This window comes from Carassius gibelio, chromosome A14 (genome assembly GCF_023724105.1).
Source record: "Carassius gibelio isolate Cgi1373 ecotype wild population from Czech Republic chromosome A14, carGib1.2-hapl.c, whole genome shotgun sequence".
Lineage (NCBI taxonomy): Eukaryota > Metazoa > Chordata > Actinopteri > Cypriniformes > Cyprinidae > Carassius > Carassius gibelio.
The window spans coordinates 8,172,152-8,316,330 of NC_068384.1; the positions used below are offsets into that span (position 1 = coordinate 8,172,152).

The 144,179-nt window shown below is 38.3% G+C and overlaps 3 protein-coding genes across 7 annotated transcripts in view; 2 read left to right on the plus strand and 1 right to left on the minus strand.

The window, feature by feature from the left end:
• Positions 1 to 21,727, plus strand: part of LOC128027412 (tripartite motif-containing protein 16-like) — a 110,837-nt gene extending 89,110 nt beyond the window's left edge. The window contains exons 2-7 of one of the 5 annotated variants that reach the window (XM_052615025.1): positions 6,145 to 6,677; positions 19,182 to 19,265; positions 19,345 to 19,578; positions 20,025 to 20,184; positions 20,325 to 20,372; positions 20,583 to 21,727. In XM_052615025.1, the coding sequence (XP_052470985.1) occupies positions 6,145 to 6,677; positions 19,182 to 19,265; positions 19,345 to 19,578; positions 20,025 to 20,184; positions 20,325 to 20,372; positions 20,583 to 21,133 (1,610 nt within the window). In that variant the 3' untranslated portion in view covers positions 21,134 to 21,727. The remainder of the gene's footprint in view (positions 1 to 6,144; positions 6,678 to 19,181; positions 19,266 to 19,344; positions 19,579 to 20,024; positions 20,185 to 20,324; positions 20,373 to 20,582) is intronic. The other 4 variants (XM_052615024.1, XM_052615023.1, XM_052615022.1 and 1 more) reach the window with 4 other exon arrangements.
• LOC128027409 (uncharacterized protein K02A2.6-like) lies at positions 11,219 to 13,890 on the minus strand. The gene is made up of 2 exons (XM_052615016.1): positions 11,923 to 13,890; positions 11,219 to 11,363 (listed from the first exon to the last, which is right to left on the minus strand). The coding sequence occupies exons 1-2, from the start codon at positions 13,888 to 13,890 to the stop codon at positions 11,355 to 11,357; spliced, it is 1,977 nt and encodes a 658-aa protein (XP_052470976.1). The 3' UTR covers positions 11,219 to 11,354.
• A 10,868-nt stretch (positions 21,728 to 32,595) lies between the features above and the next one.
• LOC128027404 (protocadherin Fat 4) lies at positions 32,596 to 106,184 on the plus strand. The gene is made up of 17 exons (XM_052615010.1): positions 32,596 to 38,131; positions 67,963 to 68,094; positions 69,565 to 69,826; positions 71,300 to 71,650; positions 73,690 to 74,612; positions 76,098 to 76,272; positions 87,543 to 87,723; positions 88,625 to 88,875; positions 88,966 to 93,321; positions 94,591 to 94,695; positions 94,959 to 95,266; positions 97,507 to 97,592; positions 98,528 to 98,707; positions 98,985 to 99,109; positions 99,765 to 99,982; positions 100,997 to 101,258; positions 102,874 to 106,184. Exons 1-17 carry the CDS (start codon positions 33,026 to 33,028, stop codon positions 104,760 to 104,762), a joined length of 14,910 nt encoding a protein of 4,969 aa, XP_052470970.1. The 5' UTR covers positions 32,596 to 33,025; the 3' UTR covers positions 104,763 to 106,184.
• The last annotated feature ends 37,995 nt before the right edge of the window (positions 106,185 to 144,179 follow it).

The following is a 144,179-nucleotide window of genomic DNA, read 5'->3' on the forward strand; positions in this document are numbered from 1 at the left end:
GCGTCGAACTTCGACACAGCATTCACCTTGCGATAATCCACACAGAACCAGACTGAGCCGTCCGTTTTCGGAACTAAAACTATCGGGCTCGCCCAGTTACTGTTGGATTCTTCTATTACCCCCATGTCAAGCATAGCGCCTAATTCAGCCTGAACTACTTTTTTCTTGTGCTCAGGTAAGCGATACGGCCGGCTGCGAACTACCATGCCCGGCTCGGTCTCAATATGGTGCTGAATTAGGTTAGTACGGCCCGGTAGGGGCGAAAAGACATCGGCAAAATCTGCCTGTAACTTCGTTAAATCAGTGAGTTGGCACGGCGAGAGGTGATCTCCACCTGGAGCAAGGGCGAGGGATTGTGGTTTGAGATTCGCCTCTGGCCCGAGATCATCCTCCCCCCCAATCACCGTTGCCAACATCACTGATTCCGCCTCATTCCATTTTTTAAGGAGATTGAGATGGTAAACCTGATGCGACCCGTTCCTATCGGACCGTATTACCTCATAATCGAGATCCCCGACTTGGCGTGCGACCTCAAACGGCCCCTGCCACTTAGCCAATAATTTAGTGCTCGACGTTGGGAGTAATACAAGTACTAGGGGCGGCAGTGGCTCAGTGGTTCATGTAGGTTGTCTACAAACCGAAAGGTTGGTGGTTCGATCCCCGGCTCCACCTGACCAAATGTCGAGGTGTCCTTGAGCAAGACACCCAACCCCAGCTGCTCCCGACGAGCTGGATGGCGCCTTGCATGGCTGACACCGCCGTCGGTGTATGAATGAGTGTGTGAATGGGTGAATGTGAGGCAACTTGTAAAGCGCTTTGGATGGCCATGTGGTCTGTTGAAAGCGCTATATAAATGCAGTCCATTTACCATTTACCATTTACTTTCTCTCCCGGTGCAAATTTGCGTAACCTAGTTCCCCTGTTATACAGCCAACTCTGGCGGTCCTGGGCTTGTAACAAATTCTCCCTTGATAGCCGCCCCAATGTGTGGAGTTTTGTTCTCAAGTCCAGTACGTATTGAATTTCGTTTTTGCCCTGAGATGGTCCCTCCTCCCAAGTTTCTCTCAGAACGTCAAGCACCCCCCGGGGCTGGCGTCCATAGAGAAGCTCGAAGGGGGAAAACCCCGTGGAGGCTTGTGGGACCTCTCGCACAGCGAATAACAAGGGCTCTAGCCACCGATCCCAATTTTTGGCGTCTTCCTGAACGAACTTACGGATCATGGATTTAAGAGTGCGATTAAATCGTTCGACCAGGCCGTCCGTTTGTGGGTGATAGACGCTCGTTCGAATCGACTTAATGCCCAACAATCCGTATAGTTCGCGTAGCGTACGTGACATAAACGCCGTGCCTTGATCAGTAAGGATTTCTTTCGGAACCCCCACCCGGGAGATAAGACGAAACAGGGCATCCGCAACACTTTTAGCGGAAATGTTGCGGAGGGGCCACTGCTTCAGGATATCGTGTTGCATAATCAACTATGACTAATGCAAAGCGATGTCCTCGTGCCGATCGCTCTAATGGCCCGATGAGGTCCATACCAATTCTTTCGAAGGGGGCCTGCATTAATGGGAGAGGGCGCAACGGCGCTTTTGGGGCGGCCGGTGGGTTCACCAACTGACATTCCGGACAAGACGCGCACCACCTGCGCACGTTGTCATGAATGCCCGGCCAGAAGAATCGGGTCATGAGGCGATTTAGTGTGGCTGCCTGTCCCAAATGGCCCGCCACAGGATTAGAATGAGCTGCATGGAAAAGCATTTCCCTGCGGCTCTTTGGAACTAACAACTGGGTTGTATTTACTTTTGTCTGAGCGTCTTGGGTGACTCGATACAACCGGTCTTTTAAAATGGCAAAATAGGGATAGGAGAGCGGAAGGGCCGGTCGGAGAGGCTGGCCATCGATGGTGCGGACCTGTTGGAACGCATGTTTTAGCGTCTCATCCTGAGACTGCTCCAGGGGAAAGTCATCGTGCTCCGAGAGAGTTAGTCTCCCGATTCCGCTCGGTTCCCCTGAAGCCGGCCCCAGCGGTCCTGGCTCAGTTTCCCCCACCTGCACCCGCGCGGTCTCCTTCCGTGCCTTATTTCCCCAAGAGGCATCCGCAAATAACGACCCCAATAAAACCGTAAACGCGGGCCAATTCGTCCCCAAAATTACTGGATACCGGAGGTGGGGACTAACCGCCACCTCCACACTATGTTTTTGTCCCCGAAATTGAATCCAAATTGGGACGACCGGATATTCCACCACATCCCCGTGTACACACCGCACCTTAACCACGCGGCTTGTATCCAACGCCCCCGGTTGAACCAGGCTTTGATGGATTGAGGTTTGGTTACATCCTGAATCCACCAAGGCCGGATATGTACCCCCCTTGATACTCACGTGTATTTAGTACTCGCCAGCCTGACCGGGGGTGGCCCGTGGGTCATCCGGGACCCGGACCATCATCTCCACCTCCATCACTGGACACCTGTCCACGAAATGCTCCGGGTCCCCGCAACGCCAACAGGCCAGCCCAGACCTACCCGCCGCCCCAATGGCAGGGAGTGGAGAGGGGAATTGGCGTGGAGAGAGCAGAGAGACGGAAGTACTGTCCCCTCCCGCAGCCCCGAGGCCCGCCCCCCTGGGCGGGGCCCTTGTATTCGCGAAGCGGCCTTGGTCCTTCCCGCTCCGCCCCCGGGGCGGGACACGAGGAGGGCCAGGTGGACGGGACCTAGGGAGAGGGACAGGGCGAGAGAGAGAAGGGGGAGAGAGAGAAGGGGAGAGAGAGTTAGTAGGTGGGGGTGTGCCGACCCCTGGGCACGCCACCATGTGGTCCTCCGCCAGGTGGATGGCCGATTCCAGCGACGCGGGGCGGTGGCACTGGACCCACTCGGCCGTCTTCTTGGGGAGCCGAGTGATGAACTGCTCCAGCACCACCAGATCGACGACACGCTCCACGTCGCTTCCCTCGGCCAGTAGCCACTTGTGGCAGGAGTCCCGGAGCTGTTGGGCCAACGCGAAGGGTCAGCCGCCCTCGCCCAAGTCCAGGGAGCGGAAGCGTTGTTGGTGTTGTTCGGCCGACCCGCTGGAGGATGGCCCTCTTCAGGTCGTCGAAGACCAGGAGGTTCGCCACTGGAAGTTGTTGTGCGGCCACCTGGGCCTCGCCGGAGAGCAGGGGAATGAGGCGCACCGACCACTGCTCACGGGGCCACCTGCAGGCCTCGCCTGCGTTCTCAAAAAGTTCCAGGAAGGCCTCCGGATCATCCTGGGCCCCCATCTTGTGCAGTGGCAGGTGCATGGCGGGCGGCCCGGCGGCCTCAGCGCGAACCTCCCGATCGAACCAGCCCCGGAACCTCTCGCGGTCCTCCTGCTGGGCCTGGACGATGGCCTGGAACCGTCGCTCCTGATCGGTCCTCAGATCCAGCAGCGCCTGGTGTTGCTCGTGGTGGAGGACCGCGAGGGAAGAGATGATGTCCGCAAGCGGCGTGGAGGACGGCTTTGCATGGCGGCGGCGTCGTTCCGTCTTCCTTCCCGGGTTTCGGCACCAGTGTTGTGAGTTCGTGTGGGTAAGGAAGAGGACAAGGGGTCGGCTGGACTGCTGACGTAAATTTATTAACAAAAATAAAACAAATGTTTTCTAACACCATATGGTGACTTCTATTTTGCTGCGTTCACTCGGTGCTTTCGCTTTCCGGCTTCCGGTTTCCGGTCTCGGCTTCCGCCAGCAGTCCCACTCTCTCTCACTTGCTTCCGTCTCTCCTGGCGTTTTATACCCTCTCCACGCCAATTACTAGAACAAGAAACAGGTGATAATAATTTCTGCCCAAACCACTCACTTACCGCTCGTCTCCTGATCCTCTCTCCCGCTGCAGACTTCGCTAAACCACGCCCCCCCTGCCACAGTGTGCCATAAACTGTAACAATATATATAATATTTAACAATATGGTCAGATTGTCTTAAAGTTGGCTGTGTTTGTACAGTTTGATACCTTACCAAACTTCCACCAAGGCAATGTACTTTAGTAAATGAATGCAAGGGTACTACAGTAAAATATATTTATTATAGTATAGGCCTATTGTTTGTTATGGTAAAAAGCTATTATGTGTACATTACATTAGATTGTTACATACCTGTTCTCATTTCTAAAGGTTTGAATTATATCCGCCACAGTAAATCTACTCAAATTAGACTCTCAGTCCAGCCTCTCTCATTGTTAAACCGTGGTTTATCACATGATCGACTACTGTAGCCCTAATCTCATTCGAGACCACTCTTCTTGTTCACGTGGGCCAGATGTGGGCCGGATCAGGGCCAACACTATATTGCTGTCTGGGAATTTTTAATTATTCATTTTGCGACATGCTTTAATGTACACACAATCTATGCCAATAAAGTACATTAAACTCAATAGAAAATCAGACTTAAAACCCACACATCATGTAACTGTGCAATAAAAAACGTATTGCATTAGTTTTTCTATTTATTTTTATAAAGAACAAATCAACCAATACAGAGTGAGTGTATAAAGTAACACGTAACAGATAGACACATGTAACTTAATCACAGTAATTTATTACAGATGTGACAAAGAGCATTACCACAGTAGTCTAAATGACCATGCATTGCAGTTGCAGTCCACTCTGGCAGAATATAATAGTAGTGTGAGGAGCAGGTCATAATTTAAGATGTTAAACGCTGAAAATACTATCCTGATCCACTCCCTCAAGGCGCGCATTTCTCATTCAAAACACGTATCACGAAACCGGCGCGAGGCAATGAGCGTTTGATATCGCTGCCGTAAAACGTGTTGTAAAACTTCTTAACGGCACATTTTTAAATAGTTACTATAGCAACAGAGGAAGGCGATACATTCGCCAATGAATGCGGTTTGAATTTGGATCTGTTCCTCGAATTATCAAATGGATACAGGATTTTAATTAAAATAAAATACTTTCATGATTCTTTTATTTAATGGTTGTGCATGACAGCACACTAATAAAAATTATGTGCACCTACTCTCTATTATAGATCAGTGTGTCCCATAGTAAACCAAATAAATATTACATGATAACGGTTAAACACTCTCTCTCTCTTTCTTTTCATGTAAGGATTCTAAGTTTATTTGTACCAAGAATACTAATATAAAATGTAATAAAATTATAATTAAGTTTAATGCACTTGACTGATTTGCTTAATTTTGAAATGATAATGTTTCATTCTGTTTTGACTTGCCATTTCAAAGACTACATTTTAACAATACTACACTTCATTAAAATGTATGTGATCATTTAACCATTGTCATGCAATATTGTATTTATCTTGTTTATCATGAGTCACATAATATGCTGCCAGATCCTTATCCTGATTTGGGCCACACTCCTCCCATCAACAATCGGCCCTCATGTTGTTTGTCAGATCCCCGTCGTGCAGTCATTGCCACACATGGCCCAGCTCTGGCTGAAAGGGTACATGCCATTGCCGACGGCCAAGTCCGTTTGCTATGTGGGTAATGTTGCTTCTTGTTCTTGTTTTATATTATATTTTCTGTGTTTACTGCCTTATTCTAATGCCACGTGTGTTGTTTTATTATGTTTTGTGCACCAAACTGTTCCCTCATTATGCACTAAAAAAATTATTTTTAAAATCATGAATTAAAGAAAGATTATTTGGATTAGAAAATGCTATTTTTCATATTTAATTTGATTTACTTGCTGCTCCTTTGTATTTTTGTCGTTGAGGAACATCTGAGTAAAAATTGTTTTAAAGTAAATCCAGTGTGTCTGAAAGGCCATCAACATATTTCTACAGTGAAATTCTGGCATCGACAGCTGATAATGTTTTTCTGCAGTAACATACTGTAAATACACAGGATTAGTTTTACAGTGCATGGTAGTAAAAGTGTGTGCACAGTATGTTTTTAACACCTGACACAAGACACAGAGATCCTGCACATCTAACAGACTGCAGGAACATGAAGGGGTTAAAATATGAGAGAATGTGCAGAAAAACACATGACTCAGACACAGAACCAGGAAGCAGGAATCACCTGATTTCAGGGAAAGAGAAACTGAAGTGTAGTTGAGCTGATGTGTGTTTGTGTCTCTGTATTCAAGCAGTAAAATGGCAGAAGCCAGATTTTCTCAGGATGAGTTTTTGTGTCCAGTGTGTCTGGATCTGCTGAAGGATCCAGTGGCTATTCCCTGTGGACACAGTTACTGTAAGATCTGTATTACAGACTGCTGGGATCAGGAGGATCAGAAGAGAGTCTACAGCTGTCCTCAGTGCAGACAGACCTTCAGTCCAAGACCTGCTTTAGCTAGAAACACCATGCTGGCTGAAGTGGTGGAGAAACTGAAGAAGACCAGACTCTCTGATGACTGTTACGCTGGAGCTGGAGATGTGCAGTGTGACGTCTGTACTGGAAGAAAATACAGAGCCGTCAAGTCCTGTCTGGTGTGTCTGAACTCTTACTGTCAGAATCACCTCGAACAACATGAGAGTTTCTTTAGAGGAAAGAGACACAATCTGACTGAAGCTACTGGACGACTGCAGGAGATGATCTGCCAGAAACATGAGAAGATCCTCGAGGTTTTCTGTCGCACTGATCAGAAATGTATATGTGTGCTGTGTACAGTTACTGAACATAAAAACCACGACATTGTATCAGCTGCAGATCAGAGGACAGAGAAACAGGTATTTAACACTAGACACTGATGAAATATTGCTGACACATAGCAGCAGAAATGAACAGTAGTTGCTAGAAAAGTTTAACTGTTTGCTGAAGATGCACCATAAACATCAACACAATCTTTCTTAAAATGAGCCTTGATTATACTATTCACCTGTTCTGTGACTAAGTATATATATCCATCTGTCAAAATGCAAGCTCTGCTACACTGTTAGACTTTTTATCGTATTTTTGCGGTAACTTACTGGCAGCACTATTGCCAGTAAGTTACTGTAAGTTCCCCTTTACAGTAGCTTACCTGTAAATGTGTTTTACGGTAAGATGCCCTTACCGCAATTTCATTTTACAGTAAGATGCCCTTACCGTGATTACATTTTGCAGTAAAATGCCCTTACCGTGATTTAATTTTACAGTATGATTCCCTTACTGCAATTTCATTTTACAGTATATTAGTCATTTTATTGTAATTTATTAAAATATTTTAATATTTATATTTTACATTAATGCTATTGAATTTAACAAATTCCCAAAAAAGTGACTTGAGTCCATGTACATCAACATATTCTTTATTGTGCTTTTTTGTCAAACAAAATATTTTATTTTAAACAAATAATCTAATTAAAACAAAACTAAGTTACAAAACAAAACAAATAAAATAAAAAAAATCACAATAAAAATACACTTCAGAAACAGTTCCAAACTTCTACTCCACCAATCACAGCAGATCACTGGTGTCAGGTGGCATCAATTCCTTTCTGCAAATGGGATGTAGAGAGAGAAACAGGGAGAAAGGGGAAAATAAATAAAGAAAGAAAACAAAACAAAACAATTACATCCTTGGAGTAACACACTCACACAGCAAGTTCTACAGATTGTAGCACCAGCACCAGATATAAGATATAACCATAGACAGTAAAAGAAATGGACACAGTGACCCCATTGGAACTCAATTGAGACAAATGAAGCCCAGTTTTAGCGTTTTTTAGCACTTCCGTTTCTGACGCGCAGACTCAAACGAAGCTTGACGATGTCAGCAACCTGTCTGACAGATGTAAATCTTCTAGTAGCTGTGCGTGCAAACTGCCATCGCTAATCTTGCAGAGACGGCGAACTTGAGCGGGGAGTTCTTTGTCATGAGTGAGCAGGAGTAAGTATTCTGATTAATTATTTTGTATAGTATTTTAAAATGTAACGCCAGTACGCCATATTAAGTTAATTGCCTGCAAGCTTCTCCTCCTGTCTGTACGGTAATGAGACAGAGAGTCATAGTGGTTATTACGCAATCATTAGCCTATTATTTACAAAAACTGTTTATACGGGGCCATAATGTAACATAAAAGGTAATGGAGCCCTTTATACATTGTCGTGTATCTTTAGAAATAAATAATGGACAAACAGAGTCTTTAAACGCCTCAGATGTAAAGTTATTCGCTGTCAAAGTGACGCCAAAATGAATGGGAGTCAATGGGAATGCTAACGCAAGTGAAGTTCTGCTAAAAGATGGCAGCCCCCACCAGACTTCAACTTCCGGTCGAGTTTCTTGCCCCTTGGATATAACTCGCATCAGTCCAAAAATACGTCATGACGAGGAAAAAAAAACATATATAAGTCGCACTGGACTATAGGTCGCATTTATTTAGAGCGCCCTCTCGCGGCTGGATACGGTAATGTTTTCTCTTGGTTCATCTCTCTCGGTTCATGTCAAATTAATTTTGATAAATAAGTCGCACCTGATTATAAGTCGCAGGACCAGCCAAACTATGAAAAAAAGTGCGACTTATAGTCCGGAAAATACTATATATATACGATCAACATTCTTCAAATTATCTTCTTTTTGTATTACACAAAAGAAAGTCATACAGGTTTGGAATGACATGGGGTGTGAATACATGATATACATTAATTTTAATTTTGGGTTAACTAATCCATAAGTAACATAAGTTTTTTTGTGGTGAATTACTCACCTCTGTACCGTCTCCAGCGTAGTAGATGCTGGCTCCTGATACTCCAGATTGAACACATAAAAGGAGCCGAAAAAGACAGCGAAAGCACTGGCAAAGTTATGAAGTTGGTTAGCTTCATAGAAGACCTTCCCCTCAATTCTGACCATCCAGTAGGTTGCAAACAGCAGACTACTCCCTAAAACAAAGGCATCTTCAGCTAAATTGTTTCTTGTAATAGAATTCTCAACAATTATTTCTCATACCTAGCATGATCACCTGTGGTGTGGTAGGCAATGTCCTGCTCAACCGACATCTTGGTTGAGGTTGGCTGAAAGAAAAAAAAAAGATTCTCAGATATTGAATGATATATAGATGGAACTTTTATTTTTCAGATAATGTTTATTGCAAATATTTTGTATTTTAATTCCTAAATATAAAACAATATACAGTCAGACGCAGTCAATAATACGAATCTAATGTTGTGATGTGAGATACCAGCGGTCATGTGACAAAAGAACGAAGGACTCAAACCCGAAGACTCGAGAGATGAACGAATCATTTCTCTTTCCGGTATTGACAGCATATCCTCTATGGGACTGAGGAAGAACGAAAGACTCAGACCTGAACCCGAGACTCGAAAAGATTAACTAATCGTTTCTGTTTCACACATGGCACAGGCCAGCAGACAGATCAGAGTCAGACACTGACGAGCAGACAACTAAACAAACTAGAACAAACGTGATAAATATGAAGTTGCAAAGGAGAGAAAACCTCGGATCAGGAGGTGAGGTGAACTAACAGAGTCAGACTGCAATAGCCTGAACTTAAGACCTAACAACTAATCATTAATAAAACATTTTGGTTTCTTATTATTTGGCTTTGGCTGCATTAACCTATAGTTTATTTTGTATTCTTTTTACTAATGTAATCAACATTTTCGTAAGTTCTAGATGTGTTGGGATATTTAACATACCATTTTATTTGTTATGCTTGGTTCTCTCTGGTAATATCTCTATTTTTATATAAATAAAGGAATCTCACAACCACATGCTACTCAGTGCTCTCACTTTACTTCACGTGCTCGCGCATCTCAATGACGTCAAAAACACAGGACTCACAGATTAACAATACATGGTCTGTCACATCTTTCTGACAATATAGAACATATTGTAACATCCTTCCTTTTTTTTTTTTTTTTTTTACTGTCACTGAGGTCACTGTATGCAATAGACTTGTGCCTAAGAACAACAATATAACAGATACTCAAAGTAACGATTAAGTGTCACAATAACAATTAACAGATTTAAACAAAATCTTTCAAGTGTGTTGGTCTCTTGACTATTCTGCCACATCTGGTTGTCACAACACTGTTGCTGTTATCCGAATGTTGTGTGCGTGTGTGTGTCTCTGGTACTGTCTGTGAATGTCCCTCATCCCGCTGGATCTTCTGATTAGACTGTTCAATCTTGTCACTCAAGTTTTGTGTTTCTGCTCTCTGTGGTCCTCCAGGCACAGGTCTGAGATGTTTCCTATTCCTCCTTACAACAGTTCCATTTTCCAGCTTGACTGTATATGATCTGTTATTGGCAATTCTTAACACTTTTGCTGGTGTCCAGTCAGATCTGTGTTTGGTGTCCAGCTGAACTCTTACGTGTTCTCCTTGCTGGAGAGGTCTAAGATCTTTTGCTCCTCTGTTGTAGTAGAATGCTTGTTTGCGTTGGTTGTCTTTTACTGCGTGTTCTGTGTTTACAACACCTGGCTGCAGGAGGCTGTCATGTGTCGGAAGTAATGTTTTAGTCCTTCTGCTCATGAGTCTTTGTGCCGGACTGGCCTGGAACCCCTGAGATGGTGTGTTCCTGTGTTCCAGAATAGCTAGATATGGATCAGTCTTGGCTCTCTTTGCTTTCTCCATCAGCTGTTTGGCCGTCTTTACCGCAGACTCCGCTTTGCCGTTGCTTTGTGGATAAGCTGGAGATGACGTTACATGTTTAAATTCCCAAGCCGTACTGAACTGCTTGAATTCTTGTGAGCTGTACTGTGGTCCGTTATCAGAGATCACAGTGTCTGGGATCCCGTGTCGTGCAAAATGGGCCTTTAACTTGTGTATTACTGTACTTGACCTGGTGTCCGTGAGACCGTCTACTTCCCAGAAGTTTGAAAAGTAATCCACTGTGATGAGATATGCTCTGTTGTTAAATGAAAACAAATCTGTTCCCACTTTTGACCATGGTCTCATAGGAATGTCATGTGGGCACAATGTCTCTTTCTGCTGCCGTGCATCCACTGCTCTGCAAACTGCACAGTTTCCTACGTATGTTCTTATGGCGGCACTCATCCCGGGCCAGTATACGCAGTCTCTGGCTCGGCGTAAGCAGCTTTCTATGCCTAAGTGCGAAGCATGAATTCTCTCCATGATTTATTTTCTTAGCTGTGCTGGTATTACAGCTCTCTCTCCTCTGAAAATCACACCATGTTGCACACTAAGCTCTTCTCTTACTGAAAAAAATGGTCTCACCTCTTCTTTCAGCTGAATCTTCTCTTCCGGCCATCCTTGGACTATCACTTGCTGTAATATCTGAGATGTCCCATCCTTAGCCGTTTCTGTCTGTATCTTCTGTAGACTTCCTTCTGATATGGGCAGGTACTGCAGCATGTTAATCGTCTCAATTTCTGTCTCTACGGATCCTTCTGTAGCACACTCCGGTAAGTACGCTCTGCTGAGAGTGTCTGCTAGGTACATTAGTCGACCTGGAACATAGACAACATTGATATCATATCGCTGAAGCCTCAAAAGCATTCTCTGCAATCTCTTAGGTGCGTCTTAAAGTGGCTTTCTTGTGATAGTTTCTAGGGGTTTGTGGTCAGAATGGACTTCTACATTCCGGCCATAGGTGTACTGGTGGAATTTCTCCATCCCAAACAGGATTGCCAGGCATTCTTTCTCTATTTGAGCATACCCCTTTTCCGTGGGTGTAAGTGCTCTGCTGCAAAAAGCAACTGGTTGTCCTGCCTGCAGAAGTGCTGCACCCAGCCCGGTCTCTGAGGAATCACATTGGAGAACTAGGTCTTCTTCTGGATTATAATATTTCAAAACTGGTGCAGAGGCGATCGTTTGTTTCAATTTATTGAACGCTTCTTCCTGTATATCAGTCCATTCCCAAACCACATCTCTGTGTGTCAGTTGTCTTAATGCATCGCAGCTATCTGACAAGTGTGCACAAAATTTGGACAGATAGTTCACCATACCAAATAATCTCTGCAGCCCCTTCACATCTGACGGCCTGGGCATCTCCATTATGGCTCTCACCTTCTCTGGATCAATCTTTAGACCCTCTGAAGTCAGTCTGTGTCCGATGTATGGCACCTCTTTCTGTTTCAGCTTGAGTTTGTTGAAATTTAGTTTGATGTTTCTGTTTCTACACCGCTCCAGTAGTTGTCTCAGTTTTTTGTTATGATCTTTCTCCGCTGCCTCATCATTATCGCCTTCCCCACAGATGAGGATGTCATCCGCTATTATCCGGATTCCTGGGAGCCCCTCCAGCGCCTGAGTCAACCTGTGCTGGAAAACTTCTGGAGCCGGGCTGATCCTCATGGGCATTCTGATCCATCTATACCTGCCAAATGGAGTAGCGAAAGTGGTAAGATAACTTGACTCTTCTGACAGCCTTACATGCCAGAATCCGTCCTTTACATCACACACTGTAAAAACTCTCGCCTTGGTCAGATCCGGGAGAACATCGTCTATGGTAGGCAGAGGAAAGTGTTGACGCTTAAGTGCTTTGTTTAGTGGTCTTGGATCTATACAGATTCTTAATTTTCCACTTGGTTTCTTCACCACCACCATGCTGCTAATCCAATCTGTGCTCTTTTCAACCTGAGCTATGATGCCTCTATGTACCAGGCTTTCTAATTCAACTTTTAGATGCTTCATTAGTGCCACCGGTACTCTGTGCTTTGGAAGCCTCACCGGTTTAACTTCAGGATCAACCTCGAGGTTATATTTCCCTTCCAGGCATCCATCTCCCTCAAATACATCAGCATACTCTCGTTGTAAGTCTTCCTTGCCCCACGTTTCGTTTTCTTTGCATCTCTCTGTGGTAACAATATCATCAATTGCCATAATGTTTTCATGCTGTATTCTTACCAGATCCATTGCTTGCACAGCCTTGTTTCCTAGCAGGGGAACTGATGAGCTTTCCTCCACTACAATGAACTCCAGACGATAAAGTTTTCTGTTTCTGGGGTTTCTTATTTTTATTCTGCACTTCCCTATGGGTTTCAAAGTGCTCTTGTTATACATGACCAGAATCTGTTCAGTCTTTTCCATTACTGTGTCTGGGTTTAACAGTTGAATGGGTATGACGTTGCAACTGGCTCCGCAGTCTAGTTGAAATTTTACTGGCCTCTCGCCTATCAGCATGGTTGCAAACAGCTGTTTTCCATGTTTGTCCTCCTTTTGTGAACTAAGGCTTAGGATTTCTTGATATGGTTCTTCTTCCTTTTCTGCCACACTGTGTATTCCTTTTCGCACGGTCTCTTTTGTTTTGCATGTGGCTGCAAAATGGTTCAGCTTTCCACATTTCCTGCACTGCTTTCCATAAGCTGGGCAACTCAGTTTTTTCCACTCATGCGGTTTTCCACAGAATTTGCACTTAGCTGGTTGTGTCTGTTTGGCACTCTGGGCCTGTCTAACTCTCTGAACTGCATGCACTTCCGTTTTCTGACCCTCAATAGTCATCACATTCTCTTTTGACAGTTCTGATGCTTTACATATCCTTACACACTTTTCAAGTGTCAGGTCCATCTCTCTTAATAGGCGTTCTCTCACTTGCGAGTTCATTATGCCGCATACTATTCGGTCTCTAATCAGAGAATCTCTCGCCGATCCAAAATTGCATGTGTCAGCCAGCACTTTCAAGTCAGTAACATATTTGTCAAACGTTTCGCCTGAGTTCTGATTTCTGGAGAAAAATTTGTATCTTTCCACAGTTTCATTCGGTGCTGGATTGCAATGATTTCTGAACGCGGTTAACAGCCATTCCAGCGTCAGCTCGCCGTCAGCCGGCAGAGCCGCGCTCAGCGTCTTACACAGTTCTCTTCCTGTTTCTCCGATTAAATATTGGAAAACTTTTACCTTCGTTTTGTTGTCCGCGTCTGTAAGCGACAAATCGATGTACAGGGAAAACTCCTCTTCCCACGCTTTCCAAGCTTTGGGTATGCACGTAGCATTCCAGTCAAAGTTTGCTGGCGGTTTCAATCCGAACGCACCCTCCATAATCGGACCTCGTCTCTCGCAGTTGCTTTCTCGATAGCAAACTTAATGTTTCACTTTTGTATCGTACTTTACCGCTGCCACCATGTTATGCTTGGTTCTCTCTGGTAATATCTCTATTTTTATATAAATAAAGGAATCTCACAACCACATGCTACTCAGTGCTCTCACTTTACTTCACGTGCTCGCGCATCTCAATGACGTCAAAAACACAGGACTCACAGATTAACAATACATGGTCTGTCACATCTTTCTGACAATATAGAACATATTGTAACATTATTTATATTATTCCGAAATGAACGAAATGACTCAAAAAAGATTGTTTAATTTAGCAGAACGAGACTCAAATATCCGAGTCAGTAAAATGATCCAAACTTCCCACTACTACACAGCGGTGTTTCGTTTATGAATGAATCTGCCTTTTCAAACAAATTTAGTGAGTCAATGACCCATTCAAAAAGTCCCTTGCTTTGTTCCTGAATAAATCTGCCATTTGAATGAACTGACTGAATGAATCATTCAGTGACAAAGACAATGACTTGGCGTCCCCTACTGGCAGTTTTAGTTTAATTTTTAAAGTATTTTTTCAGTTATTTAAACCATTTAATATTTCTATATTCAAAACCTTCCATTTAAAACATTAAACTCATAGCATATTGTTATCATAAATTTAAATGCATTCTTACCCCTTCAGAGCCTCATTAAAGTCCCAGTGAACAGAAAGTTGCAAACAACTTTTCTCCAGTGTTGTGAAGTATTTCCATGTGAAACTGAATATTAAATAGAGGGCAGGGTTTTACTTTATTTTTTATTTAATTTTTATTAAGGTTAGATAAAAAAAAAAAAAAAATAATGACCTAAGTGCTCCTAAAAGGAAATGTAAGTGTAAAGCCCTGCAAGTTATGCATTACAATATGTTAATCACGTAATGCATCTGATAGTCAAAACATATACTTACAAAGCCAAAGATCCTCAGTGCTTGTGGCTCTTAAAAGAGCCTTTGGGCTGTAGTTAGCTCCTGTTGACACAGGGAAAAGAGAAAAAGAAGAAACATTATTTTTCGTCAATGATTATTGGCTAATGACTATATGAACATGTTAAATCACAGATCTGGGATCACTTACACACTCAGATGACAATCAACACTGAAAAAAGGGAGAAGGATATCAGTTTTACCAATAATTAGCATAGAATATCTAAAATATTTTGCAATTAATATGTTTCAGTTAATCTATTGGTCTGCCTTTACATTGCTTTAAAAGCGTTACTATTTTAACATGTCATATTTCTGTCACGTGCAGAGTGAATCGCACGGTGAACCAGACAGTTTGCAGCATTCAATTGGCTGTCGGTCAAAAAAACCTCTTACATCTTGTCTAGACTTTGTTGATGAGAGGATTCGCGAGCCTGCATAATTCGGAACTGAATTAAAATGGCGTTATGAGCAGTGAGTAGATTCTGACTAACTTGAACACCTTTGATAGGTCATTGCGTTCAAGAGACCGGACAACTAACGTTAACGTTATGTCTGTGAATGGCTCACCGCAGCAAAACGCGTTGTAAGATTAATTTGCCATTCTCCAGAGAGTGAACACAAATAAGCACTAATATACACTGGAGCGTTTGCCAAATCTATTGCTCCAATACATTATTTCAGTATCAATTGAGTGTGTGCTCTTGCTTGCGGTGGACTGAGGGAGAGAGAGTGCGTTTGAGAATTCGCGCCAACGTTACTTTAAATAGCCTAACGTCACACACATTTAACGGCATTCATTTAAACGACGAGTAAAATATACCATAACTGGTCGTAAAAAAATACGGAAAACCATTGTTTGTGTAAATACTACATTGGGTCCAACTGGAAAAGGCAGTCAGTTAACTGTATGACATAATGGGATATGAAAGCGGCAGTTTTTGAGGAAAACTAAAAGTTCCTTCAGACTGTCCTGTTAATACAATGTAAAACCTGACAAGTAAACTTAACTCAAACTGTTTGAGTAAACAGATTGCCTTGATTTAAACCCTGTAAGTTTTAAAACTTTGCATTCAAATAATTAAGTAATTAACTAAGTGCTGATTGAGAATTAGTGATGAACAGCTGCTGTTAACAAACAGAATCACTGAAGAAAAGAGAAACACAAGAACTACTACAACTGACTTCAGACACAGACTTAGATGAAATCAACTGATATAAAATACATGAAATCTCTCAAGATCTGATTAAACAACCCCACAAACAGCATCAGCAGCTCCACTTATTAATAACCAGACTGACTTTATTTCTGTCAGACGTCTACAGAAGATCTTATTGAGAATGAACTAAGGTTTAGATGTTGATTTATTGTTTCATTTGAAGTAACCATGTTAGAGATCAGTGTTTGCTTTAGTTGGGCTCTTGACCCTTGATTTCTGTCTTAGTCTTTTCTCTGGCTGTTATAACCGTGTGTTTCTAAAACACATTTGTTGTAACTCAAAAGCCCAGAAGAAATGCCATCAGGTGTTCACCTGTACCTAGGTGTAGGTTGTTATACTTTATGTCAGTGATGATTATTATTCATTATTATTCACAAATATTGATCTGTACAGAGTCTAATCGCTGAGGAAACAAATGTGTACTTGGTAGAAGTGGATCTAAAACAAGTGACACTAAGAGTCTGTGATAATCAGTTAATATAAAAATGACTTCATAATGTTTATGTACACATACATTTGTCTTTTATGCCAGTAACTGGTCAAACACAGACATCAATAATCAGAATATGAACCTCAACAATGGTGACAAAAAAACATGCTGCAATGCATGCTGGGTACTATTGTAGTACAAAACTCATCCATGGCGCCCAGCATGCTCTGCAGCATTTTTATTTTATTTTTTTATGGTCACCATTGTTGAGGTTCATATTCTGATTATTGATGCCTGTGTGTGACTAACTGACACCGTAGAAGACCACACTGTTTGGAAAGTCTTTGTATTAACTGATTATTACAGAACCACTCGCTCTTAAAATCACTTTTACTATAACCAATCAAATTACACAACACTTATTTCATCAGAGATTAGACTCCTAGCAGTTCAATAATTGATGATTATCATCACCAATATAAAGTATAACAACCTACACCTAGGTACAGGTGAACACCTCATGGCATTTCTTCTGGGCTTTTGAGTTACAACAAACATGTTTTAGAAACACACGGTTATAACAGCCAGAGAAAAGACTAAGACAGAAATCAAGGGTCAAGAGCCCAACTAAAGCAAACACTGATCTCTAACATGGTTACTTCAAATGAAACAATAAATCAACATCTAAACCTTAGTTCATTCTCAATAAGATCTTCTGTAGACGTCTGACAGAAATAAAGTCAGTCTGGTTATTAATAAGTGGAGCTGCTGATGCTGTTTGTGGGGTTGTTTAATCAGATCTTGAGAGATTTCATGTATTTTATATCAGTTGATTTCATCTAAGTCTGTGTCTGAAGTCAGTTGTAGTAGTTCTTGTGTTTCTCTTTTCTTCAGTGATTCTGTTTGTTAACAGCAGCTGTTCATCACTAATTCTCAATCAGCACTTACTTAATCGCTTAATTACTTAATTGCAATATATATCTTCTTTCAGTGAACTCAACTGAATTAAGTTCAGAGTACTCGTAACTGTTAGTTTTTTCAACTTAAATGGTTTAAGGCAATCAGTTTCCTCAAACGGTTTGAGTTAACATAACTTGTCAGGTTTGAGTGAGGCTGTGTCTGAAGTCAGCTGTTGTTCCTTTCTCTCTTTTCTTCATTAATTCTGTTTGTTAACAGCAGGTGTTCATCACTAAAGCTCAATTAATCACTTAATCAGTTAATTGCAATGTATATCTTCTTTCAGTGAACTCAACTGAATTAAGTTCAGAGTACTCGTAACTGTTAGTTTTTTCAACTTAAATGGTTTAAGGCAATCGGTTTCATCAAACGGTTTGAGTTAACATAACTTAAGGATATCTGTTTACTCAAACCGTTTGAGTTAAGTTTACTTGTCGGGTATTACAGTCAAGGCAATCGGTTTACTCAAACGATTTGAGTTAAGTTAACTTGTCGGGTTTTACAGTGTAATAGCCTATTAGATTGTATTATTTACTTTCTTCATAAATTTAGCTATATTTAATTGATATTGGTAATGGTTTACGTTGTTAAAGTAACTTATAAAATAAATTTGTTAAGTAAAAGGTACTTACCTCAGAAAATCTCGCAGCTGGCGTCTAGGTAGTGATCCACTCTGAGAGACGTCAGTTTTGCTCGCACTCAACACGTCACACAAACATCAGTTTGCATTCTGCCAGGTTGTTGCGTGGGCTTTGCACGTGAGCAACAATTTAAAATTTGTGAGGTTTAAGCAAAGTTATTATAATTATTATTATTATTATTATTATTATTATTGCTATTTAAATATCACCACACATGTGCTCTTTTACCTGGCATAAAAATAAAACAAAAAATGCCTAATTTGCCTCTATGGGAACCAGTTGTCCATTACTATTATTATTAGGGCCCGAGCACCAATGGTGAGAGGACCCTATTGTTTCTGCTCTGTTTATTATTATTATTATTATTATTATTATTATTATTATTATTATTATTATTATTATTATTTTTATTATTATTGTTGTTGTTGTTTTTTATTGGAGAAAATGCTACTATTAAAATTAACATCCAGTGTGTGAAATGAGAATGATTTTATGATTTTCATCTGCAGAACAAGACAGAAAAAACTATAAAACATTATCATATGACATTTTAATAGGCCTAAAATACAAGTTGTGGACACAATGACAAAGGCAGTGATTACAATTTAATTGTATATATAGAAATCTGTCTTGTTCATTTACAGTAGCACTACTGCTTTTGCGTAAACATTAAAGTACTGTAAATTACCATATACAGTAAGTTACTGTAAAATTCATACAAAATACCCACAATGCAGTGCATATTACAGAAGTTTACCGTAAATAATATAAATGGTATTTTACTGGGCTTTTTTGCGTTAAGTTACTGAAAAATTGCGGCAAAGTCTAACAGTGTACACAGCAGAAACACTGTCAGTGTGAAGCTCTACGTCTGTGTCAGTTTAACTTTTATAATACTTACACTTAGAGTAATTCATGCTGATATGATGATTGTAACTCATCATCACTTCTGGAGATTGAACCTACAGCTGTTAGTTATCAGCTCCTCTTTTACCGGATTGATCTGTTCTCATGATGATTTAGTGTCAGTAGTTTTCTGTGAGATTGACGATCATCTGTTTGTCCTGCAGAAGCAGCTGAAGGAGACTCAGAAGACGCTCCAGCAGAGAGAGAAAGATCTCCAGCAGCTGAGAGAGACTGTGGAGTCTCATAAGGTGAGTCTGGAGAAGAAGAGAAGTTTGTCTCCGTCTCAGTTCAGACTCACTGAAGCTGAATCACTGTGTGTCCTAACAGCGCTCTGCACAGACAGCAGTGGAGGACAGTGAGAGGATCTTTACTGAGCTCATCCGCTCCATTGAGAGAAGCCGCTCTGAGCTGATACGACTGATCAGAGATCAGGAAAAGACTGCAGTGAGTCGAGCTGAAGAACGACTGGAGCGACTGGAGCAGGAGATCAATGATCTGAGGAGGAGAGACGCTGAGCTGGAGCAGCTTTCACACACACAGGATCACATCCAGTTCCTGCAGGTAACACACATCTAGAAGAACAGGATCATAGTGGACTTGAGCAGATCCTGCTGTGACAGAGACTCACAGAGAAACAGTTCATGAGTGTCTTATTATATAATCATCAGTCAGACTCTCATCTGATCATCTTCTTCTGAAAGAGACGCCGCTTACAAATGGCTTTCAAGTCCGGGTCTCTAACCACTCTTAAGTGGTCAATCTGATCAAAACCTTTGAGCTGCTTTTCCTGAGCAAATCTACTCAACTCTACAATGAGACTCCATTGATGTGCTTGAGCTGTTAGAAATGAATCTGTAGCTCTAATGTGATTTAATGAATATGAGAAGAATGGAGCTGATGTTGTGAAAGTGCTGGATTGAGGAGAGTTACTAAAGATCAAATCTGATGTTCCTGAAGGTTATTGAGTGAAGTGTGGAGCTGATGAGTTTGATTTCTGTTTTCTGTAGAGTTTCCAGTCTCTCTCAGCACCTCCTGAATCTACAGATGTAAATGATGATCTCTTCAGTTCTCTCTTCTTTTCTGATGATCTGAGAGAATCTGTCCATCAGCTGAGAGACAAACTGGAGGATTTCTGTAAAGAGCAGCTGAAGAAGATCTCAGACAGAGGTAAAGTCCTGGAGAATCATCTGCTCTCAGAAACCAGTCCATCATCATCTCATATCATGGAGAACATCATATTAGAAATGTGTTAGGAATAGATACTGGATCATGAGAATCACACTGTTCATGTCTGTTGATTTCCACAGTCCCATTCACCAACATTGATCTCTGGACCAGGAACGACTTCCTACAATGTAAGTCAGTAAGAAAACCAGCAGAAAAACTCTCTGAGAGTCTTCATGTTCTTCCTGTAGAAGGAGAAAGAAGAGTTTTATAACTGATGATGTAAATGATGATGTGCACAGATATCTGTTCATCTGTACTGAGACACTGATGATACACTGAACATGAAAAGATCAAACAGATTCATAATTCCTGATTCTGATGTGTTTTATCTCCATCAGATTCCCATCAGTTCACTCCGGATCTGAACACAGTGAATAAACGCCTCCATCTGTCTGAGAACAAGAGAGTGATTACTGTCACTAAAACAGTCCAGTCGTATCCTGATCATCCAGACAGATTTGATGCGTGGCAGCAGGTGTTGTGTAGAGAGAGTGTGTGTGGACGCTGTTACTGGGAGATTGAGTGGAGTGGAGATGTGTGTATATCAGTGTCATATAAGAGCATCAGCAGGAAGGGACGGGGTAAAGAGTGTGTGTTTGGATCTAATGATCAGTCCTGGAGTTTGTGCTGCTCTCCTGACAGATACTCATTCAAACACAATAACATAGAGACTGATCTCACTGTGAAGCACATCAGCAGCAGAATAGGAGTGTTTGTGGATCACGGAGCAGGAACTCTGTCCTTCTACAGCGTCTCTGACACAATGAGACTCATCCACACAGTCCACACCACATTCACTCAGACGCTCTATCCTGGATTTTGGATTAATCCTGGGTTTATTGTTGAATCTGTGTTTGGGTTTGGTTCTGGATCAGTGAAACTGTGTTGATGAATCAGAGTTGACTGACGAGAGATTCTACCCATAATGCTTTGAGCTCCATGATGAATCAGTAACAGTGAGATGTTCTAGAGTCTCTTCTTCTTTTCTCTTCATGACATTAATACTTCTGTCAGTGAAATAACAGTCAGAATAAATGTGTAATAATTCCTCATATAGACAGTAAGATCAGTGTGTGTGAGTTGTCACAATCATCACCACCGCTGTTTAAATGCCGAGTGTGTCTCTCCTCGGGAGACCGGTCTCTTCCTCGTGAATGATCGCTGGGGTCCTCGTGGCTCCAGGAAGGGTGTGTAGAGGGATTCCTGCGCACCAGTGTCATGAGGACGAGAACCGCCCCTGTTATACGGCTGATGGACCAGAATGCTGGGTGTTTATTTCCGGGAAGTGCTGTGGGCCACGGAGGACCAAGATGGGACCCTTCCTTCCTGAACACTACCTGTCCTTCACAAACCTCACAGCATGAAGAAGACACCAGATCCCCTGTTTATATTGAACACCCTTTCCCTGTGGACACTCTTATTCCCTGTTTTGGTTATTTTGGTTATTTTCTGTTAATAAAAGCCTCTCTAAAGCCTGACTCCACACGCACTGTGTCTGTCATTTGTTCCTGCTGAGTGACCATGTGTTTCTCTGCTTTTATTTGTGTTGAATGAAATAAATCATTTAGTTTTACTTTAGTGTCACAATTTGTATTTTTCCTATCAAAATGAATTTTCATGTTCATAAGTTTCAGAGAATGTTATTTTTCCTGAAAGCGCTGTGCTGACTTCTGGACTGTGATGTGGCATAAATTCACTGTATATGAGCACATTTCAGGTGTTTACTTTTGTCGCACAATAGAAGAATAGCATAAATATATTTGAGTGACTTTGAATTCATATTTGTGTATTTATCTTGCGGGAGTTTAGTCATTACTTTCCCCTCGTGCACTTCAATATCATATAGAAGCCCATTTTCAACAATGAATACAAAACTAAAACAAGGTAATTGCAACTTTTTATCTCAAAATTCTATGTTTTGTCCGAACATTTATATAACTTTTAAGAAACATTAGTAAAATTTGTAAGTTTGCTGTTAGCTGGAAAGTATAACAAATGTATTAAAATACTTTAGAATAAGGTGGATATGCAGATATGAACTGTGATAACATAATTTATGATTTACTGTGTATCAGAGAGCAAATGTCCCAAAGCTTACGCTACATTATGAACCTTTTTCTTCATAAAAACAGTGCATTCTTTTAGGTCGTATAAACCGGTTTATTCAAGTGTGCTATTAGTATACTTCTTTTAAACTAAAAATGGGAAAGTATGCTTAGTTTTCTAGAGTTATACTTAAAAGTATACTTAAAAGTATACTTTTATACACTAGAAAGTGGGCCAATTTAGTCCCAAGGAGAATTGAAACTGTACATTTACAAGTATACTACTAGAACACTGATATTTGTATACTTGCTACATAAAGTATACTTAATATACTTGAACTTTACTTAAGTATACTTCATAAAATAAACTTGAAGTATACTACTTTTTGGTAAGGGATGTTAACCAGGTAACTGCTAACTAGTGAACCTCTCCATTAACATGACGAGCTGCAGCTCAGAACACATGTTGGATGGAAACATTGTGCTTTAGGATCGAGTTTGTAGCTGAACTGACTATATTTGAAATAGTTTGACTCTACAATTCAGTTGAAAATCATCTGAAAGCTTTCAGTCTCTCGTACCATTGAAGTGAATGTTAAATTTACCAGTAGGCTAAATATTTTAGAAATGATTGTCGTATCTGATTGTTTTAGTCTATATAGAGTGATAGTCAAATGGACCCCAAACAGCTGAAATGTGAAGGAAGAGAATATAAGTGAGTGATCTGTGACTGTGGCTTTGTCACTCCTGTATCAAGTGAGATCATCTGTTTCTGTCCCGTCCCCTGTGTTTACCATACTACCAGCACTTGAACACGAAACACTCACCGAGCACTTGTACATATAAAGAAAGAAACACTGCTCTGAATTCACCTACTTCACCCCCAACATCATGCACTGAATTAGAGAAGCAGCAGAGGACACCACTGACTAACACATGAACATCATCTCTTATTCTGTCTCTTATGAGATGATCAGACTGACGTTAAACATGCTGAAGGTGTATTTCTACTGGAGAAGCTCGTCTCTACACAAGTGTGTGTATCTGCTCCAGCTAATCTGAGATGAGACTGAATATGATCTCACACATGATCTGAGAGGAATGTGCTGTCGAGGAGAGAGAACCATAGAGAGACATAAACACAGAGGGGTTTTCTGAGATTTATATCCCTAAATGCTGCTAACTGTCATGAATACTGTGTGTGAGAGAGAATGTGTTCATGAACGAGTCCCAGGCGCTTCATTTACTCTCTTTGACTGATTTTTAACATCGCTGTAGTATCAGATCCACCAATGAAATCTCAGCCAGGTTTCCTCAGATTCTGACACAAACTCCTAAAAGATCCTTTCAGCAGTTAAAGATGATATTGAACAACTCTGTACAAATTTACACGGATCACGTCTCAGACAGTAAATGATCTACTTTCTTTAACTTTTTATAAATAAAAAAACATGTAATTCATAACCTCTAGGAATATAAGCACACCGTAAAAAAATTTTTTTACGAAGGTGTAATACATTTTGGACAAAAACAGGCTTATCCATGTACACACAAAAAAAAAAAAAATTATTAGTAAATACTCAGAAATTGTTAGTAATTTTCACAATCAATAACAAAGAAATAGCAAGTAGATTCAAGATTTTTGTTTTCGTCACATACAGGATTATATAGAGCATATATAACCAGCAGTGAAATGAGAGTCAATTCAGCGACAGCAGAGTTTGGATAAACACTTTTATCCAAATGAGAAAGATAGAAGTAATCTGACCAACAAGAGAACAACAACAGCATACAAGTGTCATGACAAGTCTCAGTTAGTCTAGCACAGAACATGTAGCCAGGTTATTGTTTTTTCAAGAATATAATAGACAAGAAATGAAATGGAAAGAAAAAGGCAGTGCTAGTATTAGGTGGTTAAGTGCTGGAGAAAAAGATGAGTCTTTAGATGTTTTTTGAAAATGAGTAAAGACTGTACGAATTGAGATTGGGAGGTCATCCACCAGCTGAGCGCAGTCCAGGAAAAGGTCCGTGAGAGTGATTTTGAACTTCTTTGGCACATGAGACTGAACTAGTGAGTTTAGGTATGTTGGTGCCGTGCCAGTGGTCGTCTTGTAGGCTAGCATCAGTACCTTGAATGTGATGTGAGTGGCTACTTGTAGCCAGTGTAACCTAATGAGGAGAGGAGTAACATGAGCTTTTTTTGGCTCACTGCTGCATTCTGGACCAGTTGTACAGGATTGATCATGGAGAGCATTACAATAGTCCAGTCTGGAGAGAACAAGAGCTTGGACAAGAAGTTGGGTTGCTTGCTCTGACAGGAAGGGTCTAATCTTCCTAATGTTGTATAAGGCAAACCTGCAGGACCGGGTCGTTGTAGAAATGTGGTTTGTGAAGCTTAACTGATGATCCATCACAACTCCTAGGTTTCTGGCTGTCCTCGAAGGAGTTATGTTTGGCGAACCCAGCTGTATAGAGAAGTTGTGAAGAAACGATGGGTTAGCTGGAATCACCAGCAGTTCTGTCTTAGTAAGGATAAGCTGAAAGTGATGGTCATTCTTCCAGCTAGAAATGTCACTCAGACAGGCTCAAATGCGAGCAGCTACCGTCGATTCATCTGTTTGGAAAGAGAAGTAGAGTTGGGTGTCCTGGACCGACAACACCGCAGCACTGGCCAAGAAATCACAGCAGTGTCTCTATTTCCTCTGCAAACTGAGAAGAGCCAGAGACCTGGCCCCCATCATGTGCACCTTCTACAGAGACACCATCGAGAGCATCCTGACGAGCGATGTGTCCTGCCAGAAGAATCTTCGCTATGGTATTGTATGCCCTTAGTCCAGTTCAGTCCTTCTTATGAACCCTGGAATACACTTCCATCACTTAAGCACTTCTTGCGAAGTTGAGTTTTGCTTAGAAACTCCTCAGAACAACACGATTGAGAAAATGCCACGCTGGCCAATTTATACCCGGGCATGGCCAGCTATGCAGATTTTGCTCGCCAATTGTCAACTGTCCTTTTCTCAATGATGTCAGAGGTGTCTGGGCTCCCAAGTGCGACCCCTAGTGTTGTTCTTGCCACAACATTCCATCAGAGAATGTTTTTACTGTTAATTCATATAATACATATAAAATACATATTTTACCATTTACTATTTTTAAGTACATGTATTTTCTTATTAACATAATATACATTTTAACATTAAATGGTAATTCATACTTTTTACATACAAATATTTGCACAGTATTTTTCAGTTAATGTACACTGCACAAAATATTTTTTCAAAGATTATCATTTTACAAGGTAATGCTGTTTCAGTTATTCCTCCTCAATTTTTTATGTTTAAAATGTACTATGTACTTTAGACCCTCTTGAGTTTGCCTATCGCCTCAACAGATCCACTGAAGATGCCATCTCTCACATGCTGCACTCTCCTCTCACACACATTGATGGCAACAACGGGAACTATGTAAGGCTGCTATTTATTGAATATAGCTCTGCTTTCAGTACTATAGTCCCCATCAAATTGCTTCTAAACTCATAGACCTCAGTCTAAACTCTTCACTCTGCGACTGGATTCAAGACTTCCTCACCTGCAGACCTCAAGTGGTGAAAGTAGGCCAGTTCATTTCCAACAATAATGAGACCGCATACCTGGATGAGGTAGAGAACCTTACTTTAAGGTGCCAGGACAATGATCAGCGGGACACCTGTGGAGAGGGTGAGCAGCTTCAAGTACCTTGGTGTAAACATCTCAGAGGACCAGACTTGGACTACTCACATTCAAACACAGGTCAATAAAGCCAGGCAAAGACTGTACCATCTGCGACAACTGAGGAAATTCAGCATCTCACCAGCAATCCTGAAAACTTTCTATTCAGGGGCCATAGAAAGTGTACTGACTCAGTGTATCTCAGTGTGGTATGGGAACAGCTCCAGTCAAGACTGCAAAGCCCTGCAGAGAGTTGTGCGTTTAGCTGAGCGTATCTCAGGGTCTGCTGTCCCCTCTCTGCAGGACATCTACCTCAAACGCTGCAGAAGCAGAGATGTTAAAATCATCAAGGACTCCATCCACCCCAGTAACCATCTTTTCACTTTGCTGCCATCTGGTAAGCGCTTCTGTAGCCTGATGGCAAAAACATGGAGTTTCTTCCCCCAGGCCATCAGACTCTTAAACTCAAAACCAGCCTCTTAACATCTCCATGTCTCCACTTAATAATCACTTAATGAGAAAGATGTTCATTATTCACTTCGTCATATTGACAGTGTCACAACCTGTTTGAACATTCGGCTCTTGTACATTCCTGTGTATCTTAATATTTAAGACTACAGTATACTTTCATGCCAATTTTATTTTATTTTCTCTATTTAATTCTAGTTTACTTTTTTTTCTTCAAATATTTTTATTGTTTACTTTTATTTCATTTTTCATACCTATATTTATGTATATTTTCCTCTGTTTTGTATTCTTTAATAATCACACTGTCCATGGAGCGGACCTGACTCTCACTTCACTGCTGGTTATATATACTCTATTTAATCGTGTATGTGACAAATAAAAAATCTTGAATCTTGAATCTACTTGCTGTTTCTTTGAAATTGATTGTGAAAATGACTAACAATTTCTGAGTGTTTACTAATAATTTCTATTTTTTTAAGTGCACTTGGATAAGCCTGTTTTTGTCCAAAATGTATTACACCTTTGAAAAATGTTTTTTTTACGGTGTGCTTATATTCCTAAAGGTTATAAATTACGTTTTCTTTTGAAAAGGTTAAAGAAAGTAGATCATTAACTGTCTGAGACGTGATCCGTGTGAATTTGTACAGAGTAGTTCAATATCATCTTTAACTGCTGAAAGGATCTTGGAGGAGTTTGTGTCAGAATCTGAGGAAACCTGGCTGAGATTTCATTGGTGGATCTGATACTACAGCGATGTTAAAAATCAGTCAAAGAGAGTAAATGAAGCGCCTGGGACTCGTTCATGAACACATTCACTCTCTCTCACACACTGCATTCATGACAGTTAGCAGCATTTAGGGATATAAATCTCAGAAAACCCCTCTGTGTTTATGTCTGTCTATGGTTCTCTCTCCTCGACAGCACATTCCTCTCAGATCATGTGTGAGATCATATTCAGTCTCATCTCAGATTAGCTGGAGCAGATACACACACTTGTGTAGAGACGAGCTTCTCCTGTAGAAATACACCTTCAGTATGTATAACGTCAGTCTGATCATCTCATAAGAGACAGAATAAGAGATGATGTTCATGTGTTAGTCAGTGGTGTCCTCTGTTGCTTCTCTAATTCAGTGCATGATGTTGGGAAAATGAGAAAAAGAAAAAAATTATAATAAAACAATAAAATCAGCAAACTATGCAATTCTGAGTTTATATCTCACAGTTTTGACTGTGTTTCTGTCCATTCTGAATTAAATTTTTACTCTTTTGTAATTCTGAATTCTGACTTCTTTTGACACATTGTGACTTTTTCATATTTCTGAGTTTATATTTCACAATTTTTTTTTTTATTCTCATCTTTTTTCTCTCACATTTTTTTCAATTCTATGTTGCACAACTTTGACTGTTTTTATATATTTTATATAAATGTGAGATATAAACTCACAAGTGCAAGACAAACTTGAAATTGTGAGAGTAAGTCAGAACTGTGACATAAAAAAAAATGCATTTACATTTTTTATATATATATATAAAAAACTGGCTTACTTAGTAAACTTTTTAGAGATATATATATCTTAGTTCACAATTAAAAATAAACTGCAACAATAACATCCACAAAATGTTTAAAGTATTGTAGTTAAGTTACTTGTAACAATGATTTTAAAGATACTCAATGTTACAGAGGTAACTTCTCTAGTCACCCGAGCCATTAAAAATAAATAATTATTAAATACAATAACAAAGACAGTGACAGCGTCTTACAGAGCTGTGTTACTTTAGTATTCTACATAAACTATTATAGTCTATAGTTAAAATTTTAAATTACTGGTTATTTTTATATTTTATTTTGATTTCAGAATTATTTTTTTCTCAGTAGACAACGGTCAAACTGTTTCACACTGAAAATATTTATTTAGTGTCAGCAGGCGGCGCTGTTCTGTGAGACACACCGGGCTCTTGGACAGAAATCATGCAAGAAATCACCTTTACCAAAAAAATGATCCAGAAAACATCAGACACTAGAGTTCAGCTTTCTGCAGGAAAACCGACAATTACATCTCATGTGTTGAACAGCCAACAGTTAAAAAAAAGTTTAGAGTAATCATATACTTTCAGTTGTGGAGGAGAAATGCAACAAATTTAACATTCACTTCAATGGTACGAGAGACTGAAAGCTTTCAGATGATTTTCAACTGAATAGAGTCAAACTATTTTAAATATAGTCAGTTCAGCTACGAACTCGATCCTAAAGCACAATGTTTCCATCCAACATGTGTTCTGAGCTGCAGCTCGTCATGTTAATGGAGGCGGTTCACTAGTTAGCGGTTAAATCACCGGGATATTTACTATTATATTTATTTATTTTATTTTATTTTATTTTTTATTATTTTAGTTAATGTCATAAAACTACCGAGTTAATCCTGTAATAGTGTAGACAGTGTCGTGTAAACATGACTAAAGAAGAAAAAGAAGGAACATACGAACCGATTCAATTGAGTGAGTCACTTACGCTGGACCCGCTCCGATTGATTCAAACTTGTGATTTCCGATTATTCAGTTCAAGCGATAGCCTAAACCAGTTAAAATGAAACATTTATTTTCGTATTACTACATTGCTTAAAAAGCTTGAAGTGATGGGTGATACAGAGCTTTCCGAAACTCCGAATCAGATTAAAAAAAAATGTCGCAAAATGATTCACTGTTTCGAAGCGCTCTAATCGGATCGCGAATCGCGAGTCATTTGATTCAGATCGGGACTTCGGAGCGGGTTCGACAATCCTCTATTATAATCTTCTATTATTAAACAGTACAAAACATCAAACAAACAAGACAGTACAACTATAAAAACAAAACACAGAAGGAAAAAGAAAGAAATAAAGTATACACAGATACATTCCCCTGAAGAGGACACATAGCATGAATACAGAGACAGAGTTTTCACGGATTTAGGATTAACTTTGGACAGTTTCCATATATGCTTGTCTAGAAAAGAGATGTTTAGAGATAATAAATAAAAGAAAAATGAATCTTATGTTATCTAGGTCTTGCTTATTTGTTTGACCCCACTGACAGAAGCAGCACAATGCCACAGGTTTTGACGTATGTTCATCTCAAGTGTTTTAGGTTGATCTGTCTTGTGTTGGTTCACACACACATGATCTGGACGTGTGCCTTCACTCACATGTAGAAGACACTGGAGACTCAGATGGAGCTGATAGTGAGAGACTGAACAATCCTGTCTCTGTGAACACAGTCTCTCTGTGGTCGAGTACAGTAAGTGTTTTATTCAGCGTCATGTCAGTATATCAGCAGCCCAGACTCTCACACACGTACTGATCAAACTGTGCTTCCTGAGGAACACAGAGGAACATTCAGAGAGAACGACGGAGGGAAAATCCAGGGGAAATTAAAAGGACGATTTAAAGTCTGAGTGCATGTTAAGCAAACACAGTCGCTCATATAACACTCCTCACACACACACACACACACACACACACACTCTCACACACACACACACACACACACACACTCTCACACACACACACACACACACACACACACAGCACTGGGCTTGTGTTTCACAGACTGAGGACTGATGTGTTGTGAACTAAACATTTAAGAGCGGGGCATGTCGTCACACTTCACACACTTCATACAGAGAAAATATTTCAGGATGGGGTTAGTCACTTTCTTCTGAGAAGATAAGTTTGAGTTTTATAAATAATAACAATAATCTAACAATAATATCATATTATTATAATATCATGTTTCAGAATAAAGAGTAAATAAAATCAATAAATTAAAATCCAAACAAACTATTTGTCTAATAAATACAGTTTTCATAATAAATAAATTAGTAAGTTAATATAATAGTTTTCATAAATATTAATAATCATCATTATATTCTAATAATATCATATTTGTATAATCATAATATTTCTGAATAAATAAATAAGTAAATAAAATACCAATAAAATAAATAAATAAATATCGTTTTCTGAATAAATAAATTAATGAATAAGTAAATTTAAAAATAAGCAAATAAAATAGTTTTCATTAATAATAAATTAATCAGTTTGATTAGATCCTGTGATTAAAAATCCTATATATATAGGAGATATATATATTAGCAAAATCAGTATATTTATGCAACACAAATAATAATGATAATAATAACAATATTATCATTTGATTAAAGCAAGAATTCTTGCTGTTATAGCATAAATACTGATATAATATATCTTACATCTCTCCACACTCTCGTGCCTAATTTCTCTATAGCACATCTGTATATTAAATAATTCAATACTGTTTAATGTCTATTTTTACACATTTTTATTTTGTTGTCCGTGCTCTAGAAGCTTCTGTCACGAGACAAAAGCACACTTGGCAATAAAGCTCTTTCTGATTCTGATTCTGAATACATTAAACATGATATTTGTGCATAACTTTACAATTATTAACCTGAAAACACAGTTCAACCAATTCATTATTCTGTTCCCTTATGACACTATATGAATGTTTTATGTTGGACGACAGACAAAAATGAATTTTGAACTAGATGTCTGAAACCAACATAGAAAACACTGCTGGAAAACTAAATGATGTGACAACTAGCCCCGGAAAGAAAGACAGGAGGATATTTCTTTCAGCATGTTTGCACGAGTGGTTAGTTCTTCCCAAAGCGGCCTAATTTCTTATTTTAAATCAATTAAAAGTTGTTCTTCAGATCAGTGCAGTGTCGATGTGTGCTCGTCTGTTCCTGAAGTGGGTCACTGGAGCATCAATGCTGCATTAATGCGCTCAAATTAGCCTCATCAGACCCAGCAGAAGTATTTAATTAAAGAGGAAACAAACATCAAGGCATCGGGCCCAATTAAAAGATCAGCACAAACAGAATAACGACACGGGATTGAAGACAGAGATTAGTGAAGGAGGCCGAGAGACTGCAGATAATCAGCTTCACCGAGGTCTGTCTGACCAACAGATCCAAACCAGATCCTCCTCCTGACAAGAAATGGGTCATGCGAAACTGAAGGCTTATTTAACCAATAAAGGAAATTAAGCTGTTTTGACCGCTTGGTTTCGTCAGAGGTACTTTATATGACCGCTAGGTGGCGCTATGGACATGTGTATATATGCATATAAGCGTTCAGTGATAAACTGTTGCATCTGAAATTGTTAATAAACTGATAAACTCAAGACATTGCCCTACAGAGCACGAGAAACTTCAGACACACTGCTGTTAAAATGAATATATAAATAATATTTTCTTTCTCTTATAAAAACATATCCTTCTCAGTATTTTGTCTGGTTTCTCAGTAAAATATTTAAACATTCCTAAATCAAGATTTACTTAACAAATGTTACAGGATGAGGTATAAAGTCTTGTTTTCTGTAAAACGTATTAAAATTTAAAAATGACAAATATCTGCCAGTAGGCTTGGGGAAATAATTTACCTCATTGAAAAAAAAATCTTACTTTATTTTATTTTATTAAATAAATAAATAGATAAATCTTAATATGCTAAATAATTGGTTCTCAGGCAAATGTAAAAAAAACGGTATTTGGACTGTAAAACAAGTAAAAAAGATACTTTTTATACGTATTATTTTATATTATTTTAAAATATTTTTTACAATTGCGTGATTTGACAAAAACAAAAACATAAAGACCATTTAAAATCTGCGACAGAACAGAAATCTTTGTATTTCAACAAAATGGGCACACAAAAACGTTGTTATTTATATAAACATATAATTATTGTGATACATTTCACGCAACATTCACAAATATGCTGAAAAAATACACAAATGTATTCAAACACTTATGAGGAGTGGAAAAAGCAGGCAGGAATGTAAATGAGCGGCTGGTGTTATTGTGGGCACATAACGGTACACTCAATACCTGGAGCGCAGCTCTGTTATAATATTCAGTCCACGCGATGATTGACATCCGCCTCATCCAATCAGCAGCCGAGTCGATGACTTTACAATAGAACTGTGTGCCAGAGAGGGGCGGGGCAATGCAAGGACAGCCAATGACAGGCCAGCAGGGCGGGAGTTTTCTCAACTCGGGCTTTTGTTCTCTGTCAGGGCAGTAAAGTGAAGTTTGGTCACCGTTATTCCGTGGGACATCCCGTATCAGAATCACAGGGAGAACATTAGAGCTGCTTTATTTCCTGGAGGAAAAACTCTCATCGGAGGATTAAATCGTAGCGAACTTTTCTTTTCCGCACAATGGAAACTCCATCATCATCATCATCATCATCATGAGAAGAACGCGAAGTTTTGCTGGATGCTTTCTGACAGGATCTTACAGCGAGTGAACTCTTTCTCCTCCCTAAAACGGATTTTTAAGGATATCCCCGTGGATCTACAGCTCTCTATGAACTCTTTAGAGGAACTTCACCTCAAGTTTCTTTGAAGCGGCAAGCGCGCTTTGGATACATTTCGATTGATCGCCTTTTTTTTCTCTTTTTTTTTTTTTTTTTGGATACAATGTTGCAAATCTGAGGTGAATGTATCAGGCTCGGAGAAACCCTGACTGGATCAGCGATCATGGCGCTTTTAGGTAGACCTTTGGACACTTTGCATCTTATTTTATTCGTTTTATGGACTTTATCGCGCTACTCTTTATCCAGTCAAGTTCGGCAGGAGTTTGAGGTTCTGGAGGAGCAGCCGCTGGGCACATATGTGGGCACCATCGACACCAAACCCTCTTTCACTTACAGATTCAGCGAACACCACAAACTTTTTTCCATCAACGCCACGACGGGCGTCATCTACACATCCTCCGTGATCGACAGAGAAGTTCTGCCTAGTAACATCATCAATGTGGTGGTTCTGTCCAGTCAGCCCACTTACCCCACAGAGGTGCGCATCGTGGTTTTGGATATTAACGACAACGCGCCGGTGTTTCCTGACGCGTCGATCGTCGTGTCGTTCAAAGAAGACGCGAGCAGCGGGCGTCAGGTGATTCTGGACACCGCGACAGACGCGGACATCGGGAGTAACGGAGTGGATCACACCACCTACCGAATCGTCAGCGGGAACGAGCAGCGGAAGTTTCGCTTGGATATCACCGTCAATCCGAGCGGAGAGGGCGCTTTTCTGCACTTGGTCTCCACAGGAGGGCTGGACAGAGAATTAACCCCCTTCTATCAACTCCTCATCCAAGTGGAAGACAAAGGAGAGCCTAAAAAATTCGGGTATCTGCAGGTAAACGTCACCATTCAGGATATAAATGACAACCCTCCTGCTTTTGACCAGGATCATTACCAGACCAGTGTGTTTGAGGACGCTGCCACTGGCTCCAGTGTTCTCCAAATAACAGCCACAGATCTGGACGAGGGTGCAAATGCTGAAATAACATATTTTTTAGATGAAGGAACTCCTTTTCAGATTGATCCTAAGGCTGGGACTGTGATTATAAAGGAGGGGTTGGATTATGAGACCAGGAAAGAGTATTCTCTCACTATCCATGCAGTAGACAACGGCGTCCCCTCTCTCTCAGGCAGGTCAGAAGCAACTATAAAACTGCTTGATGTGAATGACAATGACCCTGTAGTTAAATTTCGATACTTCCCTACCACGTCCAAATTCGCTTCAGTAGATGAGAATGCACAGGTGGGCACCGTAGTGGCATTATTAACAGTTTCTGATTCAGATTCGTCCACAGCTAATGGTAATATTTCCGTTTCTATACTTGGCGGAAACGAACAGAGACATTTTGAAGTCCACAGTTCGCCCGTCCCCAATCTGAGCTTAATCAAAGTAGCCAGTGTGCTCGACCGAGAGCGAATCTCCTCCTACAACCTCACCGTTTCAGTGTCAGATAACGGCAGGCCTGTCGCTCGCTCCTCTTTTGCAAGTCTGGTTATATTTGTGAATGATATTAATGACCATCCGCCCATATTTCAGGAAGCTGTGTATAGAGTAGACATCAGCGAGGACATTCCTAAAGGCAGCTACATTAAAGGGGTCTCAGCCACAGATGGAGACTCCGGGCAGAACGCCAATCTCCGCTACTCACTGGTGTCTGGAAACAGTTTGGGCTGGTTTGCCATCAGTGAGAACAGCGGTTTGGTTACCAGCGCAGCGGAGCTCGATAGGGAACTAGCTTCTCAAATAGTGCTGAATATCAGTGCTAAAGACCAAGGCCTGCAGCCGAAAATCTCCTACACCAAATTAATAGTGAATATCACAGACATTAACGACCAGGTCCCCACTTTCACTCAAAGCACATATCACATTTCCTTAATCGAGCATTCGCCTGCTGGCTCTGAGCTTTTGGTGCTATCTGCCACAGATTTAGATCTCGGCGCAAATGGCACGGTCCGATTCTCATTTGACTCAGAAAACCCTGTGAGCAGCCAGAATAAGTTCAGGTTAGATGCAATATCAGGCCGGTTGAGTACAGCCACAGAGTTAGACAGAGAAGAAGAGGGCTCCTATCTGCTGCACATTAAAGCCACAGATGCAGGCATGCCCCCCCTTTACTCCATCTGCAAAGTCAATATCACACTGATGGATGTTAATGATAATAGCCCAGTGTTTTACCCCATGCAGTATTTTGCCAATATCAAAGAAAACGAGCCTTCGGGCTCATTTGTGACTACTGTAACAGCTTCCGACCCTGACCTTGGCCGCAATGGCACTGTAAAATATGCCATCACTGCTGGTGACTCTTACAAGTTTCACATCAATAGCAACTCTGGTAAAATCACGACTCTAGTGCCACTCGACAGAGAGGAGAAAACCTCTTATCAGCTGCAGGTCACTGCGACGGACGGAGGCGGATTGCGCTCGAACACGCAAGCTATAGTCACAGTCACTGTTGTAGACACACAAGATAACCCGCCCGTGTTCAGTCAGAAAGAATACAGCTTTGTTATGTTTGAGAACGTGGCTGTTGACACCATTATTGGCACCGTGTCTGCCACCACAGTAGATCTGAACACAAATATCACTTATTTGATCGCATCAGGAGACCAGCGCGGTCTGTTTGCTATCAAAGGCAGCACAGGGCAGATCACAGCTTCGGGTCTGATAGACAGAGAAGAGCAGGCGTTTTACCAGCTCAGGGTGATTGCAAGGGGTGGGGAGGTTACAGGGGAAGCATTAGTTAATATCACAGTGAAGGATTTGAACGATAATGCACCTCATTTCATTCACAATGTTGAGCATGTCAGTGCTGTGGAGAATTGGGTCACCGGTCACCAAATATTCCAGGCTAAAGCTTCGGATCCTGATGAGGGGACCAATGGTATGGTAGTGTACAGCCTCAAACAGAACCCCAAAGGTTTGTTTCACATTCACGAAAGACATGGGTTGATCACCCTCACTGGCCCCTTAGAGGTCACCACCAGCTCCTACCAAGTGGAGGTCATGGCCTCTGACCTCGGTGTCCCTCAGCGCACCTCCATCCTCATTCTCACCATCAGCGTGTACGACGTCAACGACAACGCGCCAGTTTTTGACCAGCTCTCCTATGAAGTCACCATTCTGGAATCCGAGCCAGTAAATAGTCGTTTTTTTATGGTGGAGGCCAGCGATAAAGACTCAGGACTCAATGGGGAAATTGTGTATGACATCATTAGTGGTAACACAAATGACGTTTTTGGGATTTTCCCTGATGGGCAGTTATATATTAAGGCAGATTTGGACAGAGAAGTACAGGAACGGTACAGTTTATTAGTGGTGGCCAAAGACAGAGCTGTCGAGCCGTTGAGCGCCAGCGTTAATGTGACGATTCTTCTCGACGATGTCAATGACAACCGTCCGCTTTTCAACAGCACTAATTATGTGTTCCACTTCGAGGAAGAGCAGGAGCGAGGCTCTTTTGTCGGACTGGTTTTCGCTAAGGATAAAGACTTTGGGCCGAACAGTGAGGTACGTTACTCCTTTGAAACACCGCAGCCAAATTTTGAGTTGAACGCCATCTCAGGTGTGTTGACCAGCACGCTACAACTCGACCGCGAATCTCTAATGAGACAGAGAGGTGCAGCGGTGTTCAGTTTCACAGTCATATCCTCTGATCAGGGCCTTCCCAAGCCTCTCAAAGACCAGGCCAAAGTTCAAGTGTACATACAGGACATCAACGACAACCCGCCGAAATTCACCAAAGACATTTACCAGGCCTCTATCTCAGAATCCGCCCAGAACATGACGCAGCTGCTCCGAGTCTCTGCCTCAGACGTAGACGAAAATAAAAATGGCCTTGTTCGCTACGACATCGTGGAGGGAAATGAGGAGAAACAGTTTAGCATTGACAGCACTTCTGGTCAAGTTACTCTAGTGGGAAAACTAGACTATGAGACAACACCCTTTTACTCCCTCAAAATTATAACAGAAGATTCTGGGATTGTGCCTCTGTCATCCACATGTGTGTTGAGCATAAGTGTCCTAGATGATAATGATAACTCTCCGTCATTTCCCAAATCAACTCTCACAGTGGATGTGCTGGAGAACATGCGGATTGGAGAGCTGGTCGCTTCTGTAACCGCCACAGATGCTGACTCTGGATCCAATGCTGACATCACATACAGCATCTCCGCCACAAACAACCATGGCACTTTTAGCATCAGTCCCAACACTGGCAGCATCTTCCTGGTCAAAAAACTGGATTACGAAACGCAGTCCCTATACAAACTCAACATCACAGCCAAAGACAGCGGGAGGCCGCCCAGATCTTCCACCATTCCGGTCATCATTCATGTGAGAGATTTTAATGACAACCCTCCTGTTTTTACACCAGGTGACATTTTTAAGTCCATCCCTGAAAACCTCCCGCTCTCCACCTCCGTCATGACTATAACAGCTCACGACACGGATGCTGATATTAACGGCCAGCTGGAGTACTCCATCGTCATGCAGACTCCTAGAGGAGGTCATTTCCGCATTGACCCCGCGTCTGGAGTTATCTACACGAACAAGGAGATTGACAGAGAGTTTTCCAACCTTTTTGAACTGACCATCAAAGCAACAGACCAGGCCGTGCCGGTCGAGTTCCGACGTTTTGCTCTGAAAAATGTTACCATATGGGTGACGGACCAAAATGACAACGTGCCATTATTTATCTCCCAGAACGCCCTAGTGGCTGAATCTAACATAGTGATCGGTTCCATTCTGACAACAGTAGTGGCTTTTGACCCCGATGAGGGTGCCAACGGGGAGGTGGAGTATGAACTCGTAAGAGGAGATTCAGACACATTTATCATGGACCGCTACAGTGGAGATATCAGACTAGCCTCTCAGCTCCTTCCCTCAAAACTCATCTACAGTCTGACCGTGTCTGCTACAGATCACGGCACGGACCGCAAGACCTCACGGACGGAGCTGACCATTATCCTCCAGGGTTCGGAAGGCCCGGTCTTCTCCCAACCCAAATACATCACTATTCTAAAGGAGGGCCAACCACCTGGAACCAATGTCATCTCTTTGGATGCCTCCAGTCCACGTGGCACCGGCACAAAGGTGGAGTTTTTTATTGTTTCAGTCCGGAGCGGAGGGAAGGCCGCAGGCCGGCTTTTCACCATCGGCCGCCACTCTGGGATGATCCAAACAGCTGCAGAACTGGACAGGGAGCAAGGCTCGGACCTCTACTTGATAGACGTGTACGCCATCGAAGCCGACGCCAGCCAGCCCAGAACGCAACATGCTGAGGTGAGTAATCACGTTTCTTTTTTTGGGGGGGAGGTGTCAGTGATTTTGATGGCTCTTGCATATTGTATGAAAGGAAATCTAAGGGAACATATTCTGAAACATGTGCTGAAGTCATTTGTGTGAATGTGGTGGAAAAACCTAAGCGAGAATATCCAAACTAAAGAGTGTTGGATAACCGTACGTGCATTACTAAAGTTCCTACTTGTTCCCCAAACCCCCCCACCCCGCGATCTTTTTTAGACGATCTGGGTTGTATTAAGTATAAATTGCTTTGCACTTGAGAATGTGGGCTTTGTTTTTTGGCAGGCTAGCTGTATTGTTTCAGCTCAGAGAGAGCATACGTCTTAATCTCAGAGTGGAGCGCTCGCTGTGCTCTGAGTTGCTGAGGCAGAGAGAGGGGAACCCTGGGTAAAATGTGCTGCTTTGTATTCCTGCTGCGAGCGAACTAATCTCTCTTATCAGCAGCGACAAATTCAACAAATCAGACGCCCAGACAGCATGATTGCAGATATTAATAACACGAAACCACAGGATGGAATTGTTTGTTTCTTTATTATTGTAATAGTTTTCTGGCCAAGGAGATGCGGGGTAAAAGGGAAATGAGTGGGGGAGATCCGTGTGTGGGTCTCAGATACCTGTCCCCCGCCGAGTAAGCAGAGGAATTAGCCGGGGTTTGAATGCCTCGGGCGATGTCGGAGCAGGGTGGTCCGTGAAACCCTGCTTTGTGCCACCAGCATTGCCTGAACAGGCAATAAGTGACCATTAAAATCAGCTGACCCTCTAAGTCTCAGTGAATAGAAATTTCCTTTCAGAGGTGGTTGAGCCGAGTAAGAAGAGGAATCTCTAAAACTGAAACTTAATCCGCACGTTCAGTTGGTACACTGCGACGCATCTGCATTGCTCCCGCTAAACTCTCCCTCGAGGGATAGAGTTAAACTCTCGGCTGCAGGAACCAGATGAAATTCTACACTGGGCTTGTGGGTTTGTGTGCGCAGGCCTCTGCTCAAATGAAAAACAAATGTGATTCTATATATGTGTGTGTGTTTTGGAAATTTAAACTGGAACCGAAAATGTTATATTATTACAGGCTTGATGATTCGCGTTTATAAAGTGGATTTTTTTCCCCTCGTTCTTTGGTGCTGTGATGAAATGTGCTTTGCGTTAGAGTTTTGAAAATAGCTTTCTGAGAGGCGTTGCTCTCCATGCCGAGAGACAGAGAGTGAGCGTAATTAAAGCCAAAACTGTTTGCTTTGCTTTGTGAGGGGGTGTCATCGCTTGTGTCAGACAACGGTGAGCTGAAGTTACTCATCCGAGGTTGTAGGAAAGCGTCCATGTGATGTGAAGATCATACCACATCAGTGACAATGGAAGCAGATGTGTGTGACATTTGACCTGCTCAAACTCTGTGTGTGTGTGTGTGTGTGTGTGTGTGTGTGAATACATACTTAGCCTTATTTTGAGTTTTCTGTTTTCTGTTCAGTTTTTTTAGGAGTGTGTGTGTGTGTTTAACAATAGAAGAATAGTTTGAATAGTCACATATATGTGTGTGTTGGAGTGAATATTGGGCTTCACAGTTCCAACGCAAAATGTTTTAACTTGTTTTCTTAACATTCTTGTTTGCCATTAAAACATCTTCAAGTTGAGAAATCTTACAAACTTAACATAACAAAACACAGGTTGATGCTTAAAAGAAGAAAAAAATCTATTAAACGATAGGATAAATGATATTTAATAAAATTGTTGCTTCTGATATTGTTCCATTTTCTAAAAGGTTTTATGTATGTTTTTATGTATATTTAATATATATGGATATATTTCATTTGCCTATGAGATAAAATTGGTAAAATCATGTCTCTCCTCAGCTCAACTCTTCTTTACATTATTATTATTATTATTATTATATGCTAATCATTCAGTATAATTGGATATAATAGCATTGCTGTTGTTCTATAGTAACGCCACAGGACGTTTCGGATGTTGTCTCTCTCTCTGTGACGTCTTCCTCTTATTTCTGTCTGTCTGCTGCTGTGTTGCGTGTGGTTTCTCTCACATGACTGATTTAAGGCTGATTAGCCGTCTCTCTCTTCTTCATCTTTACTCCTTTCTCTATTTTCTGGTTTAATGGTGGGAGGACGAGGGTTTGGACAGATAGACACGTCCACACTCCTCTCTGAACCGTCTCTCTCTGGGCTCAGTATCTGTGTGTAGGCCTCTACCTGAGCATCACACCTGTGACTGTATGTGTTTGGGCAGGATTTGGAGACCAGGCGTGTGGTTAAAGTTAAACTGGCATCACTTACAGCAGGCTTCTAAAGTGGACATTAGTGAAGTTGTAACACTGTAAAAAATTACTGTGATTCTAACTGTAAAAAAAACTGTAAGTTCCTGTAAAATTTACAGGGAAAAAATGTAATATGACGTTCCCAGAATTCTCTGCGTTGCATTTTAAATGTTGTTTCAATTTGATGTTTTTTTCTTTGAAATAGCTATGTTTTTTCTGAGTTTTTTCTTATTTGTTGTTTATTAGGGTTGTATGTTACATATAATGTTGTTAAATGAATGTTTATTGCATATTTCAGTTGAATGTGTCCCACTATGATATTGTTTAGTGCTTGTGTGAATGACTCTGTGGTTATCAGTGTGTTACAAAGGTACAAAACAGATTTCAGCACTTCAATAGGTTGATATATTAACATGATATCAGTTAATGAAATTACGGTATTTAACTGTAAATTTAAGTTAAAACGGTAGAACCTAAAATGTTGTTACCATATTTTTCATGGTAGAATTCTGGCAACCGCAGCTGTCGTTTTTTTACAGTAATTTAGTTTTACAGTTTATGCTATGTAGAACACCATTTAAGTCTTGCCATTTCTTTGTAATTATTTGTGAAATCCACTAGCAATATGTGAGTGAAAATCGTTTCTACACCAGAGTTTGCGTGTAACAGCGACGTGGTAAAGAGCTGCCCTGTGTTCCTGTGAGTGACTGAAGGAACTCTGTGAGGCACTCATGGGTTAAGTGTAATGGTGTGCTATTGTTTCTCGCGGTGAGGTTTGTTTACTCCGAACTGCAGCTGAAAGTGATTTGAAATCAGGCATGGATTGTGCTGCGCTGAAGGTGTGGAGAAAGTTTAATCGGACACAGATGATATTCTCCCGTTCACCTGCACACTATTCTTCTCAGTATTATGTTAGAGTTAGGACAAAACACAAAACTGTGGTGGAACTCCTAACATGTCAGGCAGATATTTAACAAACAAAGTGAACGGACAACTAGAGTATTTTCTAACACACACAGGGTTACCATTTTTTTTTTGTCTTTCTTTTTTCTTTTTCTTTTTATTTCTTTTTTATTTCTTTTTTTTAACTATAATAACCCTTGCATCAAGCAGCAGAGATATTTATTGCATTAATTGCATAAGACAATATGACCGTTTAAAAATTATGTAAATTATGTGTATTTTCTTGGACCTCAATTACAAATTGTTTTAACTATAAATCTTAACAAAGTGTTGATAGATTGATAAAATAAAACAATTGCCACTGAGGTAACAAAAAGAAATATAATTTAAGGTTTATGTTCTGACAACAAGTATTCAACTTGTAAACATTTTACTGAAAAACAAGACAAAATACTGATTAAGTGTTTGGATAAAAGCAAAGTGAGTTTGCCACATCTTTATGGATTTATCTGTCATTTTCTTTTCCATTGAAACAATCTTTTATTCTAAAAGTGTCTTTGGTCTATTTATGTGGTGGTTTATTGTAAAGATAAAACTTACTGAAATATAATAGCCAACAATTAATGCACAAAGTATGAGGAGCATAAATGCTTCTAGTTAGAGTTTAGAGCTATAAAGTGAGTGTGGAGTTCATACTGAGACTTGAGCATCTTGAGTAAATCTGAGCACAGGATGCTCTTTCTTTCAGTTCATCAGAAATTTGGATTTGAATTGATTAGGCCAGAATCCACAGGAAGTTGAGATGGATAGACAGGAAGACTTGCACAGCTGATGCATTCTGGGAAATGTAGTGTTTTTCCAGTGTTCCAAAAATCTGAAAGTATCTGAAGTCTTCAGTATTTCTGTCCTGTTTTCCAGTAAAACATCTAAACATTATTAAATCAAGATACATTTACAGATGATACTAAGTGTTGTTTTCTGAAAACTGTATTAAAGTCAACTGGAAAATGCATCTAAATGAAGTGAGTTCATGCTTTAAACAGGAACAAATATCTCTCAGTGGAGTCAGAAGAAATAAACTTGATCCAAAGTAAAAACCTGATTATTTCCCTGACCTCACTGGCAGATATTTGATCTGGTTTTAAGCAAAAACTCACTTTATTTTGATCAAATTCTCAGAAAACGAGACTTAATAATCTTAAGTCATTTTGCATCTTTAGTAAATGTAGCCTGATTTAAGGATATTTAGAGATTTATTCTGAAAACGAGACCAAGCGCAGTGATGGTTGACTTCACTAACGGCAGTAAATCTGATATTGTCTGGATCTTTCTTTCATGTGAGATGAGAAATGAATGCTTTTGTTTGTGCTCATTAGGGCTGGGCGGGATATTGAATTTGTATGATATGTATAATTTTTCTTTATAAGTGATTCGATATGAGGCAATAACGTTTATATCAATATACAGTAGTCTGATACGAGCGCATCTGAGAATATAGACGAGGACACAGACAGAGCTGCTGTGGAGAAAGTGCATCATCCAGTCCATCTAAACATGTGACAAGCTTTTTTAATATTGATTTTTTTTAATCCAAATACAAGAACTAACATATCGAGATATATGCTGTATATCACAAATCTGCCAAAAATACAGAGATCTGAATTTTTGCCCATATCGCCCAGCCCTAGCACTCATAGAAAGGTGTTTGCTGTAATAGTCTGACCTTAAATAGACAGTGAATGGTGTTTGTACACACACACACACACACACACACACACACACTGCAGCAGCTTGTGCGTGTGTGTTTGGCTGCTTAATTGAAAACAGCTGTGTGTGTTTCTGAGCTGTACTTTTACAAACTTTTACACACACCCTGTGCAGGAGCAGTTAATGAAGACACCATCATACGTCTCATTTTACTACTGTTTATAGCACTATTATGGAATGTTTTTATATTTTGAATTAGCTTTTATTTTAATATATTTTTTTAATATTTTGTGACATGCTTTGTGTTGTCATTTTATTAGTTTTTTTTAGATACATTTTTTTTTCAGTTTTAGTCTTAGTACATGCTGTTTTATTATTATTATTATGATTATTATTAATATTATTTTAAATAGTCAGCAATGCAACATTTCTAATTATTAACAATTTCTAATTATTTTTAAGCTTAACTTTTGCGTCTGATATTTATATTTTATTATATGTTTTAGTCAACAATAACAACACTATTTCATAATCATTATTCCATTTAAAAAAAATAATCAAATGACAGTTTTTCTGATAAATTTTGCAATTGTCATTTAAAACTAAATTAAAAAAAGGGTTGTGGGGCTCCAGAGTTAACTCGCCCAACCCCCCCCCCAAAAATCATATTGCATGTTTAATATATAATTGCATGCAAATATTGAAAAAAATGTTATAAGAAACATTATTATTATTATTGCAATAATACTTTTGTACTGCATAATTAAAAAATTATATTTAATAATAAAAAAAATAATTTATGTATATTTTATTTAAGATTTATTTCAAATAACAAAATTATTTTTAAATTATAATTTTATTATGTATCATTATGCATATTTGTATAATTACAAATATTACATTAAATAAGAAATACTGCTTTTGCAATATGTGTAATGCATTTGTATTATACTATTAACAATTAAGCAGGGAGCTTCATAAAGCTTCTCTTTTGTTGGCGACAGGTTTCTAAACGCTCGTGTAAATGAACACAGTGCTGCGGTCTGCTCTGAAACACAGTGGGCATGTGTTTATCTCACAAAATCATATCGCAATCTCAGTTTTATTATGATGAATCGCTCTGCCCTAATATCAATGTGTGTTTGGGCAGTCCTTCGAGATTATGAATTATTAATTCACAGGCGTGTGTGTGTCTGTGTGTGTGTGTGTCATCTCTGTGTGTCGCCTTTGTGTGTGTGGGACAACTGACAGCCATGTGACTCAAATCATGGTGTGCTCATTATTTCCCATCATGCCTCTCTGCAGGCACACACACACACACACACGTCTGCTCCTGTGGTCAGAAGATTATTTTTATGTCACTCTCATGTTTTCATTCACAGACGTATGAAGTGTGGCCATCACGTTTAATCATAATCCTTCAGGTCTGTTTAGACAAGAACAGATTTATAATAAATGTGAAACTCTGCACATGCTTTAAGACCATCAAAATACACATCTTTTTCCTTTTCAGATTTTTTAACACTAGATATAACACTCATTTTGACCTGGGTATGTATGGAGCCCATTACATGTCAAAAATACTTTTTTGAAAATTATCTATGAAGTTAAATTAGTGTCAAAAACATTTTTTAAAATATATTTATTTTCCTCATTCCTCTCACACTTTTGGGACTGGTTTTGTTGATGAACATGAATATGCACGTTTATCGACAAACAATTGCTGCACAAAAAATTCTTTTTTCAGTCATATTTATGTCGTTTTGATAGAACTGAATTATTAATTAGATTCTGTTCATTCCAGTGGGTTTCATATTAGTAATTCTCAAATTAGACATTCATAGAAATAAAAAAAAGATATAATCAAATAAAATTTCTCACTAATGTAAAAAAAATATATATATATTTTGCATCATAGTTTTTTTTTTGTATAATTGTATAATTTGAAATTAAGATTTTAATAAAACTAAAAAACGAATAAAAAATAAGTGCAGTAATAATATGGTAAAATTAATTCTTTAAATCTTTTCACATTTAGGCTGCTCATTAATGAGAAGTTACTGATCAGGTACAAAATGATGTGCATAAACAATAGAGAATTGCAGAAATCTGATGTTTTATTGGTATGCGACAGCTTTAAATTAGAGTTTGGGTGAGTTTATATGCGAGTTTTATGTTGTACACTGACATGTCCAAGATGAATTTCCCTCAAATCTATATTCATTCCTTCAGAATGGTTTTAGTTGACCAATATGAAGTCGTGAATGTTTTCTAAAAGAACGGTTCTCAGGTTCCTAACATGCATTATCAGGTTTAAATGAATCTGATTTGTGAGCGTAACCTGAGATGCGTGGTCTCAGCTGGTTTATCATCCTCACGTCTGGATCTGTTTTCACGAGCTGTGCTTCTGAACGCTTGGTTTAATGCGTGTGGACCTGATCTCAGACCTGCTTCAGGTGTTTGGGCTGTTATTGCTCATCTGGAGCTGATCTGTCGTCTGACCCCTGCATTACGTGTGTGTGTGACTGTATGAGGACGAATGTTATTTCAGCCTTTACACAGTCGCCAGGATTGTGAGGCTCCAAATCCTTCAAACAGCCTCGAAAAGTGAAAGAAAGCTGCTTACAGATGCTAATGTCTTCCATGTGGCTCTTGGATGGTGAATATGAATTCTCAGGCGGCTCGTTCAGATAACTCAATATCACAGCTCTGTTTGGAGGCTTACTTCAGCCCGAAATGGAGATTCAGTCATTATTTTCTCACCCTTCCAAACACGTATGAGTTTCTTTCTTGAGTCAATAGAAGGAGAAGACGTTTAGCCGAATCTCTGAGGCGCTTTCCTCAGTGTGGTGAAAGATTCACTACCAAAGATTCAACAGTAGTTCATATGACTCTGCACTAAATCTTTATGGTGTTATTCACTTAAAATCTTTCCTTCTGTTCATAAAATAATCAGAAAAGGCTTGTGGAGACACAGCACGCCGCTTTAGATGTACCTCAGCCTTCAGGACCTGTGTGTGTTTAAGAGCTCCTCAAAAATAGCTTAATGAATTTCTTGATAATGTTTTTGAAGTTGTAAATAAAACAAAGATTAATGGAGTACATTTATAAAAAAGCACTTCAGAATTTGAGGTTCAATTCAGTGCATCACTTTGTGAAATTTGTTAGCAACTTCTTATTTTTCTTATTTTTTACGCTCAGTTGTTTTCAGTGTCGTTATGCAATAAAGTATTATTTTTGACTCGCCGCAGACTAAGTAAAAAATAGCTTAATTTTCTTCATATCATTTTTTATGTATTTTTTATGTGATTTTGTGTGTGTGTGTGTGTGTGTGAGTGTGTGTGTGTGAAAATCTTATGGCCTTTTTCTGTTCTTTTTATTCTGCTAAACATTTAACATGTATGTTATTACAGTTAACTAAAATTAAAACCAAACGAATTTGTTACTTGAAATAAAATGAATAAATATTTAACTAAATAAATATTTTTTATTAATTCATTTTATTTTAATTCATTTAATTTTTTTTCTAAATGTACATATATATGTCATACAATTTACAAAAACACAACATTTACTAAAACTGTACAATTTAAATATAAATAGAAAATTCAAAAATGTTCAAATCTTTTCAAATTTTACATGTGTATTTTAGCAGTAAAAAAAAAAAAAATATATATATATATATATATATATATATATATATATATATATATATATATATATATATATATATAGTAAATTCTGATTAAGGTTGATTGAAGTGTTTGTTCTCAGGAAACATTAGTGTTGGACGTTATCCCCGAGCTCTGTGTGGATCTCATCTATTCTAAAGGGGATTTCTGAGTGAGGTTTAGATGTTGCATTGCTAGCGTGTTTATTTGTGTGGTGTGTGCTGTTGAAGCAGAACGACTCAAACAGAATTAGTTTTGTGTTTAGAAGCAGCTGCCAGATCTGTTGTTTTCTGCAGCGTTTGCTGGTTTTAGTCAAATCATCCTTCTGTCTTTGGGTTTATCCAGCATTCACTTTTAATCACGTCTCATCATAAACAACAATATAAAGTAAAAGACTGATTGCATCTTTCATATTTCATCATTCCAGAGAAGTTGACGCTTTTCATCTGTTTTTCCGGCTCGTTACGATTCTCATTTGGGTAATTATGAGGAGCTTCATTAGAGATGCTTTTTATTTGTGATGTTGTTTGTTGTTAGTTATGTGCATTAATTTAGAAACTCATTAATTACACAAAGCTGACGGAGAGCGGAGAAACCCCAGGGCGTCCCGAAAAGAGTTTGATCTCCGTCCTCACAAGATATTCTCAATCACTTTTCTCGCTCTTTCTCTTTGCGTGAAGGATGTGGTTATTGTGTGAGTTTGATCCCGTTTTACAGCTCCTCAGATGTCCATTAATTCTGTCCAGGGCGTGTTCACGTACAACATTTAGAAGAGAAGACAATGAGTTTTTTGGTGACAGTGGGTCTTCTTTAAATACTAATGTTGATCTCCAAATATTCTTGATTTTATTTGATATTTAGGACAACTTATTGTATATTATAACCATATAGCTCCATATAGTTACTATAAAATTGGTTAATGCATTAATTACATGATGGTTTGTGCAAAGAAAAGACAATATTTTCAAAGCCGATGCATTTAAGAACCAATGAAGTTTCAGCTTAATACAAGAGCAAATATCTGCCAGTGTAGTCCGAAAAAGTTAATTCAAAGGGAAACAAGATTTTTTTTTTTTTTATTGCACTGCCAGATATTTTTTCTTGTATTAAGCATGAAGTCAATAAATTTAGATATTTTTTAATCAAATTAAGTGAGTTTGTAATTGAAACAAGATAAAAATATCTGCCATTAGAGTCAAAAAAATCTACTTAATTAAAAGAGCAAGCGAGTTATGTGTAGAATATATATACAGTTTACAAAGTTATTGTAAAAAAATTAATCAAAAAGCAAATAATATTCTAAAATCTATCAATTGTATACGGTGTAATTTTAGTATCATTGATATACAATTCAAGTATAGAAGTCAGAATTTATTTTCATATTTTCTACTTAGATTTTTTGTTGTATGTTTTTTATGATTTTATTTAGATTTAGATTTTTAGCTGTTATTATTCTAGTACATCAAGTTAAACTAAGCAAATCTTTTTTAATTAAAGTAGCTAAAATAGAAAAAAGTCACAAAAGGTTTCTTATATTTTGTTTTGTTGCAGATAACATTTGTTTTATTTTAAGTAAATAAAATATGTTTTTAGTTTTAGTTAGCTAAAATTCTGTAAGCCGAGCGGTGTTTAATTGGAACAAATCCAATTAATTGAACGAATTGAACGAGGTGTGTAGCATCTAAAACTTCCCATGGCTCTTCCAGCACAAAAGCTTTTGTGTTTCTGTCAAATTCCTGCAATTTTCAGCAAATTAATCTTTTTTTTTCTTAGGCGTGAGCATCGAGTCTCCGTCAACAAGTCTTTAGAGGGTAATGCTCTTAGCAGGTCATTAAGCTCTTTGAGCGTGTAACGGCGGTTCGAATCGAACACTGAGCGTTTCTGTGTCTGCTCTCTGATCACTGACACTTTAATAAAGTCGTTTTAAGTTCAGCCGACTGAATTTTGCACCTTTTCTGCCGTCTCCATGGCTCCGGGGAAGCAAGGAGCATTCAGTGCCGACCGCAAGCTTTTACATGCAAATGCAGATAGAAATGTGTGCAGAGAAAGAGCTTTCAGTCGCTCAGCTTTTCTCTCAATCGTCTCCGTCTGACAGCAGCGAACTAAAGGAGCTCTTAAAGCGTGAAAAAGCCTTACATCTCCTGTCCATCTCTGGCTCTCTCTCTCCGCTGGGTCAGAAAGTTGCTCTTGATGTCTGCTCTTTAACTTTCCTCACATTCCCGCCATATTCACTTCCTCTTCTGGGCAGCAAGATAAAGAGGGGATGCGAGAGGAGGACTATGTCGAATCGACCACAATCACATCATTTATAAGTGAACTCATTCTGAAGGAAGGCGTTTCGTTAGAAAGAGAGAGGTGAGGAGAGGCCCCCGGTGTCAGGACGGTCAGGATGGGTCAGAGAGCAGTGCATGATGGGAAAAGGACGGACGATTGGGAACCAAACGGGAAATGAATGAGGGACAAAATATTTGCTTTAATCTACGATAAGCCCTAGCACAGTGAGGCTATGAAATTCCATAAATTATTTAATGAATAAACATAAACATTTTAATGAAATATTAATGGAAATGTATTTGATGTCAGAGCAGACCATTTAAAAAAAATCAGGATACGTCAAAATATTATTAAAAATCTTTGTAAAAAAATCTACCTACTTCAAATGTAATCAAATTAGCTGTTCAAGACATTTCCATTTAAATTAAATTAAACTGACGTAAAAAGATTAGTTGAATCTCGTATAACTTTTTTATAAAAGTTGAAATTGGTTTGAATATTTATTTAATAAAGTCAGGGTTATTATAGTTAACTACAACTAAAAGTATAAATACATTTGTTTACAGAAAAAAAAATGTATATATATATATTTTAGTTTGTTTTACTCTCCAACACAGCATTTCTCATTCTCATTTAGTCTATGGGCATTTTAAAACAACAAAAATTATTTTTATTATTTTTTTTTTTATTTTTTTTTTACTGTAATTAACATGAAAGCAAAACCAAAGAAGAATTCTCATTCAAAATATTAACAAAAATATAGCATCTCAATGATACTAAAAATACACTGGTTAAAATAATAGAGAAACATTTTTTACCCTGATTTATTGATCACATCATGTTTTTACAGTGCATTTTACCATATTTACTTTAAAAAAAAAAATTTTTAAATTAAATATATTTTTCTGACCCCACTGACAGATTTTTTTTTTTTTAATGTTTTAAACTCACTTAATTTTTATAAATTGTTCAGTAAACACGACTTAATATCTTATGTGATTTTGCTTCTTCAGTAAATTTATCTTTATTTAAGAATGTTGAAATATTTTTAAATGGACAACAAACAAAAATAATATTTACAGGTTTAAATGGCACTATTTCCCAGATTCAGACTTTTGGACCTGCTGTATACAGCCTATAGTGTGTGTGTGTGTGTGTGTGTGTGTGTGTGTGTGTGTGTGTGCGCACGAGAGAGGCATGTATGGAGGGGTGTTGTGTGATTGTTTGAATGGAGGGGGACACGAGAGGGTTCAGACAAAGACTTTGAGCTGAACACAGGCCCCAGTGTGCTGCTGCATGTGTGTGTGTGTTTCTCTTGTAAAGTTTAAGTGCCACTTCCCCCCCGGTCAGTGCTGAGAGTGTGTGAGTGTGTTTCTGTGTTTGCTCTCTGAGGGTCGACACACTGATGCTTCAACACTTTATCTACTCGCATCTGTAGATTTAAATTTTAATACATATCTTTAAAGGTTTTTTTTTTTTTTTCAACTTTAGCAGCACTCAGCACTTCAGCAGTTCAATTCCTCTCTATACTCTGAAGGCTTTTACTGAGGGGTTTGTTCATATATCATTCAGATTGATTTTTACAACACCTTATTCCTAAAAACATGGTAAAAATGCATATTTTCAAAGGCTGATAATTTGTTTCTCCACTTTAGCAACACGTACAAACACCAAAACTTAGAGTTTAATTCCTCTCTATACTCTGAAGGATTTTACTGAGGGGTTTGTTTATATATCATTCAGATTGATTTTTACAACACCTTATTCCTAAAAACATAGTAAAAATGCGTATTTTTAAAGGCTGAGAGTTTGTTTCTCCACTTCAGCAGTACTTACAAACACCAAAACTTAGAGTTTTATTCCTGTCTATATTCTGAAAGCTTTTACTGAAGGGTTTGTTCATATATCATTCACCTGTATTAATATTTACACTTTATCTATTTGCGTCTATAGATTTCAGGCTTTTTCATCAAAATGAGTTTGTTTCTTCACTTCAGCAGCACATACATACACCAAAACTTTTTAGAGTTTTATTCCTTTCTATATTCTCAAGGTTTTTACTGAATGGTTTGTTCTTGTTTAGTTCACACTGATTTATACAACATTTAATTTCCTAAAACACATGGTGAAAATGTGTTTGTTTTGTGTCTGTTGACAGTATATTCTGATTTATGGAGTGATAAAGAGAGAAATCCAAAATCCCTCTCTGAAAAAATCCTTTAACTCTTATATGCCAACAAAATCAAGAAAGGATTTTGAACCTTAATTTATCCACTGTTGTGTTCAAATTCAAAAAATGCATTCAAAATAGCATACTTGAATATGCATATTTAAACATAACATTTAATAAAACTTGTAATACAAAACAATTATCTGTATGTACTATGATAAATCAACTTAGGGACATATATATAAATGTATGTGTGTGTGTGTGTGTGTGTGTGTGTGTGTCCTGTTCACCTCTGGTGTCTTCTCTTAAGCCATTAAAAGTAAAGCAATGATTATTTTGTAATAATATTTACTACACTTCTTTTTAAGCTACTACTTTAGCTGGAAACTAGCACAACTTTGTGAAGGTGAAATTGTTCAGAAATTCAATTTGGAAAGTTGGAACAACATTTGGACAAGTTTTGAACAAAATCTTGTGTATCTTAGTAAAGTCAACAAATCAACTTTTGCTATAAATGTTTAGAGTTTTAAAGTTCAGTTCTAACAAAATAATTAATTGACTCCTCTCACTATTTAAAAAAAATCCTATGGTTTGGAGAACTTTTTGCAAGTTGCTGCTCTCCACATTGATTTATAGCTCTAGACTCCTACTGTAACTGCTGACTCATTTGTGTGTTTTAATTTCTCCAAGGGAGTTTTAGGAGAAACATCTGGATTTGTATTTATAATTTTGACACTCTGCCGTCGTAACCCCACTAGACCTCACGGGACACTTCTTGACCTCTAAACTCCCAGGGGTCAGAGCAGGAAGCCACCTTGACCTTTGACCTCTGAGTGAGAGCAGGCCGTGTCATGACAGTGAATAAGTTACAGCTCTCAGTAGAGCAGCTTTAACTCCAGCAGTGTGTGTGTGGACGCATGTGACTGTAAATCGCTGCGAGGGCGTTTGATCTCCGCCGGGGCACCAGGGAACCTCGTATCAGGGACAGACCCGTGCTGGAATGTGCTGATCCGACCCAGAATCAATCACATTAACAAGAGCCGAAATGGGTCAGATGTCCTGAGAGAGCCTGACCATTCCCAAGACAGAAGATTTGTTTCATTTGAACACATTTTTTTCATTTGTTCAGAGATATATAAGTGTATGGCTAAAAAATATATATCAATATTTATGTATTTATTTATATATATATATATATATATATATATATATATATATATAACTTTTCATTATTTGAAATAAAATAAAGTGAAATGAAATCTAATATAAAAACCTCAGTCAGTTGCAGGAATTTTACTAATAACAAAGCTAAAATAAGATAAAATAAGTATATTATGATGTGTATGATTTTCTAGGTCTGACTCGATAACAATTATTTTTTGTCCGATATATTGCCCCATAAAAAAAATTTGATAATTGATTTCCAATCGATTCAATATTATCAACTTTTTAGAGGCATTTTTTTTAACTAACACCTCATGACTACATCATGTAATGTACGAGAAGACACAGGTGCAAGTGAAATCCTTTGTGTGTGTGTGTGTGTTTTTATAGTGTTTTTTTTTTAGGTAAATACAATGGCCGATTATATTGCGTCACCAAATTGATTATTGCGACATCCCTACTCTTATCATGAAATAAGATTTTGATCATACCACGCGCTCCTATGAAACTGAATCAGACTCAACAACTGCTTGTGAAGTGTAAATCAAGGCTGTTTTACCTTCATATACTCGTGAGTCGCAAAACAAAGAAGTATCACAAAATTAGTCAACTAATTACACGCAATCAGTGCAAAATTGTAGGCCAGATAAAAAGTGCATGTTCTCAGTATTGTTTAACTGATTATGCAGTAAAAATCCTTGCAGTTATAAAGATCACAGACGGTTGAACAAAACACCTGCAAGTGCCATAAATTCATCCAGTGATGGAATGAATTATGTTTTAAGATTTGCTGTAGATTGTTTCGTGTTGCACAAGCACTAAAAGTAAAAATCTCTAACTCAACCTGATTCAAAGCAGTGGCACAGCCGCTGTCACATCATCAGACTCTGTGTGTGTGTGTGTGTGCGCGTGTGCGTGCGTGTGTGTGTGTTTCTCTTGAAGAATAGGGAACTGGAAACAATGTGAAAAGATTCCTCTTGGGTTGACGAGTCTTTCACAGCGTTTGGCTCTCTGAGCACGAGTCTGATCCAGATGTGAACTTGCCAGTGCTCCCAAATAAGACCAAACGAGACACAAATATGACGGTGCTGTAATTTAAGGAAGTGTTTCTATTAACGATTATCAGGCCTTTCATTCAGAATTAGTCTCGAAGCAGCAACTGCATGTATTTTATATTTTATTCATGAATGTGGCAGAATTATGAGATATTTTGAATGCAGTGCAAACAATGAAGCTCTACATCTTATTTTTTTTTGTATTGTTTTCCAGTGTAAATATCTAAACATTCTTAAATCAAGATATATTTATTTGCGATGCATATGATATTAAGTTTTACTTTCTGAGAAATGTAACAAAAATAAACAAGTTTGTGCTTGTACTGTACTGTAAAATAAGTCAAAAATAAAAGCATAAGAACATTTTTACTGTGTAGAGAAGTAAAAAAAAATACATGCATGCACTGCAAAAACAATATTTTAGTCTTGTTTTCCAGTAAAAATATATAAAAATTATTTCCTAAATCAAGCTACATTTACTGGAGATGCAAAATGACTTAAAATGAGAAATGCATTTAAAAGAAACAAGTTTTTGATTGAAACAAGAAAAAATATTTGCCAGTGAGGTCAGAATAATAAACTTAATTCATACATTTGTAGTGCGTTCTGTCACTCAGCCTAAGTCACATGACATTTACATCGACTGTATTACATCATTCTGAAAGGATTCGTTTTCTCTGGGAAACGTCAAGAAGAGGGCAGCAGAAGAAAGACAGATTTGGGGCCTTTCAGCATGCATTAATGTTCGATTTGCACAGAAACTACGAGCGCTGGTTGTGTGTCTGGAGTTTCCGCCAGTGTTTGGACTCACGTAAACACACAATGCATTTGAGAAGATCTCGTTCCTGCCAGATCTTAAACTGATGGAAACCACACGCAGACTAATGCAGCTGAAATGACGTCAGGATTTATACGACTGTTTCTCTGATGAAGCACAAACACGCACTTTTAGCTCACGCTGTTGCTCTTTTATCAGATCTGATCCTGGTCCATTATAAACAGATAAGCGTTTTACTGTGTATTACAGATGTGAAAGTGGACCCCAAAAATATCTGGACAAGCCAAGCACAAGTGACCTTTTCAAGCTAAACGTTTGACAAAAAGTGGATCGTTTTGGTTTGAAATAAACTGAATTCAAAAGAAAACTTGAAAAAAAGTCAGATCCCACTGGTTTGTTTTATTGTTTTAAGCATAAACTCTCTTCATTTTGATCACAATTTGAGAAAACTAGACTTAATATCTTAAATCATTTTCCTTCTCCAGCACATGTGTCTTGATTTAAGGATGTTTAGATGGTTAGTTAGAAACAAGACAGAAATAGTAAAAGAGAATATCATGTAGTTTGGCTTGACAATGTAAAAAAATAAAATAAATGGAAGTTAAAATTATTAAGCCAAAAATTAATAAAATTACCTGTTACAATAAATTATTATTTCAGTGTTTCCTCTTTAAAATGTAAAGTTTAATTCAAAGTGTCACTTGACATTTTTATATATTTTTACAATGAACATCTAGTGTTGAAAATGAAGAGGAATTAAGTATTTTTGTGGTTGTAAAATGTTGGAACAGTAAAATAATTGAATCAGAACTTTTTAATCAGTTCAATGAAACAGAGTTTGAAGTGATTCATAGAAATGAATCAACTTCTAAAAATGTAAGACTGTATTTCTAAGTCTTCCATAATTAATCTTAGTATTTAAACAGCAAATAACACACACACACACACACACACACACACACACACAAAGACAAGAACTTGCATTGAGTATTGAAATGATTTAAATGCATGTATTTGTCCTAAAGTGCGCGTCATTAGCTGAGTAATTCTGCAATCCTTCTGTGTTTAATGATTTATGAGTTTAGCAGAATGGCTGAATTCAGTCATAAATCCATCCAGCGGTGGAATGAAGTCAGTGTTGAGGTACGCTGTGAATTATTTCATTAAGAGGAAAGCGTGTTTCATGGACACTGATATTTGAGAGGAAGAGTATCAGTCAATAATGACTGAAGAAGGGTAGTGCAGCGTGCTTCTTAAAGGCACAGGTCACCCAAAAATACACTGAATGATGTTGTTCCAAACCTCCATGACTTTGTCTTCTGTGAAGATATTTTGAAGAACGCTGAGGTCTACACAACAATGGACTTTAATTATACAGTATGTTTTATATATAGATTTAAGAAAGTCATGCAGTCTTGAAAAAGCATGATGGAGACTATTTCTATTATTTTTGTCGGACTGTCCCTTTAAGTAGCACACTGCGATTGCATTACAGTGCAAAACACTTCTGATGAATGTCTTAACTGGAATTAAATGCTTTTCATTATCTGTTATGAGTTAACATTGTCATATCATATGAGATGTGCTTTTAACTGCAGTGTGATGTTTTCATCTAAACTGCACATTTCCATCCATAATCATGTCTTAATCATTGATCTTTTCAAAATGCTTGACTTTCTTATTGTAAATAATCACTAAGCAATTTGCAAATAATGATTTTTATTGAAGGAAAAAAAGCACGAAATCCCAATCTGATATAACACAATCCTAATGTGGCGAAAGCGGCTCTACAAACGTCATCATTAGACTTGATTGAAGCTGATCTGAAACAATGTTTTTGTAGAAAGTGCTATAGAAATAAATGTGACTAGTTTTATTTGAAAACTGCTTAATTTGACACACAACAGAAGTGGAGTAGTTTGCGGTTTGCATGTTTGCAAATCTGTAATCATCATCACAAAACTAAAGAGTCTAGAACTAATATTAGTAAGTGACATTAGTAAAAGTGTGAAGTGCTCTGAGATCAGACAGACGTCCCCGGTGGTCTCCGAGAGCTCATTATACCAGCCGTTAATAGAGACAGCAGTAATTACAGCTCACTGTCCTGAGAGAGCGCGCGGGGTTAATAACACACACACACACACACTCACACACACCGTCTCTCTCTGTGTCAGGATTTGCTGTGGATGAATCAAACATAAACACAGTGAATAATGTCACGTATGTCACCAGACGCGAAAACCTTAAAGGGACAGTACATCCAGCTGTTTTCTGTGTGAATCTCTTCAAAAGAACAGCATTTATTTGAAACAGAAATATTTTATAACATTGGAAATGTCTTTACTGTCTTTGCTTTTGAACAGTTTAACTCGTCCTTGATTAATAAAAGTATTTTTTTAATCCAAACTTTAGTTTATGATCATTTCTGTCTGCGTTTGCTCCTGAAGAATGATTGAATCAGTCTCTTTGTGAAAGTGACTTCAGGATGAAAGTGTGTTTCTCTCTTTCAGTCTCTGAATGATACGGATGAGCACATCTCTCTCTCTCTCTGTGTGTGTGTGTGTGTGTGAATGGAGGTCTGACGGATGCAAACACACACACACACACACACACACACACACACACAAAGCTGTTAAATAGTGTGCATTAATGAAGTCTCCTCTCTGAGAATGTCCCATCATTCCTCCCCTGTCCAGCAGCAAATGAACAGAATTAAAGTGGAGAAAAGAAGGCCACTTCTTTGCATTTCTATAGGCCTTCCTCGCTTTCATCGGCCATCTCTCTCTCTCTCTCTCTCTCTCTCTCACTCTCTCTCTCTCTCGCTTTAATCTGGAAGATTTATGTGTGAAGTAAAGACTGATAACGTGTGTGTGTGTGTGTGTGTGTGTGTGTGCGTGTTTCCCCGTCACTGAACCCAGACTCTGTTTTAAAGTTCAGACTCAGTTTCTGTTCCAGATAAGACTGAACTCATATAAGTTTTCTGCCCAGACTGTGATGATTTGACCAGACCTGCTGAACACCTCAGACTGACTGGTTTATATTATACAGATATATATATATATATATATGTGTGTGTGTGTGTGTGTGTGTGTCTGCATCTACAGAGGAAACAGCATTCATATATTTATATTATTAAAAAAATGTGTAAAAAAATATTTTTAAAACATCAAAAAATATTATATATATAATTATTTAATTATTTAATTTACATTTATATATATTTATTTACATTTATTTATTTGTTCATATAATATTATATTTAAGATGAAATATCAGTGTAAAATTGATCTTATCAAATCTGTCATTTTGATATTATTAAATTTAAATTACATTTATGCATTTAGCAGATGCTTTTATCCGAAGGGACTTACATTGCATTCAGTCTAACAATTTTCCTAACGTTAATAATATTATATATAATTTAATTATTTAAATATTTATATTATTATTCATATGATTATATTAAATAGTATATAAATATATCAGTGTATATTTAATAAATATATCAAATATAAAAACGAATTTTAACAGATTTATCAGAGTGCTGATTTCATTCATTCATTTTTTTTTTTTTTTTACGATACATTTTTGCTTGTAAAATTACTGATAGATTGTGATTTATGCATGAAAACATTCATAAGTAAATTAAGTCAGGAGTGATGTGCATTAAAAGTGTTTTTTTATATATATTTTTTTTTTTATTAGCAAGCTAAATCAGCTGCTTACGTTCATAGTCTTTAATGGGAGTGAAATGATTTTTAATTTCTGCTGAGAGCAACTGTGTAATGCAAATGATTATATAATGTTAACCTGATAACTGTCACTCACGTTTTTGAAGATAGACTTGAATGTGCATGATACAAACATAAATTTTTATAATTCATGACTGAAAACATTTTGTAACATGATTTTGATGTGCCATTTACATGGTAATGCAATGTCTGATTTTAAAATGGGTTTTAAAGGATGAATTTTGAGATTTTATGTTTTCAAGTGATATATAACTTCTGATGATTTCTAAAATGTGATAGAGAAAAAGGCAACGAGGAAGTCTTTTTTTTAAACAAAGGTTAAAGCTCCTTTTGTAATGTAGATTTCTGAGGGTGCACTCATGTCATAAATTCACATTCCTACATAATTTTTAACAAAAAATATTGGTATAATATATATTTGGGAGTCTTACACCTTTCCAACGATATATAGTTTGTCAAGATTAGATTAGATTTGATTGTAATATAGTATAGTCAACGTAGGCGTCCCGGGGTGACATTTAACAGGTTAACTAATCATCATACAAATGTAGGTTTTTTAACCTACTAAACATTCAGTTCTGACTTGAGTCTGGTCTTTAATGCTCACTTTTCACCATTTATGTTTGTGCATTTTGCAGACACTTTTAGCAATTTTCTTTGCGTTCAATGCTTGCTTTTCATCAGCTCATGCATTCTCTCAGCACGGACCGATCTACTGTTTGCATTTTCCTGTTTTGAGTCTACAGATGTTAGAAGTTTCTTCAGATGTGTGGATGGTAAAGAGCTGTGAGCTCTCTCTGGGTTTGCTCCAGACTGTAATGTGTTCTGTAATGTTCTCTGAGTTTCGTGCCACTGACCAGACTGATTCAAAACATGAATAATCAGGGCACAGATGATCGACGCCCGGCTGGAAGCGACCGTAACAAAGTGGAGCTTTATCAGTCAGACTGATGACGAGGTGTGATACTGACAGAGCCGTCTCTGGAAACACAGCCATTTAGAAAGTGTTTTCCTCATGCGTTATTAGCCCAACACACGGATCACATGATGGTATTTGTGTTCGGCATTTCAGAAATTTCCATCCCAAACTATTTTCCTCTTTTCTCCTCCATTGCTCTCCCATAGGAAGAAAAATCAGAGAAGTAGTTGCTTTAACATCTCAGATGTTTGTTCTAGACAGAGTTTTAGAAGAGATCTCAAACATGTCTCAAACTGTGCTCCGGTTTACCAAAGACAAAACACATTAGAGATAAACCATTAATCAGAATAAAAACACAATCGTGATATGGTTTAGTGTGATTACCAAGTTAGCAAAGACTGCTGCTTATTAACCAGAAAAAATAAACACACACACACACATTTAAGGTTTGATGGTTTAACTTCTGTAAGATCAATATTAATGTTATACTTTTACAATTGTAATTCAAAAATACAAATATTTAAAAAACTATTTAAATTACTAATAATTTTAAAGTAGTACTTTTAAATAAAATTTTGTATTCATAATATTTTTGCAATAACTTTTTTGTATTTAGTAATTTGTTTATATTTTTATTTGGTCATATCATTATTATTGTTATTTTAAATTATTTAATTTTTTTAAATAGCGTCTCGTTTTGTTTTTATTTAGTCATTTTTATACTTTTATTTAGTAATAATAATAATAATTATTATTTTTATTATTATTACTTTTGATAATCACAAATATTTGGCCAAATTATCCATCAAACCTGAATTTGTTTTCTTTGTTTTTTACCTATACTCTCTGCACTGGATGCTAACTAGGGACTCATTTTTGTCCATGCTATTTTAAAGAGAAACTTCTGAGACGAAGTTGATACTTCAGATTAAACTCAACAGAGAATTATGGCGATCTGAAGTTCCTGAGCTTTGAGCGTTTCTCATCTCTCTGAGATATAACCAGCTCGTGGAAGTTTCTGGGCCGCTTGATTCTGATGACGAGGACAGACCTTCATTCCTCTGAGTCTCTGTCGTCTCCTGAGGGAGCATCCTAAACCTGTCTGGATCACACTCCACTCATCTGCATCAGGATGGTGGAAATACAGGCATTTCGAGCGTAATGCTGTCTAGGTTTGGAAGCAGTGATTGTTCTGAGGAGTCTGTCGTTGGAGCAGAAAGAGAACAGAGAGCGAGGGTAAAATCATGCGTTTGAGACGGGAGTTCAGCCGCCGATGCCAAACACAACAGCAGAGGAAGGTTCAGCGTAAACAAACCTTCCCTTTTTCCCTCGGACGCTCTTTTCTTTCTTTTTCTGCTTCATTCTTCATTTTTTTCATGCTCTGTTGAACCCAACAACAAAAGCACACACACACACACAACACTGCAATGAGTTTTACTGCCATATTGTGTGTTAAATGTCCTCGGTCTTGCAGTTAAAGACTACTATTGCAATCATGCATGAACACAACATGCCCAGAGTTGTACTTGTAGCACGATATGCATGTAAATTAATATGGTGCACTGTAAAAAAAAATCCCATTCTCGTTTCCCAGTACAAATACCTAAGCGTCCTTAAATCAACATACGTTTACTGGAGAAGCACAATGATAATGTGAACATACAGAGATTGAATTAGAGTTACTCAAACTCGAGCATGTTTGAGCTGTAGGTTTAGTCAAAGCTGCAGTTAGCTGTGATTATGACCTGTTTGTGTGTAAGTGTTGGTTATTTGGGTTAATTTTCTCGTTATCATGGCTACAGGTAATTGAGAAACCCTCAAGCACTCACACACACACACACACACACACATAAACGGCTTCTTTGTTGGGGAACACAGAGTAATGTCACAGAAAGCGTGAGTTTAAAGTCTCTTTTCCACGCCAGACGTCTGGAACAATGCACAGATTTATATTAATAGAGAATCAGAACATATGCTTGTTTTAACAGTCGTTGTGTTCATAACACACTGCTCGTGTCTAATTCAGAAAACAATATTTTATTCAATTATAGTCCAATAATTTATAGAGTTGTGCATTTCAATCAATACATCAGCAATAATAATAATTATTATAATTAAAAAATGCTTGTGTTTAAATGGGAGTTCAAATTAAAAATATTTTGCTGTCCCATTGTACAGGTACTGTGTGTATACAATTGTGCATTTCTTAGAAATATATATATATATATATATATATATATATATATATATATATATATATATATATATATATATATATATAATTACAAAAATGCATGTCTAATTCAGAATTCAGGTTTAAAATGTGATGAAACGATGGGTTTGCTGGAATCACCAGCAGTTCTGTCTTGGTAAGGCTGAGTTGAAGGTGATGGTCCATCATCCAGGAAGAAATGTCTGTTAGACAAGCTGAGATGCGAATAGCTACCGTCGGATCATCAGGATGGAATGAGAGGTAGAGTTGAGTGTCATCAGCATAGCAGTGGTATGAAAAGCCATGTTTCTGAATGACAGAACCTAATGATGCCATGTAGACAGAGAAGAGAAGTGGTCCAAGAACCGAGCCCTGAGGCATCCCAGTAGTTAGATGTTGAGACTTGGACACCTCACCTCTCCAAGATACTTTAAGGGACCTATCTGATAGGTAAGACTCAAACCATTGAAGTGTGGTTCCTGAGATGCCTTTCGCCAGTAGGGTTGATCACAAATGACAAATGGGATTTCATTGGAATCATGCCCATGTTTAATTATTTTTTTTTTCAATCTAAACTCTGAGGAACTGAAAGAAAGATGTCAAAGTCACATTACAGGTCAAATAACGGATGACAGCACTGCACTGAGGTCAGGTCACGACCTCAGGGTCACAAGCGCTTCCAGACCGTCACCTCTGACACGACAAATCACCGGCTTCTGACCTCCTGACCGACCCCACATCCAGAGAGAGAGAGACAGAGAGAGAGAGAGAGAGACAGAGAGAGAGAGGCGGGTTTCTATGGCTGACTCTATGAAAGAGATTCTCACTGATTGTTCTTCCTCTTTGACTTTCACTGAAGCAAACGTGAGAAAGACGGGAAGAGGCTCACATCTATGGCTTACTAATGATCTTCTGAAGAGTTCAGATGATGAGGACACAATGAGAACTAAACGTCTCGCTCTGAGCTCACTTTAGTTTGGGCTGCATTAGATCTGAGATCATTCTGTGTTTGGATCATTTGATGAGAAATGTTTGAGATTAGTGTCATTAATCTGTCGTCTGTATTTGGCTAAATATCGAGTCATTAATGGAGATGGTTTGTGTGTTGTTTTGTACACTGATGTTTTTGGTGATTCTGACCAAGACACATTTATTTATTTACATTTCAGACCCAGTGGTTATTGAAAGTACTTGACATAATCATTTCAAAGTATTTATAAGCAGTGTTATTGTAGGAGTTACAGTTTTTGTTAAAAGTTGATATAATAATGTGAATTAGATTTTTTTGTTTTGTTTTAATTTCAAATTTAGTTTAAGTAACTATAGTAATTCAGCTGTGTTTTGTCATTTTTTATTATTTTCTTTTTTTTTAACTAAATAAAAATGAGAAATATTGACTTTGCAATACTAACTGTTTATTTTATTGCATGGTTTTAATTATAATGAAAGAAAATAACACATAAAAAGATACATAGTCCCGCCCTATATTTTTTTTCATTGACAATCCATTACATTTATACGACACAATACAGAAGAAAAGATCTGAGGCTACTTCTGTTACATCACGACTTTAACTTTACGTGATTTATCATCGTTTTATGAAGAACAATGAGGCATCATTATGCATGACATGAAACCTATTTTACTTCAACAATGTGATGGATTTCTGAATGCAGCACAATGTTTAATGAGACAAAAGAAAGGGCTGGACTGGACTTTATCCATGAGGAATCAATTAGACGTGCGTTTGCTAAAACAGTGACTGAACAGCTATTAGACCATGAATTACAGTGAGTTCTGACCCCGCTGACGTCAGTGCTGGAGCACGCTGATCATCGCTTTATTACATCTGCATATTATTTAGCTTGAAATACTGATGAATCGTTCACATTCAACAGTGTGTCATTGAGGTGTGTGTGTGTGTGTGTTTGTGTGTCTGTGTGCGTGTACGTGTGTGTGTGTGTGTGTGTGTGTGTGTGAGTGTGTGTACGTGTGAGAGTTTTCACAGAAGCAGGTGAGTGTTTCCTGTTGACCAGCAGCTGAAGGTGAGAGGCAGTGAGTGTGTGGAGGTAATCAGATGAGGTAGGAATATAGTTATTAAATTATCAAGTGTTTTCTTTGCTAAACTGAAGGCCATGAAACATTCGTCTTAATGAAGATTAACGACTCCATTCAGATGAAAAACAGACGAGCCTCATTGTCTAAAGTTACTGAAAGAAGCTTCACTCTCTTTCGCTGCTCTCCGTCTCACTCGTCCCTCCTCTCTCTCTCTCTCTCCCTCTCTCTCTCTCTCTCTCTCTCTCTCTCTGTCTCTCTCTCTCCCTCTCTCTCTGTTTTCCGTGAATAGTCTCAGCGAGGGGGAAACTGTCTGTTTGGCAGAGCTTCGTTGAGAGTCGCTCATGTTAAACACATCAACATTTCTCTCTGTTCATTTTCCACATCTGAGACTGAACCCAGATCAGCTTCAGCACTGCTCATTGACACAGAACCAGAGACAGGGTGGAATTTCATGATTTGAGTCGAGTGTTAACCCCTCGAGTGCCTCAGATGCTCTTGAGAGCTGGTTTTACTGCTGTCATGTGACGTCTGACTGAGTGCAGTGCAGGATGGGAGTTGATGTTCTCCATCAGGGATTGATTGGATCTGCAGAAGTGTGTTTGTTGTATCGTGTGTCTCTGAGACGGTTCATCATTGAGAGTGGTCGACCGATATATTGCCCTGGCCGATATATCGGCCGATATTTGTCATTTTCCTAATATCGGCATCGCCAATAAGTTTTCCTGCTTGGACGATGTGTTCATGGCAGGACTTCTATTTTGACTTTTAGCACACAGTGCTCACACTCTCTCTCTTATTCGTCGTCCTCATTAACGGTTCTGTCTAATACGGATAGAAGTCTGTCTAATAATCAGATAGAACGGTTAAACAGGAATTAATGTATACAGAAAGTATTATAATGATTGCTTTTATATTAGGCCTATTAGTAATAGAAAGGTAAACATTATAATACTTTCTCGTTTGACGTCAGCATTAAGCAAATACACATTTATATAATTTAAACAAATCTTTGAATGACTGATGAACATTTAATTTCACAAACCTTGCAAACTTAGTCGAATCCAGCTGTGAGATCTTGTAAAGTGTGTATCCAGCATGATCACGTGTTCTCAGTGTGATGGTCAGCTTTACTGGATTCTCCATCAATCATGTTTTAGAGTCTCAAATCTGATCCTCAGGATCTTTTGAGGAGCGTTTGTTTCCAGAAGCTTTACTTTCACTGTTCCTCAGCGGAGGAATGATCTTCACAAGCCTCCAGAACATCTCACATCTTCTGAGGAGCCTTGATTTCTTCAGCTCTCGATCTCTGTGTTATATGTGCGGATCATTTACATCTCATCTCACGGAGACACATTACTGGAGATATAGAGCACAGACTCATATTTACATCAGTATCTACTCTAGTGTTAGAAAGATCTCACTGATTTACATCACAAGCATTTTTTAGAGTCATACTCTGACTCTATCAGACTATATGAGCCATAAAAGCCTGATGGAGTAAATATTATACAAAACATGCAAACTTTTATTTGACTGATATCAGACAAAATCACACACAAATGAAAACACACAAGTGTCGGTCTGTGAAACATAAGAACAAGCACAGGTTTTTTAAGGAGTAATGACCCTTTTAGATTCTCCGTTCTGAATTTGTGCTCGCGTCTGCCAAAGTCTGTCTTGTATTTTCGCTCTCGTTCCAGAGGCTTTGGTTTTCTCACGTGGTGAACGTGTTCTGCGACGCGTCCAACAGTGAAGTCATTTAATTTAGACGCAGCACCTCGCGTATGATGAGGTGTGAGATGCTGTGCATTTTATCACTGATTGGTGTTCCTCACATCAAACGTGTGACCCCTGACCTCACGCTGTGACATCATCAACAGTGACATCATCTCAGTGACCCCTGAACTGCTCTGCTTCACTCATTAACACAGCGAACGAACTCATGCTTGTGCAAATGAAAACATTTATTCATGAGTGGATGCTAAATCATTCACACTGCAGCTGATTGTGGTCCAAATCTGATTTATTTCACATGTGACACGTTTGTTTCATGGATGGCAGCAAAATCAAACTGAATATGATATGTTCAATTCTTACATGGACCATTTTCATGTGTAAACAAATATTGCTATATCTCAATATGAATTGGTTCTCAAATATTTTTTTACTCTTTATAGAAGAGAGCGTTTTAAATAATTCCTTACATTTATATAGTGCTTTTCTGGACACTCATAGTGCTTAAACAGCTATGGTGAAAATTAAAAAGAAAAATACTTCCAGAAAATAACCTAATGCAATGCAAAATATATCATAATAAATTCTTCTATAAAATCTGATATAGTCATTTATAAAACAAATAATTTATAAATAATAAGTATTATTAGAAACATAAAAAAAAAAAAAACCTGATGAAAAACTAATAATTATGAATACACATATTCACGCAATTTTTGCATGTATTTTTATAATATATAATTGCATAATTTATAAAGGTGTAATATTCATAAATAGTTTAAACAAGTTGATGAAAAGCTGATAATTATGAATTATGTAAATAATTAATAACAATTATGATTATTAATATTATTAATTAAAATATATGTAATGATTGCTATGATGAGCATGTGTTTTTTATTTCTTTTTAAGGATAAATTATTTTGTTTGCACTGTGAACATCGCCGGAAAGAATAATTACTGTCCAACTGAAGGATCGATGAAACTTCACAAACTTCACTCGTTTGCTGAAGTGAGGTGAACTTAGACTCACCTCTCTATCTGTAACTTCAGCCAAATACTACACACACACGTGAGACGCAGTGTTTAATAATAGAGTTAAACCCCTGAAACTCAATCTATGTGTGTGTGTGTTTCACCTGTGTGTATTCTCATTACACACACATGCTTTTCCCTCTCTTTGCTATTTTTGCGCGGCCTGTGCTTTGATTCGATTCTCTCAGGGGATTGTGGGAGTAATTATTCCCCGTCCCTCCTGATGATGCGCCGGGGTTATTTACACTTCAGAGCGAGCAAGCGTAAATATTCATGTGTGTTGACTTTAGCGCGAGCAGGATGCTGCGCGGACACATATTTCTTCTGCTGTTGCGTTATTCTTGGCGGCCGGACGGCGCGGATCACACTGGTGTGAAAACAATCAGCTTTTGACCTCTGAACGGAGGTCAGAGTCTCTGCGGCCAACGAGACGCTTTCTGTTACGTTCTGAAAATTTTATTTCTAAATGTACAGCATTTTAACGTTTACAAAAACTTCTTTATTGGTTATGTGAGCGTTAGAGGCCACATTAAGGGGAATGTTACATTTTGTTATTTTGCAAACATTATGGGAATGTTACTTTCAAAAGAGAAACTGAGAACATTGTTAAAGATCAGATCACGTTGAACAAATGTTCTATTAACGTAACTGGAAACACATTTGTTCTGAACGTCCTGGGCACATTCCCTGTTAGCTGGGTTAAAGAGCTGCAGATGATCTCACTAGAGTCACGGGAGCACACTAATGAGGAACACGCTGACTAATGAGGGCACTCAGTCTCGCAGTGGTTTGTCTGCAGGTCGGACGCTTCCTGACTTTAGCGCTGTGTTTGTTATATGATGTTTTTCAGCATCCACTAATCACGTCCAGTTGATTCATGCAGCGTTTCCATCTTCTGTTCTTAAAACAAAAGACTAGCGGGAACCCAGAGACTCCAGAACAATGATTCACGCTCCTGTGTGTGTGTGTGTGTGTGTGTGTGTCCTCATATTTCTCTTATTCTGCTCACAGCTCAGCTTGTTTGGTTTATAAAGCTCTAGAGCTCAGTTGAAACTCTAGATATGAGTCTAGATATGGGGAAATTTGATTATGAGTTGCATCACAGTTTGCATACTATCTATACTTGGGGGGGGGGGGGGGGTCCCAAAGGTTTGTAGATTGATGAAAAGCTAATAGTTAATTAATTCTGAATCATGCAAATGTAATATTTTGCAATGCAAATATGAATTTATGCATGCATTTTTTTATAATAATTATTATTAATAGTATTACTAGTAGTAGTGATTTATTGCACTTAAAGAATATTGCTGTAGTATTTACTTACTCAGAAACTGAACAAACGATAGCAAATAAAAGCACAAGTAGCATGTTGAATTAAGGATGTCATTTGAAGTAGAAAGACTGAAATAGCATTTTCTTGTATTATCTACTTATTGAACTTTTTTTTACAGTGTGCATATTGAAGTGCAAAAAAATTACAACTAACAAATAGAGTGCACGGCTACAAAAACATATCAACATTTATGCATTTGACAGACACTTTTATCCAAAGTGAACTGCATTGCATTGAACTGTTTATCAGGTCATGCATTTACTGGGAATTGAACCCATGACCTTGACTACTTAACTGTAAACTGAACTCTTAAATGTTAACTGAAGAATTTTTATTTATTTATTTTATTTTAGCTAGCTGAAGTACTAAAATAACAAAACAAAAAAAAACATAAATAAAACTAAATTAAAAAAATATATATTTAAAAAAATAAATGAAAAACATTTTACAAGTTGTAACTGTCAGTTTTGCACTTTTACTTTATTAAATAGATTTAATAAATTATGTATTAATTTATTTAAATATGAGCTGAAAAATGACATTCATGCATAAATTAATATACATATAAGAAATATATTAGAAATATAAGAAAAAAAATTATAAAAAAACAACAACGTTGGTGTCTTTTATCATGCTATTGGGAATTGCATTAACTTGTAATTCACAGGCTGTTTTATATTATCACTGGGTCTCTGTGTGTGTTAATCTCTCTCTCTCTCTCTCTCTCTCTCTCTCTCTCTCTCTCTCTCTCTCTCTCTCTCTCTCTGTCTCTCTCTCGGTCTCAGGTTGAAATCACTCTTCAGGACGTGAATGATAACCCACCGGTCTTTCCCACCGACGCACTGGACATCACCGTCCAGGAGAACATCAGCGACGGCTTCAGGATCCTGCAGCTCACGGCCACAGACGCAGACGAGGTACAGACCACAGCTGTCACTCATGATGATGACCACTCATGTGTGGGCGGAGTCTGTGTGGCCCCGCCCCCCAAACACTCCCCCATCACAGACGATGCACAATGTTTGAGGCGTTTCTGCAGTGCTAGACTGATTTTAATCATCAGGTAAGAGGAGGACAGATGTTCTGTGACAGCATTCAGACTCTAGAGCTCCTTTCCAGTGATTCTCGTCTGGCAAACATACAGATTCATCTCCAGATGAGGCGTGTTTTCCCTGAGAGAGTGAGCACTCGAGTTCAGCTCCCGTCGCTGCATTTCGTGAGCTATGATTGGCTACTGGTGTCAGGTGACATGGGGGGGGGGGCTCCACATCAACAGAGAGCAGATAATTAGCAGGATTCTTCTAGCTAAAACTATAACTATAACTAATTTCTGCTAGTTGCTTATCTAAAATGTAAGATATAAGAAAAACAATGAATTAAAAAAATGTGGACTGAAATAATTTTATAATAATTTTTGTAATAATTCTAAAAAGTATATTTAATCTAACTACCAATGCAAGACCTCTCATTTTTATTTAAGATGTAACTTGATCTACTAAAACTATAACAAATATGTAAATGTAAATAAAAATGTATATAGTATATTAAGTATACAGACATTATGATTTAGGTAACAACTGAAAAAAATACAACAGAATAACTGAAATACCAAAATATAAAATAAAAATAGATAATAATAGTATGAAATAACACTGTTAATTCGATTAATTATGCACATCATTGCAAATAATTGCTTTAAAATAAATGTTTTGCACTACAAACCATTGTGTTTATGTAAATTAAAATATGACAAATTTGTTTTTACAAATAATGTGGATCAGATAATAAACAAAGAGCCTGAATACAAAAGATAAATTATTTTAAAAATTAATTGTTATTCATCCAATTATGAATTCGTCAGTTAACAATTCACATTAATTATTAAATGTGAATAAACACATTATAAAGCAGTCCAGGAGAAGCAGCTGTGATCTGTGGTCTTTCTCTCCTGTTCTTCATGTCCAGTGTTTTCTAAATGAAAAGCTCAAACTGAATCTCATGTTGGCACGATGGGCAGGAATTATGGGATGTTTGGGCTCCACTAACAGCATGTGTGAGGGTTATTCCTGTCCTGGTCTCTGCCCACATCCAGCGCTCAAACTCAGACTGTCCTGTTCTGTCGTAGGCGTTATTCACTGCTCGTCAGGATCAGATCACTCTCTCTGTTCAGAGCAGCAGCGTTGTGCGTCCTCAGATCTGACTTCAGGAAACTCAACACCAGTCTGGAAATGAAATCCCTTCACTCTCGCTAATTGGTCCTGCTGCGATCTGTAGTTCACGTTTGTTCCAGTATGTCTGTCAGTTGTGAAGCTGCCTGATCAGGTGATCACATGGATCAGTGATGTCAGACGAGGACAGGTGATCACGTGCTGCTGGTTTGTGTGCAGGGGGCGAACGCTCTGGTGACGTACTCCATCATCAGCGGCGCAGACGACTGCTTCCGCATCGACCCGGAGTCCGGCGAGCTGACCAACACTCGGCGTCTGGACCGCGAGCGCAGATCTGAGTACTCACTGCTGGTGCGAGCAGACGACGGCCAGCAATCCTCCGACGTCCGGCTCAACATCACCGTCAGCGACGTCAACGATCACACGCCACACTTCTCACGCAGCGTCTACTCCTTCGACATCCCCGAGGACACCAGCGCAGGTACCACACCATCAGCATCAGCATCAGCATCGGTCAGATCTACTGGACCCGCTCTTATTAAACACTCAATCTGCTGCAGACTCACTTCAGAATAACACACCAGCATACGACTAGAAAGTTATCGCTCAAGGAATTAAAAACATTTTCTGACTTGATGTCTCATTTATAGCATTTTGAATTAGTTTTAATTTGTATATTTTCAGCTATAATTATGAATTATAATTTTATAGTTTTAAATAATTTTAATTTAAAATAATTTAATTTTTTAAAATTTTTAATTTTTTAATAATGTTTATTTTAAATCATTTTAATTGTTTAATAATTTTTATTTTTTTTATAATATTTATTTGTTTATAATTTTTATTTTAATAAATTTAATTGTTTAATAAAAATTTTTTATATAATTTTTATTTTTAAATAACTAATTTTAAATAATTTTAACTGTTTAATAATCTACATGTATTAATAATTTTTATTTTGAATCATAGTAATTTTTACATATTTTTTACAAAATTTTGTTGTGGTTCTGACATTATTATTTGTATTTTCTATATTAATTACTATTACATTTTACTATTATTTATTTCTAGTTAGTAACTTGAATGATTCAAATGTATTTTAGTAAGTTGCCAAGACAAATTTGTAATTTCTCAAATTATAATATTTTATTTCAGTTTTTTTTTTAATGAAATGTATCAACGTGATGTTATACACAACCACATATATTTTGCACATCACTTATTTTAGTATTATTTATTTACTATTATAGTTTTAGTGATGTGCTTTTATTACTTTAAATTAAATATTACTATTTAGTAATAATCATTTATTTTAATTCAGTTTTAGTTCATTAAATATTATTATTTGTATATTAAATATTCATTAGAATTTTTTTTTTTCAGTTTAGTTTTAGTAAAAGAAAGACCTGCTGTGATCATTCATAGATTTGTTGAAGCCATCAGTCATTTTTAAAGAATATTTTTTAACATTAGAATTAATGATGAAAAACTACATTACCCATGATTCAGCAGAGAACTCAAATTGCGCCAAAACTCCCACAAAGCACTGCGAACGATGCTTTCGAAATATTTAAATATTTGTACACATCCATAGTTTACAATAAAATCTGTCATATAATCAACATTTTTAAATCAACAGTTTTATATTTAGCCATTGGTTTTAATTCTATTCTGTCATTTGCAGTGCTTCATGGGATTGTAGTTCTTTCCCCGAATGAAAGCCATTACCTAAAGTGTCTTTTTGTCCAAATTCTCCTTGAAGCTGGTTGCTTTTTAAAAACCCTGCTTCTGGAAACAATTCCAGACAATGGCATTCTGGGAAATGAAGTGTATTTACCTGGTCCTATAATTAATTAATTTTATGAATAAATAGTAATTCTGTGTCATGTCAGGTTAATGTATGTGGAATGCTTGACTGTGATTGGTCAGTGAATATTGTTGGTTTTCCATCGAGGTTCGATCGTGGCGGCGATTCTGGCCAGTGACTCTGACTCGGGATCAAACGGAGAGATCACGTACTCTATAGAGGAGGATGATGAGGACGCCACCTTCCTCCTGAACCCCGTCACCGGTGTCTTCAACGTCAGCCGAGCGCTGGACTACGAGTCTCAGCAGTACTTCATCCTGACGGTCCAGGCCCGGGACGGAGGCGGTCTGTCCAGCTCTGTAAGGGTCTACTTCAATCTTCTGGACGTCAATGATAACCCTCCGCGCTTCAGCAGCTCTGTCTACAGCAGCTCGGTCCTGGAGAGCGTGAGTCCTGGAGCGAGCGTCCTGAGCCTGAGCGCCGCTGACGCCGACGACGGTGAGACGACCAGATCCCAGTCATTATCACTGTGTGAATGAAGAGATCCACCACAGCTGGACACATTTCACTGCATCAGACACATATGACACTACACGTGTGTTTATGGTCCTAAAAACACAATACAAGACTTAAATTGTCATTTAAAACCGCCGTGAGATTCTGAGTTACTTTTCCAGTCATTAAACACATTCGTTGCTACAAGTATTTTATTATTATTTTTTATTTTTTATATTATTATACATTCATGGTTACAAGTTTTGCATTTTGTATACTTTTATATTTTGATTTTAAATTAATTCATTTATATTTTACTTTTTTATTATTTTATTATTTGTTTATCTTCAACTTTCAAACCTCAGTTTCATTCACTGTTATAAGTGTTATTATTCTGTTATTATATTTTATTATGTATATATTTGGTTGTATTTTATATTTTTATTTTAAAACATATTTATTTTAATTTAACTTTTTATTATTTATTTTTTCAACTTTTTTTTTTCAACAATCAGTTACAAGTTTTATTATTTTATTATGTAAATATTTTTTACATAAACCCTGCTCTAAGGCATATAAAAATACATAAATTATTATAAAAAAAAATATTAGGTCATTAGGTCATTAGTTTAATTATCCAATTATCAATATATATATATAATTTTTAAATGTATTTTTATCTGTTCTGAATGAAATGCATACAAATAATTAACATTTTTCTCTATATTTTGAATTTCACATTTTGTCACTTTTTGAATGATATGAATGACTTTTTGAATTTAACTATTTATGCTGTTTTCTACAACAGTAAATTACATTTATTTAATAACATATTCTAATGTAATAACGTTGACCAATGCTAATATTGATGCCTTAGTTTTTAAAAACATCACCTTTGAAAAAAGGATTTAAATTTTCATTTAATATCAGCATATTTCAAACGTATTTTACACTCCTAGTCTGGTCTAGTAGAGACTGTGGTTAGTTTAGTACAGCCAGTGTTTGGGTGACTCTGACTAAATCATGTCTGGTTCATATCAAAATGAATAAAAGCAAAGAAGAGCAGATATTTTGCACAAAGAAGCTGAAGGCTGGAGTATGAGCCGCACATGTTTCTGTGAGATTTAGACTCTGATGTGGTTATTCTGACCTTTAGTTGTGCCTGTGGCTCTTCTGCAAGTGTGTCCATGCACACACACACCGTCTTCGATGTCTTTATGACCATATGAGACAACATTGTTAGGGCTTCGTGACCTCTAATATAATAATAACCGACTAAAAACACAATGCTCAGAGTTTCCCAAACTTTTTTGTCAACCGAAATTATTTACATGAATATTTTATATTTGTATTTATATTTAATATTTAGTTGAAAGTAATATTTTAATATACACTGAACAAAATTATAAATGCAACACTTTTGTTTTTGCCCCCATTTTTCATGAGCTAAACTCAAAGATCTAAGACTTTTTCTTTGTACACAAAAGTCTTATTTCTCTTAAATATTGTTCACAAAACTGTCTAAATCTATGTTAGTGAGCACTTCTTCTTTGTCGAGATAATCAATCCACCTCACAGGTGTGGCATATTTTTGGAGGCAAATATAAAACTAAATATAAAATGAACAATAACTATATAGAAAAAACAAAAACTACGAAAAGGACAAAAACAAATCTTATAAAAAATATTAATAAAAATTATAATGGTATTTTACAAATACAAAAATAGTTAAAAGTTTTTTATCTAATATATATATATATATATTTTTTTTTTTTCAGTTTATGTCTGTTAGTTTTAGTTTATAACTACCTTGACTGTCACATGTTAAATACTTTTTTTAAGCGTTTTTTTTTTTTTTTTGTTAGATCATGATTTAATCATAACCCATATTCACACAAAAATGGTCGTTTTTAATATATTCAGTTATGTGCAATAGTCATCTTCTGTATTTTGCCCCTTTTCAACATTTTGAACAGTGTTAGTTTTGTACCACAGCAGAGGTGTGACCCCTGATTAAATCTAATAATGTGTGTTGGTTTCAGGGCCGAATGCGGAGCTGCATTACACCATCGCTTCAGGAGACCCTCAGTCACAGTTCACCGTCACAAACACCGGCGTCTTACAAACCAGGAAAGCTCTGGACCGAGAGACGCAGTCGTTTTATAACCTCGTCATCACCGTGAACGACCTGGCTCCGTCTCCCATGAGCCGCTTCACCAGCACCGCACAGGTGTCCATCATCCTCCTGGACGTCAACGACTGCCCCCCCACATTCACATCGCAAACGACGGCGTATATTCAAGAGAACACGCCGGTGGATACGCTGGTGTTCAAAGCGCTAGCGAGCGACGCTGACAGCGGTCCCAACAGTTACGTGGAGTATTCCCTCAAAGGGCCGTTTGGGAATAAATTCAGCATCGGGAACATCGACGGCGGCGTGACTCTGGTGGGCGAACTGGACCGCGAGGAGATGGCCAATTACTCGCTGACCATCGTGGCCACAGATAAAGGCGAGCCGCCACTTTCCTCCAGCATGGAGGTCACGATGATCGTGCTGGACGTGAACGACAACACGCCTAGCTTCTCGCAGAACATCTACGACATCGAGATCGAGGAGAACACGCTCAGTGGCACCGACGTCCTGCAGGTGTTCGCCAGCGACGCCGATGAGGGAACCAACGGCCAGGTGCGCTTCTCCATTGCCGGAGGGAACCTGAACTCAGACTTCCGGATCGACTCGGTGACGGGAGTGATTTCTGTGGCGAGGCTGCTGGATCGTGAGACGCGCTCTGCGTATTCTCTGCTGGTGCAGGCGGCGGATCGCGGCAGCAGTCCTCGAGTGGATCGCGCCACCGTTAACATCGTGCTTTTGGATGTAAATGACTGCACACCTGTGTTCGAGCTCTCGCCGTACAGCGTCAGCGTACAAGAGAACTTAGGAAACCTGCCCAAGAACATCCTACAGGCAAGTGCTCCGCATTTACACCATCAAAGCGATCAGAAATACACCCACAGTCATGCATTCAGATTATGGGTTTTTCCAAAGTGGTTTATGAAAGAGAAACCAGTTTTTTTAAATTGGCATAAAAAGGCCCTGAAGTCATAAATTTGGGACATTTTCAGACATCAAAACATTTTTTGCCTGAACATAAAGAAATACAAGACTAAATTTCCAGCACAAATGCACAATCTTGATTGGAAATGTAACTGGAAAGGCTCGCGGCTGGAATGATAAATGCTGGGCGTGAATTGGGCTCTGGCTTCCAGCGAAGGGGGACAGAGTGTAAGTGCAGAAAGTAATACGCCATGGCTAAATGACATAATGAGGGTGGTCTCCAATGTCTGAGTCAAAACAAACCTCACCTGAGCGGGAAATGAGCTGGAGTCACGGCTCCATCAGGTGCGCCAGCGCGCAAGTCTCACGCAAACCAACACTGAACCCAGCCGAAGCACTTCACAGACCTAAAATACAGAACGAGAGCCAGCCAGTCCACATCAAATCAGAATTGTTAACTACCAGGCAACATTTTAGGTTATAAAACTGTGGTGGTGAGAATATTGTTTTGGCAAGTTTCTTACAACAATCTACTTACTTTATTTTCACCCCAAGTATAATATTACCCTAAGAACATTAAAATGGCCAGTTACTTGCTAATCATGCTAGCAACATTCATTCAACATTCAACAATTCCTAGAGTTTCCTCTGTGTCTCTCCACATCAGTCAAACTACCTATGCTTCAGCTGGAAGTAGCAAAGCAAAGGCATTTCAAAATAAGAGTTCTGCTGTATTTCAGACTAATTAAACGTGATTATTTTAAAATAATTATATTGTTTATAAATAATTCAACGTTAAATGTCAGAATTAGGCATAACATTTTTTTTCTGGATACTATTGGTATTTTGGATTGGCATTTAATTTAGTGTAAACTCTTTTGGTTTTGAATATTTTATTAGTTTTTTTAGTAGGTATTAATGGAGAGTGCCTAAAACCCCCTTAGCTGTTATAAATTCACTGTAAACCACGGCTTAACGGGGCTTATTGCTTTTATAAAACGGTTATTGCAGATACGTAGTAAATAACACAGAATAAAACAGAGCAAATAAAGCTTAATTGTATTAATATAAACATTATTCTTAAAGGCATCTGCCTTGAAACACAAAGCATTATTGTGTGTGGTGACGTAATTTCAGCTGAAACAGGAAAAGAGGGCGTGACATATCTAGCAGCCCCGCCCCTTTTTAAAAATAGCCAATATCGTTTGTTTATATCTTGATTTCATGGGGACTTTAAGCCAAACAAGCAACAGACAAATGTAAACAAAGGTGTATGTTCGTAGAGTTATTTACAACAGCTTCGAACGCAGCTCAGCCAATCAGAATCAAGGACCAGAACTATGTGTTTTCTAATGTGGTATTGACTTTATTTGTGCGGTTTGTGTTGTGTGGCAGGTGCTGGCCCGTGATGATGATCTGGGCTCTAACGGTCAGATCAGTTATTCCCTGAGCAGCGGGAACGAGGCGGGAGCGTTCAGCCTCACATCTAGCGGTCAGCTGAACCTGATCCGAACGCTGGACCGGGAAACTCAGGACAAATACACGCTCGTCATCACGGCACACGACGCAGGTAAGAAACTTCACTTCTGTTAATCCAGCACTACAGGCTTTCTAAGATCGTGCACAGTCAAAACACCTTAAACATCACTGTTACACCCAATGATCTCAGCTTCCTGAACTATTTCAAAAAGTGCTGTTTTGGCTCTGTTCTTCCTCAGGGTTTCTGTCTCGTTTTCCTGCATAAATATCTAAACATAATTAATTAATATTTTACAAATTAATATAACAAATTAATATTTGTTATACATTCTCATATATACAATGTTGAAAAAAAAATCTTAGAATAACATTCTCAAAACATGCTTATGATGTTATTTGTACTTAAACGTTTTTGTAACGTTTAAATAACATTATAATCATATCCAGAAACCTGTCGATTTTAACGTTCGCAGAATATGTAAAATAAAGTTTGAAATAACATTATTTCGGGTGAAAGTAAAGTTAGTCAAATGTTGCAAGACACATTTTTGTAGCATTTTAACGACAAGAAAACAGCAAAACAATGTTCCCACAACGTTTTTATAATTTATAACTAATCTTACCTGTTTCACACATTCTCCTTTTCAAGTACATGTTTTGATTTAAGAATAGATATTCACAGTAGATATTTGTACTAGAAAATATTTAGTTTTGCAGTGTTGTTGTCAGAATTCCAGTGCGGTTAATGTGTGAGAAAACATGCCTGGCTTTAATTTCACTCTTTATTTTGGGATGAATTTTCATTTTTATAAGAGTTAAAACATATTTGTAAGCATAGTTTGTGTGTTGCATGTGGTGTGCATGCTCTGTGGTTTGTGTGTAGAGTTTAGAGAAATGGAGCCATGGTTAAAAAAAAAAAAATGTGTGAGAAAACATGGCTTGGTTTTAATTCGGTCTTGATTTTAGGATGAAATATGACTCAGGTTTCACCCATATATTGTAAAGTAACTTTGTAGTAAATATGTCTGCAGTTAACCTTCAGTTGCTCTGGAGCTGATGTTAATCTGTGTGTTGTTTAGAAAGCCAAGTGTGTGTGTGTGTGTGTGTGCGTGTGCGTGTGTGTGCGTGTGTGTGTGTGTGTGTGTTCTGGTTAACTCCAGTTCTCTGGTTAACCCGTCTCGGCCGTCTGGTGCCTGTCGTCCATTCCTCTGAGGTCACGTGACCTGCTGTAATGACAGGGATTTGCTCTGGACATCGGAGAGAACTTTCGACAATAAATACTGTCCCATATCTGCCAAGAGCAGGAAACGGCTCTGGAGCGCCGAGAGCCAGTCAAACCATGACTGATGTTTTGGCCCGGACACAATCTGCAGACGTTTTTCACATTTTCTACCCCGGTTTTACTAGTAAATCTGCTGCAGTCGGCTTTAAACGCGATCAGATGTGTTCACTGTGACTCACAGTTGTGCTCTATTACACAATCAGGTACGAAAACTAACTCACTGCTGAAAAAAATGGTCTGAAATGTCCTCAAAACTCCCAGTTTTCTTCTCTAAAACCAGCCTGAGTAGATCAATGAACCAGTTTAGGGCAGTTCAGGATGGCTGGTTTGCAACGATTGCTGGAATCTGCAGCAGCATATACGTTTATCACAAATAAAGCGTGATTAATGCTGCAAATGTTTACTTGTGTTTGTCTGCTCTCTGCCAAAAAGCTCCAAAGTCTCCTCCAACACTCGCGAAGCAGAAACAAACTCCCTAAACGCCGCAGAAAGAGCTCATTGTGCGCTGATAGTGAAATATGGAGCCGGAGCCGTCTGAAACGCTTTCCTGGAGCAGCCCAATGATTTTCCCATTCCTGAGTTTCCAGCAGATTTGTGATTCAGATCAGAGGCGTTTCATTGACACGTTCAGCAGACGGCGCGGAGGAAGCCATTATTCCTCAGACGACTTTGTTCACTGTGTCAACTTTAATAATCAGCTTTAGTTCTGGTTATTAAAGCTCATCCTATGGAAGCTTGTTTCTGCCACAGGATAAAAAATCTACAGTAAAAAACCCAATTGCATGTTTTTATCTCACAATTCTGACTGTTTCTCAGAAGTGTGAGAAATACAGCCAGAACTGTAAAAAGAAAATGTCAGAATTGTAAGATAAGAAGATGCACTTAACCTTGTTTATTTAATTGTTTTATTATTATGTGACAGAAACAAAAGAAAAAGTCACAATTTCGGATTTCTCACAATTGCAAGTTTATATCTCATAAATCTGACTTTTTCCACAGGACCACGAAAAAACAAAACAAAACAAAAGAGATAAAGATTTTTATTTTTTAATTTAAATTGTATTTTTTTATTTTGAATCCTACAGTACACTTAATCATTTACATTTTTCCTGACGCGTTTTTTTTTTTCACGTACAGTATCACGAACAGTTTCATGTACAGTATCACGTACAATATCACGTACAGTATCACGAACAGTTTCACGTACAGTATCACTTACAGTATCACGTACAATATCACGTACAGTATCACGAACAGTTTCACGTACAGTATCACTTACAGTATAACGTACAGTATCACGTACAATATCACGTACAGTTTCACATACAGTATCACGTAGTTTCACGTACAATATCACGAACAGTTTCACGTACAATATCACATTCAGTATCACGTACGGTATCATGTACAGTATCACGTAGTTTCACATGCAATATCACATACAGTATCACGTACAGTATCACAAACAGTTTCACGTACAGTATCACGTATAGTATCACGTACAATATCAAATTCAGTATCACGTACAGTTTCACGTACAATATCACAAACAGTTTCACATACAATATCACATTCAGTATCACGTACAGTATCACATACAGTTTCACGTACAGTATCACGAACAGTTTCACATACAGTATCACGTAGTTTCACATACAATATCACATACAGTATCACATACAGTATCACGTACAGTATCGTGTACAGTATCACGTACAGTATCGTGTACAGTATCACGTACAGTATCAGGTACAGTATCACGTAAAGTTTCACATACAGTATCACATACAGATCTTTATCACGTACAGTTTCACGTACAGTTTCACGTACAGTATGATGTGAAAGCTACTGTCTCCAGCTTTACTTGTTCATGTCAGGAACTGAAGTATTAGACGTAATAAGTGATGTGCTCAGGCCTCATGTTAAAGTCTGGCAGCAGGATTTCTGTCAGTTTTAGGATGTCTCTGTATATTTGTTACTGTCACACTTTACCGAGCTCTTCTGAAATGAACGCCGCTCTCTACTTCCTAATTTTCCACTCCTATAGTCTCAACCCTTAACTTCTCGCTTTTCTTTTGTCCCTAGAAATCTCCACAATATCTTTCCATATGATCTGTGTCTCTGAAGGAAAGCTGGCAGCGCTGGGAGAGATCTTGGCAGGCCGGAGTCATTATTTGGAAATGTGTGTTTTTCTGTGGAGTGTGGCGGAGAGGCCAGCAGTAAAAAGGTGCTTTACGAGAGAAAGAGAGAGAGAGAGAGAGAGAGAATCGAGGGCTTATTCTGCGCGCTGAGGAAAGATGTTGGCAGAGTTTCTGAGGAAAACATGCACTGCTTGGCAAATAACTAAGAGAGAGAGAGAGAGAGAGAGAGACAGAGAGAGAGAGAGAGAGAGAGAGAGAGAGTGAGAGAGAGAGAGAGAGAGAGAGATCTTTAATATCTCAGTTATTTCTCCTCAGCAGCAGAGAAATGTAATCCAGTAATCTCACACGAGTCTCATCTAGAGTTTTACTGTAGATTTATAGACAGCTGCGACTAATCGATTAGTTATCATCGTTAATTATAACTATAAAAAACATTTTATTTCAGCTAGTTGCCAATGCATCATTTGATCATTAAATGTATTAAATTTAAAATGAATACAGGCTAAACTCTCACTCACACTAGGGCTGTCAATCGATCATGATTGTCACGAGTTAACTCACGATTAATCGCAATTTAATCTCACATTACTGTACTTAATTCAACGTTACTGTACTTTTCAAGTTTTTAATACTCTGATTAACATACGCATTGACAAATATGGATGCTTTATGCAGATGTATGTTTATTGTTAATTTGAAACCATACTCAACATAGAGCAGGTAGTCTAGACATGTTTTAAAGGTCATAGATATTTGTCGAAGAACTTTTTCATGAAAACATGAAAACAGATCATAGATCCAGGTTCCCTTTACTTCTCTTTATTTTCAGACAACAGAAGGATTATGAAATAGTGACTGAAACGTGACTTCATTAAGACTTCATAACCAGCTCTCCCTTCCAAGAAGTTAATATGCACAAAACTGATAATCGCGCGTCGTCTGATGAAATCAAATACACATACGATAAAGACAATATCTCTGCTGTGATTTCAGATAAACTTGCATGTAAAAGCACCATAATATGTGTTTTTATCTTGTTGCTCGTTTCATCCATTCGCTGAACAATGCAGATGCACAGAGTGAGAAAGCATGCAAGACCTCGGTCAAACACAAAATGTGCGTCGCGTTAAACGCACGTAAAATAAAATGAGTGCCGTTAAAATGAATTTGATGTTTTAAAAGCGTGATATCAACTTGTTGATTTTGAGAGCCCTGAAACATAACCAAGACATCGGCTAAAGACGAAACGACAAATAAACTCATTAGACAATAAATTAAATTAAGTTAAATTTAGACGGTTTGACGGACAGATGGACGGTTTGGGTCTGAGTTCTAGAAGTGTTTAAAGCCGGATTCAGTTCCAGGAGGAGACCGAAAAGCTTTAAACGAACCTCCAGTCATTAACATTCTTTATCTGCTGAACGCTGAGAAGTTACAGGGCAAACAGAGCAGCTATAGGCCCCTGAGAGTGTGTGTGTGTGTGTGTGTGTGTGTGTGTGTGTGTGTGTGTGATCCTTCTATAGGCTCATTCTAAGGGATTTGTGGCTCTTTAATAAATGTGACCAAACAGTGTGTGTGTGTGAATGTTGAACACTCTTTTATACGCGAGTGTTTCCCAAAGCTTCTCTTCCTCCTGCTCTCGTTCTCACGTTTCGTCTCTCGCAGCACATTAAAGCGCTCCAGATCTTTCATTTAAACGTGAAGAGCCACGAATGTGTCAGATTCGCTCGCCTTATAAAAGCTCTTTCACTTCAGCCTTTCTTTATCGTTCCAGCACATGAAGTACGGCAGCCTTGAGACGTTTTCTGACACTTTTAAAACAAGCACAATGTTGCAGAAATAATGTCATCTTTTACGGTATTTTACAGTGTTTGTAGCGTTTACATACTTCAGTTGTCTTGCTGTCTTCTTGTTTTAAATTTGGGGTAGACGTGTTCCTGAGCGTTTTCACTCTCTAAACCAGATGTCAGCACAGTTTTCAGTGCGTTTATTATTAATCTGATGTGAATGTACACGTGTGGAAGCACACCTCGTCTGATCAAGTGGAAACCGCTCAAATCTAACTGGGTCCATTTTTCATTCGGGACTCTTCGTTTGGAAAGATGCAGATGTTTATTAATTAAGTGTTGAGATTAACTGATTTAATGCAGTTTACAGATGTCTGAAAGCAGCTAGTCAGGGAATTATTATAATCAATTATAGAGAATTATTCTGGTAAACAAGCAAGTATTTAATATTTACATATTTTCATCTAACGTAGATATAAATATGTAGAAAGAATTAAATTTTCTAGATTTTTTTATAGATTTGATTTTATTATATGTACATAATTTAATCAAATGTTTTTATTAGTTTTATTGAATTGTATTTATATTTGACATTTTATGTGTATATAATTTGTATAATATAGTATTACACAAACACACACACACAATGTATTTATAATTGTTTAAAAAGATTCTTGGTATGATCAGCTTGAACTGTATGGTGAAGTGCTACAGAAATAAATGTGATTGGTTGATTGATTGATTGATTGATTGATTGACTGATAATAAACTCTGTGATCGTTTGAGTCATCTGTTGGGCGAGAGAAGGAAGTGTTTGTCAGCTTCGAGTCTTTGTCGTTCCCGAGTCTCTCCAAACACACAGTTAATAAAGCAGTAACAGGGCAACAGATCCGCTCTCGCTCAAACATCTCTTTCCCAGAGTGCACTGCAGCTTTATTGACTCTGGCTCTCGTTCTGTCCGTCTCAGAGTTTAGTTTGGAGTAAATGAACTGCTCTGTAAATTCACCCTGCATTCATCCTCACACATTCTACTAGATACGTGAAAGTCTAGTTTAAGTTTTAAAACGTTTTCTCGTAGCGTTTTATTTATCTGAAGTCTATGCTGTGTCATCATCACAGTCGTAGTAACATTTTTTTATATTAAATAAAATAAAAATAAAATAAAATTGTACTAAAATATAACATAACTTAAACTTATTTATTTCAACCAGTTTACAAAGCAACATTTCTTATTTTCATAATTAAAATCTAATGTGCTATTATATGTATATTAAACCTTAAAATTATATATATATATATTTTTTTTTAAATATACATTTACATCAAGGTTACTATAGTTCAGTAAAACAAAACAAAAATTCAATTAAATAAAATTTTAATTGTTACATTTTTTTATAGTCTATACCCCCCCCCCAAAAAAAAGACAAAACACACAGCAAAATTACTAAAATTTTAACTGAAATGAAATTTTATTTAAATTTCATATATTGAAAATTGAAAACTAATTCAAAATATTTATATTAGTGTGTTAGAATATCCCTATATGCGCACACACACACACACACACACACACACGCAGCAGGTCAGTAGTAATGTGTCTAATAAGCAGCTTATGCAGCTCCATATGTTTGTGAGAGACAGAGTGTGTGAGCTTACAGCCGTATTAAGATGCAGCACACATCTGAATGTTTTGAATGTCGAGAAGCAGGACAGATGGAGCAGGTTTACTGTGGTCAGACGCTCGTGTCCAGATCAAGCTCTGAAGAGAGACTCCTGATCTCTGAGAGTCAGTCAGTGCATGATCAGAGCCGCATCAACACTGTGAGAGACTCACTGACAACTCAAGTTCAACTCATTCAGCCAAATCAAACCATTCATGTTCAGTTCAAGTTATGATTTAGTTTTAGTGAACAATACTAACCCTGGCTTGAGTGTGTTCTTAAAGAGAAACGTTGTGTGTTTGTTTTTGGATTATGGGAGGAAACGAACCTTCGTGAAGAACACGTGGAGAGATTCTGCGTCCAATGAGGAGTTTACATCATTGATAGCTTCATGAATACTGCTTTGTGTTTCTCTCACGCACACACACGCACACACACAGACACACACACACTGTCCTTCAGTTCATACTCTAATCTGAAGTCAGACGAGGACAGTGTTGAGGTGAAACTGACCTGATACGTGTGTGTGTGTGTGTGTGTGAGTGTGTGTGTGTGAGAGAGAGAGAGAGTCTAATTTGAGTGTCATTTTTTCACCTCAAAATTGAAAGAAAAATAACTATTGTGCATACAGAAAATGAATCCAGTTTTTATACTAAAACTTTTAGATTGCAGAATTTCTCATTGCTAATTCAAGAAAAACTAAGAATTTGAGAGTAATTGTGAGAAATTGTCATAAGAATAATGTCAGTTTTTAAAAAATCACATTCTACATTTTACAAAAGTAATTTGTTTTTAAGTTTTACAAGAAAAATATGTTTTTCAGCTTCACAATTTCTCCTTTAATTCAGTGTTATGTGCCATTTCTTTGTAACTGTTTTTTTAAACTGTTTACTAGCAAATTCTGTGCATTTCTAACTTTTTTTCAGTTTATAAATATCCTTCAGTTTTTCTGAAATCCAGAATATGTCATGATCTGTTCTGATGTTGTCATGAACCCTGAGCTGCACACGTTCTGCTCAAGAGATTCGCTCGTTTCAGTCTCTTTCGTGTGTTTGATTGGATTCATCAGTGTTCCTGTAACTGCAGTAAATATGATACAAACACATCTGCTGATGACTCACATCTGAGCTGAGGTTGTGAGGGATCATGGGAGCTTTTCGGTGAAAACACAAACACACACACACACACACACACACACACACACTCTTCAGTCTAACATGCAGAGGTTTCTGAGGTGAACTGAAGTCGTGTTAGCTGTAGTTCAGTTACAAGGTCCTGCTCGTAAACAGGTAATGATGTCACTTCCTGTAGTCAGAGAGGAAGTGCCTCGATCTGGTCCAGCAGGATCCTGGAGAACAGGAACAATGCATCTCTGATTTCACACACAAACACTCAGAAACACACGTTCATTTAATGTAGTTTAAACGTTACACAGATCACACATTTAGGTTCTAAAAACATTGTGGGAACATGTCAAAACATTCAATATTAATATTCAAATAATGATCGCAAAACAATCAAATGACACAGTAAAAAATGTTTAGAACTTTCTGAGCACATTCAGAAGTAACATTTTCATAACTTAATGAAAACATTATAGATTGTGTTTTTGTGCGCGAGTTTTGATCAAATTAAATCTGTTTATGTCCGGAGAGAGTTTTTGTCTTAAACAGTTTGAAAACTCGTTTTGTTTTCATAAAGTGATGCATTTCTTAGTAAAACATGATTTTTCAATGAACTTGCTGTAAGAAAAGGATTAGCCAGTACATTTTCCGTTCATTTTTACAGATGAGTCTAGTCAATGCATAATTCAAAAGACAGGTAAAAACTTGTGTATAACCAATATGGAAAATTAAATTCCTTCATAATAACAGGGTAGATTGTGCCTGGATTTCAGAAAGACTTTCCTAAGAGTGTCGTCGATGTTGACAATGTGTGGTTTTGCAGTATTTATGTGTGACAGAAGAGTAAATGGTTTGAAATAGTTTGTCATGCAGCTGGACGTAATAAATCTGAGACAGACAGATGAAGAGAGATTTAGTTGTGCAGGAACACAGATCTGAACTGATCACATTAACCGGATCAGACGTCTGATTAGTGTTGAGTTATAGAGTCCTGTCACGTTCACACACACCTGCGTCTTAGTGTGTGTGTGTGTGTGTGTGTGTGAGTCAGCGGCTGCGTCACTCTGCTGATTCTTAAACACATATATGAGTAATCAATCCAGTTTGGCTGCTGCTGTTTTTCCATCGTCTTGCGCATCGACTGTGTGTCAAGTTGAAAACTTAAGTTATTAAAATGTAAATGTAACTAATTTTGTAATGTTTGTAAAGGTTTCTTGCACCCAAAATAGCTGTAATTGAGTAGCACATCATCATACATTAAAGCAGCTCAAGTTTGAATGAATGCTGAATAGGCTTTTATATGCAAATGAGGACAATTATGTTAATGAGCTCATGGTTATTAATTTTTGGTTTACATTTTACAATAACATTCTATTTTTTAAAAACTAGTTAACTTTAAGTATTATTAAATAGCATTATGAAATGTCAACATTTACTAATGCATTTTTAAAACTAAAAGTTATATCCGTTAAAACTGATTAATGGACCTGTATTACATTAACTAACAATAAAAACAAATCTAAAATACTTCTTAAGACAATGTTAATTTTATCATTTAGTAATATTAATGCTTTTTTCTAATGCATTGAATAATACATTTATTCAGAATTGTCTACTTTTTATTAGGATTTGGTTACAGTACTTATAACAGTACTTAAAATATACACAATATAACATTAGAAATCTGTGCAATGTCTCCATTTAGATAAAGTGTGTGCATAACAGTAAACAGAATAGTTTAGGTCTTAAACTGTGTATCAGACACAGGTCACAGTGTTTAGCTCTGAATGAGACACGTTTCCTTGTGCTCATCAGATAAATGCTAATCTGACACCATGCTAATCTCTTTTTCTTTGCAGTGAGGATGAGGCGATTAAAGCGTGTGCTAGCATCTTATTAGCATGTGTTATTAGTTACACTAATCTGCTGGAGGCCTGCAGGAACAACACGCTCTGAAAAACGCCTCGGATCGCTTGCAGGCGAGGGGGAAATCTGCAGCCATTTTTCTTCTCTCTGCCTTTTGTTTTTACGAGCAGGATTTTCTGCTGCGGTGTAGAAGCGTACGATGTTATCAGAGGCTGAATTTATGCACGGAGAAAATTCATTTGAATCACATTCATTCGCTGCGAGAGGGGGCAGATGTTTGAATCACTTTAGCTCTCTGTGTTTCTTGTCATCTGCTATTGATTTAGCACGCTCCCCTCAGACCCATCAGGCCGCTTCTCATCACTGCGGCTTGATTTTCGCTGAAAATAGCATTCTTTCTGCCGTGTGCCTCACTGTTTTAAACAGCAGGATTACATCTGTAAACCGTGCTGCCCCCTGCAACGATCCCGATATATATTTAAACATTCCTGAGTGTTAGAGGCACGCGGTGAGTCAGAGATTAGCGCTGGACAGGAGCGCAGACAGATGGCACCGACTCCAGCTCAGGATTTCAGCAGAGATACTTTGGATTGAGAAGTTAATCTGTGCTGCTAGAATATCAAACCATCTGTGTTTAATGAGTTAAGAGCGTCCGAACTCAACTTGTCACACCTGCCAAAGGCCAGAGATTCTTATCAGTCAACAAACTGTGTTTTAATTCATATATTTAGATCTTTTCTAAAGACTTATTTTTAGGTTAGCCTTTATTTTCATTCATGCACGTTCCTCTGTTATTTTTACTATTAAGTTGAATTAATATTTTGAATTTGTTTTTATTTTGATACATTCAGTTTCAAATTTTATGGTTTACATTTCAGTCTATATTTTGGTTAAAGTTTTTTTCTGGTTATTTTTATATATATATTTTTTTTTTTTTTTTTGAGTATCTTAGTCACTTTTTAGAATGAGAAATGTTATCATGGCAACTAGCTGTAATAAAGTTATTTTGTTATTTTAAAGTAACAAAATAGTTTTTAATCATTTAAATTTTAGTTAATTAACCCATAATCAGCACAGGTCATCTTGTTACTTTCATATTTAAGACGACTAAATAAAGCTGCATCTAAAGCAAAAAATCAATAATGAATTTGTTCCTAAAAAATATTATTATTATTATTTTATTTGTATTTTTTTGTGGCTTAATATGAGGTATATTCCTTATGAATGGGTGTAAATGAGGTAAATTAGGTTTTTTCTTTTTGGGGAGATGTTTGTGTGTCATTGATTTAAATCTCTCATTTGTTTACATCAGTGAGTATCATTCTTACTCCATATATGTTAGCTACCAGCCAACTGGTGCATAATGTTTTATTATTTACTTTCCAAAGCCAATTTTTCACTGTCGGCACTTAGCGATTGTTAATTCTGGACCCTGGAATTAAATCATGTACTGCTTCACACTCATATATAGATGAACTTATTTTTCTCCTGTGTTGGTAGGAACGCCATCTTTGAGCAGTTCTGGTACTGTGATGGTGCTGGTTGGTGATGAGAATGATAATATCCCATCATTCAGCTCAATGTCTTTCCACACAACCATTCCTGAAGATGCATCCACTGGAACGGATGTCCTATTGCTCAACAGCTCCGATTCAGACGTGGGACTCAATGGAGTGATCAGGTACAACACAAAAACTATAATCTATGTTTTTTAATGTGTTTTGCAATTTTGTCTTCAAACGATCAGTGACACACGCACACACACAAACACATAGCACTACCTGTTCATCATGTTTCTCGAAAGTGCCCCTGCATGAGCTCTATGGGGGCAACATGCTCCACTTTCTCAAAAACATGCTAATGAGGATGATAATGAAGTATGACAGACAGATCAGAGCCCTGTGGGGGGCAGCGGGAAAGTGAAGGGCTTCAGTTCTTAATTCACAGAACCAGCTTCATGCATCAATACGACATCATAGTTCTCACCGATCACGAACTGGCGTGAGGTGGATGATGCGTGACTGTGGATGTTGGTGATGTTGTCATCTCGCAAGGGTTTGTTTTTCACACTTTGTTCTGTAATTTGTGGAATTCCCGTCTCACCGACACATGCACACAGTGAAGTTGTCATGTGTTCATGTTACTGTCAGAACGAGTTTGTGTCACAGGCCCTGAAAGTGAACCTTGTTGAAATTCAAAGCAGCATGGGAACGGCTCGAATGGGGTGTTTTTGATCAGGACTGGTTCATGATGCACAGCTGAGAAAACATGCTGCGGGAAATCTGAAAGTAAAGATGAATACAGAATTAATATTACTGCTGCCCATTTGATAAGATATTGGGCGAACAAAGTTCTGAATTCTTGCTTATGAGGAATTTGTGTTGGGGCAGGTGCTGACACTTTACCGCACCAAAACATACAGCTTTCCTGTAGCTCAAATGGTTGAACCTGAAGCAGTAGCAATGCTAAGGTCATAGGTTTGATTCCCAGGGACAGTGAGCACTGATGTGTGTGGGTGGTTGACAAATAGCATTGTTTGGTCTCCATGCATGAATTGAATCTGTTGTGTTTGTGGTTTACAGTTACAGTCTCAGTGGTGGGGATGGTCAGTTCTCCATCAACCCATCCACAGGCCTGATCATCACCAGCTCCTTGCTGGATCGAGAGGCAAGGGCAAGTTATGAGCTGCTGGTGGTGGCCATGGACGGTGGACAGCCCACTCCACTCTCCAGCTCTGCCACAGTGTCTGTGGTTGTGGCCGACGTCAACGATAACCCTCCAAGGTTTCACCATCATCCATATGTTACGCACATACCTGCTTCTACTTCCACAGGTGCGTCTTCTGTGGCAGGGGTTAATGGTTTCATTGGGTTGTTGTCTGTCTGATCAACATCTAATCAATTCTGTTCTGTTTTTTTTTAAGGCTCACTGGTCTTTGCCGTCACAGTAACAGATGAAGATTCTGGCTCAAATGCCCAACTTCACTATTCGCTCACTGGACGTAATTCAGAAAAGTTCAAGATAGACCCAATCAGAGGCGCCATCACTGCTAATGAAAAACTCACTGGGAGTTCAGAGCTCACCTTCACGGTCCACGTAAAAGATGGAGGCACCAACCCCAAAACAGACAGCACAACTGTTACAGTTCGCTTTGTTACTGGAGGAGACTTTCCCCATATTAGAATCAAGGAGAAAGCCTTCACCTTCCCAGAGAACCAACCCACAAACACTGTTGTGACTAAGGTGACTGGATCTTCACCCAGGGCAGGTTCTTTGTCGTACTACATTGCAAGTGGAAACCTGGATAATGCATTCCACATAGATCAACTTTCAGGAGAGCTGTCTATCAAAAAGTCTCTGGACTATGAGAATATTGAGAAGTATGTCTTGTGGATAGAAGCCAGAGACCAAGGCTTTCCTCCTTATTCAGCCTATGAGAAAGTAGAGATTGCAGTTCTGGATGTTAATGACAACCATCCTACTTTTGAGCAAGATCCATTCCGCGCTGAGATTTTAGAAAACCTCCCACCTCAACGTGTGCTGATAGTATCTGCATTCGACCAGGACAGTGGACCAAATGGGCAACTGGAATATGCCATCATTGAAGGCAACAAAGAAAACAGCTTCAGCATCAACCGAGCAACTGGTGAAATCCGCACAACACGACCACTGGATCGAGAGAAGTTCGCTCAGTATTCTTTGAGAGTGAAGGCAACGGATAAAGGCAGTGCTCCTAAAAGCACGGCAGTCAAAGTCTTGATCAGTGTGCTGGATGTTAATGATAATGCTCCCAGATTCTCCAAAATCTTCAGTGCCACTGTACCTGAAAATGCACCAGTGGGCTTCACTGTTACCCGAGTAACCACCACCGATGAAGATGCAGGAGCTAACGCTATAAGCCGATACTCCATCAGCGATGCAAGTCTTCCCTTCATTATCCACCCCAGCACAGGAGACATCACCATCAGTAGACCTCTAAACAGAGAGGACACAAACCACTACATTGCCAAAGTCTCAGCACACGATTCAGGATGGACTGTTAGCACAGATGTCACAATTTTTGTTACAGATGTGAATGATAATGCTCCAAAATTTAGCAAGCCGTCATATTATCTAGACTATCCTGAGCTGACAGAGGTCGGATCCATTGTGACTCAAGTCTCTGCCACAGATCCTGACGAGGGTTTCAATGGAAAAATATTTTACTTTATCAGATCTCAAACAGAGTACTTCCGAATCAACTCCAGTTCTGGTGAGATTTTCATTAAACAGCAGCTCAGGTATCAAAACTCCAGTGGCCACAGTAACATCAATGTAAACCGTCATAGTTTCATCGTCACCGCTTCAGACCGAGGCATCAAGCCACTCATGAGCGAAACCACAGTTATCATAAATGTAGTTGACAGCAATGATAACCCACCCAAATTTGAATCTTCCTTTTACTTTACCCCTGTCACTAAAAGTGTAAAAGTTGGCACCAAACTCCTCAAAGTCACAGCCCATGATCACATGGACTTTGGCCTGAACTCTGAAATAGAGTATGCGGTATCTGGAGGCAACAGTTCCAGCAAGTTCCGCTTGGATAAAGAAACTGGATTGGTCACAGTAGCATCCTCGCTTACCACAGACTCAGATAAAGTTTACCTGCTTGAAATAACAGCAAGTGACAAAGGGAACCCTCCTCTGTCCGCTAAGACAAAAGTCAAAGTAGCTGTTACAGAAGAGAACCATCATACTCCAGAGTTTTCACAGAACCAAGTAACAGTCACTGTGTCTGAAGGTCTGACTGTCGGCACAGCCATCCGCACACTTTCAGCACGAGATAAGGACAAGGACAAACAAATGAATGGGCTTGTTACGTATAAAATCTCCTCAGGTAATGACGATGACTTGTTTTCAATTCACAGTCAAACAGGCGTTTTATCCCTGGCAAAGCCACTGGATTACGAAACAAAACAGAAGCATGAACTCAGAGTTTCTGCAACAGATGGTGGGTGGATTGCCAAAACAAGCTATGTAACAGTTAATGTCCTAGTTACTGATATAAATGATAACCCTCCTGTGTTCGACCCCGTGGAGTACTTTCCAGTCGTGCAGGAAAATGTCCCCAGTGGCACCACTGTGGTAAAAATGAATGCAACTGATAAAGACTCTGGGCCAAATGCTCTAATGGCATATGTCATTCAGTCATCAGACAGTGACTTGTTCATAATTGATCCCAACACAGGAATCATCACCACGCAAGGATTTCTAGACTATGAAGCTAAACAGGTGTATCACCTTACCATCAAAGCCTTCAATGTTCCAGATGAAGAACGATGCAGCTTTGCATATGTTAACATTCAGCTGAAAGGTGCTAATGAATACGTCCCTCGTTTTGTGTCAAAGCAGTACTACTTTGAGATCTCAGAGGCAGCAGCTAAAGGCACAGTCATTGGAGAGGTGTTTGCGAGCGACAGAGACTTGGGAGAAGATGGCATAGTGTATTACTTGATTTTTGGCAGAAGCAGAAAAAGGGGTTTTAGCATTAATAAAAAGACAGGCCAGATCTATGTCTCAGGACCACTTGATCGTGAAAAAGAAGAAAAGATTTCTCTCAAAGTCTTAGCTAAGAATGAGGGAAGCATAAGAGGGGCAGATATTGATGAGGTGCTTGTAAACATCACAATTCTGGATGCCAACGATCCCCCTGTATTCACCCAGGAACTCTATGATGTTCAGGTGAATGAAGGACTATCCCCTGGAGGCCTGGTTACATTCGTCAGTGCTGAGGATTCTGATTCTGTCCCTAGCTGGAGCAGATTCACCTATGCCATCGCTGCCAACTATGAAAAAAGTACCTTCACCATCAACCCTCAGACAGGACAGGTGTCTGTGGCTTCAGAACTGGACCGGGAAACTATCCCTGTGTACAACCTCACCATCCTGGCAGTAGACTCGGGTTCTCCAGCTGCCACCGGCAGTGCCATTTTAATTGTGACCCTTGAGGATATTAACGATAATGGACCAACTTTGGAGACTACAAGTGGGGAAGTGATGGAAAATCAGAGGGCAGGAACACCCGTGATCACACTCAGCTCAAGTGATCCAGATCTTGCACCAAATCAAGGACCATTCTCCTATAGCCTCGTTAGCACTGGAGCAGCATCCAGTTACTTCACTCTCAGTCCAACTGGAGAGCTGACCACCAGCCGGGAGATAGACCGAGAGCAGACAAGTGATTTCTACCTCTCTGTCATAATCAAAGACTCTGGTATTCCTCAGATGTCCTCAACAGGAACTGTCCACATCAAAGTCAATGATCAGAATGATAATCCCTCAGAGTCTCGCTCCGTAGAGATCTACGTGCATTATTTTGGAAATATGTTCCCTGGAGGATCACTGGGGATGGTAAAGCCACAGGATCCAGATACACAAGACACATTCCACTGTTCTCTGACTCCATCAGCAGCTGTCCTCTTTAGCATTCCCACAGGAACCTGTGACCTCCGCTCAAACAGTCGCTCCACAGATGGCACCTTTGATTTATCAGTGCGTAGCAACGATGGTGTCCATGATGCTGTCAACAGCCATGTCCGTGTTTTCTTTATTGGATTCAGTAATGCCACAGTAGACAACAGCATCCTTATACGTGTTATCTCCCAAAGTGCCAGTGACTTCCTTACTAATTACTACCTCAGTTTCCTGCGCATCGCCAATTCACAGCTAGCTGGTTTGGGCACTGGAGTCCAAATCTATGGGGTGTTTGACCTAAACAACAGCACTTTCCTAATGGCAGCTGTTAAGCGTGGTCATGGCCAGTACGTCAATCCAAGTGGAGTCGCCACTTTCTTCCAGAGCATAAAGGAGATTCTTCACAGACAAAGTGGAGTTAAGATTGACTCTGTGGACTATGATCCCTGCTCCCACAATCCATGTCAAAATGGGGGGAGCTGCAAGAGGCGGCTGGGTGTTGGCCAAGACATGAAGATGGAGGAGAGTGTCCCGGTCATCCTTGTGTCAAATCGCCCCCTACAGCCATACGCTTGTAACTGCAGGCCAGGTTATGCCGGTGCCCTCTGCGAGACTGACATCGATGAGTGCCAGCCAACACCTTGCCACAATGGAGGAACTTGTCAAAACCTGGTCGGTGGATTCTCTTGCTCCTGTCCAGAAGGTTTCACTGGGATGGCTTGTGAAAGGGACATCAACGAGTGCCTTTCAAACCCCTGCCAAAATGGGGCACTATGCCAGAATTACCCCGGGGGCTTTAACTGCATGTGCAAATCTGGATTTGCAGGTACAGTCTGTCATCTATTTTATTTTACCAGTAACACAACCACAGATGTTTAGCAAGGCACATACACGCAGCTTGCACACAAGTTTGTTATCCTTTTAGGCCAAGAAAAATATTTGCTTCTAAGTAATTGGAGGGGTGTTGTAACCCAAGCATACAGTGGCCATTGCCAAAAGCAGTTTGCTGTTAGGGTCACAGACTGGGAGGTATCAGCTGTGATGCAGATCAAATTGTCATGTTTACTGTAATGAAAGTAGATGATGAGATTTTCAACCTAATAAGGACACGGCCATAAACCACCTTCAGATTTCACCTGTGCTGTGCAGTTAAACTGCTTATACTTTGTTTGTACAAAGCGGTCTCTGAGTTTAAGGACCATGTGGCTTTTTTTGAGTCCATTTTAAGACAGGTTAAGTCATAGATTTTTTTTAATATATATACATTTTTGAATGCAGAGATCATTTGTAAAGCTAGCTAGCTCAAGCCATTTCAGAGTTTTTAAATCTGTAAAGATGACATAGTTAAAGGGACTTTAAAACCAGTTGGTGTATTTAAGTATGAATCTGTCTGTGATGTTTGCCTTTGAATAAGCATGTGTGACAGCCTTAGCTTGAATCTGCTCTGTTTGGGCAGGTGTTGGCTGTAGCTTTTGGACAATGTTTTCAAAATGGAGCTGTAACAGACGTTTTGTTTCAGGCTCTGAGTCATTACAATTCGTTTTTTATTCTGATCATAACAAATGACTGCAGTGTGTTCACATCGGAGGCCCCAGATAAATGGGGCTGCTAGAGAATTACACCTATTGACTTACAGTAGTGTGCATGCACTCCAGCTTGAACCCCACACTACCTGTTTTGCTAGCGGTGATTGGGTTTTCGTTCTTCATGCCATTTGTCTTAGAGCGTTACATACAGGGAGCAGAAAAGGAAAGAACTCAACTTAAGTTTATGCTTGATCATTTGTATGTACAGCCATTCTGTTTTTGTCAGTCTTCAGCGTATTTATGTGTTTTATATCAGCGCCTCTTTTATGGGTCTCCCAGAACCAGTGCAGCTGATGCACCTTCATGACAGACTTTCACCCTTTCTTTCTTCGAAACTTGGGTCCATTTACAAGGTGTAAGTCTTCGAGCTGTTTGTATTAGAAAGATAAAGTGTACCAGAGATATGAGAAAGAAAACAAATGGGATTCTGGGAGCCCCATATGAGAACGGTCTTCTTCGTCTGTCGTGCTCACCTCATTGTTTTCATTGGTGTTGTTTCATGAATTCAGGGAAAGCCTGTGAGTCCATCATCAATTACTGTGAGTGTAACCCCTGTTTTAATGGGGGTTCCTGCCAGAACCGGGTGGAAGGCTATTACTGTCACTGTCCTTTTGGTAAGTCATCCTTTCAGCCCCACGACCAGTTCAAGGTCCTTCAACTGCTGCTATTAATTCTGGACTGTGTGTGAGACTGCAATGCAGAAACAAATGTGTTATAGATTACAAAGAATGAATTGCAGTGTGAATTTGTCAGTTGACACATACTGTGGTAAATGTTCAACCATATTTTCTGTGTGTTGTTCTCTGAATGTCATGAGTTTTTCACTGCCTGAAATTATTACACCGCAGACTGAAAGTAAATCACTCTCGCTCTGCAGGTGTGTTTGGAAAGCACTGTGAACTGAACAGCTACGGATTTGAGGAGCTGTCTTTCATGGAGTTCCCCAGCCTTGACCCCAACAACAACTACATCTACATCAAGTTTGCCACGTTGAAGGAAAACGCCCTGCTCTTGTACAATCATGACAACCAGACCGGCGACAAGGCGGAGTTCCTGGCCCTCGAGATCTTAGAGGGCAGAATGAGGTTCTCGTTTAACTTGGGGAGCGGCACATACAAGCTCATGACCACCATCAGGATCTCAGATGGACAGTTCCACACGGTCATCGCCAGGAGGGCAGGAATGGTGAGTACTTTTGATCTGTCTATTAATCAGTCTGAGAGGAACCTTCAGATTGGTAATGAAGATGCTTTACTCTGATCTCGCAGGATTGAAGTTAAAGTGTTTTTGTTCACATGGGTACTCTAGTAGTTTATTTCTGCATCCTTTTCCAAGATATCAGTCTAAACTCTTAACTCTCCTGGACTTGTAGCATTAAATCTCTCTGTAAATGGCTTGTAAAAACACTTCAGCACGGCATTACTGCAACACCTTAGCGTTGTGTGATCCGACTAATGTTCCCTGAAAAATGGTCTGAAAGTCTGTTGAAGGCCTGAGAGTAGAGCCGTGTGTCATGAGAACCCAGCCCCTGCGGTGCAATAAAGAGAACCCGATCTGTGTGTTTGGAGAAGCGGATGTGGGTCACTTCGGTGGTTCTGTGCGACCATTTTCTTTTTTCTTCCTTTTTTTTCTAGACGTGAGCTTGAGCAGATGTTAAAGTCATACATGGCCCCTTGTTTTCCCCCATGGAGAAAGCCGAACTCTGACAGTCAAGGGTACTTTTGTTTAGTTTAGATGTCCAAGTTTACCCCACAGCCAGATGCGTTGGATTTTGGCACGCTGTCTCGAGCTCATGTTTTTGTGTGTGTGTGTGTGTGTGTGTACTAGAGAGTCGGAGTTTATCGAGAGCTGGGCTTCGTCCATGTTTTTGCTCTTCACTTGTTTCTGCGTTGTGTGTTGCAACCTAGATGGTTGATGGATTATAAATAGAAAATTAGAAATCAGCTCGCACACCCACATGCAGCATGTGTTTCCAAACACCGTCCAAAAAAGCTGCTCAAAGCCAAATCTATTTAGTACAGACTCTGAGAATGCTCTTTGACCTCGACCGGGTCCAGTTTCAGATTTTCAGACCAATGCAGTCTAGTCGTGCACTGGATGCACACTAAACCACTCGTGCAACAGTTTGCATCAATCTTCTTGAGTTATGACAACATGGTTGAGGAACTTAATTTGTAGCATTAACCATTTGTTGACTACTAAGTTTTTTCAACTAATTTCAATCCAATTGCATGGTTTTCCCAGCAATTTGGAACAATCTCACAAATTTCTCTGTATTTTTTTTTTTTTTTTACTTTTTAAAGGGCCAAAACTTTTTTTAAAGTAATATTTATGAAATGTTCCTATAACTTTATTAGTATTTGAGATACGTTCGCATAATGTTGAGAAAATGTTCTGAGATCAACATTCTTGGAAAGTCCTTATGATGTTATTTTGTACTTGAACGTTCAAAGAAACTATTTGTAACCTTTAAACAAAAAACAAATCTGCTCACAACAGGAAAACTAGACATCATAACATTCTTAGAATATTGAAAATACACAATGATACATTTCGGGTGAAAATAAAGTTGGTAGAATGTTAAAGGAAACATTTTTGTAATTTTTAAAAAAACGTTCTTATCACAATCAAGAAAGAAAAATCAACTGGATATTTCAGCGTTTTAGAAACATTTCAAAACAATGTTCCCACATTATTGTTTATATACCTGAATGTTACCTGTGTAGAAATCAACTGCCCAGTTTTCAAAGTTAACAAGACAATTTAGTTAAGTTCTGCTGCATGAAATTGGTTTTAGACTCATTTCTGAAAGCAACCCTTTCCTCGGCTGGAAATTCTTTGCAGCGGTGTGCGACTCCTGGAAAAAGGAGCACGCCGTGGTCTGGTTTAGTCTTTTTGAAGTGCATTAATGCGATGGCCAGACGCTCGAGCCACGCAGGAAGTCTTCTGTATCAGCACTTAGCACAGAAGACAAACACGTCTTGTTTCCATTGTTAGTGTAGGATTTTCCTTTTATAAGCTGAAATTCCTCTTTTACGGAAGTGAAGTGTCTGTGTTATTTGTACGTTGAGGTCGTGCTGTTGTCTGATGTCAGTCCTGCTTCCCAGTGCCTCTGTACTCTTTGTACCTCCTCCTCTGAGATGTTTTTCTCCCAAATGTCTGCACGGGACTCATAAAGCACTGTGAGGACAGCACAGATCACTGTAGAATGTCTTGCGGTAATTTATACACCAGCATCTGGGTGTCGTTTTTTTCCGTGTAGTATTTTGTAGGCTCAACAAAATACTCAAACTTGACAAATACGTACAGGTCACTTTATTCATGTCATTTAATATCCGGATACATTCCAATATGTTTTTACTTTGATTTAAAAATGCATATGGATTTCTGAGATGCTGAAGTAGAGTGCTTTGACTTTGTTAAAGGCTGCGTCTCTCACTGTGGACCTGTGTGGAGAGGAACAGGAACCGGGATACTGTGCCGTCAGCAATGTGGCTGTTCATACTGACTGGTGAGAAACACTCATTATACAGTTCCTTTTATACTGTGTGTCCCACTATAGAGCGCAACAGTGACCACATGCCAAGAGGCCTGGGTTTTGAGGCCATTTTCACTGTTCATTTTCACCACAGAGTCTGACATGAATCACAATATTGCATTTTTTTAAACTAAATAAATAGATATGATTATGTGTGTGTGAGAGAGAGAGAGAAAATAATTTTAATTATTAATAATTTTGTTAATTTAAATATATTATTGGTAGATCTCACTTCAGAAATGTGAGTGTATAAATATTTATAAATAATTAAAAATTATAAATATTTATAAACATTATAAATAAATAAGAATTAAAAGTTTTAAATATTGTAAAAGAAAACAAATATTATACATAAAATATTACACAATATATGTTGTGTATATATTTCTTCGTTGATATATATTAACATGTTGTTTTATTAAAATGTTACAATTATTGGTAGATGGTTGGCTTCAAAATTTGAAACATTTCAAAATTATGAGAAGTTCTTTAATTATGAAATTAGAGCATTTAAATAAAATGTTTGGACTGCTATGTCAGCAAAAAGAAAAAATATTTTCTTAGTATTTTTGTCTTATTTTCTAGTATAAATAACTAAACACTCTTAAATCAAGATACATTTACTTGAGAAGCAAAATTACTTAAGGTATTAAGTTTTCTGAAAAATAATAAAAAAATTTGTTCGTTTTTGCTTCAAACAAAAACAAATATTTGCCAATGGAGTCAAAAAAAATAATCCTTATTCAAAGGGAAGACAAAATGATTTTTCTGACCCGACTGACATATGTTAGCTCTTGTAAATATCACTTAAGCTAACGGTCAGTCGTCTTGAAAGATTTATTGTTGCCAGTGAAAGTCACTTGCTCTTCTGACAGCTGAGTGTCGGTCTGCTGTGTCTGGTCTCTCAGGATTCTGGATGTCCAGCCGAACCGTCTGTCTGTTGGGGGCGTTCGCTCGATTGAAGCCCTCCTGCATCGTCGAGGTCAGGTGGCCACGCATGACTTTGTGGGGTGCATCATGGAGTTTGCTGTCAATGGACGTCCGCTGGAACCGTCTCAAGCTCTGGCTTCACACGGCATCCTGGACAGGTCTGTCACCAAACACACACACACAAACACTAAACACGAGCCGTGTCACTGAACGACGGCTCATTCGGCTCTCTGGACGTCTGTGAATGCAAAATGAAAGCTGGCTCCAGCTGCTGTGAATTTTCTGGAGCAGCTTGAATAGTGTTGGTTTTATTTCAGGTGACTGATGCTTTGAAATGAGTGCAGCTCTTTTGCATCTATGCTAATGTTGGAGTCATGGACTCTTGTGTTGCTGTGATGTTCCCCGCTGAAGGTTTGGTGTGTCTTTCGTCCACAGATGTCCCAGGTTAGAGGGTGTGTGTGTCGCCGAGCCCTGCAGACACGGTGGGACGTGTCTGGACATGTGGTCATCGCAGCAGTGCCAGTGTATGGAGGGTTTCACTGGACACACCTGTGAGAAATGTGAGTTTTTGCGATCTGGAATGATTACATCTAATTTTTTCTTAACATATAATTCACATGTATTTGTATAACATTTTATTATCTTTGTTTTTCTGGCTGTTGACAGTTTTCAGATTGATGTGTTGAAGAGAGTTATTCACAATCCCCTCCGGAAAAACCTCTAACTCTTATATTGCAACAGCATCAAACTAATTTTGAACCTGGCTTTATCCACATTTCTGTTCTGGAAATGTATGCAAATGAGCATGTATGCATATTTGCATATATATGCATATTCAATTTGGACAGTGCCCCCATTTTCATATTTAAATGTGACCTTTCAGAAAACATGAAATACATTTTTGGGGATGTAAACAGTTTGACTTTATTCACCTGTAGCGTCAGTAATACTTTGAAAAGCATGACTCCACCACAATATACAGTAAATACTAACTATGTGTGTTTTCCATTGGCCAGAGCAACAAATGACAAAATAACATCAGAACCAGTCGAAAGCATGTTGTTTGGTTTCTATATATGCTGCTGAAATCTTCATAACAGTGTATTAAACACCAAATATTTTATGTGAGAGTTAAGAATTGTCCTTTTTCTCTTTATCGCGTGACATGCACAGATCCATGAAGTCTAAACCAGAGTCTTTGTGTTGTTCTCTCAGACATCACTGCAGATACAGCTCTGTCTCTGGACGGTTCGGGTCGTTTGGACTACGGTTTGAGTCAGAGCCGCAGGAGAGATGTGTTGTTGGCACGAGCGCTGCAGGACCCCGGCCGACCCGTCCCGGAATACAGCAGCCTGGAGCTGAAGTTCCGCACTCGCAGCGGCTCGGGAACGCTGCTGCATGCACAGGAGAGCTCCAACTACACCACCGTCAGGGTAAGTGTGCTCTGGGATCACGGCCAACCGGCTGAACTCGCTTCCCCTCGCCTCTGCATCCACAGCAGCTGCTGACAGGACGTCCCCATAACTAGTGAGGCCGCAGAGAGCTACTACTCAAAAACACACAAACACATTCACAGTATCTCAGTCTCGCACATTTCAGATTTGTTCTTTGTTCAAGATGGATTCTCCAATTCCAGATTTATAGGTCTGTAAATAATTTTTCTTCTCCACTGCAGTTCTTTTCTGTTGCCCAAACAAAATTGTTTTTCCATTTCAGTAATGAAACAGTCAGATTAGCACATGCATTACACTCTGCATTTAACGTGACGTTCTACTCGGAGATGCTCAAATCCTCAGACTCGGAAGTATATGCATTTCAATGGAAAACTGCCAACTCCTAAACATAGAGCTTAAGTGAATCTGCTGCAGTCAAGTGGTGCAAGTCGTAGCTCTCAGAAAACTGTAATTACGAGGTCTACGAGAAATCTTGTAATCGCAGTAATTCCGACATATGCCGTTTAACGCAACATTACAGTTATTACGAATATCATTTAGGTGTTCATTTTCAAAAAACAACATTTTTAACATGTAATAGCATATTTTTGTGTATTGCTTTGGTACCGAAATTGGTACCGAGAACCGTGGATTTTCACTGGTATCGGTACCGAATACTGAAATTTTGGTACCGTGATAACACTAGTTGTAGTTTTCAGTTACAATACTGTTTCTTTTTTTCAAACTAGTTATCATTGCATGTTTGTTTTACTAAGAAGGCAATACCCGGATGCATGCATTGGGGGGGGGGGGGAGTGTAAACACACCTGCAGACAAATCAAAATATTTAAAGATAAAATAAAAATATATAGTTTGGAACAGAGCTGATATGAGTGTCTTAACATTGTCAAAATGCATCAAGATGCATCGTGTCATACTACAGGTGAAATCCTGCATTATTCTTGAAATGCTTACACACATCACATTAATTGGTCTTCTTTCTCTGTGTCTCAGCTGAAGAACGGTCTGCTGCAGTACGTGTCTGACGCTGGTGTCGCCGGTAAGGTGGAGAGGATTGTGGGAGACGTTGTTTTGTCTGACGGTCAGTGGCACACACTCCTGCTTCAGAGAAACGGATCATCCACCGTTCTGCGGATCGACGAGTCAAGATCGAAAGTCATTCTGCACAATACGCAAGACTTCGGAGGGATTGACGTACACACACTGTCTCTCGGGGGCGTCCCGACCCGATCAGCACAACAAAAAACCAGCCCAGGTCAGTTCCTTCAGTCCACGTTCTATAAAACCTCTTATAAGGATGGCTTTAAGTTTCATTGTGGAGAATTTTGCACTGCAAGCTGCTTCCAATAATTTATGTAAATATTTTAATCAACAGAAATGACTCTGACAAAATTGCATGCTATGAACTAAACAATTTTACAATTGAGTAACATCTGACTCGCAGGCAAAGGATGTGTCATAGTTGGCACGCTCATTCAGATTTTATTCCCGAATCCAATCTTGAGAGTGTTTTTCCTCCACGAGTGAAAGTGACAGGAGAAAGTTCAGAGAAAGTGTGCGTGTTTGTGTGTTAACTAGGTTAAACAGCAGACTGCCAACAGAAAAAATGTCTGAACTTTTCTCTGCAGGACCTGCAAAGTGCAGCAATCCACAGACACTTGTAGACACTTCAGACTAGAGCTCTCACAAAGAGAAAAGACAACCGTTTAGCCTGCGATAAGACTGGAATCTTTATTAGAGCTCCAGACAGACTGAGCAAGATGTGTTCGGTGAAGTCTCATAGGATAGGGAAAGAATCTTTTAAAATATTTTGGGTTTTCTTTAGTGTCCCTCGCTCATGTCTGTAGTTTCAGAAGAGATCTCAATGTTTCAAACTTTGCTCTGATTCACCAAGACTCAAACGGCATTTATATGAACATGATCTGAGCTGCTATCCACATTACTTTTGTCAACTATTGACTAACTTTTGTCCATCTCAGACGTTTCTCCTGATATTTCTTAGGTGAAATAAAACAAAGTTGAAATCTAAATGAAACCTTACTGAGGAAACTCAGAGCAAAAATACCACAAGCAGATGTTCATATATGGTCAAATTGAGCTGTTGGGTTGTAACCCACTCTTTACTGGCAATCTAAATAATAAAATGAAATTATTCGAACTATTTTAATGTAAACATGTTTTGTGCACGTCAGGTCATGCCATTTCTAGATTCCAGGTCTGGAAGTGGGAGAACGTGAAATAGAATTGGGCCAATCTGCTTTTTCATTCTATTAAACAGAACCAAATGTTCTGTGTTTGAATGGGAGATAAATTCAATAAACATTGATTTTCATTGTTGATGGTTAATCGTTAGGCAACATGATAGTGCAGGTCTGAATCAGAAACATTAAGATTTTCCCAGATGGTGTAGTCTTAAAAGATTGCATTTTTGGCTTGCAGGATACTTGTGCTGAAGAGAAGTCTGTTTCTTTTCCTCCTGATGTAAAAGCGATGATTTGTTGATATGTTTCCCAGGGGTGTATTTTGTTAAATGTTGGCTGATACTACAGCAATCACAATGCCAAAACGAAATGTCTTCCTGTGTAGCGTTAAACTAAGCAATGTCCATTTCTTCCAGTCAGTCTCATTTCTTTGTCATGTTGGGGAAGCTCTAGTCTCTCATTTAGCCAAACGATTGACTTGCGTTGTACATTTTATTGCAGTTTGTAGCTTTTGACCAAAAATCCACCCATTTAGGACTATTTAATTGACATAAAAACAAACTGTGACCTTTTATCCACCTTTTAGGAGCGGGTACATCTTAAAATAGTACTCAACTGTTTCTGAGTTGATTTGAGTGCTAGTTAATATTCCTCTCTCTGTGTTTCTAGGTTTTGATGGGTGTTACGCCTATGTGAAATATAATGGAGAGATGCTCCCCTTCAGTGGTGAACACAGGACTGTCTCCATCTCCAAGACTGATCCCTCTGTGAAGATCGGCTGTCGTGGCCCAAATCTTTGTGAGAGCAGCCCTTGCTGGGATGGGCTGATGTGTGTGAACCAGTGGTACACCTACCAGTGTGTCCCACCAGGTGACTGTGGCTCGAACCCCTGCCAGCACGGCGGCAGCTGCATGCCCAACGCTCGTGGAGGCTTCACCTGTGCGTGTGAGGAGTCCTACACGGGCAGAGTCTGCGAGAGCCTGGTGGCCTGTTTGGGAGTCCGGTGTCCACAGGGTAACGAGTGTAAGCTAGGAGCCAATGGAGGGTTCACCTGTAGTCCAAGCCCCACCACCGAGGAGATGGTTCTGCCCATCTGGGCCGTTCCTGCAATTGTGGGCAGCAGCGCGACTGTCTTGGCATTGGTGGTTTTGAGTCTCATCCTGTGCAACCACTGCAAGGGCCGCAAGAAAACCAAAGTGCCAAAGGATGAGAAGAAAACAAAGGAGAAGAAGAAAAAGAAAAAGAAAGGCAGCGAGAATGTGGCATTCGATGATCCAGACAATATTCCGCCTTACGGAGATGACATGACAGTCCGGAAACAGCCAGAGGGAAACCCCAAACCTGATATTATAGAGCGGGAGAATCCTTACCTGATCTATGACGAAACTGACATTGCACACAACAATGAAACCATTCCCAGCGCTCCCTGTGCTCCATGTGCAGGACCAGAAGCAGACATGGAACACTACGACATTGACAACGCCAGCAGCATTGCTCCATCAGATGCAGACATCATCCAGCACTACAAACACTTCCGTAGCCATACTCCCAAGTTTTCCATTCAGCGCCACAGTCCACTGGGATTTGCTCGTCAGTCCCCTCTTCCTCTAGGTGCCACAAGCTACACTTATCAGCCGACCTACACCCAGGGGCTCCGCTCCACCCCTCTCAGCCATTCAGCTTGCCCCACGCCCAATCCCCTGTCCCGTCACAGCCCAGCACCCTTCAACAAGCCACCCTCCTTCTACCGCAACACTCCCACCCGTGAACTCAACTTGGCACGCCGTGAGGGAAGCCCTCTAGATTTCCACGGCGATGTGTGCCAGCCTGGTATGTTCAACTATGCCACCCGATTGGGAAGGCGCAGCAAGAGCCCTCAGACCATGGCGGGCCATGGCTCTCGGCCTGGGAGTCGTCTCAAACAGCCAATCGAGCAGATTCCCCTGGAGAGTGGCCCTCCTGTGGGGTTGTCCATAGAGGAGGTGGAACGCCTCAACACACCTCGACCCAGGAATCCCAGCATCTGCAGCGCCGATCACGGGCGCTCTTCATCTGAGGAAGACTGCCGTCGACCGCTCTCACGTGTCAGGAACCCTGCAGATGGCATCCCTGCTCCGGAATCCTCCTCCGAGAGCGACTCCCATGACTCCTTCACCTGCTCGGAGATGGAGTACGATCGCGAGAAACCAGTTTCTTATAGTTCTCGCATGCCCAAGCTCTCGCAGGTCAACGAATCGGACGCCGATGATGAGGATCATGGAGGGAGGATGCGACAGAGGCGATACTCCAGTCGACGTGCCGAGGGTGGGCCTGCCAGTGGCCACAACACACTATCGGAGTATCAGCACCACACTTTACCCCACAAACTGGGCCAAGGGTCCAACAACTTCAACTGGGACAACCTACTGAACTGGGGTCCGGGGTTCACCCACTACGTGGATGTTTTTAAAGACTTAGCACTGCTACCAGAGAACTCTGCTGCTAAAGACATCGAAATGAAGAGTGGCGATGGCTCCATCACGATTCTGAATGAGGGCGAAACCGAGCAGTATGTATGAGAAGCACTGAGTCCTCATCTCTTCGCCCTCTAAGACTGTATTCAGGAGCCATTGCGAAACACACAAAATTAATTTCTGAAATTTTATTAAGACGAACTTAAATGCAGCAAGGCAGAGAACTGATTCAAAAGACGAGCACCAAATACCCTTCACAGAGTGCAATAAAGAAACACACTAGGGGTTGCACAGACTAGTCATTTCATTTGCCATTAGTTGATGTGTTAGGTTGACTAATCGTGGATTATGCAATGGTTCATCCCAGTATATTTGCATGCCATTTTTTTTTTTTTGTACAGTATTGGCCAATTTTATTTGTAATTTAGTGAACCTAGAGCACTTTGTGCTCACAAAGCACATTGTAAGTGAACCCCACTGGTGCTATGTAATGACTAAGGTCTTCCGAGTGTTGCATTTACCAGCAGCAACAGACCGCTGATGCTGGATACCATGTTATGAGTCATTTATGTTAAGATAAACAGAAATCCACATGTAAACGAATAGTTGTGCAACCTCTTCTTACAAACACACCAACAACACAAAGTCTGGAAGAGGAACTGTGAGAGGTGAGGCACTACCACAAACACACATATGAAGTGAATCAGTTCTAGTCCATCAGTCTGTTCTGTCCTGTGAGTTCAGAGTGCTAAAATAAAGTTGGCCACAATCAAAGGTCGTTGTGACCCTCCGGCGCTGCGGCCCTGGAGTTTGGGCTCCATCCGTTGGACTGATTTTCCTTTGTGTTAGTGCCTCGACCTCTAGGAATCACATCCACGAGCTCAGTGTGAAAAGCAAGGCCATATTTGGCTCCGGTTCTGCACACTTCAGCCAAAATAGAAAGAAAAGCTCTGGAACCATCCGCCAAGAATGGGTGTTTCTCATCCTGAATAACTGGCTGCCGTCTAAAACAACAAAACCTCCAGATATGAGGTTAATCAGGCCTCTGCCTTCTGGATATTTGAGGATTTACATGTGGGAGCACGGACACTATGACTTTGAACAGTTGTTTGTATTGGTGTGTTGCAGGTTTCGTACAAACACGCTTGACCTGTTTAACGCAACGCCCACCTGCTACGAGACTATGAACTTGTGTACATTTTGTATTAATGTGGAAGCTCTTGGAAGTCAATGTTCTCTGTGGTTTTGTGTTTTTTGTTGTTGTTTTATTTTGTTCAGTGTTTTTAAAATGTACTTTTTTTACTGTTTATTAACTTAAAGGTTCGTTTTTATGGATATTTTTCATATGCTGGAAATGAGGTTCTTACTTTCAGCGGAAGTAAAATTGAACTTCTTTTTTTGTTTTTGTTTTTACATTTGTTACTTATGTAACATCAGTATTTTCCACGATTTTGATAAAACTATAACACAATGTCTGATTTATACGTGTAAAAGCCAATAACAGAATAAAAAAATATTTATTTAAAAAAACTCAATTTTGGTTTGATGTGATGAGACTAGACTGAATGAAAGCAAGGAAATAAAAAAAAAAAAAGCTTTAATGCATTTCACTATGAAAAGCTGCTTTTGTAGACAGAAAGAAATTGATATGAAGAGAATAAAATATTTAAAAGCTGAGTTTGGATGAAAATGAGTCCTGATCCACGACCAAAAAAAACTGAAACAATTACTGTAGTAATAGTAGTATTTAATTAAAGGTGACACATAACAGTCTGAGCAGCACATTTCACTGTAAATTAAGTAAAGTTCTATTGAATCTGTCAGTGTAGCTTTAAGAAGAGGCTGTTCAAAAACAACAGACACTTTAAATTATAGAAGGGAGGTTCAAATGTCTGAGTGACAATTTCTCCCAAAAATCTGGCAAATATAGCTTTAACACTCTTAAAAGTCAGGATATGTCAAATCAAAAGAGACACATTTAAAGCTAATTCTAATAATTTAAAACTGTAAATGAAGAATCAGCCAGAATGAGCAAAAGACGAGCGACGGAGCTGTTGTTTGCTAAAGCAACACAGCTGATTTTGCACAAACTTACAGGAAGCGACTGTGAATAAACAATCACACGTTCTATAAACCAGCGTGTCACTGATGCTGCCGAGACGCCAACGCTGCGGTTTTGGGCTACTTTAAAACTGTTGCTGTGACTGGATTTTTTTCCTGTGGTTTGAAGTTTTAACAATCACACATATTTTATCAAACTTACAGTATATAACCTACACAAGCATGGCTTTCATGAGAATGATCATTTAAATCAATTTCCCAATAGGTGGTCACATTGATTTTGAACTTTTTGAACAATTCAGGTTTTTATTTTTGATGAAGTTAATCTCTTTCAGGATGGTTTCAGAAAGTTACTGAGACTGTACACACCCTTAATTCCCTCTGAACGTCTGATTCCCACAATCTGCCTGACAATCCTGTTCCAAACACGTCCCGTCCATCTCCTGTCCATTAGTGTGAAGAGGACGTCTTTGCATTGAACTCAGTGTAGACTGCTTTGTATAAAAGCATCTGCTGCATAAATATAAAGATTTGTCTGCTGATTATTCTCACTCAAACAGGCCTAAGCTTTAAGAGGGAAACCAAAAAGTTGAAACTAACTCAAAAATCTGTTTGGTGGAATCAAATCAGGCTCAAACCATATAAACAAACGTGGTGAACATATCAAAGCAGCAGGAAGGAAAAGACAGAAAATAAAAGCTGATTTATGCTCGAGAATCAGTGTCTTCATCAACACTCTTCACAGAACACTGATCTTTATACTCAACAACAGCTGCTCCCCGTCAGCTGATTGGAGCACAGGGAGAGAGGGGCGGGGCTAATGCTGATTGCCTTTCCTTCTACACCAATCAGGTGATCTAGAAATTATTCAAATTTTATTGGGTTCCACACACACACACACAAACAACTGCATTGTCATACATACTGACCAAAATATATTGATTAACATAATAACACATGGCCAGTAATAAATAGTTTTGGCTGCCATATATTTACATATATATATATATTCACTCATGTAGATGTCACACACAACCTTAGCTACAGAAGTAACTTTCACAATAAGTGTGTTTTGAAGATGTTCTGCCTCATCTTAGAACATCAGAGTTATTAGGTAAAAAACAGTTACAAAAAGGGTTTCAGTATTAATTTTCTATTTTTACCCAAATGTGGTGGTGTGAGCATTATGGAGCATTAAACACTCTCGTGTAATGTCTGTTTCAGAAGCGAGACTCATAGAAGTATTAAACTTACGATGTTCCAGGAAATCCATTATACAGACACAAGTCTTCTTGTGCTTGAATGATTTTGTCATCTTAAAGAGATACTCCATTTTTCATTAACCATGTCGTTCCAAACCCATAAAAGCTCCGCTCATCTTCGGAACACAATTTAAGAGATTTTGGATGAAAACCTGGAGGTTACTTGGCAGTCTATGGGACAGTCTCAAGCCTCCCGGTCTTCATCCAAAATATCTTAAATTGTGTCCCAAAGATGAGCGGAGCTTTTATGGGTTTGGAACGACATTAGGGTAAGTGATTAATGACAACATTTTCATTTTGTGATGGAGTATCTCTTTAAAATGTGCACAAAGGAATCGATACGAACAATCAAAAATAATTTTATAAAAAGTATCTGATTCCAGTGAGGATGTAGAATTTAACAGAGAAACTCGAGACAAGTCCCTACCAATATCCAGTGACTACTAAATTCCCAGTCTCTTAAAAATGGTCCGTTGAGTTCCTGTTGTAGGCTTTAAAAAAGCTAATTCTGTCAAATATAATATTTATCTTTACACTGAACTTTGAGCGTTGATGTTGTTTAAGCTCAAACAGCAACATTACATGCTCACTAAAGTTAAAAAGGTCAAATCATAATCAAGGACCCTTTTAAAACCATTGCATCACAAAATTATTCACATTTCGATGCGCTCCAATCGGATCGTGGGTTAAAGTTTGAAATATTGCATTGCATTTTCTATTTTAATATTTATTTAAGTGTAATGTATTTCTGTGATGCTCCGCTGTATTTTCAGCATCATTCCTCCAGTCTTCAGTGTCACATGATCTTCAGAAATCAGAATAATCTGATGATTTATTATTAGAAATATCAACTGCTTCATATTTTCAGGATTTTGATTTTCTAACAATATACAGTACCATTCAAAAGTTTGGTGTCAGTACATTTTTATTCTTTCTTTATTTAAATTTGGCCACACTTTATACTGGAGTAATGATGATGGAAATTCCACATTGCATCACAGAAATAAATTATATTTTAAATGATATTAAAATAGAAACCATTATTTTATATTGCAATAACAATGTTTTTTTCTGTATTTTCTATTAAATAAATACAGCCTGGTGAGCTGTATATACTATGATAGAGCTGTTTTGTGTGCAGGCTCTGAGAACAGTCTCTCAAACAGTCAATACTGTCCTTCATGAGCTCATGGTGCTAAAACAAGCAGAACAATCCCTGAGCTCCGTCCATCTCGCTCTCTGCAGTCTTTGACACATTTCGTGCATATTTAAGCAAAGACAAAAAATCCTGCACGGTCCACATTCCAGCCTGAGAAACGGGAGAATGCAGAGAATACTGGGCTCTTGGCAGCGTCTTTAGACGACATTAATTTCCACAATAACATTCATTGGCTAATTGTGCGTCTGTGCCGGTGAGCGGCGTGTTTAGCCGCAGGCTTTTTCCCATGCTCTCGTCTCTTTTCTCCTCCTCTCGTGCATTCATCTGTCAGGTCTCAAAGCTTTGCTCTTCATGCTAATTGTCTCTCAATAGGAGCGTCTCCTCCCACTGCTATAAAGCAGCTCACACACACACACACACACCGAGTCGAGCTCGGAGTCGGTTCTGGAGTCAATCTGAAGCAGACACAAAGCAAGGCTTTGAGAAATATGAGAATGGCATTAAAAAATGTTTGCACACAAAAATCCCACACCTATTAGACATTAAGTTACTTTCTGACAACTAATAACACATGCAGTTAATATTAAAGCATTTAATCAAATAAATTGGGAGCTACTCGCCTATGCTTGGATGCAAAAACAAAAGTAATAAAAAAAATTCACAAAATTTTGTGCTTTTTTGTTATCGCTCAATGAAGGTCGTTAAGAAGTAAAACACTTGTTCGGAAACCTTTTTTCGCACAATTTCTTATGTGTGAGAAAAAAAGAGAATTAAAATGTAAACTTAGAAAAACATATAGAATTCCATGTCAAAAAATATAGAATTGAGATACAATCTTGGGGGGAAAAGAGAGAGAGAATTGTGATGTATACCCAGAATCAAGACATAATTTCAAGAAAAACTTTTTTTTTTATCTCATGTTAGAAAAAAATCCATACATTACTGAAAATAATGTAAATAAAGGAAATTGCACACTTTTTAAAATTATCGGTCTGTCAGTGTTTGTTAAGTATCTCGTGGTTGCTTGGATGCAAAAAAAAGTAATTAAATTTTTTCACAAAATGTTGTGTTTTTTTTGTTATTGCTCAATGAAGGTCATTAAGAAGTAAAACACTTGTTCAGAAAGCTTTTATCTCATAATTTCTCATGTGTGAAAAAAAAGCAAGACAAAAATTGAGAATTAAGATGTAAACTTTAAGATGTGAAATTTAGAATTGAGATACAATCTTGGGGGAAAAAAAGAGAGAAAGAATTGTGATGTAAACCCAGAATCAAAACATAATTTCAAGAAAAAAAAGTTTTTTATCTCATGTTGAAATAATGTACTAAAAATAATGTAAATAAAGGAAATTGCACCCTTTTTTTTAATAATTGATGTGTCAGTGTTTGTAAAGTATCTCGTGGTTATGACAGAATATAAGTCATGTATGCAGTAAGTTAAACACATCTTCTTCCAGGGAGTGTGACAGCTGTGTATCTGTGTATGACGGTGTAAAACACGACTCAATCAGTCTCTCTGTGAAGTTAACAGCGTCTCTAACAAACCGTGGCAGTCTGGGTAATAAAAGCCCTTCAGAAGCGAGAGATCTTGACTTTAATGGGTTAAAGGGGTGAAGAAGACTCGTTGTGTTCGTACAGACCTCCGCAGCCTCGAGAGACACACAGAGAGCGTTTGATCACAGACTGCAGCAGAACAAACACCTCCACGTCTCAATTATTGAGTTATAAATAAAGCTTCATTAGCATCAATTGCTTCCACATTGTTGCTATTTCTGTGTCATTTTCGGTTTTAGAAACACCGGCGTTCAAGGATCAGAACATCAGCTTCGTGTTTGTTTAAATTATGATTGAAATGCTTCATTTTATAGTGAAATTGCTGTTTAATTAAAATGGGGGATAAATATTGACTTTCTTGTTTCCACGTCTGGAGGAAGTGTTATTCTGGATTATTTGAGTTAAAATCATCTTAATGCTGGATGTGTTTCAGGTTTTGTCTTCTCCAGATGTTCACTGATGGACTGGAGTGCTGTGGATTATTGGGATGTTTTTATCAGACTCTCATTCTGACGGCACCCATTCACTGCAGAGCATCCATTGATGAAATGCTACATTTCTACAGAAACAAACTCATCCTGATCTCGAAAGACTTGAGAGTGAGCATCCATCCATCATTTAAGATCAACTCTTCTTGGTTTGGACTGTGGTCAGATGTTGCTCAAACCGTCCCAGAATTCCACACTCCTCCAGACGTCTCACCCTCCTCGTCACCTTTAACCCCGTCCCTCAGAGATCTCTTCTCCCACACGCTTCAAAAACAAACCTCAGATTTCAGCCGCGTGTTAAAAGGCGAAGGAAAGCAGTTCTGCTTCGCTCGTCCTGTGAGTTCAGCTCTGTTGTCATTTCATGCCTTAATTCATCTAAGTCCAATTTATAACCAGCAGATCCAGAAAGGAAGGTTATAATAATACGCTGTAATTCTTTTCTCAACTCCGAGTGTTTTCTTTGGTCACTGTTGATGTCACACAGCCATTCAGATGCCAAATATGACTAAACAGTCATTTCCATCTAAAGCGGAGCAGAAACACTCGGCTGGCAGCGTCTGACACGCTTTCTTCACAGAAACACTCGCAGAACGACTACATTTACTTTCAGCGACACACAAACCACTGTTTCATCAGCAAACAATGTTTTTCTTGCAGTATGTGTGTGTCAAATCTGCAGAAGTTTGGTCTTGTTTTCCAGTACAGATATCTACTGATTTACTGGAGATGTATAAAACTTTATAGCTGAAACAAGATATCTAGCAAGAAATAGCTAATAGACTTTTTGTTTATCTGTGAGGAATTGATTTGATGCATCACTATGACAGACAGATCAAAATGCTACTGTCCTGCTTGATGCAATAGAAATGGAATAAAATAAATATAAAATATTTTTTTTTTTTATTCCATAAAAAAATTAATATATTAAGTCATTTTTCATGTCCAGTAAATGTATCTTGATTTAAGAATGTTTAGATAGAAATATTTTATATCCATTTTAATTGTATTTTTTTTTTTTTTTTTTGCATTTGAATTTGAGTTCCTGGTGTTATTATTATTATTATTAAATTCTTATTATTGTTTGATTACTTGGATCTTTGTTGGTTGGAATCCATATTAATATGATGTGTGTGAGTGTATATATGCTAAATAAATTAAATGTAAACTTATTAAATGTATTTAATATATATATATATATATATATATATATATATATATATATATATATATATATATAAAATTAACAAGGGAGAAAATGCATCAAAATTAATGCATAAAACAAGACAAAATATTTTTCAAAAGGTTCAGAAAATAATCTTGTTTTTCCTAAGAATATTTTTTTTTTTTAGTTAATTTTTCTTTTTTTTTTTTTTTTTTTACCACTGGCAGATATTTGTTCTTGTTTTAAGCATAAACTCACTTTCCCTTAAAAAGAAAAAAAAATGTTTTTTTAATATATTAAGTCATTTTTCATATCCAGTAAATGTATCTTGAATGTTTAGATAGAAAATGTCCAAAAAAAGTATTTAATTATATTTTTTATGTTTTTGTGGTTTTTTTTTTTTTTTTTTTTTGCATTTGCATTTTGCAGTGCTAGCTGAAGCATCAACATCACACCTGAACTCTGCTGACGTTAAATCACGTTCCTGGTGTTAAATAATGCACAATAATATCATTCTATTCTAGAATAATATCACTGGAAGTGTTCGGTCACATGATGGAAGTAAATGTGCTGGTGTCTGTTGACTTTCAGCTGTTTTTGTTCGGTGTGACTGACCGATGGATGAACTGCGCGTTCTTCTTACTCTGTTCTCATTCTTCAGGAGATTTCCTGTGTTTTCAGGAGGTCAGCAGATGAAGACAGACACTGTGCGGTTGATACTGTGGTATCTGAGCGGTCCAAAGCCTTCCTCACAGTTCTGGAGCGGAGCTGAGAGACACTCAGTGAACCCACAGATCCACATCACAGGATCCTCTCTCTCTCCTGCTCTGTCTGCATCTCTCTCGCTCACACTTCTCGTTTATGAGAGAAACTGGATCTCAGTCTCTGTGTCAGGAGCCAGTCGAGAGCCAACAGCATTCAGATTAACATTATTATTCAACGAGGATGCATGAGACTTTTGTGTCTGAGGAATAAACTGGATGTGCATCTAAATGGATGAATAGAAATGCATGAAAAATCAGAGGTCAGCATTTAACAATAATCAATGTGCGACTATTCCCATTTGAGATGCATTTTTAACCTTTAAAAGCATTAAAACCTTTTGCATTTATATATTTTATAATTATACTCCTATACTCTTTATATAAACTGTTTTTGTGATTCTTTGGGTGTGTTTGCTAATGCATAGTTTGGTTAGATATTATATATTCTCTTTTATTTTTATTTTCATTTTATGTTTATTTTCTATTTCTATTTGAATGTTATTTGTCTATTATATATTTCTTAATGTACTTTTGCATTTTTTTGTTTTATTTTATTGAATATTGTATATGTTTGTGTGTGTGTGTGTGTATTTTTTCTTTATTCTATTGTATATTTGTATTATTTATTTCTATTATATTTTATTAATTATTTTGTTATTTATTGTGATTTTCATTGTATTTTTCATTTATTTTCAGCATATATTTTCTATATATCTACCTATCTTTAAAGGAACTAAAACTGTTATTTCTGAATGTTCTTGGATTTTTAAATAAACGTTAATGTGAACGTTGAAGACAATATTTAAAACGTTCCTTTTTATTATTTTGCAAACATTATGGAATGTCACTTTTGAATGTTCTCTAAACCATCTCAGAAGTATTTCCCGCTAAAATGTATCAGACATAAATAATGTTTTGAGAATGATATTAATTAAGCGTTCTGTCAACATTACTGGAATGTCTGTTCATAACTTCTTTTTTTTTTTATTGCAAATCAAATTTCCATCCATTTGGATTCCACAGTTTCACCATAAACTAGTAAAGTTAATGTGATGCATATTTGCCATTCATACATCAATGAAAGATGATGGGCCTCATTAATGAATACTTTGTAAACGTGTTGTGATCAGACATCAGAGTGTGTGTGCGTGCGTGTGTGTGTGTGTGTGTGTGTGTGTGTGTGTGTGTGTGTGCGTGCGTGCGTGTGTGTGTGTGTGTGTGTGCTGTCAGAGTGAATCATGTCAGCAGGGAAGCAGAAAGACTAAACTGAGGTCAGTCATTTTCTGGAGGAAAAATAAACCCGTTCAAAGGGTCTTTAAGAATATGAAATCTGAACACTGTCATTTTGCTTGAATTGGCCAGAATTCAGTCAGCAGTGAAACATTGAACTGTTTGTGAATTCAGCGTCACTTTTGAGCACCGTGTCATGTCCAGCGTGAGTTTACTGCTCCTCTGTCTATCAGACGATTCACTGCAGAGCATTCACTGATGAGACTCTGATACAATGATACATCTCTCAAAACCTGATGAAGAAACAAACTCATCCTGATCTCTGATTCTCAACACATTGATGTTTTTGGCTGAACTATTGTTTAAATCTGTGGAGGTTTGGATCAGCTGGTTCAGTGTGTTCGGTGGCAGCGTCTGTGCCAGATGTCATGGAAAGCAGGAAGTTTGGGAGCAGCTCTCGTATCCTGTTCCACAATAGCTGGAAGCGTGTGTGTGTGTGTTAAATGGGAGAGCAGGAATGAAACACCCTCAGAGCAGCCGAGCAGAACGAGAAGACGATAAATGAGCTTCTCTCAGTGTGAAGCGGCCGATACAGGAAACAAAAGAAAGAGACACAACACAGCAGTATGAACATTAACAGAATAGAATAGACACACACACATACACACACACACACACACAGAGACACACACAAACACACAATCTCACACAAATACACACATACAAACTCACACACACACACACACTTTCCCTCAAACATTCACACAAACACGCACACACGCACACACACAATCACACAGAAATACACACACACACACACACAAACTCTCTCAAACACTCACACACACACACACACATACACAGACAGTAACACACTCAGACCCTTACACAAACATCTAAAAAAATAATAAAAATTATATATTTATACAGTATATTTTATTATACAGGTGCTGGTCATATAATTAGAATATAATCAAAAAGTAGATTTATTTCACTAATTCCATTCAAAAAGTGAAACTTGTATATTATATTCCTTCATTACACACAGACTGATATATTTCAGATGTTTATTTCTTTTAATTTTGATGATTATAACTGACAACGAAGGAAAATCCCAAATTCAGTATCTCAGAAAATTAGAATATAACTTAAGACCAATGCAAAGAAAGGATTTTTAGAAATCTTGGCCAACTGAAAGTATAAAACTGAAAAGTATGATTATGTACAGCACTCAATACTTCAATGTCTCTTGTGTCTGAATTACAGCACCATGCGGCGTGGCGTGGAGTGGATCAGTCTGTGGCACTGCTCAGGTGTTATGAGAGCTCTGATAGAGGCCTTCAGCTCTTCTGTATTCTTGGGTCTGACATATCACATCTTCCTCTTCACAGTACTCCATAGATTTTCTATGGGGTTAAGGTCAGGTGAGTTTGCTGGCCAATTAAGAACAGGGATACCATGGTCCTTAAACCAGGTACTGGTAGCTTTGGCTCTGTGTGCAGGTGCAGAGTCCTGTTGGAGAATTAAATCTGCATCTCCATAAAGTTGCTCAGCAGCAGGAAGCATGAAGTGCTCTAAAACTTCCTGGTATACGGCCGTGTTGACCTTTGACCCCAGAAAACACAGTGGACTGACACCAGCAGATGACATGGCCCCACAAACCATCACTGACTGTGGAAACTTTACACTGGACTCAAGCAACGTGGATTGTGTGCCTCTCCTCTCTTCCTCCAGACTCTGGGACCCTGATTTCCAAATGAAATGCTAAATTTACTTTCATCAGTAGGGTTAGATATAGTTTGAATTTTATTGATTCCGATTCCGATTGTGCTTATCAGGGTTAGATTCCGATTCTTATCCAAACGTCTGTGTGTAGTGGTTCTTGAAGCACTGGCTCCAGTCCACTCTTTGGGAATCTCCCCCACATTTCTGAATGGGTTTTGTTTCACAGTCCTCTCCAGGGTGTGGTTATCTCTATTGCTTATACACCTTTTTCTACCCCATCTTCTCCTTCCCTTCACCTCTCTATTAATGTGCTTGGACACAGAGCTCTGTGAACAGCCAGCCTCTTTTGCAATGACCTTTTGTGTCTTGCCCTCCTTGTGCAAGGTGTCAGTGGTCGTCTTTTGGACAACTGTCAGGTCAGCAGTCTTCCCCATGATTGTGTATCCTACAGAACTAGACTGAGAGAACGTTTAAAGGCTTTGCAGGTGTTTTGAGTTAATTAGCTGATTAGAGTGTGGCACCAGGTGTCTTCAACATTGAACCTTTTCACAATATTCTAATTTTCTGAGATACTGAATTTGGGATTTTCCTTCGTTGTCAGTTATAATCATCAAAACTGAAAGAAATAAACATTTGAAATATATCAGTCTCTGTGTAATGAATGAATATAACATGCAAGTTTAACTTTTTTAATTGTATTAGTGAAATAAATGAACTTTTGGATGATATTCTAATTATATGACCAGCACCTGTATATTACATATCATTTTATTGTATTTTTAAAACTTATCTAAAACACTGTTTTAATTGGTCATGTATTATTATGTTTTTATTCATTTTTGTTTATTTCATTAATCTGTATTTTTTTATGTCAAATAGAAAAAAATATGTAAAGCACTTTGAGAAGCTGCTTTTAAAAGGGGTTTAAATAATGTTTATTATTTATATTGGTGTATTAATTTCTTTGTATTATTGTTTTAAGTATGCTACTGTGTGTGTGTGTGTGTGTGCGCGCGTGCGTGTGTGTGTGTGTGTGTGTGTGTTTGTTAGTGGATAATCATTTCAGTTTTTCACTGCATCACACCTTCTCTTCTCCTCCCGTCCATCTCTTTCTGTGTGGCTTGTGTCTCTGGGTTTGCAGTTCATCCTCAGTCTTGAACTCAGAGCCGAGCGATGGATGTTGAAATTCCTCCCGTCATGAGTTTCAGCAGCTCTGAACTCGTTCATGAGGAGTGTCTGTGGATGTGCAGCAGTTCAGGAAGTTCATTTCAAACACACCTGTGCAGTGCATGTTAATGCATTATGAATATTTACTTCTGCACTGCCATCATTATAAATTATAAACACAAAAATGAAGGAAGTTTGAAGGAAGGTTTGAAACTGCGGTAGACTTCGAGGTGTCCTGAGGAAAACAGCTGGTAAATCATTTTAGGAGTAGTGTGTTTAGATGTTTGCTGTCTTAAACAGGCGTTATATCCTCAAGTCTGTCGAAGTGGATCTGGGATTTGGACAGATTCTGAACGCTGGAGTTCGGACGTGTTTCTGACAGGAGTGTAAATCCTGACCGCTCCAGCAAGATAAATTACTCATATTTTCAGCATCCTGTCCTGAATGTATTCTCATGTGTGTGAGATGTTGTTGAGTGAGTGATAGGTCAATCTAGAAGGGCTTATAATTGTTCAGATGGTAAAAGCACTTGACTGATAAGATTCAAACTAGAGGTTGCCCGATATTATCTGCTGGTTGATTTCAGTACTAATACTGTCTCTATAGACCAATGGTGCCAGTAATACACAGCAATAAACATTGTGTAGTGTGTAGTTTTAGTGTGCAGTGTGTATTGTGAAGTTTTTAATGTGTAGTGTGCAGTGTCTAGTCTACCAAAGTGTAGTGTGTGCAGTGTGTGGTGTGTACCCAGCCACCTAGTTCACTGTGCCCCCTCACCTCTGTTAAGCACACTAACCTGCCCCCTCAGAAACCAATTTTTATGAAGGCCCCCTCTAGAAATGAGACCCCCCCCTCCCAGTCTGTATGGGCTGGCACTCACTCTAGTGTATAGTATGTACTATGCAGTGCACAGTGTCTAGTATGCATTAGTGTTCAGTATGCAGTGTACAGTGTGTATTGCATAATGTGTAGTATGCAGTGTACAGTGTGCATTGTCTAGTGTGTAGTATGCAGTGTACAGTGTGTATTGTCTAGTGTGTAGTATGCAGTGTACAGTGTGTTATTGTCTAGTGTGTAGTATGCAGTGTACAGTGTGTATTGCATAATGTGTAGTATGCAGTGTACAGTGTGCATTGTCTAGTGTGTAGTATGCAGTGTACATTGTGTATTGCATAGTGTGTAGTATGCAGTGTACAGTGTCTAGTATGTAGTGTCTAGTGTGTAATGCGCAATGTCTAGTATGTAATGTTTAGTGTGTAGTATGCAGTGTCTAGTGTGCATTGTCTAATGTAGTATCTAGTGTGTAGTGTACAGAGTTCAGTGTCTAGTGTGTAGTGTACAGTGTGTATTGTGCAGTGTGTGTAGTTGAGTGTGGGTGTATGACAGGACTCCAGCAGGAACTGTGTGTGTGTGTGTGTGTGTGTGTGTGTGTGTGTGTGTGTGTGTGTGTGTGTGTGTGTGTGTGTGTGTGTGTGTGTGTGTTTAGTGATAACAGCAGCTAGAGGAGTGACTGTGGTTCAGACTGGATAACTGGAGGTTAAGCAGATGATAAACTCCAGCGGGACGTGTCACATTCCCCCCGGACGCTCTGTGGGCCGTTTTTCCATCTGCAGTGAAAACAGAGAGCATGAAATCTTCAAATCCCCCAAACGAGTGCAGATAGTAAGCTGTGGGCGTCTCCGGAGAGAAGAAAAACGGCTGGCTCCACAGTGAATCATCTGCCAGAATCACTGCACATGTCATGTTTTACAGCCCAAATATGATTTTTCTGCAGCCGTGGGGATTAGACGCGCCTCTCTAACTCTAGTTATATGAGTCTCTCCTGCCGGCAGGAAATCATGAGGCATTAAGCAGAAAACTACTTCCTGTGTCACGCTCAGGGAGGACAGGAGAGCTTGATCTGATCATAAAGATCCAGACGTGATGCGTGTTCAGCTCCTGTGCGTTTGAGTTTGTCTGATAAACTCCAGGAAAACACAGTGGCTCTCACACAAAACACAGAAACATTTCCGTCATTTGTCCAAAGTTTCAGAACATTCGGAGAACACTCACGAAAAGTAACGTTCGCAAAATGACAAAATGAAATGTTCTCTTAACATTCATATAACCAAGAAAAAAAATATATATATATATAAAAAAACCTACATAAAGAGAATATACAGCAATCAAATTTTGTTAGGGAATGCTGGTATGAAAATATTTTTTAAGCATTCAGTTTTTTTTCTGAAACATGATGATGATCAGCAAAATTATAAAATGTTCCTTTAATGTTTGCATAAAAATATATTTAAAAAAAAAAGGTTTTAAAACATAACAAAAAAATCAGAAATAACATTTTCATCACTTAGAACATATTTTTGTTAGTTGAATAATAAAAGGTATGCAAATCTGAACAATAAAAACCTGTTCTAGGTTGAATTATCACTCAGCACACTTATATTCAGGTGAATTTTATGGTGAATATATGAATAATTTGTGATGCAGATTGCAGAAATATATTGTAGGCTATATGCTGTATAAAGTGAAAGTGACGCTCTGCACACAGTGAGTCTGAGCTTATGAAGACATCCCTGTAATATCTCCATCATCACACACCTGTTCACATGACTGCTGCTGTTCACAGAGAGAGACTCGTGCTTCAGTAAGCTGATGGAGATCTCACGCCTTTCCAAAGCACCGTGTCTTTTTACGCTGCACATTTATGAGCTCCAGATGAGCGCGGCGCTGCTAATCTGAAGAATGATTTTACAGACAAACCCAGCAGCTCTTATGAGCTCCGGTAATGAAGTAAACGTGCCCTTAAACTCAGAGGAAATTGTGCAGCTCCTTTACTGAGCTGCTCACGTTACACACAGCAGACGCACAGAACATCACACACTGATCCTCTCTCACACTCTCTGCACAGATCCACAGTCCTGAAGTTCTTAAGTTATTCAAATGTTGTAAGAACTGTGTTTTGAAAAGTTGTTGAAATGTTCTTTTTTGAACATTTCTTTATTTACATTTACATAGAAATCTTCTATTTCCACCCAAAATACAATGTCAGCTGAACGTTTGGTTAAGAACATTTTTAAGATGTTCTCGAAATGTTAGCAAAAAAAAAAAAAAAAAAAACATTATTCATGGAACCTTTAAAAAAAAAAAAAGTTTTAAATGTAACAACTTGTTTCAGAACATTCCAAAGTAACGTCCCCACAATGTTTTTGAAGTGATAAATGTAATGTTTTCTTAACATTAACATATAAATAACAAAAAAAGTTAAGAAAACAAAATTTTAGGCCCAACTGTCACTTTTAATATATATATATATATATATATTGATGTGTGGTTTGTTCGGAGGACAATATTTGTCTGAGATACAACTATATGTAAATCTGGAATCTGAGGGAGCAAGAAAATCTAAATATTGAGAAAATCTTCTTTAAATTTGTTCAAATTAAGTTCTTATCAATGCATATTACTAATCAAAAATTAAGTTTTTATATATTTACGGTAGGAAATTTAGTAAGAATCTTCCTGGAACATGATCTTTACTTAATATCCTGATGATTTTATGCAGTTTGACCCATACGATGTATTGTTGTCTATTGCTACAAATATTCCCCAGAGACTGGTTTGTGCTCCAGGGACAGATGATAGATGGATGTGAAGTAAGTTATGGTTTTGTATTTGTGAGTCTGATTAAAGATTTCTTTAAAGATAACTTTTGTTGTATTCCTGATGAACTCTCCGTCCATCCGAGCGTCTGCGGTGTGTGAGTGTGTGTTCATTAGTGATATCCCGCTCGTCTCCTCGGTCTCACACATGACCGCTCTCGTTGTGTCGAAGCTGTTAATTCCTCTCAGCTGTAGATGAGCGTCCGAAAGCAGGAACAATGTCTAATCTCTGCTCCGAGGCTTTGAACTCTCTCACAAACAAGCTGAAGCGGCCGATTCTCACACTGGAGCGAGACGAGAGAACGCAGAGACAAAGACGTCCAGCCGAGAGCTCGTCAGCCGAGGGACCAGGATTAATTAGCTCAGGTTGTTCAGAGACGGACACAGAAGCCCATCAGGACATTACTATTCCACACACACACACATCCTACTGTTTACTTTCACAGCTAGTCATTAAAACCTCTTTTTCACTTCTCTTTTTTAGATTTCAACCATTGAATAGTTTTAATCTTTGAATTTCATGATTTCTAAGGCCTCCTAATGATCAAAACTCTGCTGTTTCTCTCTCGATCTCCTCGTGTCCTCTGTCTCCGAGTGTTTTATCGACTCAAAGCTCTTCTAGTGTAACTGACTCAGATCTTGTCTGATTGTGATCAAGTAAAGGTCAGAATAAGGTCAGTAATATCTCCAGATGAACTCTTCCTGGACTGAAGCAGCTCAGCTTTACTGGATTCTCCATCAATCATGTTTCAGAGTCTCAAATCTGATCCTCAGGATCTTTTGAGGAGCGTTTGTTTCCAGAAGCTTTACTTTCACTGTTCCTCAGCGGAGGAATGATCTTCACAAGCCTCCAGAACATCTCACATCTTCTGAGGAGAGTTTATTTCTTCAGCTCTCGATCTCTGTGTTATATGTGTGGATCATTTACATCTCATCTCACGGAGACACATTACTGGAGATATAGAGCACAGACTCATATTTACATCAGTTTACATCAGTATCAGACGTCTTATCTCATGCCACTTCACTTCTGCAGTAAATGTGTCTTGATTTAAGGATGTTCTGATATTACTGGGAAGGTAAGAGCATCAGTACCCGGTGATCCTGAAGACTGTAATGCGTCTGTGTTCAGGAATGATAAGCTCTAGATCAGCGCTGATGCTCTTGAATGTATTTTTACAGTGAATGAAATCGATCTCTACACAGTTATGGCTCTTGGCAGCTGCTCACCTTCTCATTTGTCCCGGTTCACTGCGCTGCTTCGTCTTTGTTTCGTTTAATTGTCATTCCAGAGAACATTCCCCACTAACCCGGATTGATTGACGATGGTGGACCTGAGAGAGAGAGAGAGAAAGAGACAGCGACAGAGAGAAAGACTATTATTAGCTCAGCTCAGCACAAATACCAGGATGTGAGTGATCTGGTTTGGTTTGGTTTGGTTTAAGGACTGGATTTGGTCTTCAGAGCTGTTCCTGAAGATGGAGAAATGATTCATTGATTGTTTGCCATCGCTGTATTCCTGAGCGCTGAACTCATCCTGAGAGAGATTCATTACAAACCCACAGAAGACTTCACATTCACATCTTTAAACTGCTAGAGTCAATACTTCAATAGATATTTAACTTGTAATAGTAATTGTTCTTTAAAGTCTATATGTATATTTATTAGTATATACAGTATATATATAAATATATATATATATATATATATATATATATATATATATATATATATATATATATATATATATATATATATAAATGTGTGTGTGTGTGTGTGTGTGTGTGTGTGAGAGAGAGTCTTAAATATAATTTAAGTTTTAGTAATTTTGTTCAGTGATTTTTGAGTTGTTGTTTTTTGCAAAATACTAGGTATACATAGTGTGTATTCATTTATATTTCAGTTTTAGTACAAGTTATTTTTAGTAAATCAAGTTAAAGTATATTAAGATATGTTGAATTAGAACCAGAATAAATAAAGTTTTTAATATTTTTTCAGTTGATATTTTTATTTTGGTTGATTTCCACTCAATATACAATAAAGCACTATATAACTGCATCATTCATTATCATTTTATATATATACCTGAACTGAACAGGAACATTTGGTGTGAAGGTTTTCTGAAACAGCAAGTAGCACAATGAATTAGAGAGAAAAACTGAAATTTGATTTTCTTGTAACACATACTCCAACAATCTTTGTTATTTTTTTACGACTTTGAGAAATGATTTCTTACACTGAAACAGACTCAGTAAATCAGACTGATCTCATGTAGTGTTTAAGATTTAGAAAACACGTGAAAGTGTGATGCTGAGATGTTTAATACCGCAGCAGATCAAACCAACCTCGATCGGGACTTCGGATCGCGAATCACTTGATTAGATCGGGACTTCGGATCGCGATTCACTTGATTTAGATCGGGACTTCGGATCGCGATTCACTTGATTTAGATCGGGACTTCGGATCGCGATTCACTAGATCGGGAAACTTTCCTGAAACGACTGGAGGAAAGTGAAACGGTTCGGGATGTTTCTGATGTTCTGAAATGAGAAACAGAGAGATAGATTGTTTAGAGACGGTTTAACTGTGTGAACAAGCCTACAAAACCACATTCAACTCCGTCTGAAACATCACCATCACAATCTGAGAGAGAATAAACCAAGATCAAAAATAGAAAAAACATATTTGTTTCTCTCGATTATTAATCATGGCCTCAAACACTCATCATCATATTCTCTCATGTTTTGTGGAATAATAAAGAGGTTAGACTCACACAGAGGCTTTGAAGATCATTTCATCCTCATGAACATGAATATGCAGCCGAACAAGACATTGTCATTACAGTAACTAAAACTGAAATTAAAATTAAAACCATATTTTTTTAACTTTAAATAATCAAAATTACTTTATTTTCTCATCATAATTTAACCTGATTTACTAAAACTAAAAAAAATCTAATAAATAAAAAAAACATTATAAAAACATACAATAAAATTAATAAAACTTCAGAACGAAAAAAAAAACGGATTCAAAATATAAATAAAAACTATAATAGTATCTCGGTCAGTATTTAATAAATGTATAAATAAAGTATTTATCAATCCAGAATGTGTTTACTGAGATAAACAGCTCAAGAACGCTGGATAGAAAACATCAAAAGTGTGCATTATTATTAATTGAAGTGTTAATCAGCTCTGAGAAGGAGATCATAAATCCCAGCAGATCAAATTTACAGACTGCAGCGTTCTCCAGAAGGAGCACATTAAGCCTGTTTTCATCTGCTTTAAACATTTAGAGTCGCTCTCAACCTAATCACTGACACAACTAACCAGTTCAGCTGAAGCTCGTTAAAACCAGGAACTAATTAATCTGAACAGCTGAGGCTGGGCTGAGCTGTGTGTGTGTGCGTGTTTGCGTGTGTGTGTGTGTGTGCGTGCGTGCGTGTGCGTGTGTGTGTGTGTATGTGTCATTCTAAAAAGCTGATTTGCTGCTCAAGAAACATTTCTGATATTTTTGTGGAAACTGTGATGCATCTTATTTTTCAGAATTCACAGATGAACAGAAAGTCCAAAAGAACAGAATTTATTTGAAATAGAAATCTTGTTAAATTTTGAAATGTCTTTACTGTCACTTCTGATCAATTTGTTTTCTTCAAAAACTGAGTTGCAGTGTGTTTCTTGCCCAGTAAATCATCATATTATTCATATTTCTGAAGATCATGTGACACTGAAGACTGGAGGAATGATGCTGAAATAAATTACACTTTAACACAGATTCACACAGAAAACAGCTGTTTTACATTAGAATATTTCACTATTTTTACTGTATTTTTTATCAAATATATGCAGCCTTGGTGAGCAGAAGAGACTTCTTTCAAGAACATAATTTATTCCAAATGTTTGACCAGTAGCATATATATATATCTGCTCTCTTGTTTCTGTTAATGTGACACCATCAAAAAAAGCAGTGGCATCTCAAAATACGGGCCGTCCCGCTTCACAGCCTTCAACCGATCACCAAACACCTTCTATTTAAAATCTTCATGCTGAAAAGCATCTTGCAGCTTCATTCAGAGCGAGTCTGGTTTCACACAACTGTTGAATTGTCTTTTTTAACAGGTGTAAAGCTCACAGCCGTCCCAGTAAATATAGAGGCTGCTCTGTGCTGAAGCAACTGAGCTCCAGAAATAATGTTTAACCATCACGACGGCCATGAAGATCAGAACCAGACAGACACACGCTGCATCAGTGCTGAGGGAAATATAACACTGACTGCAAGAACAGCAAATACAACACGCTTAAAAAAGACAAACTACAAGATCCAAATGAAAACCTTCATGTCTCTGTGGGTTATCTGATCATGAGCTGCTCTAATACGACCTTCACAATCATGCACTGGAGTTAAATGGCCCTCAAGGCTAAAAAAACAAAACATGGTTATCACACTTTTAGTAACCACGGTTAATTATCTTAGGGATTTCTATTTGTGTATCCTTTCTTATTTTTTTACTTTTCCTTTGTTTTTCATAACTGCATGGTCTTAATAGTTTGATGTTATGTAGCCTACTGTTTAAAAAAAATGAAAAAACAAATCAGATTTTTTTTTTTTTTTTTTTTTTTGTGATATACACTCCGAAGTCCTGATCTGAATCAAATGATTCGTGATCCGAAGTCCCGAACTAGTGAATCGCGATCCGAAGTCCCGAACTAGTGAATCGCGATCCGAAGTCCCGAACTAGTGAATCGCGATCCGAAGTCCCGATCTAAATAAAGTGATTCGCGATCCGAAGTCCCGAACTAGTGAATCGCGATCCGAAGTCCCGATCTAAATAAAGTGATTCGCGATCCGAAGTCCCGAACTAGTGAATCGCGATCCGAAGTCCCGAACTAGTGAATCGCGATCCGAAGTCCCGATCTAAATAAAGTGATTCGCGATCCGAAGTCCCGAACTAGTGAATCGCGATCCAAAGTCCCGATCTAAATTAAGTGAATCGCGATCCGAAGTCCTGGTCTGAATAATCATTCGTTTTCAGGTAATTTCACTGTAATGATTTATTTCGAATAAGGCTGAATTACAACAGCAGTGGTTTCATACACATACTTAATTGCATTAAAGATAATATAAGTATGGCTGATATTGTTAGGATAATGTCATAGCATCTCTACTAAACATGCATCAGATTATTTGTAAATAAAGATGATCGGAGTATGTTTTACAAAAACAAAACACTATCTCAGTTTTTCTACTTCAAAATCTCATGTGTGTTTCTTGCCATTTCTTTGTAATTATTTGTGAAAAGTATTTAAAAAAATTTGGAGTGAAAATGGTTTCAAAGTAAAACAACAATTCTACAACAACTTTTTGTGTAGTCACACACACACACACACACACACACAAAGACACACACACACAATGTGATTCTGAACATAATCATAGTTCCTTTCTTTTCACAAAAAAACGTGTGTGTGTGTGTGTGTGCGTTTGTGTGTATTTGTGTGTGTGTGAGAGTCTGTGTGTGTGTACTTGTGTGTGTCAGTGGTGTGTGTGTGTGTGTCTGGCCAGGGCAGTGGAAAGACACAGCAGAGATGTGACACGTGTGAAATTAGCTTGCCTGAATCTCTTCTGCCAGAGAGAGAGAGAGAGAGAGAGAGAGAGAGAGAGAGTGACTACTACCATATGCAGTGGCTTTAGTCCAGTGGTGTGTGTGTGTGTGTGTGTGTGTGTGTGTGCGTGTGTGTGTGTGTGTGTGTTCTCTTCAGGATTTATTTATTCTGCTCTGAACTCTGACAGCACGGCATTGTGGGTCTCTGGGCCTCCATATACACTCCTGATTATTCGAGCCGGTTTACAAGACGCAGAGCAGGAGGAGCGACGCGAGAGCCGAGAGACAGAAGAAGGACACGGCTGCAGGATTGCTCTCAGAGAGCGAGGAGCTGCTTCCCATAGTTTGGCTTCGATCCACAAACCACATGAAACTGAGACTCTCAGCTCCACACCAGAGACGCACACGTGAAGAACATGGCCACGCTCCGGCAGCAGCAGATCACACTGAGACTAAGAGTTTTTATCACAGAGACTCACAGAGCTGAAGTCAGAAAAGCCCTCAGATCGCATTCAAATACACCAATGGAAAAAACACATCAAATGTTTGGTTTTTAGTTGAAAATTGAGTCATGTAAACATCCCCTGAGACGCATTGTGGAAAAGAATAATAATAAACAAATCAAAATACATTTTTCTTTTGCACTCAGATGTTGCAAGTCGATTTTAGACATGGAATTAAGTAATACTTCACTAAGTTAAACTAACAAAGTGAATAAGTACAAAGTAATTATTGATATTTTTAAGCACGCAGTGACATGATACTTCTGTAGCATCTTTGGTTTGTCACTGCTCTGATGTTTGCACATCATGTTCTTCCAGTGAAGACACATACAGCAGAGTCATCAAACAAGCATCTGACCACAAGCTCAGAGTGACCACAACAACACAGACTCCGTCAGACGTCTGGACATCACACACACACACTCAGGGCTTTCTCTCTTTCTTCAAGTCTAGGTGTGGCACTAAGAAGAAGAAAAGGAACAAGCACGGATGAAATGTGCACAATAAAATCAATAGCATGCAAAAATATATCTTATAGCACAAGGTCTGAACGCTTTTATCAAGTGTCTTTAACACTTTGAAGACTGCTAAATAATAATAATTACAACAACAAATAAAATGTGTATTTAAAAATATGAAGAAGAGTGAGAGTATGCATATGTTTTTTATGTCTGTGTTTCCTATTAATATTAATAATTGAATTAATCAGTTAATAACAATATAGATTTGTTTCCTGATGCTCTGCTGGTGGATCGAGCTCATGGGATTGGATTGGATTGAAGGTCACTTTGGGTAGAAGTTTTGGATAAAAGCATGAATGCTAATGCAGTTTAAAGACTGACAACACAAACATACTTCACAAGCAGATGCAGAAACCAAGAGATGAACTAAAACTCCCAAACGGCCGCTCATTCAAACGCACTGAGCACAGAAAGTGTCCAGGTTATTTGTGGGCCATCGTAGATCCACATATCTGTCAAAACCAGACACAGAGAGCCTTCAGGAAACCTACGAAGACAGAAGAGCTGCAGAGGAGTTTCAGCAGCAGAAATAGTTCGGGAGAAACCACCAAATCCATCAGTGCTGGACGAGCTGGTCACTTACGGGAATACTGTGGAGAAGTCTGAATGAGACGACATACGGACAAACATCACTGTCATAACCAAACGACTCCAGATTCAGAAATACATGGAGCATAATCAAAGAATGTCTCTAAACGCCAAAGGTCATGGGTTCGGTTCCCAGAGAATGCATGGACTGATCAAATGTGTTGAGTGTGAAGTCACTGCTGAATGCACGAATGTAATGAAACCGTCCTGAACTCAACAGACACTGATTCATCTCTGATTCAGCTCCTGAGCACAGACAGAGCTCAGAGTCGAACCCAAACATCAGCCGTGGTTCCTGTCCAACACAGATGGACTGACAGATGCTGTGAAGAAGCCTGAGGCCGGCCGTCACACACCGCTGGAGAACGAAACTACACCATCTTAGAGAAACACAACTGCAGATGACCTGAACCTGACAGAAGCAGCACACACTGCAGTAGATTACTGTAAACTGTGCATGTCTAGTTTCCATGCGTCTGGTTTAACACTAATAAACTCATGTTTTAATGCACAATAACCAGGTCTGTATATTAATCATCAGTAAATCCAATTAGTTTTTATCCGAATATTTAACTTAAGCTAAACTAAAAGAAAATGAGACACTTTTTAGTGGATATGAAATTTGTTTAATATTTTATTTATTTATTTATTTATTTATATATATATATATATATATATATATATATATATATATATATATATATATATATATATATTATTTTATTTTAATTCATTTTAATTAATTTTAATTCATTTTAATGTTTTAGTTTTTAGTTAATACATTTTATGTTTTGCTTAACCATAATAACCCTGGCCTAAAATGAACAAGTTAAACTAATTGAAAAACCACTTCTCTTTGGAAGGTTTTTATTTTTATTTTATTTTATTTTATTTTATTTTTATTCTTTTTATCCTTTTAGTTTTGGTTAACTATAATAACCCTGGCCTAAAATGAAAAAGTTAAACTAAATGAAAATGTCACTTCTCTTTGGAAGGTTTTTATTTTATTTTATTTTATTTTATTTTATTTTATTTTATTTTATTTTATTTTATTTTATTCTGCTGATGCTGATGTTTTTAGTTACCTTTAATAACCCTGTCCTCAAATGAACTTTGTCTAAACCTGTTTGGCCTCTACACATGTTTATATTTCACATTAACATCATTACTCAAATATATCCCTTTAATATTTACCTGAATATTTAGCTAAAACATGTGGATGAACATCTGGACGGAGAGGACAAATATAATGAGTGTAATTTCCCAGAATGAGTTATGATGATGATCTGCACTCATATTTGTATCTGATCCAACAATAGCAAGGAGTTTGTCTCTCACATCGCTCACATCGGTCATGAAACAACCTTTGGATGAGCAACAGTGTAAAATATTCATGACAAACAGAATCAGAAATATCCAAGACTATTGCACTATAGATTATTTTTGTCTTCACTGGCAGGAATGTATGTATTCTTATTCTGAATGAAATTAGTTTACAGTCTGAGAAGTGATTTTATTACTCAGTATTCTTGTTTTTTATATCCATACAGGTATTGAGTGTTGATTTTTTTTCCCAGTGCACCTCGAAATATTTATTAAAATCAAAGAAAGCTTATCGTTAAAACAAATAAATAATATGCTTAAATCTATAAGGAAAAAAATAATGCAAATAATTATTTATATTCTTACACAATTGCAGACTTATTTTAGTATCAGTGAGATAATATTATACTTTTTTACTGACATTTAAAATTTGTATAGTTTTTAGTATTTATTTTTAAATTTTCTATTTTGATTTTTGTCTTAGTTAAATCTTTAATAATTTTGTGTTTTGTCTTTTTTTATATAAAATTATAAGATAATTGTTTTATTTTATATTATATTATATTTTGTCATTACAATAATAATCAAATATTTTTAATTTAATTTAACCATTAACACATGTTATCGTATTTGTTTTAATGCACTTATAAAAATTAATAAACAAAATAAGTATTTTAGCTGATTCCAAACATACTATATATACTTGAGCTGTTATATTATCCTTTTGGTCAGACTTTTGCATCTAGATGTAATTTGGATAAACGTTACTGATATAGTGTTTTCTTTGTGTGAATATAAAGTGAAAATAAGAGGATGTATTTTCAGCAGACATGAGTTTAAGCTTTACACGATCAGGATGAAGTCTTTACGCAGGTCATGCATGAGTTCATTCATTAGACATGGACTGTTTCGGCCGTTTTGATTGGCCACGGCCGTCCATCAATCACTGACAAACACAATAAGAGGAAAGGAAAGAAAGGAAGAACTGAGTGATTTTCATCATGTTTGCTTCCCTAAACGCTTCTCGAATGTCTGTATTCTGGAGCGACGCCGGGTCAGCGGTGTGTGTGTGTGTGTGTGTGTGTGTGTGTGGTTACGTCACGGCTCAAGCATCGCAGTGATGCATGGCTCAGATCTTTCTGGTGATGTCAGCCTCTCTCTTGTTCTTTGCTGTGGTTTCTGCAAACGCAGTGAAATCGTTAGCTTCACTTTTATAAAGTTAAACTTGATCCTGCGTCTCAGGATCCAGAGGAGCGTTTGTGTTCGGTGTGTTTCTGAACAGATGAAGTGTGTGTGAGTTCAGCAGGTTTGAGAACATTAGAGCGCTTTATTAACAACGCTGGGACTGCTAGAAAGCCTCAAATATGATCTTCCACACAAGAGAACTTATTCATCCTCCGTGAGCTTTTCTGCTCGTCGTGAGCTTTCAGATGAAGAGGTTTTTTCTTATTTTCTTAAATGTTTTATTTAGATTGGACTGGATACAAGACACATTTACTTGAGATGTGCATAGACTGTGATATTAAATGAATTTCTGCTTAAAACAAGAACAAACATCTGTCAGTGTGGCACGCTTATAATCATTAACTAAAACTAAAATCCAAACTTAAGCATTTACTGCAATAAAAAGAATTGTATTCAAGCTAGCTGACATTTAGATTTCTTCACTCTTGAGACATATATGAATATATTTCCTTGAATTTAAATATTTAAAGCAAAATATATTTTTAAATTCTAAAAAAACGTATTTAAATATTTATTATAACATGATTTAATAATTATGTTGATTTATCAGCACACAATAATATAATATAATATAATATAATAATTATATTAATGATTGTATTCTGAATGATTTATCAGTGCACAATAATATAATATAATATAATATAATATAATATAATATAATATAATATCAGCTAGTATCCAGCAGGTTTGAGGTTTTTAGTCGATCTAGTGAATGTTTCTGGCGTCTTTCGCTGTGAAACGACTCTGGCTTCAGTCTGAAGGTATTCAGGTATTCAGATATAACAGATGAGCTGTTAAAGCTGTTTTATGAATAAAACACATGCACGAAAAGCCTAATGTAGTTTCCCATAGTCTGTTCAGACGGCCGTATAAACGTCTGATTGATTTGCTGAATGTCCAGTGAACGCCAACGTCTCAGTTTAGAAGAATAAATACAGTCAGATCCTCTGCTTTCTCAAACGCAACGCTCGCTGTCGTTCCTGTGTGGGAATGAGGTTGACCTTTGACCTCTGATGGACACATCATGTATCTGTCAGTCACAGAGAAACTCTTCCGATCTTCAGACGAACACGGTCATCACACAAACACTTCCAGTAATGAGTTTAATGCTGGTTTAGTTGGACTCGGATGAATGAGACGGCATTAGTCTCAGCTGTGAGATCATGAAGAACGAATCGAGACACACTCACAGATGTGTCACTCTGTACAAACAAGCTGAAACTTTACTTTTTAATCTTCTATGAACATTCTGAAACAATTATATACATCAAAACAAAGGTTTGCTGAGCATCCAACTAAAACGTTTCAGGAAAAACATTCCATGTGTGAATGATGCTTTAATTATTAAAGAGCAGACTAGTAAAGATTGTAGTTCAGTTGTTTTGTTCCTGAATGAATCAGTGTTTGAAAGAATCGACTGAATAAATGATTCAGTACTCACTTTAATGCAGTCGCTTGTCACCATCTACTGGTGTAAGACACAATAAAACCCCACTGCTACAGCACACACACACACACACACACACACACACACAGGAAGGTGAGTGCTGTCAGCAGCGAGAGCAGACACACCCTACAGGAATCCAAACATCATGGCATATTGTTTCTGAGTCCAGTCTAGAGTTTACCTTCTTAATTCAAGCTCCTAACGTTATTGAAGAGAAAAAAACATGTTTGTCTTCAGGATCTTACGTCAGAGAGAGTAATACCTCCAGCACCTCCAGTCACTGCTATTCATCAACTCCCCCAAATGACTAAAAATATTTCTATATATTTTTAAATATATTTAAAAAATGGGACAAAATATATACTTGCTAAAATATATATCTACATATATTTACATAAATATATTTTCTACCAATATATTTATATATTATTTACAATATATATATGTCACTGTCTTCTGTGAGTGTTGTGTTTGTTTGGTGCCTTGTTCTCTCTCCTTTCTTTTCCTGACCCCGCCCACCTTCTCACCTCATTACTGTTTAGTTGCTCCACCTGTGTTTCTGTGTAAATTACTCAGAAGGTAATGAGGGAACTGGAGACAGGTGGGGAATAATCAGTAAACCCAAACAAGGAGGAAGGTGACCAAATAAGGGAACAGACAGTTCATAAGGTGACAGACACCGTGGGAAAGGAGGACACCTAGTGGAAACCCAGGGAACACAACCCAGACACTGTGACAGTGTCACCTTTAAAGAAAGTTCTTAAAAAAAGTAATTAAAAAGTTACTTTTAACAGTAATGCATATTTCTTAGTAACTAACACAACACATGTGTTGTCATAACATTCACCTTGGTGATTAAAAATGTATCTTTTTTGAGACCCCAGGAGCCCAAATTCAGACCCAGAACAATAAAACCCATAGAAGAGGTGGAAGTTCAAAGGAGGATTCAGTTCTGGATTTCGGAACGGGTTCGCGAATCATTTGAGTCAGTTTGGGAGTTCAAAGCGGGTTCGCGAATCATTTGAGTCGTTTGGGGATCGCGAATCATTTGAATCAGTTTGGGAGTTCAAAGCGGGTTCGCGAATCATTTGAGTCGTTTGGGGATCGCGAATCATTTGAATCAGTTTGGGAGTTCAAAGCGGGTTCGCGAATCATTTGAGTCGGAGCATGAATCATTTGAGTCAGTTCGGGAGTTCGTAGCAGGTTCGCGAAACATTTGAGTCAGTTTGGAAGTTTGGAGAGGGTTCGCGAATCATTTGAGTCAGTTTGGGAGTTCGTAGCGTTTTCGCGGATCATTTGAATCAGTCCGGGAGTTCAAAGCGGGTTCGCGAACCCTGTGTTTCTATTTAGAACCCCAATTAACCCTTTTTTCTAAGAGTGTTGTCCAGTGTTGGGCAGTAACACGTTATTAGTAATTTAAATTAAATTACTAATTTAAAATTAAATATTTAAAATTAAAATTAAAAATAAGCTTTTAATCGAGCTTAACACTTACATATAATTACCATATATTCAAAATATACTTTGGCAAGAACAAAAAATATTTTTATGATACTTTAACTATCCATTAATCGTTATTTTTGTCTCTTAAATTTAATTCATTTTATAATGCTGTTTCATTAAAGTAATGATGTCTTTCTTTTTTCTTGCTTTCTTCTGTTTGCTTCAGGTTTGGTCTTTGATTTTCTGTTTGAATGTCTCCTATTTCTTGTAAAATTACCTTGAAATTTTGAAACTTGCCAAATAAAAAAATATATTTTTACTGTTATTATTATTGCTATTATTATTGCTATTGTTATTATTATTATCATTACAGCTTTTATTATATTTTTACTCTTATTATTGTTATTATATAACATTATTGCTATCATTATTATTTTTACTATTATTATTGTTATTATTATCCTTATTATTATTACTACTACTATTAGTATTAGTATTATTATTGCTATAATTATTATTACTAATATTATTATTATAATTTCTCCTATTATTATTTTTTTTTACTGTTATTATATTATATTATTGCTATTATTTTATTTTTACTATTATAATCATTATTGCTATTATAATCATTATTGCTATTATTATTATTATTATTATTACTATTTTTATTATTGCAATTATTATTGCAATTATTATTATTATTACTATTAGTAATAGTAGTAGTAGTATTAAATATTCAGTTTTCCTCAGAAATAATATGCAGTTAAGAGTAAAATAACTTGAGGTATTTTAGATGGACGTCACAGTCCAAAACAAAGCTAGAATCACGCTTCCATTTGGAAACAATCCTGTATCAGTGTGTGAGTGATTGGCTTCGATAGCATCGTACATTCTTCAGACTAATGGCTTTCAAACCCACTGTATCCCTCGACCGATCCTATCTCTCTCTCTCTCTCTCTCTCTCTCTCTCTCTCTCTCTCTCCCTCTCTCTGCAGGAATGCTTGATTACACAGTAATTAGTATCAGAAGTGAAAGCTGAACACTGCCACTCTTTCCCAGGAGTTTTCTGGATTCACTCAAACTCAGCTTTCCGTTGTGAGGTGCTTTTGTCTTCAGCATTATTCCTGAGGTTTTTCTCATACATGCAACAGATGTGTGTTTCTGTACAGGTGTGAGTTTGTCCCTGTGAGCTGAAACACATCTGGGAACAGCTCATATTACTCTGTGAGTCTCAGCATGAAGGTCATATTTCACTCCTAAATCAAAAAATAAGTGCAAATATTTAGCTTATACGTAGAAAAACAAACCTGCTTAAGACCATAATAATCCTTTACCATTATTTGCATGCCAATTAAATTGCTTTAATACACAATCTGTAATACATTATGAGCATATCTTTATGTGTTTTAAATATCTTCATTATATATATAATATGACATAATATAATAATACATTTTAACTCAAACTAGCATAAAGTAAATATGCACTAAACGAATTGGTATAGGTTTTACTTTTTAACTAATTTCACAAATAATTAAAGAAACAGAAAGTAACAAATTGAATTAAAAATGACATTTTGAACATCCTAAGAAACATATTTATTTATGATTTTTTATATATATATATATATATATATATATATATATATATATATATATATATATAATTTTTTTTAAAATGCATAAATACTTACATTTGAATACCAAACATTTTATATGTAATTATTAATAGTTTTAATTATTTAATCATTTATAAAATGAAAATTTACAATAATTTTGTATTTTCTGTTCTTTTTGTGATTTTTTTATTAAGTTTTAGTAATTTAATATAAGTTCAATTAAATTAAACTCAGAAATGCTTATGCCAATTACATTTTATTCTATAATTCTATTAATTCCATTTCAGTTAAAATGTATTTTAGTAGTGGTTTTGGTTTTATTTACCTATAATAACTTCAGTAATTAATGTAACTTACACTAATGAAAACAGGATGTTACAATGCAAATAAAATATAATTTCTTTTTACAGTTTTTTTACATTTTTTACAGGTTTCATTGAGATCCAAACCAACAGTTTTCTGCCGACTGGACGTTTTCTCTCGTGTCAGGAATGAAACTTACAAGCTCAAGTGTTTCCTCAAGTTTGCTCAACTTTCTTCTCTTCCTCCTTTGAGAAGTTCTCCAGGTGTGCGTGTGTTCGGCTGCGATACGGATGCATCCGCACATTACAGACGGTCTGAGCTCTTCAGGAGACTGATCTCACACAGGCGTCCGTCTGAAGTCTGTGTGAAGTCTGTGTGAAGTCTGTCTGAAGTCTGTGTGAAGTCTGTGTGAAGTCTGTGTGGGCTTATGTTAAGCAGCTTAATGGAGCTTCTCTGAAGTTCAGGAAAGCCGTAATCAGAAACCTGTCCAGAATCGATCCTCTCTCTGCTCTCTATCATTTCATAGTCAGATCCATTCAGTATCGCACCTGATGTCCCACAGGGTGCAGATAAGGCTTAAATCAACCACAAATGTCCAATAAAGAGCTTTAACTGAAGTGAAATTGAGCTGCGAGGATGAGATGGGCTTCTGCTTCTCAAACTGCTGAAGAAACGGACTTTCTCCGACAGGAGTCACATACACACTACTCTTGTGCTGCAGTTTGCTCTTTTTTAAAATATCAGATCATAATTAATGATTACCATCAACAGAGTTAGTCATCTGTCACAAGAACACAAGGAAATCTTTAGACCTTAGGCTTGTTTTCAAAAGAAAATATATCAAAACATATCAAGTTTTCGCTAAAAACAAACGGTCAGAAAAACTGCTTCGTTCAAAGCTTATTTTTCTGAAGCCACTGGCAGATATTTATCATTGTTTTAAGCAAAAACAGATGTGTTTTAATTAACTTCTGTCAGCAAAGACTGTAACAAATGTATCACTCATGATTAACTAAGGTTCTTTTTATAAAGTGATACCTAATATGTATTAAAGAACAATGTTAGTACTGTTACACTGCATAAATTACTTTCTGAATTAATATTTGAGTCTTGTTTTCCAGTACAAATATCTAAACCGTCTTAAATTAAGATACATTTACTTAAGGAACAAGATTACTTAGGATATAAAGTCTTGTTTTCTGAAAAATGCATCAAGATTCATTGAATTTCTGCTTAAAGAAGATCAAATATGTGCTAGCTGGGCCACTGACAGATATTTTAAGCATAAACTCACTTTATTTGAGTATTTGTTTCTGGGAACAAGAAGGAATTTTGCTTCTCATGTAAACGAAACAAAATACGGTGTAAGAAGTATTTCTTTGTGTAGCTCCTCCAACACGTTTCCACAAGAGAGATTTGCTGAATCTCTAACTCTCAGTTTCTTTTGTTTGTGAGTGCGAACACAATCTCTGGATCACAGACTAATAATCCACACGGGAATGTCAGCGGAAAGGAAAATACGGGATCAGCGGAGCTGCATTTGTAATCATGAATCCAGCAGATCGCTCCTGATGGGTTTCTGCAGCTACATAAAAACCTCTACATTTGATTTGATCAAGTCTCAGGACATTAAAACTCTTCAGCAGTGGAACAAACATCTTCATAAGCATTTTCAGTGGTCTCAAATTAGGGCAGGGGGACACTGAGTCATTGGTTTGGCACGCCGTATTTATGAGATGAAAAATCTAAAGATTTATTATTATTAAGTTAAAAGATATTTTAAGTGGTAATTATGAGATAAAAAGTAGCTGTATTAAAAAAAAAAAGTTGAAATTATTAAATAAATAGTTGTTATTTTGATAAAAAAAAAGTAAAAACCATGACTTTAAGTCAAAAATTGTACATTCTAAGTCATTATTATGAGATAAAGAGACAAAATGATGACAAGTCAAAATTATAACTTACTAAAGTCATAAATATTATGAGACTTAACTTTTTCAAAATAATGATATATTTGAATTAGCATTTTGCCTTTTTATCGTAATTTAACTTTAGAATGGCATTTGACTTCTTATCTCATAATTACCACTTAATATATCATAATCCCGACTTTTATCTCATAATTTTATCTTTTTATGTCCTAATCTCGACTTTATCTCATAATTATGATATAGTATATCATAATTTCTCATACTGTCCATTTATATAATTTCAACTTTTTCATCTCATAATTATGACTTGGCACAGTATGCCACAATTTCTACATTTTATCTCATAATACATTTTTATGCCAATTTTTACTTTATCTCATAACTTTTTATCTCATAATTATGACTTAGTGTGTCATAATTTCTATATTTTATCTCATAATTTAGACTTTTATCTCATAATTTTGACTTTTATCTCATGATGTGTCATCATTTCAATATCATTTCAACATCGTAATAATAACTATGCCATAATTTCTGTTTTATCCCAGAATTTTAATTAGTCATAACCTCGTATTTTCATCTCATTCTTATGACTTACCAAAGCACGGTTCTGTTTCTTATGTGGGGAAATGTTCTGTAGATATGTGATTATTAAACTTCAGAAGGTGATGATTTCATTAAATAAATGAGTGCTGCACGTTTCAATCAAATCAGGAGGATCACTGTCTCAGAGTTCTCCACAATCAGTGAATGCTGCACATTTATACAGTTAAAGCACAGACTTCCTCACGTCTTGTTTGGTCGTAATACACATGAGAGTTTAGATTTTACAGCCTACATTACCCAGAAGCTCCCCACAGACGACACACAGGCATTGAGTCATCATTTTCCACAGATATGCTTCAGTTCCACATCTGAAATCTGCGCTGGAATCCCTCAGGTGGGTCTCAATCAGCTAATAAACATGATTACATAATGGCAAAGTATTAGTGGAAATCATTACAGCGTGTCACATGATCTGAGCCGGTCGGATGGACACGCATGAGTGAGGTTAAAAAGAGGAATCGAGCCATTTCTGCAACTGCGCTTGACTTTACAGCTGAATTTTGACCCCTCCTTGACTACACACACACATCACACGCACCGTCACACACACATCACATCACACACACACACACTAGTGTCACACAGTTGGAGAACTGTGCGTGTATGAACTGGGATTGATATATATATAGAGTCTGAACAGGTGTGAAGCGAAAACCAGCAGCGCTTGAACATCTCTGTGTGTCTCACAAACACGTGATCAAGCTCACCCTAAACTGTCCAGTCAGGGGAACTGGACACAAGCGTCTCCTTACTGGTCAGAGGAACGTAAAACTGCCAGCGTTTCAAACAGCAGGAATGTAATATTTATCTCCAGCTACAAGAGTGAGATATCTGTCATCCGATGAAAGAGACCTTTATCTGAGAGAATGCCTTCAGAGGCTTGAGATCTTCTTTACAGCAGATTTACTGCTCAAAACTTGTGGATTTGTGGCGTCTGTAAAGCATGCATCATCATAACATGACTTCAGACGTGCCATACGTGCAACACACTCACTTTACTGTAATAGCATGTGTGTGTGTGTGTGTGTGTAAACACATGAATTAGAGGTAAAGGAGGCTCCTCGTCTCACATATGGAAGAGATTTCTCAGCAGCTGCAGTCAATCTGAGCGTTTGCTGAAAGAGACACTCTGAAATGAATTCTAAATGAACATGGAGCTCTTTACCAGCGCTGATGATCGCTGCACAAAACATGGCGTATGTTTGCCTGCTCAAACACCATCGAATCCAGCCAATCACACGTTCAATCTGGATGTGTTCAAGATGAGGTTTCTAATCAGGTTCATTGACATCACTGAGCGGGATTTGAGAACCAGTTTCTATCAGTGTGAGAACATGTTGATGCCCAGTTCTCAGATGTGCAGATGAACTGGTTCTGCTTTGTAAGAACGAAGGACTGATGAAGTTTAAGGACACGGGTAAATGAAAGCGCCACAGATCCTCGGTCTGTCCTTGAGCTGCGCTGACAGATGAATTATGGTCCATTGTTTGGAGACGTCGAGCAGCAGATGCTGAAGTTATGCAAAGATTCATCAGTGCTCTCGGACAAACATTTCTGCAGCGCTCGAGACTATTTGTCTTCCAGAGACACTCACAACTCACTCGTGTTTTTAGGTTTATGGTGAGACGATTAGCTGAACCCCTGGAGACAGAACGGAAAACTTTATTTATCCAGCATTTAAATTAGAAATATGTCATGACATACCATGAATACCAGATCAACAAAACACGTTTTTAGTTGCTGAAAAGATAGATGGAAGGAAGGATGGCTGGCTGGATGGATGGATGAATAAATGGACAAAAACATGGATGGATGGAAAGATGGATGGATGAAAGTACAGATGGGTGAATAAATGGACGATATCATGGGTGGAGGGATGGGTGGGTGGATGGACAGAAGAATTGCTAGATGGATGGATGGATGGAAGCATATGACAGATGGATGGATAGATGGTGGATAGATAGATGAACAGAACTTCTAGGTGGGTAGATGGATAGATGATGGATGAATGGACGGACAGATGGTTGATGGATGATGGATTGATGTTTGGATGGATGGATGGTGGATGAATGGATGGATGGATTGATGGATAGATGGATGGATGGTGGATGAATGGATGGATGGATAGATGGATAGATGGATGGATGATGGATGAATGGATGGATGGATTGATGGATAGATGGATGGATGATGGATGAATGGATGGATGGATTGATGGACAGATGGATGGATGGTGGATGAATGGATGGATGGATTGATGGATAGATGGATGGATGGTGGATGAATGGATGGATGGATAGATGGATAGATGGATGGATGATGGATGAATGGATGGATGGATTGATGGATAGATGGATGGATGATGGATGAATGGATGGATGGATTGATGGACAGATGGATGGATGGTGGATGAATGGATGGATGGATTGATGGATAGATGGATGGATGGTGGATGAATGGATGGATGGATTGATGGATAGATGGATGGATAGTGGATGAATGGATGGATGGATTGATGGATAGATGGATGGATGGTGGATGAATGATGGTTGAATGGATGGTGAGCGTATGGATGGATGGGTGGATGGATGGTGGATGAATGGATGGATGGATGGATGGATGAATGGATACCTTGGGGATGGATGGATGGATGGATTGGTAGTTGGTTGGAAGGATGGATACACATACATATTGTGGTTGGATGGATGGATGGATGGAAGCATAAGACAGATGGATGGATGGATGGATGGTGATGGATAGATGAACAGAACTTCTAGGAGAGTAGATGGCTAGATGATGGATGAATGAACAGACAAATGGTTGATGGATGGTGGATTTATGTTTGGATGAATGGATGGATGAATGGTGGATGAATGATGGTTGAATGGATGGTGAGCGTATGGATGGATGGACGGATGGACGGATGGATGAATGGATACGTTGGGGATGGATGGATTGATATTTGTTTGGAAGGATGGATACACATATATATGGTGGTTGGTTGGATGGATGGATGGATGGATGGATTAATGAATGGATGGATGGATGGAAGGAATTTCAAGGTGGATGAACACGTGTTGGACAGATGGATGGACGGATCGACCGTAGCACTGTAAACACTTGCTGGTAAGTGCAGCTCCGTCCTGTGATGAGTTCTTCACACTGAAGCAGGATCAGATGCTGTTTCTCAGAGAGTCAGAGATCGACCCGCGGGTCACAACCTGCTGCTCAGAAACACTCCCTTCCAAATCTCCTGGGGTGTGTTTCGCCCTCAGACGCCGCACGCAAATCTTGCTAAAGCAGCCGGTGAGAGTGTCTGAGCCGTTCCTCTTCTGCTGGACGTGAGCGATGATCTCTCCATCCCACATCAGGCCTACAGCAGACGTATAACTCACACACATCCCACCGCAGCTCACTCCCATTAACCTGTGCAGGGTCCCTGCGTTATAAACCACAGCGAAGGCAGGAAATTCCTGAGCTTCATGGAGAAGAGGAATGTCATGAACGGAAAACACACAGCAGTTTGTTGATAATCTATGGCTGAAGCTGTGTGCTCACATCCTGATGTGATAATAACCACTGTTAGTTTAGGATTATTTATATACTGTTTTGAACTGCTTTTATTGTTATACTATCAGTCTTCATTTTGAAGTACGTTTAGTAATTTTATGCGTTTTTCTCCATTTATGTATTTATTAAAATGTATTTCTGTGATGCTCCGCTGTATTTTCAGCATCATTCCTCCAGTCTTCAGTGTCACATGATCTTCAGAAATCAGAATAATGTGATGATTTACTGCTCATTTTTATCAGTCTTTATTGTCTGCATTTATTAATAATGATTCTTATTATTAACAGTTTTTGTGCAACTGCATAAAATGCAGTCTTTGTGAGCATAAAAGACTTAATTATTACAAACCTCTGCATATTAAAATTGAAATTGCAGTTCTGTGTCCTTTTTTCAATTGTTTTAAAAAACACAAGAATGTCATAAAGTCCATTTGGATTCCATGTTGTTGGCTTTAAAGCGGAATAAAGGTTACAGAGGACAAAATCCTTTCCCCATTTTTTACAGAGCAACATTGAGATTTGTGTTTCCTGAGGGTCATAAATTGGCCTGATGCCCCTCTGACGCCCCGAAACCACGTTCCCACAGGAACAATGTGCATCTCTCTTGCTGACTGTGTGTGTGTGTGTGTGTGTGTGTGTTTGGCCTTGAGCCTGTGAATTATCAGAGATGAATCAGATTATCAGCAGCAGCTGCTGAATGCATGTCCTCGCTGCTGCACAGGAACAGGAAGTTCTTACAGTGAGGTCTGGAGGCCAAACTACTAGAGAGGTCTGTGAAGGAAACGGTGAGTTCGGAAGCGTCACCGAGTGCTCATTCCTCATCAGACGTGTGCCAAGGCCAAACCGGACTCTTCCAGAACCAGACCGTCACACGAGCTGAAGCGGAGCCGCTTTCAGAGGACTTCCTTTGTGCGAAACACAGTTTGACTGAATGCAGATTCTGATTTGTTCAGTCTTGCGTTTCGGGGGCGTGATGGGAACCATCTTCAGCTTTTAATGAGCAGAACACATCGAGCTGAAGATGCGGAACTGTTCACAACAGATCTCACTGCTCACTAATGTTTCTAATTGGAAATAAAAAATAAAAAATAAAATAAAAAAATAATAAAATAAATCTAAATAGTAATATTTAAAAAGAAAATCAAAAAAGAAAAAGAAAAACATACAAAAGCTCACAACAGAATAACTATATATGTAACTAAAATTAACATGAAAACTGAAAGTATGAATATAAAGCTAATTAAAAATATTAATTAAAACTATCAATTGATTTATGCCCCATTTTTTAATGGACAGCCTGTCTTATAAACAGTCACGTGTGACACTAGTCTTGCATATTAAGTTCTCCCCAAAATTGCCAGCAGAATTTAGACATTTTCACTTAACTTCTGCTATTTGACTTCACAGAGTATTAAATTATAAACATAATCAATGTGAAAAAGACAGTTCTGACATCATTTACTTATTTCTTTATTTTTTTATCATTTGCTTCTAGCAGAACACAATACTGGACCCCACTGAGTTTCAACATTCTGCACAATATCTTCTTCTGTGTTCTGAAGAACTGAAGTCGTTCAGGTCAGAAGCAGCACAGTGCGAGTTAATGATGACAGAATGTGCGTTTTTGTTTGAACGATCCCGCTAATGATCATGCTGTGTATCAACGGTGGAATGTCTCAATAACAGCAGGAAGTGAAAGACGTGTGAAGTGTTCAAGAGTACAAAAGACTCTCAGCAGTCCTGCATCCCTGCTGAACACCTGCTGACTCCAGGCTCAGATCCGGAACAGTGATGTCAGCAGTAACTGAGAGGGAGGAGAGCAATCTGTGATGCCAGCTGGAGTGTTAATGGAGAAACACCTGCACACACACACACACACACACACACACACACACACACACACACTCATCACAGTCTGTCACTGTGAGTTGTGAGTGTGAAGGACTTTTAGTTTGAGCAGAAATGTGATTGGTCAGGAGCAATCTTTGGAAAATTATTAAAATAATAATGGGATCGCAACTGTTTCTCCAAGACAGTAATGAGATTAAATGCAGAAGACTTTAATATTCCATCCATCCATCATCTTCCGCTTATCCGGGGCCGGGTCGCGGGGGCAACAGTCTAAGCAGAGATGCCCAGACTTCCCTCTCCCTAGCCACTTCTTCCAGCTCTTCCGGGGGGACCCCGAGGCGTTCCCAGGCCAGCCGGGAGACATAGTCCCTCCAGCGTGTCCTAGGTCTTCCCCGGGGCCTCCTCCCGGTGAGACGTGCCTGGAACACCTCCCTGGGAAGGCGTCCAGGAGGCATCCGAAATAGATGCCCGAGCCACCTCAGCTGGCTCCTCTCGATGTGGAGGAGCAACAGCTCTACTCTGAGCTCCTCCCGAGTGACCGAGCTTCTCACCCTATCTCTAAGGGAGCGCCCAGCCACCCGACGGAGAAAGCTCATTTCGGTCGCCTGTATCCGGGATCTTGTCCTTTCGGTCATGACCCACAGCTCATGACCATTGGTGAGAGTAGGAACGTAGATTGACCGGTAAATCGAGAGCTTTGCCTTACAGCTCAGCTCCTTCTTCACCACGACAGACCGG

Bases quoted from the DNA above. Each gene is read 5' to 3' on its own strand.
- LOC128027404 (XM_052615010.1), top strand. From the start codon at position 33,026: ATGGCGCTTTTAGGTAGACCTTTGGACACTTTGCATCTTATTTTATTC. The intron at 69,827-71,299 runs GTACCACACCAT...TTTTCCATCGAG, and splicing joins CCCCGAGGACACCAGCGCAG to GTTCGATCGTGGCGGCGATT. The intron at 98,708-98,984 runs GTCTGTCACCAA...TTTCGTCCACAG, and splicing joins TCACACGGCATCCTGGACAG to ATGTCCCAGGTTAGAGGGTG.
- LOC128027409 (XM_052615016.1), bottom strand. From the start codon at position 13,890: ATGGAGGGTGCGTTCGGATTGAAACCGCCAGCAAACTTTGACTGGAAT.